The sequence below is a fragment of the Myotis nattereri genome, assembly GCF_964212035.1.
Source record: "Myotis nattereri genome assembly, chromosome: 19".
In the NCBI taxonomy this organism is placed as follows: Eukaryota; Metazoa; Chordata; class Mammalia; order Chiroptera; family Vespertilionidae; genus Myotis; species Myotis nattereri.
In genome coordinates, this window is record NC_138095.1 from 14156420 (window position 1) to 14296266 (window position 139847).

Here is a 139847-nt window from a genome sequence, read left to right on the forward strand (position 1 = left end):
CACCCTGTGCCACACCCCGCCCTTGTCCCCACGGTCCGTCCCTCTGCCTGTCCTGGATGATGACTGGCAGGGGCACCATGTGGCCCCACAGCTGGATGGATCACTGGGAGACCAGGCCCAATGCACCCCATTTCCTGAAGAACCAGCAGGGACCCAGGAGTGCGGGTGGGGCCTAAGCATCACTGGGCCAGGGCCCCTCAGCCTGAAACCCCAGCTGAACCCGCCTGCCCCCCCCATTTCCGGTTCCCCCACCCCTATGCCAGTGCTCCTGGATCTCCTAGTCCCTCGCTGCCAGCCCTGGCCTCAGCGCTCTGCCCCACCCAGCCCAGCCTGCGGAGCCTGGAAGACACCAGGCTCCCATGGGCCCCTTGCCCCGGGGTCAGGTACGATTGGGGTCTTCCAGGAGCCTCTTGCCGGGTGTTGCCTGCCAGCGGCAGAGACCGTGAGTCTAACCAAAACACGTGTAGCTCCCAGTTGACGGATTCAATTCAATTCCACAAATATTGACCGCTGTCTAAGCCACTCGCCCTCCAGCGCCGCTCGCTCCTCTGAGATACGCAGAGCGATAGCCAAGTCAGCCTGCTGCATCCGGCCCGACAATGTCGCCGGGTCACAGTGCAGGGGCTGAGGTTCTGCAGGGCCCCCAGCCGGTGGGGGCCAGAGCTGGGGTCTGAACGGGTCCCAGGCTGGCCACCAACAGCCGTGGAGTGTGCCAGGGATGTGGGGCTCAGGTCAGCTGAGGGCCAACCATGCCTGGCAGCCAGAGGCCGTGCTGGGGAGAGGCCGGGGGCTCTGCCTGGACCCTGGGGGGAGCTGAGTGAGCCCAGCCTATCCAGAGTCCAGGCCTGTGTGGGCATCTCAGCAGGATCTGGTGGCTGGATGGGGCCGGGACAAAGTCACTCCGGAGTGGAAAGCATTTGCCAGGCAGGCAGCAGGACAGGCCCACATGCCCTGGGTACACGGCAGGGGCTCAGCACCGGACCCAAGCTCCTCCTGCCCCTTCCTGGGGCCGCTCCTCTCTGCTGGGGCTTCCCTCTCCTTTATCCAGCCACTCAACTCTGCCCTCAGAATCTTTGCCTGAGACCCCTGGACCCTGTGTGGGGCTTCAAGGCCCAGGGTGGAGTGGAGGGGTCCAGGGAGGGGTCCAGGGAGCACAGTGTCTCCGCCAGGCCATGTGTGAGCCCCTCATGCCTATCGGGGTTCAGTGCACACCCAGGCTGGCAGCACCGTGGGGGACCTGGAGTCCAGTGCCTGGTCAGACACGGGGTGGACAGCCAGGTCCCACCTCAGTGGCCCTCTGGCCCAGCACCCTAGAAGCCGCCCAGAGTGGCGCCCCTAAACACCCTGAGCAGAGCAAGGTGCATTCCCTCATTTCTCAGGCCCTTATTCTCCAGGCCCACCTGTGCGAGGCCGGGGCTAGTCACTCACCCCTTACCGAGAGCGAGTGGCCCCTGACAGGCAGGCCCTGGGCTTTGGGGGGGTCTGGTGCACGCGTGGACTGCACATGTCTGGGAGGAGCTGAGGACCTGGGGCAGCCCCTGCCAGCTGCGCAGTCCTGACCTGGCAGCTAGTCCCTGCTGGGGACTGCAGAGCAGTGGTGACCCTGGGCGCTGGGAAATGAATCAGAAATGGAACCGATGGATTAAAGTGGAACCAGGAGAATTGATTTTTCTCCCTGGGCGCTTACATGCTGCTCTCAGTCAGGTGAGAACTCCCACGTAGGGGTGGCCCTGGGAGCAGAGGCAGGTCGAGCTTCGGCCCAGCCTTCGGGAGGAACCTGGTGTGGAGTCCCTTCTCCTCCAGACAAAGGGGACCAAGGATTGACTCCCTCCCCCCAAGGGCTGTGCAACTCCAGGCCAGTCCCATCCCTGTGGGGCCTCAGTGGCCTCGATGCAACCCAGGGAGAGCCAGTGGCTCCTCACTCACTCATTCATTCATGCATTTGACAGCCCCTGTGCCCAGGTGATGGTAATGACCCTCCATGGGATGCATGATAGCACCCATGACAGTCCAGACCAGGTGTGTGGGGGACCCTAACATACCACCTCCGCCCACTGCAGTTCTCCTGTGCCCTCTGCCCTGCAGTCCCACCCTAGCCTGCCACCCTTCTGCTGCTGGGGGGCAGGCGCAGATTGAGTTAGGCAGGGTGGACACCCCCTTGTCCCGGCTGCTTGGGCCTGGAAGTGAGACTGGGCACTGCAGGCAGCCCTGGGCTGCGTGATGCCTGGTCTGAGGCTCTGAGCCGCTGGAGTTAGTGTCTGCTGTGCCCTACCTTGGGCCTGGCAGTGGTGACGGGTGGTGTTGGCAGGCACTGGCTGAGGAAGGGCAGGTCATCCAGTGGGCAGGGCACCTGGTCTTGGTGCCACAGGCCCATGTCAGCCTGACCCTGGGCGGTTGGGGTGGGGGGGAGGCAGAGAGGCCCAGGGGGGCAGATGAGTCCCTGGGGGCCTGGATGGGGCTCAGCCTTGGGGACACTGGGGTTAAGTTCATCACTGGACACCCTCAATACATATAGCTCCCCCCCGCAAAAGGGGGCACAAATAAAATCCTGGTGACAGTGAGCAAGCCAGCCCGGGCAGTGGCTGGGATTCCTGGGCCCAGACCCTTCAGGAAGGTCTGTTGTCCGCCTCTCTGCGGCCTGGCCAAGGATGCTGGTTCCTGGCAGGTGTGTGCCTGAGCCTGTTTCCTCCTGCATTTGGCAACCTGACCAGCAAGGTTAGCTTAGGGGTGCAGAGAAACAACAAGAGTCCCCTTGCCCCTCATTAAACCACAGGCTGCAGACCCTTGCCCAGGGTGAGAGAGGGCTCCTGTGTACCACCCACCCGGTGGTCTCTGGCAGCCCCTCCTGGCTGTCAGCAGGGGTGACCCCATCAGACTGTGGCCTCTGGTGGCCCCATGGACTGCAGCAGAAGCGCTGAGTTGGGAGAGCAAAGGGCATGCTGAGGTGACCTGATGGCCGCCAGGAGCTGGGCTGGGATAGGGCAGCAGTGCCAAGCAGCCCAGTGCCCAGGACGGGCAGGAGACCAGGTGCCCATGATGCCAGCCAGGTGAGAGCTGAGGCCCCATCAGGCCGGCCACGCCATCTCCAGCAGGTCTGGCCTCTGAGCTATGGGTGTGACCCACGCAGGCAATGGGGGAAGTGGGTCAGACCCAGCCCCAGCCCTGAATGCACGGTCCTTTGGTGTCATGGCCTCTGCCTGGGCCCCTTCTTCAGGCCAGAGACCCTCCTCACAGCCAGGTAGCCTGGGTGTTGTGACAATCGAAAAGAAAGGGGGTCCAGGATCCCCGGGCTGCTCCCACCGCTGTGGGGACCACAGTTGGCTGTCATGCCATCCAGGCTTGCTCCCCTCTGTCCCTGCAGCATGGCACACCTTTGTACACATGGGGAGACCGTGTCCCCCCATTGCTCCCTCAGCTCACTCTTGGGTCCTGGGCTCCCCAGGGGATGAGGGCGACCTGCCACACCAGCCAGAAACTCCACCTGCCCCGTCCAGCCCTCGAGAGCTGAGTTAGCTTCTCCCACTCTTGCTCTGTGAGCATAGGTGTGGGTGGTCCTGGGGTGCTGTCCTGAGACCCCAAATCTCCCCTTTTTAAAGCTAGAACTTCCTGGTGGTGGGAGATCCTGCCCGTCCAGGCTGTACCATAAGCCTGGGCCTCTGCCTGGGGGTGGGGCAGCTCTCATGGACATCCACCATGCGTTTGAACCAGGCCCCATGTGCTGGGAGTGGCCGGGGCCATGCTGGGTGGAGCCCGGGCCCTGGAAAAGGCCTGAAGCTGTAGGTGGGCTGCTGTGGGAGGCCTGGGTGCTGAGCAAACCTGGTGAAACCCCGGTGAACAAGCCTGTGAGCTCAGGACCAGATGCTTGAGGGCCACTCAGGTATGGGCAGGGGCCAAGCAGGCAGGAGGGAGGCCAGGGGGCTCAGGCCTGGCAGGGCTCTCCTCAGGCTGACCTGCAGCAGCATCTGACTGGTGTGGGTACAAGAGCTGGTCCCTGCCCCAGAGCCGACAACTCCGGATGCTGCTCACACTCTGGGCTCCCCTGGGGTCAGGCCGGCCTCAGCCTCGCTAAATGCTCATCTCTGCTCAGCTCTGCTCGGCTCCCCTCCCCTGTACAGCCTCCCTCACTTCCCTCCTAGAGGCATGGCTGCTTTGGTGGACCTTGAGCTGACAGCCAACCAGCAGCATGTCCCCCAGGCTCCTTTCCCTCCTCTGCTTGGCTTCGCCCTGACTGCTGCCCCCACCCACCCCACCTGTCTTGCAGCCTCAGCTGCCACTCAGCTCCGGCCTGGCACATGCAGGGGCTGGGCTGCCCCTGGTTGAGCAGGAGACCCTCCTGTCTGTGCCTCCGTCCTTGATCAAGGTTGTGGCCTGGCCCCCAGGGGAGCTGGCCTGCCAGGCCCATCCCTCCATGCCAGCCCCTGGCCCTGAGGGTCTCAGAGCTGCCATCACCTCAGAGTCATGCCAGGCCGGCAGCCAGAGGCACGGAGGGCCATGCGGACCAACAACTCTCCTGCTGCCACAGCGGGAGTGCGGCCTGCAGTGCCCTCCGGCTCTCCACTGTTAACTAGCTTCTCCCCACACTCAGACCCTGACCCCCTGGCCTGGGCCCTCACAGCCCCCAGACCTGCCCGTGCTGACTCTCGCCCTGGCTGGGCAGCCCTAGTGCCACCTGGAACCCTACAGTGCCACCAGGGATAGAAGTCTGTGTGCAGCTCCTATTCCACCCTGCCACCTGCAGACTTCCCTCTGTCTGGCTCCCGGGGTCTGGGCCCGGGAGGTGACCTTGACCCCTGTCCTGTCCTGGCACAGGACCCACCGCCCATTGTCTCCTTCTGGCCTCTGTTGCCCGGGCCAGCGCAGCCACTTGTGACAAGTCCCCTGGATCACATGTTTTCCAGGCCTTTAGAAATCTCAGGGATGAGTGTCATGTGAGAAGAGGTCTTTGTCCCCATCTTTGCTGTCTTATTTCTGCCGCGCCCTGCCCCCCCCCCCTTCCCATAGGGCAGAGCCCAAGTCCTTGCTTGTCCCATTCCCCATCGCCCGCCTGCCTGGGGCCCCAGTTTCAGGGAGGGCTCCAGAGTGCCCAGCCCCATGGTGCCCAGTCTCCACCGCCGCTGAGCAGGTGGGCAGCTGAGCAGACATGCTGGCTGGCTGCCAGGCCTCAGAAGTCACTGCCCGCAGCCCGCTCACTGGGTGGCCCAGAGCCTCAGTGGGTGATGAGGGCAGACGTGGTGTCACTGTGGTGCAGGGGGAAGGTCTGGAGCAGCTGATGGGCCCACGTTGCTCCCCTGACACATGGGAGGCGGCAGCCACAGGTGGGACACCCACCTCACCTCCGAATGTCAGCGAGGGGTCTGTGCAAAGGGCCGGCGTGAGAACCAAAAGACAAAATGTGCTTGTGTGTGTGCATGTGAACATGAGCGTGAACATGCGAGTGTGCAAGGGTGTATGCGTAGGTGAGCATGCCAGCGTGCCTCTGTGTGAGTGTGCATGTTTGGGTGTGTGAGTGAACAAGCCTATAAGCGTGCATGCGCGATGTGCGTGCCTGCATGTGAGGGAGCCTGTGCAACTGTGAATGTGCATGAGTGACGGTGTATATGTGCACGCGAGTGTTTTTACTTGTGACAAGCATGCGAGTGTGCATGTGGGTCAGCATGTGTTAGCCAACGTATGTGAGTGTACAAATGTGTGTGTGTGTGAGGGGGTGGTCCGGCTTTTCCATCTGCGTCGCTTGGCTTCTAGGAAAGACTTGGACCGCTGCGTGGGTCCAGAGGTGTGGCTGAGCCCCCAGGCGGTCTTAAGGCTCCGAGGCCTCGTCTGGAATCGGGTGGCAAGTCCAGGTTCCCTCTGAGGGGAGCCCTTGGCCCAACAGCGTCGACAGGGCGGTCATGACCAGCCTGGGAGCTGGCACAGGCTCTGGGGCGGGCGGACACCTCCCTGGCCTTCCTCTCGGCTTCGTGATGATCAGCAACGTGCAGGGGAAGTGTCCACAGTGCGGGCTTGTCAGGGGGCACGCCTATGACACTCTGCAGAGGTGGCTGTGCTTCCGGCCAGGCCACCCAGGGGACTCAGCCCCGGGCCTGCCCCCGTGGGTCCCGGCCTCCGCTGGCCAGTGTCCACCGTCAGCAGAGCAATGGGCACCGCGCTGTGTTCCCTGTGAATCTGGGGTGAGAACAGCCGGCTGGACGGGGGCGTTTCACAGCAGAGCTGGGCTGGCGGAGCTGGTGGGTGTCAGCGCCGCTGTAGTTAGCACAGAGGAGATTGAGGCTGAGGTGCTGAGCCTGTGGCTGAGCAGTGCTGGGGGGTGAGGGGGGGGGGCGGGCGCTGGCGGGAGGGTCTTGACCAAGACAGTGAGGGGCTTAGACCTTGGGGTAATCATGAGGGTGCCTCGCGCCAGCCTGGCAGTGTCTGGGGGACATGGGCCAAGGGCTGGCATGCTTGGCTTGCATGTTTGGTTCCGAAGCCCCTGATAGGATGGCTTGGTGGCACTCAGAGACTCCTTGCCACACAGACACACCACCCCTGGCCTCACACCCCACCTGGCAGCGGGACTGTAGACACCTGGTCGCCCCCCTGCCTCTGGACCCTGGGAAGCTACTCTCTCTGATTTGGGTGACCTGCCCCGCCTCCCCCCCTCAACTGCACGCCCATGCCCACCTCCCTCACAGCTATCCCAGCAGCCCCAGTAGGTGTTGATAACTGGAGGCGCTGGCTCAGTTGGTGTTTTTGGAAAATGGCCAATCGAGGCAGGAACGGCCTAACCCACGTTCCCAGCAGGGTTGTCGGGCTGGGGGTGTGCATGTCTTGCTCCTGCACCCCCAGGTTCCTGGCTCCCCTGTGTAGCCTTTCTTGCCAGGTGTCTCTCCCCATCACCCCCCCGCCTGCCCGCCCGCCCGCCCGCCTCAGGGTGAGAAATTTCACAGTGGCGTTCTCCTTGCCAGCTTGTGTCTCACGTTGGGGATGTTTCCATTTTTACAGCAGAAAGCAACATATTCCAAGCGCCTCAGCCGCAGCCAGAGCGCAGCGGCCCCCGGGGACCCACTGCCACGTCAGATGCTTGGAGGGGAGCGGCTGCTCTGCCAGCCACGGCCCTAATTGCTGCCACTCAGGGAGCCGCTGCAGCCTGGGGCGGTGGGGAGTGACTGAGGCGGCACTGGCGGGCAGGGTGTCTGGGGCAGGCACGGTTGCTGGCCCTCGGCGGTGTCCACCTCCGCTGGCAGCACCACGGCCAGAGACCCGGTGTTGGTCCTGGGACGGGGCTTTGCCTGTCGGACATGCATCAGGTGGGGTGCCGGATGGTCCAGCTGAGTGGGTGTTAGCCAGGTGTGTTGGGGTCCTGGCACCGCTCCTGTCAGCCTTGAGGCCCTGGCAGCCTGACCCGTGGCTGCGTTGAGAAGGGACTGAGACAGCTGCTGGTGGCTCTGCAGCCATCACCCTTCCTTGAGTTGATTCTGCTGCCAAATGCCACCTGCAGACGCCGTCTTTGTTTCCTGGGATGGGAGAAACATGGCGTCACCTTCCAACCTGGCTTCGGGCCGGCCTCCCAGGGTGCATGACCCTTATGTCACTGCAAGGACCACTAGGAAGATGTTCTCGGGAAGAAATGCTGGCTGCCTAGGGCATAGCAGGCCATGAGCTTGACCTCCGAAGGTCTCACCAGCCAGTGTGAGCCCCACTCAGCTCCGGAGGCCTAAGAAGAAAAGGGACAGGAAGGGCGTAAAGGCACACTTGGCAATTTGCAAACACAAGGCTAAGAACTCTTAGGAATCAGGAGGAGAGGGCGGCTGCCGGCACCAATGTTTTGCACCTGGAAAGAATAGGGTGCTGTTGGCTCACCACTCGGTGGGCATTGCCAGTTCTGCAGGGAATGGGTGAGCACCAAGGGCAAGGCCTGCAGTGAGTCCTGGCCCCCGGGAGGCAGGTGGGCCTCTCGGCTGTGCCTCCACCGCGTCCCGTGGCCGACCACCAGGCTGCGCCCGCAGGCTCCAGATAAGGAGAGGTTGACTGAGGCGTGGAAGCCGGTTGAACACAGGCTGTGGGCCGGCATGAAGAGGGGTGGCCGGCCTGGCCCTGCAGCTCCCGTCTCTTCAGGGCATGACAGGGACTCGGGGTGGCTCGGCTTTGGGTGATCCCAGGGGCCCTCCTGTCGGTCAGGGGCGCTTACCCAGAACCACGATTACCTGTGCGGTACCTGTAGCTCTCACACACCGCGAGGTGGTGCGGAGGCTCCATACACAGGGGCCTGGGGTGGGAAGGGGCAGTGCTGGTTCCGGGGCCCTGGGAATCCATGAACATGTGCAACTGAGTCTGCGCAGCTGGGTGCAAATCCCGCCTTGTCCATGGAGCAACCGCACTACCTGGGCCAGACTACCTGGGCCCACGCTGCCCGCCAACCTGTTTCCCCAGCACCTGCTCCTCCCGGGCTCAGCTCCAGCCCCCACCAGGGTCATGTGTGTGCCATTGCTGGACTCCCTGTCATTAAGTCCCCCTACAGGCACCCTCATCTCACAGGGAAGCAAGCCGCCAGGGTCGCGAACCTCTCCAGGGTTTCTGGCACTCACTGGGCGGACTGAGCAGCGGTTCCGGCTAAGGTCCCACCGTAACTCGTGGCTCCTTGGTCCGGCCTCCCACTCATTAAATGGGGCATAATCTCCACGTGGGAGAGGAGACTGCACCCCCTCACCCTCTCCAGGCGTCTAGCCTCAGTCCATCCTTGTGTTGCCATCCCTTGTAGGCTAGTGGTTCATGTGGGGATCCAGGACCTTCTGTCCTTTAAGGCGGGGGCCCCCCACCGTCGAACACTTGGGGTGGGGGCAGTGGCAGGGCAGACATTCACATGAAGACACTGGAGACCTTCACCAAACCCCCCGCCCCCCGCCCGGGGCCCTGCCCCATAGTGCTCTGCACTCACCCCACACCCTAGTCCTCAGCCCTTCTTGGCACCCCCAGGGCGCCCAGCTGTGCATTCCTGAGCCTCTAGTTGGGCTGCGACTTCTTTGATGATGTGACTTTCTGGTTGAGACCCGCCCACGGTGCCGTGGCTGCTCCATCCCCCCCGTCACCATCACTGAGACTGATTCCCCCTCATGTGGGCCCCCAGGGAAATCAAGACTGTGTAGTTTTGCTAGTGATCACTCCTCAGCTGCCCATATCCTCAGCCTCAGAGATGCCATCCACACCTTGCCATACAGACATGCCAGCGCACGCGTGGAAAGATCGAGCCTGACAGGGCTGCTGGGTCCTCCCAGTTTTTCAAAATTTTAAAAATTTTAATTGATTTTAGGGAGCGGAACATATAGAAACATCAATGAGAGAGAAACATCATCAATCGGCTGCCTTCTGCACGCCCTTGATCAGGGGATCGAGCCCGAAACCCGGACACACGCCCTGACTGGGAATTGAACCCGTGACCTCTTGGTGCATGGGTTGACGCACAACCACTGAGCCACCCCGCTGGGCTGGGTCCTCCCAGTTCGATTGGCCATCCTGCCCAGGGCGAGGCCACAGTCCCAGGGCCCAGTGTCCCCGGGCCCAGGCCTCCACCATGGCTCTCCACCCCCTTGACAGATGCCCCCATCCGGCAGCCCTGGGGGTTCTCCCAGCATTCTAAGGCCCACGGGAACCTGTCCTCGGGAGGCCCCAGCAGCCCAAGGCGTAGGACAAGGGAGGAGCTAACCCAAACGGATAGGTCTCACTGTGCCCCTGCCCACGCCTGTGCCTGGATGGTGGTACCTCATGACGCCCCTCCCCTGCCCGTGAAGTGGACTGGGGCTGCCTGTTTTAAATGTAGGTTTCATTATTATTCAGGTCCGGCAAAGCCCACAGATCAGGAGACAATTGGATACTTACAGTTCCCAAGAGGAGGGGGCAGGACACGTCAGGAGGGGGCACGTGGGGAAGCACCTGGGTTGGTCAGGGGGCTGGGGGAGCAGGGGGAACCGTGGGCTGTAGCCTTTAATGTGATTTCCCCGGGAAGGAAGCAGGCGAGGCCGGGAAGCAGGCTCAGGATTGGCTGGTTGGGATAATTTCAGCACTCTGGGGTACAGGAGCTTCCCCGGTTGGCTGGTAACTGGTCCAGGGTGATGAGGGCAGGTGGACAGTGGCCCTGAGTGTGAGAGCCCCACAAAGGAGGTGGCCGGGGGTGAGCTGGGGACTGGCCGGTTGGTATTTGAAAAGTGCGCTCATGGATGGATGAGCTGTTTGCTATCTTAGGAACAGGCTGACGCCGGGAGGGGTAGTCCCTTCAGGATCAGCAAGGACTCCAGACCTCAAAGCGGCAGAACACAGAGCGTGAAAGGCATGGGCAACACAGCTTCTGCTGCAAAGGCTCAGGGTCCCGGGGTGGGGGTGCCTAGCAGGTGCTAAAGGCCCAGCACCCCGCCCCCTCCCCGCCGGCCAGGGAAGCCTAGGGCCCGCCCTCACTGCCTGCCCCCCGCCCTCACTGCCTGCCCCCCGGAGCCATCCAGGCCTGCGCGAGAGGCCCCGCGACCTGCCTGAGGGTCAGTGGGCACAGCCCTAGAGGACCTGCCCCCCGACCCCAGGGCTGGCCCCTCCAGGCTGCCTGCTAGCCAGTCTTCACGTAGTTTCTGGTTCTTAGGGCTTTTCATGACAGTTTTTGTTTAAGGAAATGTTCATAGTTGGAGAAGGAGCCATCCTCTCTGGAGCCCTCCCTGACATGGAGCCTTTTCTGCTTCTCGCTCCCTGTCTGTGTGCCCCTGAGGATGCCCCCTTGGTCCCACTGGCTGCTGTGTCCCAGAGCCCAGCACCAGTGAGGCACTGGGAGGCTCCTCAGGATGTAAGTCAGAGCTCACCCGCCCCCTGCCCTCCGCCTCCCTCTCGATCAAGCTGCATGGACCACCTTCCTTGCCTCCTCTGAGGCTTCAAGGATGGCGTTGCATTGCTTTGTCCCATCAGAAGGCATCTGCCTTATAGAAGGACTAGAAGCCTGGTGCACGAAATTCGTGCACTTGGGTGGGGGGGCCCTCAGCCTGGCCTGCGCCTTCTTGTAGTCCGGTAGCCCTCGGGGGATGTCCGACTGATGGCTTAGACCCGCGCCCCATGGGGAGTGGCATCCTTAGTGCTGCCATGGAGGCAGGAGAGGCTTCCGCCAACACGGCTGCGCTCGCCAGCTGTGAGTCTGGCTTCTGGCTGCGCAGCGCTCCCTCTGTGGGAGCACACTGTTGAGCATCTGCCCCCTGGTGGTCAGTGTGCATCATAGGGACCAGTTGTTCCACCATTCGGTCAATTTGCATATTAGCCTTTTATTATATAGGAAGATGTGAAACATGGGCATCACACGACTGGTCCCAGGTCTGGCTTTAATCGTCCAGTTTTTTTTTATGAACCCTATTTTATGTTCCTTTCCTCTTTTCCTCCTCCTCCTCCTTCTTCTTCCCCCTTCCTCCCCCTCCTCCTCCTCTCCTCCTCCTTCTCTACTAAAACAATCCATTTATTGAATTAAAGATTGTATATTCAGGCTATTCACTTGGCAGGTGATTCTGCATAGTAAACCTAGAGTGAACAGAGACTTATTTACATACATATATTTAAAAAAATGTAATGCCATATTGACTTATAATGCTTTTTTTGGAGGGGGAATAATCTTTTTTTCTTCTTTATTTGTAGTAAAATAGTTGTAACATAAAATTTACATTTTTAAACATTTTTAAGTGCATACTTCAGTGGCATTAAGTACACTCACACTGTTGTGCAAACATCACCACCATCCATCTCCAGAACTTCTTCATCTTCCCAAACTGAAACTCTGCCCCATTAAACAACAGCTCCCCATTCCTCTCCCGGCTCTTGCCAAGCACAGTCCCTGTGAATTTGACTCCTCTGGGCACCCACACAGTGAATCCTGCGGTATCTGGCCTAGCCCATTTCGTCCTGTTTTATGCCTTTTGCTGCCTGGCATTTTGGGTTTTGTAGGTGGTCGGGTGGATAGATGCCCTGCTCTCAATTCTGAGGGCTCACGTCTCAGTTTTCAAAGACACACCTTGATCTCTGGCCCTCCAATTATCATGCATTTGTGATGAAGTGATGTCGCTGCTTTCTAACGTGCAGACCATGGAAGAGACCTCTCAGCCAGCATCAGGATTAAGATGGAGCCTCTGGGCTCTGAGTAATTAGACATCAGCTCCGACCCCGTGCCCGTGCACCGCCCTGGGCCTGAGAGCACCCAGGCTCTGATGTGAACCCCCAGGGCTCAGGGAAGTGTTTCAGGACAGTATGGGCAGGGACTTCCTGAGCTCCCAGGGTGGCTTTGGGACCACAGGAACTAGCTGGTTCTGGGGCACGGGTTCCTTCCCAGCCCTGTGGCTACTTCCCTCCATGGTCAGCCTTCCCAACTGGCTGGTCCCCAAGCTGGACCTATGGCTTGAACCTCCAGACCTCCTTCTAGGGCAGCGGTTCTCAACCTGTGGGTCGCAGCCCCTTTGGGGGTCGAACGACCCTTTCACAGGGGTCGCCTAAGACCATCGGAAAACACACATGTAATTACATATTGTTTTTGTGATTAATCACTATGCTTTAATTATGTTCAATTTGTAACAATGAAATTGGGGGTCACCACAACATGAGGAACTGTATTAAAGGGTCACGGCATTAGGAAGGTTGAGAACCACTGTTCTAGGGAGAAAGGGATCCATCTCCTGCTTCAGTTTGAAAAATTCCAGGGAAGCATCTCAATAGGTGTGGCTCAGGTCACATGACTTTCCCTTCATCCAATCACTGTGATGTAGCGAGCTGGAGAAGGTACTGTGATTGGCCCATTCTGGGCCATGAGCCCGCCCCTGATGCCTGGGGCATTAGCCATCCCAACATTATCCCATGCAGAGCCAGCAACTCCACTTTACAGAGGAGCTGAGCTCTGAGATGGGAGTTGATAGCCGGGCCCTGTGGCCTATACACAGCCTCATGGGGACTAAAACGCAAGTTCTGTGATTCCAGGTGGAAAAACGAAGTTCCAGAGCAGGGGCAGACTCGCTGGGGTCACACAGCAAACTGGTGGCACAACTGGGTGCCCTGGTCCACATTGTGCCACCTCCTCCAGGAAGCCTTCCGGGCTTGCCTGAGCCAGGCCTGGGGTAGTCACCACCAGATGTCCCACCCCGATGAGAAAACAGGGCTTCCCTTATACACCTGAGCCCAGTGTCCAGTAGAGCACAAGTGCTGGGTGCTCAGTTTCTGGACTCAGTCGGCTTCCTCAGGGGAGCTGCGAGCCCCATGCCTAGGAGGTTTGTGGAGTTTACAGTTCTGAGGGCTGGTCCCACTCCCTCTTCCGTCTGTTGTCTTCTCATCGGCCCTCGCTACCAGCTCTCCCTGTCCTCGGTGACCTCTCGGCACAGGGACCACCTCTACTTTTCTCCTAGTTTCTCAGCCACCAAGTATCCCTGATGTGCTTCTTTAGCTGAGACTCACTCCTGTGAGGAATGCGCTTGTCCTCACCCTTGCCCATCAGTGACCAGGCCCGGTGCCCTGAACCCCCGCAACAGGGCCAGACGCTGCGCCTCCTGCCGCCATGCGCCGTGTGCCGTCTCATTCCAGACAAAGCAGCATCTATTTTGTAAACGATGAACATTCGTGTTTATGGAGCCCTGGCGTGACTTTGACACGCATGGTGATGATTCAATGGGGACATGGGAGAGCGACAAGCCCATAAACGGGAACCCGCTGAATGAAACTCTCTGTTACTAAGATTTACGTGGACCCTTAAATATTGAAGATGAATTTTTGAAAACATCTATAAAATAAGAGATTTATACCTAAAACAATACCGTGCACTATGACAGGAAGGGATTAGAGTCAATTTATTCATGTATTAGTAAAAACTCGATTTCATATATTGTGCAGAAAAATTAAAACCCTTTCTACATTTTATTATTACAAATTATGCATCTTCCACATATACAGATAAATAATTGATAACATTACAAATACTTAATCTAGAAAATATTTATTGGGAGCAGACAACCCATTTTTTTTACGTGTTTTGTTGAGGACAATATTGCGCACTTTAAAAATTCATGACGACTCTTTGCAAGAAGAAAATATCTACGCCCGAATTCTTTTGTTTGGCATCGCATCTGAGTCAAGGAAACAGAGCTGGGGGGTAGGACTCGGGGTGGGGCCGGGATCTCCCTGCCCTGCACCCACGCTGAGGACTGGCCGAGGGTCTCAGGCGTCCCCCAACTGGGCCAGCCTCTGGCCTCCAGTCCGAGAGGTGCGTTTGGAAAGTCAACATATTGCCAACATATTACCAGCCAGGACTCCTTGGCTTGTAATTTAAAAATAAATGTTTGACTTAATCTCTGAGAAAGCACCAAATAATGGGATTTGAGGATGGACTCACAGAGCCAAGAAATCAACGCAGCCAACCCTCAGCCCAGAAAATGACAGAGCTGAATGATTTGGGCCCCTCGCTGGGGTCCCAGGCTTGGTGTGTGAAGGAAGGCGGGTCTCATGGGTGGCATGAAGTGGGGAGCTCGCCTGGGGCCTGTGGCCTTGTACCCCACAGCCTGGCTTAGCCTGCCCTTCCAGGATGGGTGACCCCCAATCCCTCCCCGGCTCCTCCCCTGCAAGGAGGACTCCCAGCCTTTGCCTGGCGCCCACCTCCCTCTGGGCTCCTCCCCAGCCCATCTCAGAGCTGGTCCCACCTGCCCATTCCCCCATCCCAGGCCTGCACGGGGAGATGAGAGGAACCAGCCCGGCTCTCAGGACCTGTGTCCCGGCGCTACAGCTGGAGCTGCTGGCCGGGCCTCCCCTGCGACCTCTCCCCTCTGCCCTTTGCCCTGCGGTGCACGCAGGCGGCTGGGCTGGCGCGCGTTGGAGGCTAATAGTGGCGCCCTAGCAAGTCCTCACTGTCCCCGTGCAGTCCACCCCAGGGAGCACTGGAGTTTGAATAAATAACTGCTATGTTTATTAAAAAATAAATTTGGTGCCTAACAAAAGTGCTGTTTCTATACATAGAAAAAAAAAACCGTTTAAAATAAAAACCAAAACGGTTTCAGAGGCGCTGTCGTATTAATTATTCATCTCTTGTTAATGAAATAACATGCCTTTGCAGGCTGCTCGGCCTCCCCTTCCCCCAGGGGCTCCTGGGTAAGCCTGGTCCAAGGCGGGTGTGATAGACCCCGAGGGGCCAGGACGGGTGGCTCTGAGCCTCAGTTTCCCTAGTGTGAAATGGGGGAGTCATAGTATTCCCTCATGGCTGGGTAGCGAACACCTATTCCCCACTTCGCAGCCCCCATGAGACCCGCCTTCCTCCACACACCAAGCCTGGGACCTGGGCAAGGGCCTGGATCGTTCAGCTCTGTCGTTTTCTGGGCTGAGGTCTGGCTGCGTTGATTTCTTGGCTCTGTGAGTCCATCCTCAAATCCCATTATTTGGTGTTTTCTCAGAGATTAAGTCAAACATTTACTTTTAAATTGCAACAAGCCGAAGAGAGGGTGGACAGCAGAAGAAAAACAATATGTTGATTCTCCTGTGTGCCAGGCACTGGCTGCTTTAGGACTCGGGACCCAGAGGAGGATGAAGGAGACAGCCTGACCTGGAGGTCAGTGGGCTCACAGTCAGGCCCAGGGAGCAGGTGTCTGATCCGGTTTCGGTGTCCAGTGAGGAACCAGCCTGGTGGCTGTCCCCTGTATCAGTCAGGGTGGGTGCATTATGCTGATGTAACAAATAGCCCTAAACCTTAAAGCAACAGTGGAGGATTTTCTGCTCACACTAAATGTTGCCTTGGGTTGGCAGGAAGCCGCCTTCTAAATCATTCCACTACCCAGGCTGACAGGCAGCCACCATCTGGGGCATCGCTGGATGCAGGGCAGAGGGAGAAAGGGATCCCGCAGGCCTCCCCCCAAACCCAGACATGTTCTGCCCTGCTCCTGCCCACAGCCCATTGCTCAGTACTGGCTACGTGGATGCCAGGACTGGCCTTCTGGGCCTGACAGGGTTAGTGGGAAATGCTTGGGGAGTAGCAACAGAAATTTCCGCCTCCGCCTCTACCGCCCGACCTGGTGCAGCAGGAGGTTGGCTCCAGGAGGCCCTGCCTTCCTGTGGTGGCCCGAGGGCACTGACCGTAGCCTCCAGCGAAGCTGGGTCCCGGCCCTAAATGGAGCCCTCCCACCCATGGGACCCTGAAGCTCTTGGCTCCTGCCATCAACTGGGGCAACTCTGGCTCTGTGGGGATACCAGGCATTCATTCATTCATTCATTCATTCATTCATTCATTCACTCACTCACTCATTTATTCACAAACACCCCAGAGTCGCCCTAGGGCCAAGCAGCCTAGGCTTACACCGGGTAAGTGGATTTCCTGGGTGACAGAGAATACTGACCCAATTAGTCACCCCACCCAGGCCCAGGGGTCTGGGGGCCCCAGAGGAACCTCCCTGAGCTGCACGGACATCCCTGGGTAGGGCTGGAGGAGACGAGCTGAGCCCTCCGGCGATGGTGGAGGGGAACCCAATGGGGCCTTCGAAGCTCTGCCAGCCCCTGTGGTGGGCGGTGGAGGGGAAGGTGGCTGTGGAGAGGGGGCCACATGGGGTCCATCTTGGTCAGCAAATTATCCCTGTTCAGGCTGCCCCCTGTGCTGGGGCAGAGGGTGACATGGTTCCCGAGACCCAGCTGCCTGCATTTAAGGATCTGGCACGAGGATTCCTGTGCTGGGTGTTCCCACGTGGGGCCTGGGCCCAGGATGGCCCAGCACTCTGATAGAACGCACGTGGGGAGCTGGCCCGGCACCTCGGCCTGTGAACAGGGGAGGGGAGGAGCCTGGCCCCATTCTCCTACCTGCCTCTCCCTCCCAACCCCAACAGGTCTGCCCTCGTTGGAGGCATCGCTCAGCCCAGTATGGATTTCCTGTCTGGGAGGAGGCCGCTGGGCAGCACGCAGGGGCTGAGCGGACGGCAGGCCCCAGGGTGTTTTTCTGTTGTGGTGTGGGGAGGGCGAGTGGCCTGAGCTGCTCAGAGCCCAGGCTCCCTCCTGCGTGTGGTCGGGAGCACCTCGCCTGGTGGGGCACCGGGCCTGGCCCTATGATGCCAGCAGTTCTCCAGCCCAGGCACCTCTCCTGGGCTAGGGCCCTCTGCCCATGCCCCAGGGCAATACCCCAAGGCCCTTTCCTAAGGACAAGGACATGATTACTGAGCTCAGTGCACATGTGACCTCACGTAGGGGACCTTGTGGTGGCAATGGGCCCAGAGAGGGGTCATTGGCCACTCCGCGTCAATAGCCAGGCCCCTGGGAGAAGCGTACACTCTGGTCCTTAACCCGCCACTGCACTGGGTGGGGCCTCAGGGCCCGGGTGCCAACAGGGGGACACCTATTCGGGGAAGGGGAAGGCAGCAGGTAGAGACCAAGGTGGGGTGTGAGGTCAGGTGAGTTGATGCCGTGACCTCACAGGCACATGTGTACCCCCTCATGTAAGCATGTTTACAGACACATGTGTTCCCAGGCACATGTGCCCCCTCCACGTCAGCATGTTCACAGGCATATACAGAACTGGCTCGGGGGCCAGTTGCTGCAGCGATCATTGGTCCCTGGTAGCTGGGCCTGGCTCACCCTCTCCAAAGTCAAAGAACTGTGGCAGCTGGAGCTCTGGGAGGGGCACTGAGCCCCCCTCCCCCCAGTACTCCCGGGAGCTGCCTGGAGTCCTTTCCTGCAGGAGCCCTGGGACGTGTGGTCCCAGAGGACAGGCATGCCCAGGCCTCTGCAAGCCCCATGTCCCCAGACCCGCCGGCACAGCATCATGGGTGGGGTGAAGATGGAGGAGGAGGAAGTGGGAGATGTGACCCGGTGCCCCGCTGTTGTTGGAAGACGGGGAATAAGACACTAGGCCTAGTTGGGGTCCCATAAGGGGCTCGGGGACCCAGCCTAGGCTTGGGCAGGATCCATCACTCCCTGGCCCTGGGGCGACTGGGCGGCCATGCTGTGGGGCAGGCCCAGATGAAGGCCAGCTGGGGGGTGTGGGACTCGCAGGTGCTAAGCCCCCAGCCGCTCAGAGAAGAACGGCTCTGCTGTTAAACAATTTATTTTGCTGTCCAAGAAGCGAACAGCTGTTTACAGTCAGTGGGTCTGAGCCACATGCTGGGAGGCAATGGTGCTGCATTCGCCCTCCTCCAGGCTTCCTGTGAGAGGAAGGGCCTGGCAGGCCTTGGGTCAGGGTGGGCAGGGGATGCCATCAGGAGCTGGGCCATGTCTCCTGGCCACTCCCATGACCCTGAGGCTTCTCTGACCTGCCTGGTCCACATCCCCTCGGCTACTGTCACAGGTGGTCACCAAGGCCTCTGGGCTCCATCCTGGGACATTGCAGGGACAATGGAGACCAGCAGCACCCTGAGAGCACACGTGGTAAACTCCAGGGGCCGGGACTGCAGTGTAGTCAGGAAGAGGAGGGGGCCCTGCTGAGGGGTGCTGTGAGCACAGGCCGAGGGAAGGGGTGTACCCAGAGAGACTGCATGGAGCGGGGATGGGGGGGGGGGTCGGAGGGACCAGCAAGGGGGAAGTTCCTGGGGTGGGTCTGCAGACCTGTGTCCCGTGAGGCACGTGACCCGAGAGCATGCTGCCCACCTGGGGGATGCTCCTAGGGCCTTTGCCTCCCTGGCCACATCACTGATGGCCCCACAGGACCCAGGCAAGTGCCGCAGTCCCATAGCCCCATGGCAGCGCCGGGTCAGGTGCTCTGTCCCCAGTCTTTCCCGCACCTTGCTGTGGGCCACCTGCCCCCACGCCCAGCTCCGGGCTCTCAGGAGGCCCCAGGCTAGGATTCGGCCAGGGGTGGATGCTCGCCGCTGGGCACCTGCCCCCCACCCCCCGCACCGGCTGGCCCCTCCTGCATGTCCCACAGCTCAGGAAAGTGACTGCCCTTGGGGGCTCAGTTTGCTGGAGTTTCAGCAGCAGTTCTAATTTTAATGCCGATGAACTGTGAACAACACCCCACACAGCCGTGAAGTGTGTGAGCAGCAGAGCGGGGATGGGGCTGTGGGGCCTCGGCTTCCGGAACCTCTGGGAACAGGACCCTCCAGGCCACCCTCCCTCCCCGACCTGGGTGCAGGGCCAGGGGAGGAGGCCGATGCTGTAGCCAAGCATGGCAACCCGCGGCCACATGCCTTCTGAGCCTGAGGGAGCCTTCTTGGACCAGTCCCGATGGGGGCTGCAGGATGGGGCCCTCACACCCACCTCCGTGCCCCAGTGCTGAACACCAGCGAGTGCTGGCCTGGGCCTGAGCGGTGCTGTCCAAGGCTGGCTGCTCAGAAATCCATTCTCGGGCAGCTTGGTGCCGCGTCCGGAGCCCGGGTCCCAGGAGCTGGAGCCCACCCATGCATGTGCTGCCGGCCACTTGCTGGGGGTTTTGTGGAGCCAGGAGGAGGCCTTCGGTGAGGGGACACAGCGTGGGGGCGGGCAGCCCCAGACACATGAACCCCAGAAGAGAACAAATCGCCAAAACCACAGCCCTGAGAGCTGTCATGCTGAGCGATGTGTGGGCACTGTGTTTGGAGCTCCCTCTGTGACTGCACACACATGTGGGTGCGTGGCAGTCCCTGCGTGCGTGAGGTTCATGAATGAGTAGCTGGCCCCTGCTGGGTACTCAGAAGCTAAGTGCCTTCTCATGCTGAGTGCGGGTCTCTCAGAAAGTGGGCTGAGGAGGGCGGGCCTGGGGCCTTCCCTGCGGGCATTGCTCTGCGTGTCTCGCCATGGAGGCCTGGGGAGGAGAGGTGACCCCCCAGGGCCCCTGATCAGCAAGAGGCCAACCCCATAGCTCACTCTCGCTGGCCTTTCCATGTCCCCCCTGGAGCCCTTATCTGTAGTTTCCCCAGTTACAAAATCATGGTGTTTATCCCTGGCTGTGCTTGCTTAATTCCTTCCATTTGGGGCGCAGCATTGTGGGGTTCGTGTCCCAAATGTGCCCAATCAAAGAAGTCACCCAGGGCACTTGCTGAGCCCCCGAACCCCCAGACTTGCTGACCCGCTCTCCAGCGAGGGGTCCAGCTCTGCATTTTAAATGAGAACCAGGGGGCGGCTGCTGGGAGAAGGTTTGTGGAGGGAGATGGGCTCTGCAGTCCCACACGGGCTCCGTCTCGGCTCTCGCGAGGAGGTGGGATGAGCGTGGGTCCTGGGTCTCCTGGTGCCCTGCTGCCCAGGCTGGCTCCCCCGCTAGACTCAGCCCAGGGCTGACCTGACCCGAGCTGGGCTCGGAGTGTCCCTGAGTCTCGGAAAGGTATCTGGGCCCTGGACGGAGCCCTGACCCGAGCAGGGCAGGTCCAGGCAGCCTCAGCGGCCCGGGCTGTCCCCATCACACCTCGGATCTTCGCCCCTCCCCGAATTTCTGCTGCGTGGCTCCCGGGAGACCTGGAGCTATTTTGGCTGCTCCAGCCTTTCCACTCTGCCAGGCTTCAGTGAGCAAAGATTGTGCCGATGTTAACAGAACCGGCACGGAGGCCCGTGTGGCACTCTGTCAGGGAGAAGGCCCAATTAGGAGGGGAAGAGGGGGTGGGGCGGGCCGATGGAGCACAGGGGAGCCCTTGGGCCCAGCCCACGCGGGCAGCCCACGCAGCCGCAGGCCACCAGCACAAGCAGGTGGACTTACTGCAATGCAGTGACAATGCTGGGCTGTCCACTGGGTGCCCCGCCTACCGGACCCCGAAGCTGTGTGTCTGGTGGCGTTCTGGGGGCAGGACTCGGGCGCAGAGACTCCAGCCAGGGGCAGAGGGGCGGTGGAGGGAGGGCACAGTGCCCTCAGGCAGGACACAGGAGCACAAGCGTCCACTGTGAGGGGCTGGGGGCTGGAGTCCCCTCCCACCCACTCAGCCAGGCGAGCAGATCCCGGGAAAGCGCCCCGTGAGTGCAAACCTCTCAGAAGCTAAGTGCCTTCTCATTTTGCTCCCTGCTGCTCTGGGTCAGCTCCCCTTCTCGGCGGCAGGCCGCCAGCACACGAGCCGGCCTCAGCGACACAGCACTAATTGGGGCATTTCCTGGCTAAATGAACAGCGGCCACAGCGGCCAGCCTGGACTGCACCTGGACTCAGGCCGTAGGGCACCCTCCCTGGCACCGAGGGCAGGCACGCAGCGGTGCAGCTGGCGTTGTGAGCGGATGTGTTGGGAATGGGAAGGACAGGTTGCCGAGACCCCAGAGCTCAGCACTCAGTGGGGCCCCTGGCTAGCCCTTCCCTCTCCTCCCTCCATCCCCCTTCCACAGGCCCTGGCGACGTCCCCTGGCATAGATGCTAGAGGGGTCCACCAAGGAGCTCCTTATGGTCTGTGAACCCCCAAAGTGACTAGGCCTGCTTCACCCTGCAGAGGGCCCCAGCCACACAGCCATGATCTGTCCCATGGAGACACCCACCCCCGATGCGGCGCCTTTCCCCACGTGTCACCCATAGGCAACCCCATCTGTGTGCTCAGCTCAGCTCCTGCTAAGGGTGCTCATCCCCCTACCCCCCGCCCCCTGCTGGGCCCACCCTGCCAGCCCTCAAGTTCTGATGGGGGACCCAGGAGGAGGGGGTTGAGCTGCTGCATCAGGATTGAGGACCACCACCTTCAGAGCCACCGCAGTGGGGGTCCTGATGGGAGGGGCGGGCAGGAGGGTGTGTGAGGCCCCAGGAGCCAAGATCCTGTGTGGGAAAGGCTAGTTGTTAATTGGTTTTTACAGAACGAGCCTAATGGGCTGGGAAAATTGCAAAAGTCTTCGTGTGCTGTTAACCCGCATGAGGGGAGCAGGTTTGGGGGGGTGTCCTCACCCTTCGGGCATGTCTGTTCCTAACAGATGAGGGTCCACGCAGGCAGGACAGGGATGACGCTATCTATATCCCCCACCTGGGCCCCTGAACAGACCAGACCCGCAGTTGGGTGGGGCCACAGGCTCTCTGGGCGTGGTCGGAATTCAGGCAACAGCACCACCCTGGTTGGTCCCACCAAGTCAGGCCTGGCCCCGGGGCCAGTGTGTGCCTCTGCAGGCCTGGGGGTGGCCCAAGAGTAGAAGGGGGCGTATCCTGAATGATACTGACCTGGGGCAGGAGAACCATCACCCCCCACCCCAGGATCTGATGGAGGGAGTGGAGCCCGTGGAGGGGAAGGGCAGGGCACGCGCTGTTGGATGGACTGAGTGGTGGGAGATGGATGGACAGTCGGATGGGAGGCATGGACTGGGGCTCGGGTGGCCGAGGGGAGACAGGCGAAGGCCCCGGGCATGGAGGGGGAGGACTGGCAGGTGAAAGCTTCCAGGTGGGCAGCTGTGGCTAAAGCTGCTCCTGGTTGGCAAAGGGAGGGCTCGATCATGAGTTGGCCCCCTCACCCCCGATTAGTTCTCGGGGCCCCCAGTCATCCCTGGGCTGAGCCTCAAGCTTCCGAGGCCCTGAGACTCTCTTCCCTCATCTGATTCTGTGACTGCCTTCCTGAAGCCCCTGAGCTCAGGAGGCTGCCCACCCCCCCGCCCCCCACCCCTGCGCTTTGGCTCCCTCGCTCCTCCGTCATTTTTCAAAAATAACTGTGTGGCATCAGGCTGCCCCGCCCCCGGGCGGCTGCCTCCCAGGTTGGCCTTGCCGAGCTGTGAGTGTCGAGGTGTTTCCTGTGCAAGGTCTTCACCGTTCCCTAATTGTTCACATTAATTCTTCTCCCTCCTTGGTGAGCGTCCCTTGAAGCCTCGCCCGTGTGTCCCCTTTGCTGCATCAAAATGAGGCTGCTGTGCTCCCTGGGATGGGGCTGCGTTCCCCGTTCCACCCCGCCCACCCCCCCAACCCCCCACCTTGGCCAGCCTGAGATGGATGTTCCTTTAGTGCCCATAAATCTCTGCACTGCCTCTGTGAAGACAGATCGGAGGCCTCCTGTCCCGGTGTTTGCCGGCAGCGGGTTTAATTAGCCCTCCCGGCAGAAGGGTGGGCTGGGGAAGGGCCCTCCAAGGCCCACCTGCTTTGTCTAGAGCCGTGGTTGGCAAACTGCGGCTCGCGAGCCACATGCGGCTCTTTGGTCCCTTTGAGTGTGGCTCTTCCTAAGCCTTAGGAGTACCCTAATTAAGTGAATAACAATGTACCTACCTATATAGTTTAAGTTTAAAACATTTGGCTCTCAAAAGAAATTTCAACTATTGCACTGTTGATGTTTGGCTCTGTTGACTAATGAGTTTGCCGACCACTGGTCTAGAGCAGCGGTTCTCAACCTTCTGGCCCTTTAAATACAGTTCCTCATGTTGTGACCCAACCATAAAATTATGTTCGTTGCTACTTCATCACTGTCATGTCGCTACTGTTATGAATCATCATGTAAATATCTGATATGCAGGATGGTCTTAGGCGACCCCTGTGAAAGGGTCGTTCGACCGCCAAAGGGGTCGCGACCCACAGGTTGAGAACCCCTGGTCTAGGGGAACCACGGCTGGGCCTGCAAGAACAGCCGACTGCTCCTCCCTCGCTCATCCATGTGCATGGATTCAACAAGCCAGGCTACATGACAGGCCTCCCACGCTCAGTCCCAGGCGGGCTCCTTTCTTGCCCAGTGGCCAAGGGCGTGATGCCCGAAGCCCGAGCAGCGCCCTGCCAGCCCCCGAGAAGGAGGCCCATTCGTCTTACCCAGGGCGCTAATAAATGCATGGTGAGCTGGCGGGTGCCAGAAGGAGTGGGGCCCGTCCCGCCCCCACCTGGCCCCGAGAATGAAGACTCCTCCACCCAGCCCAGCCACACAGCTTGAAGCGAACACGCTCCCGCACGAGGACAGGACCCCCCTGGAGCTGGGAATCCCTGCCGCTGGCCGCAGATGCTGGCTGTGAGTCCCGTCCAACCCCAGCCCCCCCCCATCCCCCCCACTCCGTGGTCAGTCGGGCCCTGCCAGTCCGGCTGTGCGTTTGGCCGCAGGAATGAAAGAAATGCTGTGAGCAAGGCTTAGGACAGCGGAAGGGAGGTGAGGGCTTCCAGAAGGAGCCCCAGTGACCCCTGGGTGAGGTGTGCTCAGGGGGCCCAGGCCGGAACCACTACTCGCTGCATGGCCTTGGGGTCTCCCTTAACCTGTTGGGGCTGGGAGTCCACGTGTGCGGTTGGTGCCTAGGTCCGAGGACCGAGCAGACACACCCGCTGGACGTGGGTCGACTGGAGGGAGGAACGGCCTTGAGATAGAGCAGCAGGGTGTCCGGTCTGGCCTCTCCCTGGCCATCTCTCCAGTCTTTGAGCCCCTCCAGCACTGGCCTCAAGCTGGGCCCTCTCACAGTGGCTCTGTGAGCTGCAGGGACTCCTTCCATGAGGGCTCACTCATTCCTCCTGACAGGAGGGAAAACCGGGGGCCCCCAGATGTGGTAACCTGCCCCAGCCACAACTTGACTCCAGACTCCCCCAAGCCCTGTGTGCTGCGGCTCCATTCTGTGACTGCCCCGCTGGGTGGGAATCAGCCTGGGGGGGTGGTGGTCAGGGAGGGCTTCCTGGAGGAGGGGTCATGTCAGAGCTGAATGATGAAGCAGAGGGTACTGAGAATCCTACTGCATTCTGTCTGGGAGCGCAGGGAGGCAGCAGTGGGAGGATGGAGCAGGCCCCCCCCCCGAGATCCCCAGGATTCTAGCCTGACTATATAGGGAGGGTCAAAGCCAGAATGCTGGTGGCTAGTGGCTCCTACACTCTCCCCCTGGGGCTGCCCAGGCTTCAAGGGTGGGAACCTGCTAAGCCTGTGGGCTGTGCACAGGGGCCAGGCCTACCATCCAGGGCTCCAGGGAGGCCCAGCCCAGCTCTTGGTGGGGAAAGAGCGGGAATGACAAGCAGGGCCACCAGCAAGGCCTCCTAGTGAGACAGGTCATGACAGTGTGGTCACGTGTCTATGATGGCTCAGTGCACCCATGTGCTGAGTGAATGGCATTCCTGGGCCCCTCCCGGGATAATTGGCATAAGAGAGATTGATGTCCAGGGCCATGTGATGTCCAGGGCCATGAGGACGCTGAGGCATGGCGAGGGGGCACGTGCCGGCCCACAGCACCTGCTGGGGGTGATGTGTCTGAACACGGGGCCTCAGGTAGGTCCGATCCTGCCCAGATAAGTCACCTCCACACCCCCTGTCCTCAGTGTCCTGGTCTGCACACGGACGGTGTCCGCAGCCTCTTCCCCTCGGACACGAATGAGGGAGGGTATGCGAGACGCTCACCCCACGCCAGGTGGCCGAGAGCTGGGCAGGGCTGGCGACCGGGACAGGTGCCCTGGCTGTGAGGGAGGCCTCTGCCTGGCTGCCCTGGGCCCCAGCTCATCGAACAAATTAACACATTTCCATCAACCTGTTCCCGGCATGTTCTCTGTCTCCCTGGACATCAGTTCACCATCCGCCACTCAGCATTCTACTGCTTCTATTATTTCAAAACGAGTATAAGGATTAAAAACCAATTATTTCAATTACTGTGCGGAGCCCCGGCAGCCAGTTTAATGGGGTAGGTACTCCCCTAGGAGGGCCTGGGCCAACCCTGCAGCCTCCGGGTAGACAGCAGGTAGCACACGGTGGCCCCAGGATCCCCCCAACCTCAGAGGCCTGCAGCGAAGTGACCCTCGAGCCCAGGGCCTTGAGAAGGCCGCTCGTTCGCCCCATTCACCTACTTCGAGCCCCGGCTTGAGGTGTCAGCCTCCATGGATGGTGTTGAGCAGCCCTAACCTGGGGGCCTGGGCGTGAGGACAGGCCTGTGAGCCGTGAAGGATTCTGTCCGCAGGCTGTCCTGTGGTTGGCCTGGCATCCTTGGATGGGGGCCAGGAGCATCCGCGGTAAACCAGCAGCTGGCGTCGGGGGAGGTCAACACGCTCAGCGCCATGTCTTCGGGCTTTAATTAGCTTCCTGCACAGGTCTCGGGGTCCAGGAGACAGAGGCCGAACGTTAACCGCCGCCCCGCCCGCCGGCCCCGGCCATCAGGCGTGATCTCAACGAGCCAGCAGGGCCAGTGAGTGGTCAGGGTCGGGGGGGGGGGGGGGGGGCGGGGCAGGCGGGCCCTGAATCCGCTGCCCCGGGCCCAGCACTCCCGCCCCCTCCCCGCCCCTCGCCAGCACTGGCTGATGGTGATCTCATCTCTTCCTGGGCTGTAAATATCACCCAAATGCTCCAGACTCCCAAATTGTCCTCCAGCCCGGGCCCCCTCTCCTGAGCTCAGCCCGCACAGCCTACGCTACACCCCCGACCAGATGTCTCCTGGGCCTCGGCAACAAGGGAGGCCGCTCCTCCCTGCATCCCACCTCAGGGACGGGTGCCCCGCGCCGGATGCTCGGGACAGACGCTGGAAGGCTGCCCACTGCCTCCACCTTTCTCTGGGTCTAACTGCGACTTGCCCACATCCCTCCTCATCCCCCCACCCCTCCCTCTGCCAGCCTGGCCAGACTGTGCACCCCTTGCCTCCACTCAGCAAGCCCCACTGCACACAAAGCGGCCGGAGGAACTTCTCAGGAAATCAGATCCCACCCTTGCCGTCTTAGGACACAGTCGCCAAAGCCTCAGGGACCCTGTGCACCGGCCCCAGGTCCACCTGGGCCCAGACATCCACCTGCGTCACCTTCAGTAGAACCGGCAGGCCCCTTGTTCCCATCCCTCACTGTGGCCTCGGTTTCTCCCTCCTTGGGGAGGGGAGGGTGCCCCCAAAGGATGGGCTGGGAGGACATGTGGCTGGGAGGCACGGCCCAGCGAAGGAAGCCAGCCACGCTGCCGCTCAGTGAGCCTGCAGCTTCCTGAGGTTCCAGCGGCCGGGGAGAGGCACCAGGGGCCTTAGGGGTGTCCTGAAGGGGGCAGGTGTCTCTCAGTGAGGAGCAGGCTCAGCAGAGGGAGTGGACTTATCTTGGGAAGCCTGTAAGCTGAGGAGCCCAGGTGGGCCTCAAAGCCTTTTGCCCAGTGGGTGTTTGTGGTTTCCTGGCTGCCAGGAAGGTAGTGGGAGACCAGGGGCTGCCATGCCCTTCAAGAGCCCTGCAGCCTCAGCCTGGAATTCGGCCCCCTCCCCGTCCCTAGCAGTTTGGCTGCATCTCCTTGGGCACGCCAGGGGCTGCTCAGGAGAAAAGTGGATCAAGAAACTCCTGCTCGTGCTCCTCCTGCCCACTCATGCCCAGGCCCAGGCTGGCAGACTCCCGGCTGTGCAGTCACAGGGACGGGGGGGGGGGGGGGGGGGGGCAGGGAGTGCTGATGGTGGGCCGCCAGGCACAGGCCTGAGGCCGCCCAGAACATTGACACCAGAGTCCACAGAGCTGCCTCTTTGGAGGGGGATGCTGGGGTTTCCTGAGCCCAGAGGGGCTGGGGTAGGAGCCCGTGTAGGGCCTGAGCTGCCCCTTCTGAGCCCAGAGCCAGGCATCGGGTCTTGGAGCTGGGATGTGCCAGGGTCCACTGTGCAAAGAGGCAGCCTGCCAGGCTCATACAGAGGTGGGCAGCGCCAATGCGCCCAAGTCCAGGGTCTCCTGGAAGAAGAGATGGGGTGTGTGGGAAGCCTGGCTGAGGAGGGGTGAGGGCCAGACAGGAGAGGCAGGGCACCTCCCCCACAGTACCTGGCACTGCTCTGGGCAGCGGGGAAAGGGTCTGAGCCCCACCGAGGGACAGAGGAGCTGGGCACGTTGCTGAGCACGTCCTCCCCTCCCCTCCCTCCCTCCCTTGGGCTTCCTTAGCCCCCGCGGCCCGCATGGCCATCTGGCTCCACCAGCAACACACCCCTTACTCCCTCCCCCAGTCAGTGTTTTCCTTCTCCTGCTCCCCGGGCCCTGCCCAGGAGGACGGGGTAGCCTCCGCCACGCGTCCTCTTCCCCTTTTGTTTCTGAGCCCTCACCACGCGGGCCCGGAGGAAACGTGCATGTGCATATTTTTGCCTGCACTGTTTGCATGCATGTGTGTGTGTGTGCACGTGCGGGCCCTGCCCTGCCTGTGTGTGTGTGTGTGTTATGTGCGCATATATAGGGTGTCCCAAAATTCACGCAAGATTTGAATTTTGCATGAGCATTAACAACAACAACAACAACAAAAAATAAAAACCTAATTTTGCTTGGTTTATTGAATCAGATTCTAATATCTGTTGCCCTTTGATTTCAATCCCTTCAATTTGATAAGCATTACCAAGTACCAATGATGGCCCAGGAGCAGGGACAATGAAGACCATGGCTTTGCGTATGTGCCAGCAAAGCCGTGGAGGCCATTTACCCGATGTGCTATTCCATACATAACCCTATACTTTGTACTTTATGAATCAATAAAAAATGTACAATTTTTAATTATAAACCTGTGTTTTCTATCAAAATTACTTCTGGCGTGAATTTTGGGACACCCTATATATGTACAGGGCCAGGCAGACCCACCTGGGCCTGTGTCTGGGTGTGCCATGGTGAAAGGGCGGGCATCCTGGGCACATGCTTGTGCAGGTGTGACTGCAGGTAGGGTGTGTGACCAGGAGCAGTGGTGTGAGGGGGCACACAGCCCCTGCCAGGCCTCTAAAGGGAGGGACCTGGCCTCACGCCCCAGCCCTGAAGCCCACCTTCCAGGATCATCGTGGGAACAACCCCAGCCACATGGAAACTGGGGGCAACAGGGCCAGGCTGGCTGGGGTGGAAGGCTGGGACCTCCAGGGACCCCATGTGGCAAATGTTTGCACAAAGGCAGCCACGTCCAGCTCCCATGGCTGATGTGTGGTGTGTGCTGGACACACACCTCCCCCTAAATGCTGTTATCAGCTCAGCGTGGCTGGGGGTGGGCCAAGGCACCAGGCGTCTCTAGTGGTCACCATGGCTGCTGGGCTGAGGTGGTCTGAGCAGCCCACAGCCCAGGCTGCACCCCTCGTGTGGATGGAAACTCCTCCGTCTTGGGGCGTCTGTGTGGCTGTGACCAGGGCAGGACTACGCCTCCAGGGCCCTCCCCGTCTCTCACTGCCCGCAGCACTCCCACTCTGAGGGGCCACAGCTTAAAAAAGAGCTCTTTATTCCACATTGCCCAATATTTTTACACAAGTAAAATAAAATGCATTTTTTCTGTATATCGCGGGCCGGCGGGAGGCAGTGTTCTGGAACAAACACTGCCGCTGCTCCCTGTAAACATGATGGAGTGGAGATGGGGGGTGGGGTGGGAGGCGTCCATCAGGGAGGGCCTGGCTCCCGGTGCTGGCTGGCAGCATGGAGGGGACCCCGTATGTACACACACCTGGCTACTGAGGAAGGCCTTGCTCTCAGTCGGGGGCTGGTCAGCAGGGCCTGAGCACGGTCCACAGCACCAGCGCCAGGCCGAGGGGGGCGAGGCTGCAGGCGAGGCCGGGAAGGGCACCTGAGCCCTCTGCATCTCCAGCGCCACTGCCCCCGCTGCCCGCCTGGCCCAGCCGGCACTGGCTGCGGGTGCGGTTCTTTCGGGAACAGCCTGGCCTCCGGCGAGGCCCCACGGTGGGCGGGCCTGGTGGCTCAGAGCCCTGGGGCCGCAGTCCGATGAGGGGGGGCTCGGCCGAGCCAGGCAGGGTCCCAAAGGGGGAGTCGTTGATGTGCCTCGGGCCAGAGGTGTTGCCTGCAGGGCTGTCACCGGGTGGCACACGTCCCTTGAGTGCATTGCCAGCCGAGGCCGGACTACCGGCCTCCAGCACCGAGGCCTTGTCCGTGGCGTCCGGCTGGCAGCACTTGGGGAGCCCCAGCAGCTGCTCGTCGGCCAGCCCGCCAGTCCAGATAGCACGGGAGGCCGTGGCGCAGCCTTCTAGGTCAGTGGCCGCCAGGCGCTTGAGGTCTCGACCAGCCAGGCGGCGGGGCAGGCTGCAGGGCAGCTCGGATGAGGAGCCGCGGAACTGCTGCAGCCAGGCCCAGAGCGGGCGCGCCCGGCAGTCGCACACCCAGGGGTTGTCGTTGAGCCGCAGGTACTGCAGGGCACGCAGGGGTGCCAGGGCCTCCGCGGGCAGTGCCGAGAGGTTGTTGGCGAACAGGTAGAGCGTCATGAGGCGGCCAAGGTCGCGGAAGGCGTGCGGGTGCACGCGGGCCACTCGGTTCTGGTGCAGCAGGAGGCGGTCGAGGCTGTGCAGGCCGCGGAAGGCGCGCTCGGGCACGCTGGGGATGTGATTGCCATGCAGGAAGAGGTGCGTGAGGTTGCCCAGGTCTCGGAAGGCGTCGTCAGGCAGCGCCTGCAGCCCGTTGTCCTGCAGGTAGAGGTACTGCAGGGCGGCCAGGCCACGGAACAGGCCGGGGCCCAGCTCCTGCAGGCCGCAGCGGTCCAGGTGCAGCGTGTGCAGGCGGCCCAGGCCGCGGAAGGTGGTGGGGTCCACGGCGCGTAGCTGCGCGTTGTCGCTGAGGTCCAGCTGCTCCAGGAGGGCCAGGCCGGCGAAGGCGGTGGCGTCGATGTGGGTCAGTGCGTTCGAGTGCAGCCACAAGATGGTGAGGTTGCGGCAGGCACGAAAAGCGGTGGCCGGCACGTGTGTGATGCGGTTGCCATGCAGGAAGATGCGCTGGCTGGCCACGGGGATGTCGGCGGGCACGGCCTGGAGGCCCTGCTGAGGGCAGCCTGTTGTCACCTTGGGCTCGTTGTAGCACACGCAGGCTCCTGGGCACGGAGCCGCCACCCGCCACACCTGCAGCCACAGCACCCAGGCCAGCAGCCGGCTCCCTGTGGGCAGAGGAGAGGGCGGTTAGCTGGCAGGGAGCCCTGTGTGGGTAGGGATTGTGCAGGAGCCAGGCTGCCCCAGGACATGCTGTCACCTCGGGGAACTCAGGTTTCCTGCTGTACCTGTCACGTGGAACCTGCTAGGTCAGTGGTTGGCAAACTGCGGCTCACGAGCCACATGCGGCTCTTTGGCCCCTTGAGTGTGGCTCTTCCTAAGCCTTAGGAGTCCCCTAATTAAGTGAATAACAATGTACCTACCTATATAGTTTACGTTTAAAAAATTTGGCTCTCAAAAGAAATTTCAATCGTCGTACTGTTGATATTTGGCTCTGTTGACTAACGAGTTTGCCGACCACTGGACTAGGGGATCATACGTTCCCTGGAAGAGGCTAAGGCCTCGGAGCTGGAGGCCAGTATTCCAACCTCGGTCAGCAATGTGCTCCACAAGCATGTGCCATCCGCTGACAGCCTCCAGGCAACATCTGGCCGGAGGCACATCAGCGACTCCCTGTTTGGGACCCTGCCCGGCTTGGCTGAGTCCCTGCTGACGGCACTGAGTCCAAGCCACCAGAGCTCCAGGCCACCAGGGCTCCAGACCACCAGGGCTCCAAGCCACCAGGGCTCCAGGCCACCAGGGCCCCAGGCCACCAGGGCTCCAAGCCACCAGGGCTCCAGGCCACCAGGGCTCCAAGCCACCAGGGCCCCAGGCCACCAGGGCTCCAAGCCACCAGGGCTCCAGACCACCAGGGCTCCAAGCCACCAGGGCTCCAGGCCACCAGGGCTCCAAGCCACCAGGGCCCCAGGCCACCAGGGCTCCAAGCCACCAGGGCCCCAGGCCACCAGGGCTCCAAGCCACCAGGGCTCCAGGCCACCAGAGCTCCAGGCCACCAGGGCTCCAAGCCACCAGGTCCCTCCGCCACAGGCCCTCACATGCCGCCTTGGGGTTAGCCAGGTCCTGACTGGGGCCCCCTTGCAGGCCTCCCAAGATGGACACGCCCCTGCAGATACCATCTCGGGCTCCAGCAAATGCAGTCCCTGGGCTTTCTTGCTGTCCCTGTGGGTCCCAGCCCTGTCCCCTGCCCCACAGGCCACAGGCCAGGCTGGGGGACAGGCTCTGGCAAACACTCGAGGGCCGGACTGGCAGAGTCCTTCCGAGGAGCCCTGAGCTGAGGCTCATGCTCAGGCCTGCCAGGCAGTCCGCTGCTGGGTCCTCTTTGGCTACAGGAGGGTCAGGGCTGTGGCTCAGACTCTGTGCCCCGCCCAGGCTCCTAGAGACACTGAGGCCCAGGGCTGCCCCAATTCGGAGGAGGCCTCCCGCCACAGGGAGCTGTGCTTAATGAGGAAACGGCAGGCACCTGGCGGAGCCCCCAGCGGTCCTCCTGCAGGGGCCGGGGTTCCACCAACTGGGTCCCAGCAACCCTATCACAGGATCCGGTGGCTGGACGCCTGAGGGCAGGTGGGTCCAGGGCTCAGAAGGGCGAGCCCCCTCCAGGCAGGCTGCTCCCTCCTCAACACTCACAGCGGCTTGGAGAGCTTCCTGCCTTGGCGTGGAATACCTGCAGTCTCCTCTCTCAGCCTCATCTGCTGCCTGATCTCCTCCCCAGGTGAGCAGCTCACTCCTTCCCAGCCCAACAATCCTTGCACAACCCCAACTGCCCTCAACCCTCCTGCCCAGACACATGCTCAGCGAGATCTACTCCAGCCCCAGGGGGCTACACCCCCATTCTTCCTCCCCCATTGAGGGGCCAGACACACCTGGGGCCTCACCAGTGACCTACACTAGGCAGGAGACCCCTCCAGAGGCAATGCATCCAGCCCTGGTCTCGCCAGCTAAGCGCAGTGCCTATCATCTCGCCATCAGAGCTCCCCTCTTTGAATGCTGAAGGTCCTCTCTGCCTTCAGGAGTGAGTCTATTAAAATGGGACCCCCCTGGGAGGGTTAGGGCTTATCAGCTAACATGTGAGTTATCAGCTAACACCTGCACTGACAGCGAACACCTTCCTTGGCAGCTAGCTAAGCACAGGATTCTGCAGACATGAGCAGGGCTAAGTGCTGGGGCTGGAGCCAGGAGGGAGGAAAGAGAGGACCATAGGCTAGCTTCCCCCACCCCGAACCATGACCTTGGGGCCCCCCACCCCTGCTGGGTCCTCTCTGCCTGGGCTGGTCCAGACGCTCACCTGAAGCTCAGAGCCTCAGCCAACTGGCATGTACAGTGGTCACCAGGGATGTGCCCTCCTGGACTCTGGTCCCCAGGTCCTGGATGCCCCCTCCCCACAGTCGGGGGACCTCCTCTGTCCCCTGTCAGCTGCTGGGGACCTGGTAGCCTCAGGCTGGGGATCCAAAGAAGCAGGCCTGACCCAGGACCCCACCCCCACCCCAAGCCCTGGGCACCCCTCCTGGCTGGCCATGGGCGGAAGGCGGAGGGGCACCCTGACTGTTGTCTATTTGCACAGCTGACACCCCCTCCGGCTCTCCTCGCAGAGCCTCCTGGGGAAGTCAGGCCTCGTGATGCCAGCTCCCACCAGCATCTCACCTGCTGTCACGGGATGTAACTGTGCTAGGAAAACACACTTCCTGTTTCTGAGACCTCGGTGGAAGAGCAAGACCTGGGTGGGGGGAGGGGGGTGCAGGTACTCACCGACCGGGCCAGGCTCTGCACCCCCCTCAGCACCGAGGGCAGGCCTCATGGTGACCGTGCCATGTGCCAGCCGCACACGCCACAGACCAGGCAGCACGCCGACCCGCTCTGTCACCAGCCACCCGTCATGACCACGCCTGCCACATCACCTGCCCAGTGTCGTGGCTCCCAGGCCTGCAGCTATGGTTTGTGAACTTGGTTGGGGTCAGGTTTAGCTGACCTCCCCAGCATGGGGGCCGGCCGCTCTGGCCTCCAGCCCTCGCCCATCTGGGCCCCCAGGAGACTTGAGCTTGGGGCTATATCCGCTCTAAGAATGCTCTGAGCAAGGTTCCCGGGCTTGGCTGCCCCGCCCTGGGAGTGGTTGGCAGAGCGGCCAAGTGGCCCAGCCCTGCCAGGAAGCGGGCATCAGGCACAAAGACGCGGCTCCATTCTCGCTGAGCCAATTGCTTTCCAGAAACCAACTTCTGAGGCTCAGTCCTTCTGCACAGACCCTGCTGTCAGCGCCGGAGCGGGTGGTGGGCTCTCTCCTCGCAGCAGCTACAGTAATTGGCTCCAACCCGGCCCCCCTTGGGGCCTGCCCGCTGGTCTCCATGGCAACCCCTCTGCTGAGCAAGCATAAGGGGGCATCTTTTTATGAGATAATCAAACCCAACTTTGCAGTGTGGGTTCATCTTCCCAGCAGGGGGTGGGGGGATACCGGAGACCAAGCCGGGGAAATGGGAGGGCATCTCCTGACCCCACCCCAGGGGCTGGACCCAGTCACTCACCCGACCCCTCCCACACCCACGGTGGACTGCCACCCCGAGAAGGCCTCCCCATCCCATCCGCCTCCTGTCCCCCCATCCCATCCTTCCCCCTGTCCCCTCAGCCTCTCCCTCCATCCTGTCCTCCATCTTCCCCGGCCTCTGCAGCCCCCTGCGCCAGGCCTTTCTGGCCTCTAGGTCTGCCCTCTCGCTGGTCCCATCTGCCCATCAGAGGCCCCAGGCTGCACCCTGTCCCACCTGCCCACCGGCTGCAGCCTGGTCGCCTGCCTGCCCTCAGCCTCACCTCCCATTTGTGCCAGCCTCACTGGGTCCTGGTCCTCAGTGAGCACCCAGTGCCAGTGTCCCTCCAGGCACGTGTGGTGAGAGAACAGCCCCGCTGCGCTCTGGCTCACACACACGGGAACCACGGCGCACACAGGAACCACGGCGCACACAGGAAACCAGATCACAACACGCCCCTCCAAAGCCCCTGTGGCCGTCATGACCCCACACCGGGCTGCCAGGCCCCCTGAGCCACCCACAAACCCAAACCAGTCCCTCAGGCCTCCAGGCCCCCTGAGCTACGTGCAAACCCAAACCATCCCTCTCCCGCCATCCCTCAAGCCTATTCTCTTTCCTCAGACCTCAGCGCAGCGCCCTCCACGTGGGGCGGCTCCTGCCTTAGCCCAGGTCTGGCCCAGAAGCAGTGGGCACAGGGCATGGTTGGGGGAGGACTGGCCACTCCTGCCTGGGGCAGGGGTCAGACAGTGACCGGATTCTAGATAGGACCCCTTCTGTCAGGGTAACCAAACTGGAGCTGGAATGACAGCTGAGGAGGCCATGGATCCAACGGCCCCAGAGCCTGGGAGGCATCAGGCCTGGGCGTGGCCCTGCAGGACGCCTGCACAGTTCACCCTGGTACGGCACCTGCTCAGCAAAGGTTCCCCTTCATGTTGGGACAGGGGGACAGGGAACCTGGAGAGGTACAGGGAGGGGAGAGGAGGGAGGTGGAAAGAGGAGGAATAGGGAGGGAAAGGGAGGGGAGCCAGGAGGGGTAGGAAAATCCGGGGACTCACCACCAGCCACAGGGCAGCAGGCAGTGGGCAGGTGGCTGCTGAGATCAGCAGCTCAGGAGTAGGATGGCCAGCCAGGGGGCTCTGGTGTGTATCCTGGTCCCCGCAACTCCAGGGCCCCGCAGCCTGGGCTGAGGTACACAGGGGTGCAGCTCCCCTGAGGTCCCATGGGGATGCCTCTGCCCCCACCCAGTGAGGCTACAGAGAGAGCCCAGGGCTGGTGGCCTTGGAGTCCCAGAACATGGGTTCAGTGCCCCCCGCATCCCCGCACCCCCCCCCCCGCCGTTTCAATGCTTCCACACTGCAATGGGGTGGCAGAAACTCCCACCTCAAGGGCTGTTATGAAGGTCCAGCAGCTGGTATAAAAGGTGTAAGTCAGAGCTGCATAAGAATCAGTTTTCTTTTCAGTATCATGAGCCCATTTCACAGATTAGGAAACAGAGGCAGCAAGTAGTTAAGACCTAGAGAAAGTCTACAGCGGTTCTCAACCCTCTGGCCCTTTAAATACAGTTCCTCATGTTGCGACCCAACCATAAAATTATTTTCGTTGCTACTTCATAACTGTCATGTTGCTACTGCTATGAATTGTCATGTAAATATCTGATATGCAGGATGGTCTTAGGCGACCCCTGTGAAAGGGTCGTTCGACCGCCAAAGGGGTCGCGACCCACAGGCTGAGAACCGCTGAGGAAAGGTGGGCAAGTGAAGGAGCTACAGTGCGTCCATCCCAAGCCTTAAGAGTGGCCGCTGTGTGACCTCCGCAGGAGTGGGGCCCGGGCTGTGAGGACGTGGACAGGTGCCAGGGCACCTGGCTCCCCCCTGTGTCATTGGTGGCTGTGAGGAGACATTTCTAGGAAGGCTCTGAGCTGTTACCTGCTCCCCCCACCCCACCCCCCACCCCCTGCACGGGAGGCTGGGGTCAGTAGGCTGTAGAGGGGCTGGACAGCTAGAGCACAGCCAGGACATCAGTCAACTCAGGACCCTCTCGAGCACCAGAGCCATCCGTGAAGGGTCACGGCACAGACCGCAGTTACCAGGCAGAACAGGAGGCCATCGCTCAGCACACTAGGCCAGAAATAGCTCCGGTCGGGGGTGGAGCCGGTGGTGTCCACATGCCGCGGAGGGTCAGGGCAGCGCTGTGCTCGCACTCCTGCCCTGTGCCAGCCCTCCACCAACCAATCCTCTGCCTTCCATCTGTCCCCAACTCAGTCTTCGCTCGCTTCTCACACTCGCTACCCACCCTCCGCCCGTCCTGGGGCCCGCAGGCATGTGCATGGGCAGCGTGCATGCTCATTGCACTTGCCAGGCCTTTCCCCGACTCCAGGTGCCGGGGGGAGGAGAGTGGCAGCAGCTCCAGTGGGGGGCAGCCCACCCTGGAAGGGGTGTGGCTGACACCCCTGTTGCCTGCTGTGCCCTTATTGATCTTCTCAGGGCAGTGGCTGCAGGAGTGGGCCTGGTCCGTATGGGCCAAGTCACCGCCATGGCAGGAGGGTGCTGGATGCAGGGCTGGTCAGTTTCTGGCCAAGCTGTGTGCAATGGAGGAAACTGAGGCAGAGCCTGCCCGCTGTCCCACTGAGACTCAGGCAGAGCTGGCAAGACCGGCCTCCTGAATGCACTTGGGCACAGGTGGACCCAGGGCCAGCAGGCCAGGCCCAGGCTGGGCCCATCTGTCTGCTAACTCTCCGAGAGGTCTAGCTTATTTACCTATTTTACAGTTGAGAAAACGAGTTTGGGTGGGGGAAAGCCGCTTGCTCACAGCCCCAGGGCTAGGAGCATTCCCAAGGTCATGGCGCCGGGCCCATGAGAGACCTCGCTGGGCAGTGAAGAGTTAAAGCTCCCCTACCCCCCACCTTACGCATCATCCTCACCTCAAACCCAAGCTCTATTCTCCCTCAAAATTTCCAGCCAGTACCACACCTGGGAGGGCAGCCCAAGGCCCCTCTCAAGTCAAGGAAACTGAGGTTGGCAGGGGAGGGGCCTGGCCCACCTGAGAGGTGGAGGCCGGAGGGAACGCCCTGTGACTGGGGCCTCACTCACTCACTCACTCACTCACTCACTCAACCTTCACCCACTCGGCCAAACGCACCAGGTGCTGTGCTGGGCACTGTGGCCTGAGACCAGGATGAGACCCTGACTTGTGACAGTGTGATCCAGGAGTAGGATGAGCGCAGGCAGTCACCCTGACCTGAGGCATGTGCCACGTGGGGGATTTAAGGTGTAGCAGAACCTTGAGCTGGCTCCAGATGTCAGAGGATGCCAGGGGAGGAGGCCTCGGGCCCACTGCCAGGGTCAGGGTCCAGGCAGACGGTCTGATGATCAGGATCCTTGGCCTGGAGACTGGGACAAGGCTGGCCTGCTGGCCTGGAAGGCTCTGGAATCTTGCCCTGTCCAGCCCACAGGTCTCCACCTGCCCACCTCCCATGGCCCGCGCTCCAGGGAGCCCCACGCTAGGGGCTGGGGATACTAGCATCTTGGGGCTCTGCCAGCTGAAGATCCGTCCACCCCAGGGACTTGGCCAGCATCCCTTCCACGCTATCAGGCCACCAACACACACCTGCTGCTAATTACCTGGAGAGTTCTGTTTCCACAACCAGCTCATCAGTTTCTTGGCTAATTGATTCCAACAGTCATCAGAGGATTGAGACCCCAGAGAACACTAACGGTAAACCAGCCGGTGGCTGACATGCCCCTGGGGGGGGCGGGGGGAGGCCTCAGGAAAGGGGCACTCCTGGTGCTAGGGCCTGTGATCTGCCTTGCTACACACTTGCCCCCACTCCCAGCTGCTCGCCCTGACTCCTTCCCATCGCCAGGGCCAACAATGCTGGGTCCTGCCCTCCTCCCCCATCCACCCATCCCTCCTCTTCCCAGGACCCTGCATCTGCCACCTACACAAAGCTGACCAACCTTGTGAGGCCCAGAGTGCACAATCTTGTGAGGGCAAAGTGCAGGAGCACACAGTCAGGCTGCACACAGTAGGAAAGCACACTCGGAGTGCACGCTACATGAATGCACACTTAGGGTACCTATTCGGGCACATGCTATAGGAAGGCATCATTGGGGTGCATGCTGTAGGAACACACACTCGGGGTTCACGCTATAGGACCGCATACTTGGGGTGTGTGCCATAGGAGTACACAATAGGAGTGCACTCTTGGGCCTTCTGTTGCCGAGGCCCGGGTGGGTCAGGGCCCAGGGGCAGCGGACAGCAGAGGGGTTGCTGTGACGAGGCGGGGCTAACCTGGAGCCCCTCCCAGGAAGCAGGAGAAGGCTGGTGGAGGAGAAGACCGGAGGGCATATCCCCACATGCTCTCGAGCCCTCAGCACTTGTCAAACATCACCAACAAGGCAGGCAGGCAGGCGGCCTCTGCTCGAGCAGGATTTATTCTGCTATGAAAAGACAAGTGCAGATCTTGGGAGGCCCTTGTCGCATTGCCCTCTGGGGTCAGCTCCTCTTGCCTCTCAGCGGTCTGAGATCAGCCCCAGTCTGGGTGGAGCGGCTGGACTGCAGCCCTTCCGAGCTGTCCCAGAACAGCCGAGCTCTCACGGACATGGAGCAGGGGGCTCAGGGGCTCTGAGACTGAGCTGGGGTTTGCACAGGTGGGAGCAGCCCCGTGGAGCCCATGGAGAAGCCCCGTGCGGACTGGTGACGTCAGGGGTGGGGTGCTTTCCAGGGAATGAGGGCTTCGAGGCAGAGAATGACCTTCACAGCCTGAGATTCTCCCATTGGAGTCACCACCAGCCAAGGCCAGGCGACCACCGCGTTCAGGTGGCCACACTGCAGCCCTTGTCAGAGTCAATGGGCCCTCGAATCTTCTATCCCAGTGGTTCTCAACCCTCTGGCCCTTTAAATACAGTTCCTCATGTTGTGACCCAACCATAAAATTATTTTCGTTGCTACTTCATAACTGTCATGTTGCTACAGTTATGAATCGTCATGTAAATATCTGATATGCAGGATGGTGTTAGGCGACCCCTGTGAAAGGGTCGTTCGACCGCCAAAGGGGTTGCGACCCACAGGCTGAGAACCGCTGTGGCATCCAGCAAACCAGCCCGCCAGCTGCTGCCTATCGTGGCAAATAACGTGTTGTGGGCGGGCAGTCCCACCTGTGTGCTTCCTGTGGCTGCTTTAGAGCTGCCCAGCGGAGTGGAGTGGTCCGACACGCCGTGCAGCCCACGCAGCTGTAATTATTTAGTACTTGGCCATTTAGAGAAATAGTGTGCCCACCTGGCTTGTGATGGAAGCGTGGCAAGCGCCTGCAGAAGGTGAGGGCCGCTGCCATCACCTTCACCTTCACCACGGCCTCACGGAGTCACTCAAACCCCCACCCAACGAAAAGGAGACTGAGGGTCAGAGAAGGCCACTGTCTGGCCGAGGCCACACGGCAGGGATGGACAGGGCCTGGCAGCATCTCATGGGGCTGGAGGGTGGTGAGGGGAGGAGGTGAACCTGAAACGGCCCGCAGGTCAAAAGAAAAACAAGTATTTGGCTAAAGAGGCCGTGGGAGGGCTGGCCATCGAACGCGCGGGAGAGGACAAGTTAGAACACAGACAGAACCAGAGTGTCTGTGAGGAGAGAGGGAGGATGGCTCCGGGCACCGGGCACCAGGAGGAGGCACCGGGAGGAGGCACCAATCCCCACACCCTGCTGGGGAGGAGGAGGGTGACGCTTCAGGGAGACGTGTCTATGGGGAGGTAGTTTTGGGGGGCAGGGGGCTCTGGGGCCACAGCCCCGCCACACCAATCCCGCCACCCCAGGATAATGTGCCCTCCTCTAGGGAGTCCGCAGCCAGGTTGCCCTGAGGGTGGCTCGCTGACCAACTAGCATTACCCTGTCCACTTGGGCTGGGAAGAGGGGAAGCAGCTGGTCAGTTCCCAGGACGTCAGGGGTCTGGCCCAGCTTGATGGGATCTTTCCCTTTAAGAACAAAGATGGGACGACTCAGATTAGGAAAGAAGAGAGGCACCAGGGTGTGGGGTCCCCTTGTGACCGGGCTTCCCGACCCACCCTGCGGACCAGAATCTTAAAGGACAGTGAACACTGCAGGCCCACAGTCCTCCTCGCCATCACATCAGCCACGTGCGAGGCCCTGGGGTCACAGGGAGCCAGGAGCTGACCCGGGGCCCCTAGGAATGCAGCCAGCCTCACGCGAGGACAGGGAGCTCCAGGGGTGAGTGAGTAGTGGGTGGGCCAGTGCTGGCGGCCACCAGATACCCCTGAGCAGCACAGTGGCCGGGGACACCCCATTCCAGCACCAGTGCCTTGATGCCGCAAGGGGCCTCTGGGACAAGTCTGTCTCCTGTCAGTCCTCTGTCCCAGCCCCAGCCTCACACATCACCCACCACCAGGGGGGAGGGGAACAGGAAGGAAGGGGAGGAAGGGGAGAAATGGGATCCTTGGCCTCCCTGGGAATGGCCCCAGGTGCAGACTTCCCTCATCCCACAGCACAGTGAGGGGGTGACTGTCAACCCCACGCCTCAGACAAGGGCTCTGAGGCTCAGAGAGGTGGGGTGAGCACAGAGAACCAGTGAGGTCAGGGTCCCGGGCTCCACCCCACAGTCCCAGGAGCCCAGAGCAGGCCCTGACTCCCAGAGACCCACCCAGCAGGAAGGGGCAGCTGACCGCCACCCCTGCAGTGGACCGGCATGCTCTGGGCTCCTGACCCCCACAGGGCCTTGTCCTCAGCCAAAACTTTCTGTTCCCTGGGCTGCTGAGGTGGGGGCCCTGGGGTCTGAGCTTTGGGCTCCATGCACCCCCTCCCCAAGTGGCTGGGGAAGCTGCTGGCCCACACTGAGTCTGCTGCCTGCCAATGACATGAGGATGATGATGGGCCAGCCCCTGCCACCCTGGGGCCCCAAGATGCCTCCAGCCTGGAAACCCCACTAAGCACCCACACCAGGGGCCCAGCTCTGTGGCCAGAGAGTTCTGTCTCCCCAAAGCCTGGTGTGGGCCTCTGCTAATCCGACCCGGTCAAGCCTGTCTCAGGTGAGGAGCCCAGGGAAGTGAGGCCCAGCTCCAGGGGTGGCACCCGGAGCCTTGCTGATTGTCTGCTTGTCTCAAGGCGGCTCCAGCCTGGCCTGGCGGCCCTGCTCCAGCCAGGAGAGGCGGTGTCAGGGTGGGAGAGGGCGCAGCAGCCAGGCTCAGCTGCAAGCAGTGCCTAGAGCCACTTCCCCGACTCCACCAAGCTCAGCCCCAGAAGAGAGAACAGACTCGCAGACAGGCCTGGAGCGCTCCCTCATGAGAGAGTCCTGTCTGCCCTTAGCACTGAGTCAGGTTGCTGCTGCTTCTCAGGCAACCCTGGCACACTCGGGGCTCCCCCTCCCCACCCACCCACCCACCACCCGTGTGGGAGACCTGTTCATCCCTGAGCCACGATGATGGGGACGGGATACACGCTGAGAGGCGCAAGGAACAGGTGACGGGCTGCTCCCCTGAAGAAACACCCAGAGAAAGGGGCGCCCCTACTGGGGCTCCTGCCTGGTGGCCCAAACCCTGCCAGTCTCAGCAGAGCATCCGGTCCCCTTTAGTGCTTCCCTAGTAGGTGTGGCCAGGAAACAAGGAGTTTGGAAAAGGCACCAATGGAGACAAGGGGGAAAATGGCTCTAGGACGCCGAGACAGTTCGGAGAACAGATACAAGTTCGGGAAATCTAATCAGTGTCCTTGTAGGGATAGAAGAGGATTTAAAACAAGAACAGGGTGCCACGAACAAGGAGCCATCGGAAAACAGGAAGAGTGCCTGGAAGTTAAAAATAGAATTGCTAAAATAAAATAAAAAATCAATAGAAGTGTTAGAAAACAAGGTCAAGGAAGTCCTACAAAAAGAAAAGTGAATGAGAAAGAGGCGGGGGGGGAAATGATGATATTCCGAAGACAGATATACAGGTCCAACATCTGTACATGGGGAGTTTCAGAAACAGAAAACAGAAAATAGAAAAAAGTTACCAAAGAAATAATACCAGAAAATCTCCCAGAGCCCAAGACCTGGTCCTCCACCGGGCAAGTGCCTAGCACAACAAATGACATTCACAGCGCGATCTGAGGCCTCGGGAGGCCCGAGGCACCCAGACTAAAAGCTACCTGGCACCAGGTTTCTCCACAGCACACTGGGCGCCCATCTGTTCATTGCTATGGCTTTAAAACTGCGAGGAGGAACTGTTTTCTACGTGGAATTCTGGACCAGGCCAAGGCAGCTTGAACTGATTGCTAACACTGAGGACTAATAGAATGATTCTTCATTGTGCCTTCCTTAGAGAGCTAGTGGGGGATGTGCTTTCGCTAAAATAGGACATAAACCCCGAAGGAGGAAAACACGGGGCCCAAGAAACATTGGGTGATGAAGGGAAGTCCTGGGAGCTGTGAGGGGTCCATAGCTCCTTGGTCCAGGTGGGGACAGCAGGACAAAAGCCTGGGGCGAGACCTCCTTGCGGTAAAACCAGAGGCCCAAGAGAATGCCCGACGTGAAGAGTGAGCACAGGGGAGTGGCAGATGGGACAAGAGGAAAAAAAATACAAAGTCAACTGTAAACTCCAGGAAAAACAAAAGGCCACACAAGAGTCGCGAAGAGCATTTACTGATGTGACCTGAGCTTGGGAACACTGGTTATGAATTAACTGAAGGTAGCAAGACAGCCGCCCTGGGGAGTGTGCTAAGGAAGAGGGAGCTGGGGAAGGAGCCGTGGCAATGTGAAGGTAACCACTGGGAACAATGAAGAATGAGGCAACAGTGGCTGCCTTCCAGGAATGCAAACCGATTTTCCAGACCAGCCTCTGAGGGCTGGGCGCAGGTTTTAACTTTGAGCGAGATATCGTTGACCACAGTGTTGTCTTTCTAAAAAAGGCTGCACTGAAATCTCAGAGGCAGGGATAAATAAAAAGGAGAAAATCAAGCATGTCTGCCGAAGGTGGAGGTGAACGTGGGTCAGAAGTAGGCGTCTCCCAGGTGCAGGGGAAAGTGGGGCTGAGGGCTCCAGCAGGGCGTGGCCTGGTGTCTGGTGCAGGGATGAGGCCCCACATGCTCCTCTTCAGCCCCTGCTCAGCCAAGGGTGGCCGAGTTCGCCTCCCCCGCTCCCCACCCCCTCTCCGCGTTCCCGGGGATGATCAGGCTCTTGGCTCCAGAAGCCTCTGAGATCCAGACATTTAAAGGGACAGCTTCCAGCCTGAAAGTCCATCTGTGTGCTTGGGCCTTCCACAGTCCTGCCGCCACTCCCCCTGACCTCTCCTCACCTCTGCCCTGCTCCCATCTCATAGATCTGAGCCCCCAACCCCAAACTGAGGACCCTCAGGCCCAGGGGAGGGTTCTCCGTGGCCGTGGCGGAGCACAAACAAGCTTCCTTTGGCTTCTGTGAGGGTCCTAATCATGTCTCTGCAACTGAACCCACAGCGCACAGGCAGGGGCGACGTGAATAAGTAATTGCTCTTTTATTAACAAGTGATAAATTATTCCCATATGATGGTATGTGATAACTCTTCCTTATTTGAAATCAATTTGGGATGGAAATGGTTGGCGGCTTCTCACCATCGAGGGTGGGAGAAGAAGGCGCCGCTGCCTCCTGGAAAACAGGTCAGTGTATTTCGGCTACTTCCTGAGGCTGGTGCGCCTGGCGCTCCAGGCTGCAGAAGGGGGTCGGCTGCCCTAGGGGCGGAGCCAGGCAGGATGGCCTCATTTTCTCAGCATTTGCCCTGGGGACAAGTAAGAGGTCAGTGCAGGTACCCCAGCATGGTCTCTCCCCACCCCCACACCTGCCGGAAGCTCCAAAAGAAGCCTGGACGACCCCATCACACCCAGGGCACAGATGTCCCGGGGAACCAAGGATCAGGCTGGGGGAGGAGCCCCCAAAGCCCAAGGCCTTGCTGGGACCACCACAGGCATTGGCAGCCATGGCTGGGCCATCAGGGATTGGGGGATGCATCTGCAGGTCATATTCCATTCATTCCCCCATGGAACCCTGAGGGCCAGAGCAGCTTCACCTTTCACCCCACAGAGGACCCAGCTGACCTCCCATACCCCCTGCCCCGTGTAGGCCATGGCTTGACTTTATTAAGCCTGAAAAGGCATTGGCCTTTCCCCCCCAAAACGTTCCTAATGGTTACACAACACCCTGCCCCCATCTGCATTCCCCATTCCTTCCTCCTCTAGCTCAATGCAGGAGGGTTCCAGGCATAAGCCCAGGTGCAGGTCAGACAGACCTGGTTCCCCGCCCAGTGCCCCTGGCAGACCCAGCCTGCTCAGGGCAGTGCCGTTGGCCCAGGCCTCAGCACCTCTTCTGGTTAAAACCCTGCAACCCACTGGGCAGGCAGCCAGCTGCCTCCCTCCCAGGTCAGGCCCACAGGAAGCCAGACCTCGCCTACCCACCCCCTTCAGCTCCTCCCCAGCTGCCTCCCCCACAACCCTAGGGCTGCAGCAGACCCATGAGGCTGGGGCACCCCGAACCCAGCCACTATACCCAGCAAAGCTCAGATACCACCAGCGACCTTGGCCTCTCAGGCCTGTCATCTGTGAAATGGGAGGTTGGACCTGAGAACCTAACAAAATCCCCAGGGGTGGGGGAACTTTGGTGAACCACCCCAGGGTCCCAAACACCCCCACCTCCGTCCACTACCAGGGAGCCCCCTTCACCCCACACCTTACTGATCCATTTAACAGGTGCTGGCGCTGTCTGCTTCTATCAGTTGCTCCTAAGGGCTTCATGGGGCAGTACCACAGCTGGTGACCAGCACACAGTGGGAACTCCATAAATGCTTCTCACATGAATGCAAGAAAAGCCCACCACTACGGGCAAGTTTCAAGGTTGTGCAGACAGCATTCCCTGGGGATGTCCAGGCCAGGAGAATCCATGGGGCACTGGGTGATTCGATTTAATGAGGTCCTGAGGTGGGATCCCGTAATGGGATGAGTCCTTCTAAGAAGAGATGCAGGAGAGCTGGTTTTCATTCTCTCCATGTGAGATCCAGCAAGAAGGTGGCTGTCTGCAAGTCAGTTAGAGAGCCCTCACCAGAACCTGACCTTGCTGCACCTGGTCTCAGACTTCCAGCCTCCAGAACTGTGAGAAGAAATGTCTGTTCTTAAGCCACCCTGTCTGTGGTATTTTGTTATAATAACCTGAGCTGATTAACATAACTCCTTTCTTAAAATTCTGCTGTATTTCTCCAGATTTCCTGTAATGTACACAAACCGGTAACATCGGAAGTATTTTTAGTTTGTTCTATTTGGTCGTGTGTGCTGAACTGGACGGGGCAGCCCTGCCCTGGAAAAGGTGGGTGAGGCTATCCGAGAGCAGCACGATCCCTCCCAAAAGCCCAGTGCCTGGATCCCTGACCAGGGCTCTGCCTTAGTGGGGCCTCAGGCAGGTCTCCCAACCATTTCCTCTCCTGGAGAGTGGAGATAATGAGACCCACCTCCCAGGGGACACAAGAGACCACACAGCTCCCGGGAGCAGGCGCACAGTGAGTGCACAGGAAATGCCCAGCCCGCCCACCCTACGGGAGCATCCAAAAGGTGCCTCATGTCGCCCCCAGCGGACCACGGTCCCCATCTGACTGAGGGGAGGTCAAGTCACAGTGAGAAAGGGCACGCTGGTGCCTAAGCCAGCCTTACCCAGGCCCTGGCAGGCAGGAGCACTGGGCCTCGCCTTTGCGGAGGTAGCACCCTCAGGGATGCCCCCTCTGTTCTCAGACACACACCCTGACGGGCTCTCCTCCCCAGAACCCCTCCCACACCACAGTCTGGCCCGAGGGGTCCTGCATGAGTGAAATGCCGGGGGTCTTGACCCCGCCTGGGCCTCAGGGCAATGTGGGGACAGTGAACACAGTGGGCCACCTGGGGCTGAAGCCCCTCCCTCCCTAATCCCCACGCCTGGGCCCCTTGGCACTGAAGAGGATGGGCATGCCTATTCAGGCTTCCTGTGATCTGGAGGTGCGGGGACACGGCTCAGTGGGGACACTGCCACACACACACACACACACACACACACACACACACTGCCACCACCCACCTCAGGCCACCCCAGGAGCCAGGCTAGGCTCAGGCAGCAGGTGAAGAATGGAGTCCATTAGGGCCACCATCTGTCTGGGCCATAACGGGGCCTCTCGGTGACATCCAGGAGGTATGTAGATAGAATATTTTTATGGGGAGAGTTTTTCTCTTGCCAATTTTCAAACAGGAAGCCAAACACTTGTCACACCTGTCCCCGCGTCAGCCTCTGCCTGACATAAATTGGGGCTGAGGCAGGGAGATGAAACACGGCCTGGACACGCTGGGGTGCGAAGCCACGTGTCACTCAGCCGGGAGCACGCGGAGCAGCGGCCTGGCTTCCTGCTGAGGCTGGGTGGGAGCAGCTCCACCGCATCCACTGGCCCAAGAGCCCTAGCCCCGCCCCCCCCTCTGCTTTTCTCTTGGCCCCCACAGGCTCTTCACCTGACCCCCATCTCCCTCCTCCTCTAGGGCCAGCCTGGGCCCACCCAGAGGCCTCAGCACCCAGCCCCATGCAGTGGGCTGTCCCAGAGTCTTCGAGCTTCTGCTCCCTCCACGGTCCCCTCCCCCTCAGCCAGCAGCTCCAGCACTATATATATATGTGTGTGTGTGTGTATGTATGTATATATATATATATATAAATTAAAAGAGAAGGGAGAGAGATATAGACACATCAATGATGAGAGAGAATCATTGATTAGCTGCCTCCTGCTCTCCCTACTGGGGATCGAGCCTGCAACCTGGGCATGTGCCCTGACCTGGAATGGAACCGTGGCCTCCTGGTTCATAGGTCAACACTCAACCACTGAGCCACTGTGGCTGGGCATCCAGCACCTCTTCAAGACCCAGGGCCAGTGTGACTTGGGGGGTCCAGTGGGGGCCCAGGCCTCAGAGTCCTCACCACCCTGCCTGCACCCACAGAGTACGTTTCTCCTCTGCGGACCTTGTGGGCTTTGGGGTGTCTCCTTGGAACCGGGGGACCTTTAGGGTGGAAGGTGTCTCAAGAATCTAGGATTCTGCTGCCTGGCACAGGGCTGGCCTGAACATAATGCTGGAAAGCACTTGCCAAGAGGATGGAGGGAGAAGTGAGTGACCTCGGGGCTCTCCCCAGCCACCACCCTGAGCGTGCACCCTGGCTAATCCCACCAAGGATGGGAAGAGCCCTCCCCCGGGGATGATGGTGGGGGGGGGGGTGGCGGTTCCTTCCAGGCCACACATCAGACCCTGCCATGTGGGGAAGGCCACCGTGTGTTGGGGTAGGGGATGCTCACTGCGCCAGAGGGACAGTGACAGTCCTGTTGCCTTTTCAGTTGGCCTAGGGATCTTGGCCTTGGCTCCCAGGGAGACCTACCAGCCCTGTCCCTGCCAGGCTAACCGGCCACGTCTCACATGGCCTCATCCCTCGGGAAGCCCCGGTAGCTGGGCAGGGGCAGGACCAGCCAGCTCTGTGCTCTCTGAGGACAAGGGCTGGGTCTGGATGTGTCCTGGGAGAGCAGGGAGGCCTCCCAGGGCAGAGGGAGGGATGTGGACAGCAGAGAGCAGGGGGGAAGGAACTTGGCAGGCTCTGGGATGAGTGGGGTGGGCACGAGGACCACTCCAGGTTCCTGGCTGGGGTGCTCTGTGGAGGCAGGTGCAGAGCTTCCTGGGTGACCTTGAGCCCCACAGCTCTCCTGGCCTTTCTCTGGAATTCTGCTTCGGGCCACATCTTTGGGGATGGGAGGTGGTTCTGGGCTGGAGGCCATACCCCAGGGGTAGGTGGCTAACCCTCCTGCTGCCCAGCCCACACCTGTCCAAGGACCAGGCAGGAGAAGGGGCCGCCCCTCCCCCAGCAGCATGAGTGCAAAGAGAACTGTAAGCACAGTTCCTCCTCCACACAGTCCTGGCTCCCTATGCCCCGGTCCTCACTTAGGTTGGATGGACCTACTGTGTGCCTGGAGCTGCCACAGGATGCCACCAGCCAGCCAGCCACCCCCGCTGGTCATTACACAGCCCTTCCCCACTTCCTCCAGAGCCCGGGACCCGACATGCCTGGGATTTGGAGTGTTTTCCCACCCACAAAGGCACTGAGTCGGTCAGCAGCCCTGGATTACGAATGAGGCCTCTGGTGACCAGGAGAGGATGGGTGCTGCCCAAGGTCACACAGCAAGCTGACACTGCACAGGCTGATCCAACAGCTGCCCAGACTTGGAGGGGAGATCGCTGGCAGGTCCCTGAGCCTGCCCCATCTGGGCCCTGGCAGCAGGCGAATAAAGGCAACACCTCAACAAGGTCACAGTGGCTGGCTGGGGCAGACTGAGGACATGATGCTGGGCTCAGGCAAGCGAGGGACAATCCAGGAGGGCTCCTGGGAGGAGGTGAGTGTCCCAGAGCCCCACCTTGGCCTGAGCCCCTCGGCACTCCACCCGCTTCCTCGATGGGCCCCTTACCAGCTTCAGCCTCAGCCTGACATTTCCCGTGACATTTGCTGCGAAGAAATAGAGTCATAAACCCAAAGGTTAAATTTGCACATTGCCTCATGCTGCCAGGAGAAGCGCAGTCCCTCCACCCCCCAGGTGCGTGGCCACGGGGTTTGTGCAGGATGGCCCGCCCATTCCCAGCACCGGAAGGTCCCTTTCCCAGTCCTTCCCAGGTACCTCAGTCACCTTTTCCCAAAACAAGTTTGTGGGCACAGCAGGCCCTGAAGCGTGCTGCACAGGGGTCCCACCCTACTGGCAAACCCGAAGCCCTGAGACCCCCTCTGGTACAAGGAGCTCCGTCAGCTCCTTGACCACTTAACCCAGCTGTCCCAAATCTGCTTGACTACGAAACCCTTGTTCGATCCCCACCAACATGCCTTGGAACTTCAATTCCACGCAGCAGGATCTGTGGCAGCCAGGTAGGAAGGCCGGGTGCTGACCGGAGGGCTGAGGGGCATCCCCAGGGCATCGGGTGGGCTGCCTGAACCAAGCCGGGCCAGCTCCTGACACCCCAGCCCCTCTACCCACGCTCCCCATGTCCCCATCGGCCCAGTTCCGCCTGCCGGGCCCACCTAGTTTCTGCCCAGGCAGTACCTCCCCACCATTCCTCTGGCAGGCCTGCCCGCTGCCCTGCCTTTCAGATACACCACCGAGACCTGGCTGTCCTTCCTGTGTGTGTGTGTGTGTGTGTGTGTGTGTGTGTGTGTGTGTCTGGTGGGGGCACGAGGTTGTGGGAGGGTGCCTGATGGCTCCTCCTCCATTCTCCCGCAGGAGGGCAGAGCTGCAGGCCCACATGGAGACAGGGCTGTCAGGACAGCTGCAGGGTGAAGGTAGAGGCTACGGGAAGGGGCCAGGAGAGAGGTGGCTGGAAGTGCCAGGGCTGGAATCCTGATCAGCATGGAAGCATATTCCCTCACTCCCAGAGAAAAACGCAGAATCCGCCCTGGAAAGGTTGGGAGGGGTTGGGATCCAGAGAGGGGGTATGTGACCACACCTCCGGGGACCTCATGGGGCCTCCATGTGTGGCGTGTACCTCCCATGCCCAGCCCCACAACCACGGGCAGCATGAGAGGCCAGTGCAGGTTCATAGAAATAATGGCGCATCCTCAGGAAGGGACTCTGCACACACCACTAAACCCATGATGCACAGGAATAGTCCCAATGTGCAAAGTGTTTAAAATACAGCGACAAAAGAAGAAACTGCAGCACAAAACACCCGTATGGTGGGACCTGGCAGGCCCACGCACTCCAGGGATGGTGCCGGAAGATGCAGGGGTGTGGACAGCATGCTGTCCTCTGGCTAAGCCTCCATTTGCGGCTCTGTGACCACCTGCCCTTCAAAGAATTTAGTCCAATAAACTCAGGAGGCCCAAGGTCATATCCCTTTAACGGCCTGGCTCCGAGTAGGGTCTGACAGTCCAGGAACGAACGAATGAATGAAAAAAATGAATGCATAACTGAATGAGAGCATGTGTGGGGGATCTGAATGAGCAAACAGTGTCTGGGATTGGGCTGTTCAAAGGTGCAGAAGAAGGCAGGCCACAGGGCAGGGGACACGGAGGGGTGCAGAGGATGCAGAGGCTGGGCCCTGAGAGGTCAGCGGTGGGTGGGGTGGCCAGGCAGCATCCTATGGACCTTGAGGCCCCGGCCCTGGGTGGCCACAGAGGGTCAGGCAGCCATGGGGGTGACGGAGTCATTGGTCAGGGCCTACCAGGCTGGGGATGGGGCACATGAAAGATACTGACCAGGCACAGTCAAAGGCCTTCAGGACCCCCACAACAGAACCCCACACTCACTGACACACTGGTTCCCTCACACACCATTCACTCATTCAATAAACTCACTCATTCATCACGGAACACCTTCTTGCATTGTGTTCCTGACCCCTTTCCAGATGCACAGACTGAGGCTCCGTGGAGACTTTCTGGCAACAGGCCCAGGAGAGCAGGGATCTCATCCCTGGGGGGGTGGATTCCTTCCGCTCCACCAGCCAGGACCCTCCTGGTGCTGTACCAGCTGCCAGAAATGTCTAAGCTATGAAGCCATGAATTCAAGGCCCGGGCAGGGAGCAAAGGAGGGGCCTGCGCTGCCTGTGGGTGAGCAGGAGTTTCCGGCCGGGGGCCAGCAGAGGGAAGATGCACGGGAGTCAGAAACGGTGGGAGAGGCACAGCACAGGCCCTGGCCTGCCCTCCGCCTCCTGGAACAACAGAACTTCCAGAGCCCGGCACAGCCCACGAGCCACAAGCCCTCCTGCTTGTGCAGACCCCCTGGGCCAGGCTGTCTTCCCTGAGCCTCTCCGTTCCTCTCCTCCGGGACCACAGGGAGAGGGCCAGTCCCGACGACAGGACCCCGGCTGCCCATGACTCTTTCATAGAGAGAAACAGAGGCACCGGGGTTCTGCAGGCTTCCTGCTAGTGAGGGGCAGCGCCAGCGTGGGAAATAATGTAGGTGTCCTCTCCCTCCCTGCTCCCCCACCTGCCCATGTTCCCCTCTCCAATTCCCCTTGCCTTTCAGGGGCCTTTATTTCCCCCCTCCGTAAATGGGCAGGAGGGAGGGGCCCTGTTGGCAGTGCGGGAGTTCCAGAGGACTTCCCTACATGGGAATGGCTGACGGGGGTGGGATGGTGGTCTTTCGGGTATTTTGAAGGTAAGAGACCTGCAGTCAGAACTCAGTGGGGGCCTCGGCCTTAAAGTGCCCCCAGCAACCACTGAGGGAAGCCTGATCGCTGGCCCATGTCACAAATGAGGAGACTGAGGGCACGGAGTGGGGAACTGTCACACTCAAGGTCACAGCCCCCAGCGGGTGGCTGAGCCAGGACCCAAATCCAGGCCGTTGCTGTCCTGCCATCCCACACTCAGGAGCCAGGAGCCATCGCCTGTCTCGGTCCTCGAGTGGGAGCCTGTTTCTTCCGCACAGATGGAAAGACAGGCTGAGACAAAGGGGCGTGGCCAGCCTCACTGCCTGTCCCATCATGGGACCCACCCTCACACACCTTATAAGAATGACTGGCTTGTCCCCATTCTACAGACGAGGACACTGACGTTGGCAGGGGAGCTGGCGCTGTGCCTCTGCCTCTCTGGGCCTCGGCCTGGAGTCCTCCTTCCCACAGCGAGAGGGAGTCACCAACACCCTTATCTCAGAGCCCCACACCATACCATGGAGAGACCGAGGCACTGGGGGGCCCCACACCATACCCGAGGTCGGTGACACCTCACCATGGAGAGACCGAGGCACTGGGGGCAAAGGCTTCCTCAGGTCACCCTGGGTCAGCCATGGGGAGGGCACAGACCTGCACCCCGCCGAGCTGAGCAGCAGTCACTGCTGAGCTTGCCGGGGCGTCTGGCCAATTTGTCCCTGTGTTGACCTCCAGATTTGAAATGGGCCTTCCCTGCCCAGGTGGGTCCCAGCCCCCATCGGCCACCACCCCCCTGTCATGGGGGAAAAGGAGGAGTGTCCGGGAGCCCTTGCACCTCACACCCTGGGTCGGGGCACCGAACTAGCTCCCAGCGCACATTCCCAAGGCCTCTGCTGCAGATTTGGGCAGAACCCGGCCACAGCCCACCCAGGCACACAGGAGCACCTACACCCGGAAGGAAAAAAGGCGCAAGCTGATGTGTCCACAGGCACATACGGTCATGTGTGCAGACACACATGTTCACACGCATGCCCAGTTACACATACACAAACAGGCCTGAGGGGCTGTGGAGGGGAGACTCTGGGGACAGGGGGCTGGCGGACAGAGTGGGACCAGGATCCTGTAGGCGGTTTCTCGCCTCCTCTATCTGTGAGCTCCAGCTGCCCAGAGCCTCCCCCTTAACACGTGCATGTAGGCACAGGAGTGGGTCCTGCTGGGGGGCGCCAGCATGTGCTAAGCATGGAGATCACAGCAAGCATGCTATGGACATGTGTGTGTGGCCTTGGGCATGCAGCCGGGGGCGATGATGCCGGGATGCATCCCTAGCATGTGTGCACGTGCACACTGGGGCAGCCTGGCATGTGTGTGCACACGCGGTATGCAAGGGTGCAGCCCTTGTAGACACGTGCACGTGTAAGAAAACGTGTGTGCAGCCTGCGGCATTGTGGACATCAGCAGGGCAGCCCGTGGGGGTGCCAGGGGAGCACTCTTCCGGCAGAGCATGCAGTCGGGTCCCCAGCCCCCACTCTCAGGACTTCATACCAGGTAGGGGGAGGGGTCCCATGAGGGCTTCCAGGGATGAGGCACTGTGAGCCCCTCGGCCCAACCCGCAGGGGCCCTTAGGCTGCGGATATGAGGGCTTGGCTGCTTCCTCTCATGACTGGAACCCTGGAGGGGCAGCGCAGGGCTAACCCCGCACCCCACCCCTCTGCTGTTGCCAACACCCCCATTCATGCCGCTGAGGCCTGACCCCAGAGACGGGAGAGGTCCTGAGTTGAGTCCAGGGGGGCAAGGGTGGAGGCGGTTGATGCCCCCAGCCCTGCTAGGTACCACGTTTCTGCACACATGGTCATTAACCCCTTCGTGGCCGGGATGCTCCAAGGCTGGACCGCGCCCTTGCTTCCAGTCGGCAGCCTCCACCCCGGCCCCGGCTTCAGAGGCCACCCCGAGCCGCCGCCTCTACCTCCGCCGCCGCCTCCAACTTTCCCGGGAAGCAGCAACTTTTCCTGCTGCCGCGGGCTCCGCCCTCCCGGGGCCGGGCACCCGCGGCCCCAGTCGGCGCACCACTGCGGTGGCCCTCCCCGCCGCCGGTGACCCTGCCGCTGGCCTGGGCAGCGGGGACCAGCCGGCCCTGCAGCTCTGGGACCCCCCACTTCCCGCACCCAGCGCCCCACCCAGCGGCCGGCTCGCGCGCGGCGCAGCACTCACCTCCGCCGGGCGCCTTCTTCATCGTCGGGGTCGGGCGGGGCGCGTCGGGGACCGAAAGTCGCTTCGGGGCCGGCGCCCGTCTCCCCGCGGCCGGGTCCGCATCCAGGCGCCGCCGCTCCGGCCCGGCCCCGGCCCGGCCGCGGGACGAGGCTGGGCGCGCTCCGCTCCGCCAGTCGGATGAACTGGCGGCGCCGCGGAGCGGAGGGCGAGGGCGGCGGCGGCGGCGGCGCGGATCCGGAGCGGATGAATGTTTTATGGGATCATGTGGTCTGACGCGCGAGGAACCCACCCGGTACCCACGCCGGCCCGGCCCGGGCGGGGCGGGGCGGGGGCGGGGCCTCGCGGCGGGCGGGGCGCTCACCTGGGCGCGGGCCGGGGCGGGGCGGGGGCGCGGGCGGCGCGGGGCTGCAGGGCGGGCGGCGCCCAGACGAGGGGCGCAAGCTGGGCCGCAGGAGGCGCTCCGCACGCCCGGTGCACCGGCGCCGCGCGGCCCCAGACAAAGGCGGCGCATTTCTGAAGAGGCGGCGGCCCCTACAGGCGGCCGCGGGGATGGCGGCCTTGGCCGGAGCGGGCTGGGGGCGCGGGCCCGAGGGCGTGGCGGCCCGGGTTGGCCAGGGTGTGCGGGTCCCCAGCGTGGCCAGCCACCGCTTAGGGCTTGGTCTGGAGGCCTGAGGACGCGGGTGGGAGGAGAGGTGCCTCTGCTCGGCCCGCTCCCTTTCCCGCCTCCACTAAATTCTGGAGCCCCGCAGCCCCGCAGCCCTTTGCTGGAGTGGGATTGGTCTACTTTCCAGCTCAAAAACAGGCTCAAAGCTCCAGAGACTTCTGAAGCCCCTCACCCAGGTGTTCCCTGCGGCTTTAGGCTGGGGTCTGGGTTTCCCAGCTGCCACAGGTCGGTGGGTGGGCATCAGGCACCGCGGGCTGTGGGAGCGGTGTCCTTTGCCCCTCGGTCAGCACCTTGGCCAGCGCCCTCCTCGTCTTTGCGCCGCCCGCCTTTGCAGCCAGCCCATTGGATGACTCCGGATGTTGGCTGTAGGCGTTGGCTGGGGTAGGTAGGTGTGGAGGCAGAGGGGGAGCCTAGCAGGGCTGGGTGACAGACCAGTCTGCCTCCAGCAGGGCATGGCGCACTGCTCAGGCTGGAGACGTGTGGAGGGTTTGCGAAGGCACATTTACAGGTTGCGGGCAGGTGCAGGACAGCATGAGGGACAGCGTGCTCCCTGGGTGGGCAGCTAGGGCAGGCATATGACAGCTGCCGAGGAGCCAGTGGGGATGGATCGAGAGAGGCTGCAGCCTTTAGTCAGGGGCACAGCCAGTCCTAGGGATCAAGCCCAGAGAGATCCCGTGGGAAGAGCCTGGTGGAGCCCTGCCCCTGTAATGTAGTCTACACCCCTCAGTTCCCGGGAGGCCCTGCATGGGGGCGGAGAGGACAGACCATTTGGGCCTCATTGATCTGCGTTCCCCAGGCTTTCCGGACACATGCCCCTGAGGCCCAGGAGCAGGCATGGGCTGGAGACTGCTCTTTAGGCTGATCCTTATAACTCCTTGCCGGCTCTGGGCTTCTGCCTGAGTTGCCCCCTCAGACCCATTACACATGAGACACAACCTCCTAGAAGCTTGCCCACCCCTCCAATGAGGTCTGGCACTGCCTCATTCCCACCCTCTGGTCCCCAGGGCCACCCTCCATGGTAGCACGTCAGGCACTGAAGGGCCCTCCCAGCTTTGTGACCTCGGCCCATCCCCTTGGTCTCTCCGAGCTCAGAGCAGCGTGTGGATGAAGCAGACACTAATGCCTCCTGGGAGAGGTCAGCTGGTCAATGTCCCTCATTTGTCCACCTCTCCTGTCCCCTGAGAGGACCATGCAGGGCCCTGCAGGGAGAGTTTGAGATTTTTCACTCAAGCTCATAGCATCCAGCTAGGACGAGGGGATCCTTTGGCTGTGGCCAGTCCTGAGCTGGCAGGGACACAGTTTGACTTCCTTGGAAGGTCGCTGCTTCCACCGGCTCCAGGAGCCTTGTTTCCATCCTGGAGAGACAGGCCTGTGATGGCGTTGCCCCAGCAGCCCGCTGGGGTACCTGGGCCAGCCAGTTTCTCAACGCCCTCCAGGGAGGAGGGGGGAGGTGAGACACGGTGTCTGCATACCTTTTGAGCCCTCCCCAGGATAGTGCAAGGAGAGACCCAGATGGAAGCTCAAAGGTCATAACGCAAACCCGTGCCTGCTGCCCAGGTGCTGCTCCGATGTAATCTTTCCCAACACTTGGAGTGGGCAGATGGGAATGTGGTCCCAGTGCCAGGGAGCTGGGGGTGCACCAGCTGCCATCTGCTCTTACCATGGAGGGTGGCTGCCTGCCTGAGGCCCGAGAGAACTCTGTGCCAGGCCTGCTAAGTGCATTGACCTATTCTGTCCTGTCGTGAAGATACCACTACCCATTTTACAGACAAGAAAATTGAGGTCAAGGGAGTTTAGGTAGACCCACATCCTGGCAGCCCCTCCCAGGACTTTATTTGCCCATAGTCACTGCTTCCCTCCACCACTCCAACCTTGGCCCAGCATAGGGAAGGGGCCAACAGCTCGACCCCTGGCAGCATCCCCAAGAATTCCACTGGGCCTGCCCATCTCTGTAACCCTCCTACCTCCACACCCAGCAAGGGCCTCCTCCCAAAAGATGGCGTCCTAGAGTCAGCTGTGTTGGGCAGGCCCCCAGCCTGGCCACAGGCACTTCCCACCTCTGAGGGGCTGCTGGGGATTGTTGATGGGGCATGTGCATTTCACAGTGGTGGCCCTCACCACACCCACCTTCTGGGCCTGGAGCCCTCATGTTCGGACACCAGGATGAGGAGACCTGGGCTGTGTGGACATGCAGTGCTGGCTCCTGGCTCTTAGGGCTGGACCTGCCCCTTCTCCTTGTTTCCAGGGGGAGGGGTAAGTGTCTAGGGCTCCCTGGTGATCACCAGCAGATGGGCTCAGGTTGTTCTCCTAGAGGGGGCAGCCAGTTTGGTAGCTTCTGTCTGGGCACAAGCCTGGGCCAGGGATGAGTAGGAGGCTTCTGGTCCCTAAGGACCCAAAGTTTGGTGCAGGGGCAGATCTCAGGAAAGCGGGGTCCCCAGGCTGTGCCCAAGGCCTCAGCACTTGATTCATTCCCCTCCCCCATTCCTGCAAGAAATGCAGATCCTTCGAGAGCCACCCACCCGGCAGTGACAGCTAAATTGGGAGCCACTCTTGATCCCAGGAGCCCAGCCGACAGTTAGAACCAGGGACCTGCTAGCACCCAGTCGGGTGGGGAAGGCAGGCCTAGGCATGGCCGCAGCTGCGGCTGGAGTGGACACCTGCGGCTGCAGGGAGGGGGCTCTTGCTGAGCTAATTCAGACCTAGTGCCAAGCCTTGCTCTCTCCAGGGCCCCCCTGAGCCCCTTTCTGAGCTGCCACGATCCACAGGGCATGCAGATTTGCTCCTTTCCTAGCTGGAGAGGCCAAGGGCTCCTCCCAGATTGCCTGGTGAGGGCAGAGAAGGACGGTGACGCTCAGAAATCCTCCTCGAAGAGCACCGTGGAGGAGCCCCTTGCCTTCCTCCCTTTAATGCTTCCACCTGCTTGTTTAGACAGTTAGTCACTCAACAACACCCCGGGAGGCTGATTTCAGGTACCCTCATACTTCTCCGCTTGACGTCCACTTCCCTTACCTCCACAGGTTACAGGTGGAGAGAAGGAGCCCCAGGGAGGATGGCCTTGTCTTGAGTCACTCAGCTAATGAGCCCAAAACAAAGGGTGTGTCTTTGCCCCGTGGTCACCCAGAAGCCCACAGGGACTGACTCACCAATGGGACAGACAATTAGAGCCCTCCTGCTGCCCCAGCTTCTTCTGGGTCCGTTCAGCCCAAGCCCTCAGGGTTCTGTCCCCCAGCAAGTGGCTCTACAGCCTGAGAGCCTCCGAACAGAGTCAGGTGCAGGGTAGGGGCTGGCAGAGCCTTCATCCTATTCCGAGCTTCTCCTAGACCCGTGGTCGGCAAACTGCGGCTCGTGAGTCACATGTGGCTCTTTGGCCCCTTGAGTGTGGCTCTTCCACAAAATACCACGTGTGGGTGCGCACGTACAGTGCGATTGAAACTTCGTGGGCCATGCGCAGAAGTCGGTATTTTGTGGAAGAGCCACACTCAAGGGGCCAAAGAGCCGCATGTGGCTTGCGAGCCACAGTTTGCCGACCACTGTCCTAGACTGATCCTTGCTCTGACCCCTGCCCAGGGTCACAGGCAATGAGCAGGGCAGGGGCCAGACCTGGCCTTGAGGTGAGACAGGAGACTCTGTGGCTGGTCCTGGAGATTGGGGGGGGGCCCTGGGCTGGGACTTCATGGGTGCAGGACCCGAGTTTTCTCATATGTCCAATGGGCCTCTTGCATGAAGGTTGAAGGGCACATTCACGTGCCTGGTGTAAGGACAGGGCTCTGAGGCCTCTGAGAGTGGGGTATTTTTAGCCAGGATTCCTGCTGACAGTCCAGCCTGGCTGAGGTTTGCTGCCAGCCTCAGAGGCCCTTCTCTTAGCCTGGAAGGAGTCTGGGGTCTGCCCACCCCAGCCCAGCCCCCCCTTGGTGCCCTCACTCTACCAACCCAGCCAGCTGCAGCCCCTCAACGAGGTGGCTGGTTTTCCCCAGTGAGGCTCTCCTAGGTGGGTCGAGCTTGGGTCCTGGGGGTGAAGGAGAGGGATTACCTGAGCACAGAGCCTTGGGCTGCCTGTGCCAGATTCCAGGCTCTCAGCTGCCACTCTTGACTGGCTGGCCTGAGGGTCGGGTTTCTGGGAGGTTTCGATCGATGCCCAGGCTCCAGGCTCTGGCTTGAGCATGCACAAGTTCAGCTTGAAGGATGACTGGCTGCTGCCTCCCACCTGCCTGCAACCTCCTCTGGAATGAGTGGTCAGCAGAGTGGCCATAGCTGCCCATCCTGGACCCAGCTCCTCTCCCAGGCACTGTGTTCAGTGCTGCCTGTCTGCTGGCCACTGGGCCTCTCCAGCCCGTTCTACAACACCAGGCAGACTCCACCCAGGTGTGTGTGAGCAGAAAGGCCCACACTTGGGCCTGCAGAACCTCACAGCTAGGCCAGGATCACCTCCCTTCCCATATGCAAATGATGATACCTAGAGAGAGGGTCCTCCACCTGGGTTGTTCCCTTGGGACACACCACCCACGAAGGAAAGCCTGGGGCAGATCCAGAGCCCAGCACCCTGGACAGCACTGCCCGTGTGTATTCCGTCAGCAGGGCGCGGCCGGACAGAGAGTGAAGCCCATGGGCAGCCACCAACGAGGTGAACCCTGCACTGGGTTCCAGGTGCATGTTCTGAAGTTCTGACTCTGGATAAAAGCCCTACAAATTCTGAAGTCCACATGAAAGAATAAGTGAGCAAAAAACCCCAAACCAAACAAACAAAAAAACAAGGAAACTTTTAAAACTAGGCATACTGAAGGAGATTGGCCGTGTGGCATCCTAAAATATATTCTAAAACCACAGTAATTAATGCAGCCCCTGGACAGTCAGATGATGGGGAAGAAAGTCCAGGAAGAGACTCCTAGGTAAATATGAGAAGGAAAATCTGGATTAGTCAATAAATAATTTAAAATATACAACAAATACAGTCTTAGCACAACTAAAAAGACATTTGGGGGAAACTTTTAAAAAATATATTTTTATTGATTTTAGGGAGGAAGGGAGACGGAGAGAGAGAGATAGAAACATCAATGATGAGAGAGAATCATTGATTGGCTGCCTCCTGCATGCCCTCTACTGGGGATTGAGCCCTGACCAGGAATTGAACGGTGACCTCCTGGTTCATAGGTCAGTGCTCAACCACTGAGCCACGCTGGCCAGGCTGGGGGAAACTTTTGGATCAGTACCTCACTCCTTGACACTAAAATAAGTTCCAAATGAACCAAAGCTTAAAAAGAAAAGAAAAAAAGCATAAAACTACTAGAAGAATAAAAAAAAATCTATAACCTTGAATTATTCTAAGAATTATACAAAACCCAAAAGCCATTAAATAAAATATGGATATAGTCAACCTTGTAAAAATAAAAGACAGATGCATGGGTGGTGAACCAAATAAAAAATAACAAACTGTGGGAATATCAGCAATTCATCTTGCAAAGGGTTGTTCCCTGTTATATATATGAGTTCTTACAAATTAGTACGACAAAGACCAACAACCCAGAATAAAGATGGGCCAAGACATGAAATGAACCCACCCAGGCAGGCTCAACTTCACTCAAAATGAGAAAGATGCAAATTTAAATTATAGCGAGAGTTTATCAAGGTGGAGGGTTCACTCTGGTGAGGGAGGGGACACCCACAGGAACTGCCGGGAGGTGAGAAAGGGGGCACCAATATGTATGGCTGGGGATGAGGGAGGGGCCCCTGCAGGTACAGCTGGGGGTGTTGGGTGGCTGGAGATGCGGTGGGAGGGAGATGCTTCCTTGTGTCCCTTTGTTCCACATCACAGTCCAGGAGATCCAGTCTAGATAAAAAAAAAATAAGGCATTCTTCTTGCCCTGGCCGGTTTTGCTCAGTGGATAGAGCGTCGGCCTGCGGACCAAAGGGTCCCGGGTTCGATTCTGATCAAGGGCACATGCCTGGGTCGTGGGCTCGATCCCCACTAGGGGGCGTGCAGGAGGCAGCCGATCCATGATTCTCTCTCATCCATGGTGTTTCTATTTCTCCCTCCCTCTCCCTTCCTCTCTGAAATCAATAAAAATATATATATATATATATTTTAAAAAAATAAGGCATTCTTTTGAAATAAAACAAATGACACAATCCTCTCCTACAGGACAGAGGGCAGAGGTTCTCCTGGGCGTCCCGCCTGCACGTAGCTGCCAACAAAGCCGTGAGTACCTACTCCCTTCTTCATTGGAGCTGGGCTGGCAGGCCGGCTTTAATTACTCTCTCACCCTGCTTCTAGGAGCAGGGCCACAGTGTACTTCCTGGGTGCAGGAGGCACTGCTGGGCTCCCAGCCCTCGGTGCAGCCCCTGACCAAGGGCTCCACTGCCCTCCGCATCAGGCCAAGCACTTCACCCCCATTGCTTTCCACACCCCCGCTGTCCCGAGGTGTCACAGGTGGCCAGCAAATCCTGGCCCTCCCACGGACTGGCCACGCGTCCCTGGGATGTCCCCTCCCCTCCCAACCTCAGTTTCCCTGACGGTGAAATGGAGCGATGCCCACTTTACAAGAGGAAGAAGGAACAGAAATGGGAGAGCGGGAAGGGGGACGGGAGTGGGGGGCAGGAAGGGGGTCTGGGGAGCAGAAAGAGGGGATGTGTGTGGGGGGGGGCAATGTCCAAGGGATCCCAGAGTGGCTCCTTGAGTTTGCAGGGCCTGCCTTGGGACATCCATCGGAGAGATTCAGAGACATCAACTCCTTGGAAAAGAGGAGGGGGTGATCCAGGAGGGCTGCCTGAAGGAGGCTAACAGCAGGTCCCATTCTGCAGGATCCCACCTGCCTACCCTCATGTGGCCACCCCGAGGAGGGGTGCTGGACAGGCCCGAGCTCTGAGCAGCCCCTAGTGCTGAGCTTCAGGAAGCACAATGAGCAGGAGCCGTTCTCACCAAGCGGAGCATTTGGGTCCCCCCCCCCCCCCCCCCCCGCCCCAGAGTGATGGGGAATACGGGCTGGGCTGGGCTTAGCTCTGTTAATGAGCTGCTGTGTACCAGGCCCAGGACTGGCCATGCCAGAGACTCCCAGTCAGTCCCAGCCTCCTCCCTTCCAGACACGCCCTGCGCTGGGGCAGGCCCACTGGAGCAGTGGTTCTCAACCTTCTTAATGCCGCGGCCCTTTAATACAGTTCCTCATGTTGTGGTGACCCCCAATTTCATTGTTACAAATTGAACATAATGAAAGCATCGTGATGAATCACAAAAACAATATGTAATGATCTGTGTGTTTTCCGACGGTCTTAGGCGAACCCTGTGAAAGGGTCGTTGGACCCCCAAAGGGGTTGCGACCCACAGGTTGAGAACCGCTGCACTGGCGGCTCATGCAATGGAGGAGAGGCGTGGAGCCCGCAGTCTGCTTGGGGCGCTTTAACGCAATCCCGCAGGCTGGTGGTTTATGTTTATAAACAGCACAGCTGCATTGCTCACAGTTCTGGAGGCTGGAAGTCAGACCAGGTGCCGGCAGGGACTGGTCACAGATGTCTTGTACCCACCCCCGGCAGAAGGGACGAGGTTGCTGTCTGGAGCTTCATGTATAAGCACACTCATCCTGCTCACGAAGGCTTAAGCACCTCCCACAACCCCACCTCCTAATACCATCATTTAGGGGGTTAGGATATGAATTTGGGGGGGACACATTCAGACCATAGTGGAGCCTGATGGGCAGGAGCTCTAAGCCAGGGAGGCCCCGGCCTTGGCCTCACACTGGGGAGCAGGTGGCTGAAATACACCCTTTCTCCTTACCCAGCCCCAAGGACTCACCCAGGGCCCTCGGGGGAACCTGGAGCCCTGACCCAGTCCCCAGGCACACAGGTCCACCAAACCACCTGCTTTCAGATCCAAGATACTAGGGGGCATGGCCTAGAGGTGGGTGTGGTCCCCTCTCTGCTAGAATTGGGCCCAGCTGAGTCACTGGACACCTTGAACTTGAGTTTAAGAGCGTCTCGTTGGGGTGTCACGGTGCTGCCTGGTCATGGAGGGCCTCGCTATTGAAAAGGATGCCAGCATCCTACCTGCTCCTGGGAGGGTGACACCTAGAGAAGCTGCTTGGCTCCTGCTGGGCCCTGTGGCATGGCTCTGGCCTGCACAGTCTTCATGTCCAAGCCCCTAGCCTACTCCTGGGACCAGGACCATGATGCCATCTGTGCAGCCTGTGAGGGTAAGATCTTCCCTGGGTCAAGCTGCTCAGGGGGATGGGGGTCCAGGCCAGGGAAAGTGGGTAGAGAGCCTGGACTTCTTGGTGCAACCTGCTCTGCTGCTCCTCCCTGATTGGTCCAGCCTGCTTGGGACGAGGGTTACGTGGGAGGGTCTGTGATTGGCTGCCCTCACCAGAGTTCCTGGACTGGAGCAAGAAAGGCAGGGTTTCTCCCAAAGAAATGGGGTGTCCTGTTCCTGGGTCCCGCATGGAACCCAGCCCCGCCCTGCCCCCCCAGCCCCCCCAGATGTCTGTGGACATTTGTTAGAGGGTGAACAGCCACTGTCATTATGCAGGAGAGGAAACTGAGGCTTGAAGAGGTACCAGACCTGCCTGAGCGCCACGATAAGTGGGTGACGCGTCCCAAATGGCCGTCTCTCCCCCAGCCACACCAGGGTGGGTGAGAGGGATGTGGCTGCAACCAGAAAATTCTGCCGCAGATTTTTCTAGTTGCGTGAGTCAGAGGAGATGATTAAAGGTGGATTATGGGGAGATAAAACGTGCGCGTGGTGCACAGGACGTAGAAAAAGCACCAGAGCCTCAAAGACCCCACTACACGCTCAGTGGGGTGACTCAGACACAGACTCCACGCAGCGAGCACGGAGGCACAGAGGGGATGGGCTGGGTCCTGGGTCAGGAGCCCTGTGTAGCCCACTGTGCCGGCTAGTCCTGGGCTGTCAGTGCTGGGGACATGGGGAAGGGGACAGCACCTCCCCAGGCCTGTGTCCCGGAGCCTCAGGGACCCTGGGGGTGCCCAGGCAAGAACAGCCCCCTAGACGTATGGTGACTTTGGCTCCGGGGGTGGAGGGGCAGGGAGGGCATGTCCAGAGTCACTCGCAACCTCGTGGCTCACTGCACCCTTCAAATGCCAAGCACCAGGCTGGGCTGCAGAAAGACCCAGGGGAGCAAGCCCTACCTAGGGACCAGGGTGCCTGAGTTTCCTCATTATATCCAACTTTGAAGACGGTTGCTGTAAAAGCACGCCTGCTACCAGGTAGGCCCAGGGGCCGACCATACCAGGGTGAGAGGTAGTGGACAGGGAGGAAATGGCCCTGGCCGGGCTGGGGCAACCATCCTAGCTACCCCCACCCTGGCCCGCCAGGAGAGGAGGGAAGCCTTGAAGTGCCAGGCCTTTGAATTGCTGTCTCCATGACAACGCGTGGGCACAAAGGGCCGGGTGGTGAGCAGGCTGTGGCTATGCAAGGCTGAAAGGAGGAAGGGAATCTTTTATTTATGGGGAAGGAGGGTTGGGGATCTGGGCTGCACCCACGCCCATGACCAGATTGAGGTCTTAAGGCTGTGACCTGCAGCCCTGAGCCAGCACACCTGGGACACCTGAGAGGATCGAGCATGAGCAAATGGAGGACAGGGCTGGGGCGAGAGCCCAGCACGTATACAGTCAGAGACATGACCCCAGAGGTGCCCCCAGAGTGAGGGAGCCTCCCTCCACTGCATTCAGTCTCTATAGAGCTTACTTCCTAGGACAGGTACATGCCAGGTGCTAGGGCAGGTGCAGGCAGCGAGGAAATGCGACCAAACCAGATGCTGCAGAAACAGCACTCAGGTGGGGGTTGCCTGAATGGCTACTAAAGAAGATGTCAGACTTGGGCAGAAAGAACCACCAGTGCAAAGGCCCTGGGGCAGCACCGAGCTGAGAGTATCTGAGGACAGGCAGGAAAGCCAGGAGTCAGACCTGCAACTTCTCCTTTTCCCCACACCTGGCCACAGGCTCCAGGCCTCAGACATCAGGTGGGGCCACCACCCAATCCTAGCTTCCAGCTGCCAGCTTCACCATCCCCTGTTCCCCGAGCCCCCAAATGCAGAAGATTGCACCCAGGGTGCCACAAAGGGAGAATTCTGACCGAAGAGACCGAGGAGCAGTGTAGAAACCACCATCGTGGAGCGGACATTTTATTTCACGGATTGAAATATTTGAGAGATTGAAGAGAGAGACGGAGGTGATGTCATAGCCCTGTGGCTGCTTGCCGCAGACTCACCCACGATAGCCCCTTGCTCCTCCCATCCTCCCCGCAGCACGCCCCGTCTTCTTTCCTTGTACATGTCTGGGTTGGGCAATATTTTGTGAAACTGGGAGAACTGCACTGGAAAGTCAGAACCAACATGTGCCGCGATCCGCACGCACCGTTTCTAGTTTGAGCTGAGGGAGGGGTGGCCTGAGGACGCCCACCCCCACAGTTCTCAGGCTTTAGTGAGAAAACCACTCACAGGGGTTGAGAGGGGCTTGTAGGAAACCCCATGTCCCTTCCAGCTGGGGTCTGGCTGGGTGGGCCTGGGAGGCTGCCAGCCTTTGTGGAGCCTGGAGCCAGAGGCCCACGTGGCCCGTCTGAGCTTTCGTCCCCTCCACAGTGACCCCCCAGCTCCTGGCCCCCGGGGCGCCGGCCTCAAGGCAATTTAGGGTCACTGGGCCGTTTCGCCCCCTTGCGTTTGGAGGCAACACCCCCCTTACTCCCACCTCTGCCCCAGCCAGACTGCCTCCCTCGGGTGGCATCTGTACGTCAGTTTGATTCCCACAGGCTCCACTTCGGGGTCTGAGCCCAAGGTGGGGGAGGGAGGGCTCCAGGGCACCAGGCAGGACTGAGGGGATGGGGAGGAGAGAGGCTGGCAGGCAGGAGAAAGGTGGCCAAAGTGGGGTGGGCAGCCGGCTTCACCGGCCCCCTCGGTACTGAGTCTGGAACGGCCCCTGGCCCCTGCAGTCCAAAGGTGGAACCCTCCAGCCCAGAGAGCCAGATGATGTTCCCCAAACCACCCCCCCTCCCAGGACACATTGTCAGCAGCAACAAATGGGGCATTGCAGCTACCGCCACTGCACAGCCGACTCCGTGGGGCTCCCGGCCGACAAGCCCCAGGTCCTCCTGCTGCTCAGAGAGACAGGCCCGTGGCTGCCACTGGTGTCTGTTGGCCCTTCTCCACCCCCCACCGAGGGCTTTCATCCTCTCATTTCATCCCACATCAGCTCCATTGTAGAGATGAGAAAACTGAGTGAATGGCAGGGAAATGAAGTCTGGGGTCAAATAGCTGGGATGGGGTTAAATAGCTGGGATGGGGTCAAATAGCTGGGATGGGGTTAAATAGCTGGGATGGGGTCAAATAGCTGGGATGGGGTCAAATAGCTGGGATGGGGTCAAATAGCTGGGATGGGGTTAAATAGCTGGGATGGGGTCAAATAGCTGGGATGGGGTCAAATAGCTGGGATGGGGTCAAATAGCTGGGATGGGGTTAAATAGCTGGGATGGGGTCAAATAGCTGGGATGGGGTTAAATAGCTGGGATGGGGTTAAATAGCTGGGATGGGGTTAAATAGCTGGGATGGGGTCAAATAGCTGGGATGGGGTCAAATAGCTGGGATGGGGTTAAATAGCTGGGATGGGGTCAAATAGCTGGGATGGGGTTAAATAGCTGGGAGGTGCTGGGGAGGAGGGATTGAGTTAGGGGCGGGGGGACAGAGCTTAGGGAAGGCCAGGCTGACTGTGGAGCCTTCATGGGACCCCTGATGAGGCCGGGACCTGCCTACCCACAGATAAGGTCTTGGGGGGGGGTGGGAGTGGGGGTGGTGGGCACCCTCAAGGCCTGGGCTGGAGAGGGACTGTGGGCCTCTCTAGTTGTAGCAGAGGGTCCTAGTTGCGGCCAAGACACTGGGCACATTCACCAGAGAAAGAAGGTGGGTGGTGAAGGGAGCGGCCAAGGACCAGGAAGCATGGGGCCGGCAGAGGGAGTGGAGAGCAGGAGAGCTTAAGGGTCTTGATGACAAATTCGGAATACACTCCTGGGGCTGAGGGAGCGAAGAGCTGAGCCTGGCTGATGGGAAAGAGCCATGGAAGGTCCTGGGACTAGCAGCCTCGAAGGGGTGGGCTCCCCAACATAAAGGGCACAGAGGGACTGGCCATTGGCTGAGGGGACGAGGCTGTAACCCCCGGGATGCTGGGCATGAGGGAGCCTCACAGGGGCCCAGTGTGTGAGGACCTCTGTCGGGACCCCCTGGGGGACGCTGGCCCTGAGGGCGCCTGACCAAGCCCTGGAGACTGAGTCTCTCTGGGAAGTTGCTCCCTCGCCTGTGGGGGGAGGGGGGGGGCTCACCGAGAAGGGCCACGCATCATGTGTCCACAAATGCCACTGGTGGCCACGCCAGCCTGCCTGCCAAGCAGGGGTCTCCACGCTGCTGGGAGGGACACTCTTGGGGACATGTGATGTAGCAGTGCCTGCATCATGAGGGCCACACAGAATGTTCTGGAGCCTCATCCCAGCCTCAGGGCCTCGGGAATGAGAACGGGAGACCCTGTGCTGGGCTCTGGGATGAACCAGGACAGTGTCCAGGAGGGTGACTCGTGTGTGTGTGTGTGTGTGTGTGTGTGTGTGTGTGTTGGGGGGGAGGGGAGGGGAGGAGGGAGGAAGAGGACAGTGGAGGGGAGGGGGATATGGGGGACAGTGGAGGGAGGGTGCTGAGAATTCTGTGCTGGGGGCAGGCAGCAGGAGACAGGCTTGAAGGGAGGTGGCCTCCAGGCCAGCAGCTGGACTGTGGGGGGAGCAGGACTGTGAGAGGGTGGCACTGGGTGGGGAGCGGGAGGGTGGGGGAGTGGGAAAGGTGAGGCCTGACCTCCCCCTGCAGCCATAGGTCAGGGTCCTGGGTCCTGGAGGTGGGACAAGGCCCCAGGGCCAGGGGGACTCTTCCAGGGCAGCTCTATGGCCCTTTGCTGCCCTCTGCTGACCAGCTTTGTCACTACAGTCCCAGCCCTTCCTGTACCTTGTCTTCCTCCACCACCTACCCTCCCAGCCCAGGCCAGGCGGTGCCAGGAGCAAGCATGAGGTCGAATTGCTGAGATATGAGGTGGCTGAAAGCCTTGCCAACCCCTGTGCCCAGTTTGATCCCAACCAGAAGCTCCGGTGGCCACTCTCTGGTGGTCCCGGTGGCTAGGCGGCCGCCCGAGGTCGGTCTCAGGACAGCATGGACTGACCTGGCATGTGTCTCCTGAGGGGTCTGCTGCAGAGTGGCCTTGCGTGTGGGTTGGGGGGATGAATCTGTGCACCTACACACGTGATATGTATGTGCACGTGTGTGTCATGCCTACAGAGAAAAGAGAGAGATACACCCAAATTTCAGCTCTGGCTTCCCGCCTTGGGTGCTGGGATTTCAGATGACACTGCTCTGCCCGTCGCCCTTCCTTGTATTTCTCCCTGTATTGTCCACAAACTGCACATACTGGCTTCGTAATCAAAAAGGAAAGGAGCCCTGGCTGGGTTGATCAGTAGTTAGAGCATCATCCCACGGACCAAAGGGTCACGGGTTCGATTCCCAGTCAAAGGCAGGTACCTCGGTGCAGGTTCAAGCCTCAGCCCTGGTCTGATGTGAGCGAGAGGTGACCAATCCATGTGTCTCTCTCATGTTTCTCTCTCTCCCCCCTCCCTTCCACTCTCCCTAAAAATCAATGGAAAAAAATATCCTCACTCCTCAGGGAGGATTAACAAAAAATAAAAGGAAAGGAGCTTTTTAAAAACATCAGGTGGTGTCCAAAGCATGCCAAGGCCTCTGAGAGGCTGAGCCTGAGGCCTGGGTGGTCCAGAGCAAGGTTCCTGGAGACTGGGAGGGGGCCGAGGAGGAAGCAGAGGTGACAACAGGGCTCGGGGACCCCGCAGGGCTCTGCTTTAGAACCTAGTGCTTGCATGTATGTTTCCCCATAACCCCCCATAGTCCCCCCATAGCCTCCCCATAGCCCCCCCACAGCCTCCCCACAGCCTCCCCATTGCCTCTGGGCAGCCCCAGGGTCCCTCCTGCTGACATGCTCATGGCCTAAAGGTGGGGCTATCCCACTGTGCCCCATGTGTGCCCCGCTCTGCTCTCCAGCACCCACCTCAGTCTCTCCAGACTCTCCCCTAGTCCCTGGGGAACTTGCTGGGGTTCACCTGGAGTGGGCACCCTGACTCTCCAGGCTCAGCCCCAGAGAGGGCATGGGATCCCCAACATCCTGCTTCCCCGTCAGCCCCACCAGCGCTCCCCTCCCCCCGACTCATTTAAACATTAATCAGAGGAGGAGGCCCCTCGGTGCTGCTGCCTGTGATGACAGGTCTGTCTCGGCCTGAAGTCCTTCCTTAGCCACCCGAGTGGCAGCCCCTCAAGGGCCCGCAGGCCCGTGTGGCTGTGCAGGAACGGCCATGGGACTGGGTCGCTTGTGCCTGGGTGCGTGGTGGCCTCTCCAGGAAGGTGGCAAAATGCACAGGAGCCCTAGGCAGTTTGACTCGGTGGATAGAGCGTCAGCCCATGGACTGAAGGGTCCTGGGTTCGATTCCGGTCAAGGGCACATACCTCGGTGGCAGGCTCCATCCCTGGCCCTTGTTGGGGCCTGGGCAACCAATCAATGTGTCTCTCTCACATTGATGTTTCTCTCTCTCTCTCTCTCTCCCCCTCCCTCCCACTCTAAAAGCCAGTGGAAAAATATCTTCAGATGAGGATTAACAACAACAACAAAGTGACAGGAGGACTTCAGCCGTGTGCTCTGCAGGGGCCAGGGAGGCCAAGGTCAGCATTGCTCAGCGCCTGGAGGGACAGCGCGTCCCAATATCAAAGCCTGGCCGCCAGGTGAGGAGGGAAAATCGATGTCGGGCTGAGGGATTCATGCAGAGGAGCCAGGATGGGGACAGGACGATGTTGGGGGGGCGAGGGGGGGGGTGCCAGGCCGACCGGGCTCCACATCCCCGAGCACCTTCCACCTACGTCAGAATGTGCTGCAGGGCGGCCAGGCGAGCAGCTCCATCCATCTGGCCCTGGACGTCCCCAGTGGGGTGGCTGGGCTGCTTGCCCGACTTCGGCAGAACTGCTGACTCTGCACTGGGCGGTTCCCACAGAGGAGCCAAAGGCCTTGAACAGCCAGCCAGAAACTCCCGGGGACCCAGTACCGGATGGGCCCCTGACTCCATTGCTGGTAAGCCCCAAGAGCCTGGGCTGAAGGGCATCTATGGGGGGCTGCCTGGGGTCCACCTCTCTAGCTGGCCCAGGTTATTACATATTACAGAGTGAGCCATAGCATTATTTTATTATTTATGCAAAGCATGATGGAGAAAAAGAGCAATCGATGCAAAAATATCACTATAAAAACACGAGCTATTCGCCCTAACCGGTTTGGCTCAGCGGATAGAGCGTCAGCCTGCGGACTGAAGGGTCCCAGGTTCAATTCCGGTCAAGGGCATGTACCTTGCTTGCGGGCATATCCCCAGTAGGGGGTGTGCAGGAGGCAGCTGATCAATGTTTCTCATCGATGTTTCTAACTCTCTATCCCTCTCCCTTCCTCTCTGTAAAAAATCAATAAAATATTTTTTTTTAAAAAAAGAATAAACAAACTCAGTTGTTTAAAAAACAAACAAAAAACACGAGCTATTCAACCCCCTGACCCCTTCCATAGAGTTTCGGGGCAGGCAGCTTCCCTTGGTGCTGCCTTCCTGTGTGTTGGGGATACGTGTCCCTGTGGCTAACACCTCGGTAGACACTCAGCCTCTCCATGTGTGGGTGCCCCATGGTGCTCCCAGCCCCTCGATCCCTGTGGCGACATTACAGATGTCCCAAACCTTCCTATCAGGAAGAGACCTCAGCCGGAGGCCCTGCCATGGAGAGACCCAGCCTGGCCCGACCAGTGTGGCTCAGAGGTTGAGTGTCAACAAATGAACCAAGAGGTCACGGATTCGATTCCCTGTCAGGGCACATGCCCAGGTTGTGGGCTCAATCCCCAGTAGGGGGCATGTAGGAAGCAGCCAATTGATGTTTCTATCTCTCTATCCCTCTCCCTTCCCCTCTCTCTCAAAATCAATAAAGAACATGTTTGCTTTTTTTTTTTTTTAAAGAATATTTTAAGGACATATATAATACTTTCAACAATAAGGTTTTTGTGGTTTTTTTTAAAAGAATGTTTAAGAGAGAGAGAGAGAGAGAGAGAGAGAGAGAGAGAGAGAGACCCAGCCTGCCAGGCCTGCCCTGCCCAGTCACCAAGCAACCCCCAGGAGACCAGGACTGAAATGCCTGCCAGGAAGCCCTAGGAGATGGCCTTGCAGGAAGCCTAAAGCCCTGCCCCTCCTGGAGCTGCTGGGGCAGCAGGAAGGACTGGTTGTACGCCTCCTGGGAGCCTTTAGGGCAGTGGTTCTCAACCTGTGGGTCGCGACCCCTTTGGCGGTCGAACGACCCTTTCACAGGGGTCGCCTAAGACCATTCTGCATATCAGATATTTACATGACGATTCATAACAGTAGCAACATGACAGTTATGAAGTAGCAACGAAAATAATTTTATGGGTGGGTCACAACATGAGGAACTGCATATTTAAAGGGCTAAAAGGTTGAGAACCACTGCTTTAGGGTTTAGGAGATGCATGCCTGTGAGGGAAGGAGAGGGGAAGGGAAGTGGGGGCTGCTCCCTAGAGGAAGAGCAGGAGCTGGGCCCCTTGTCCTGTGGCTTTATCTCCTTCTCACAGGCAGGAATCTTAGGGGAGGTCTCGGGGGAGGGTTTCAGTAGAATATTCATCCGTTTTCTAGCTGGGCTCCTCCAGGGCTGCGGTCTCCACTGATGGGTCAGTGTGAGGGCAGAGAATCATGAGTCATTACAGCTGGTCTTGGTGCGGCCCACCTGGTTTTGCTGCTTTTCGGGGCCTGGAGCCGAAATACAGCTGAGGCCTAGAGGTCCTTTCTAGGAGCTGAACCTTCCGCACCTGCTATAAACTGCTCTGCAATTTGTTCAGCTGTCTCAGCTTCCCCATTTCACTTGACCTGACTTATTGGCCCCTCTCCACAGGAGCTGGGGTCGATGCTGCTGTTGCCGTGTTATTCTGGTCGTCATGCAGCACGTGCTGAAGGCTCCGGAGCCCTGAGCCAGCCGCCTCCGTCACAAGAAGTTGCCAGTACATTGGCCACAAAGATGCACGTTTATCCCGCCTCAACCTCCTCGTCGTTCCTTCTCTCCTGTCGCCAGGGGCCTCAGGTCCTCTGGCTCGGCCCCCTTTCAAGGCCTGTGCCCTTGTTGGGCTCCCTGGGCTGTGGGCTCCCAAGATGCCTCCGGCCAGGGCTCACCTGGTGCCGGCACTGACCGAACCATTGGCAAAGGTGGAAGAAGCAACCTGGGGACAGCAACTCTGCTCCAAGCCCTGCTGTGGGCCTCAGGGATGTTGCTCCTCCTCTCTGGGCCTCAGTTTACTGCGTCAAATGGGGCAGTAATCATAGCTCCTCCCTGGGGAAGACTGTGATTGCCGCACCCGTCAGCATTTAGGGTCACCGGATTTTACCAGGGAGGAATGGGGGGATCTAAATGCCTTTCTTCACAGGTGCGTTGTTAGTGATCGTCCCAAGTGGCCGGCGAGGCGAAGCGCGACCGCATCCACGTAGGCGTAACAGTGTGTTCTGGGATCCAGCAGACAATCTCGGCGCCAGGAAATGCAATCATATTTCACCGGCTCTGAGAAAAATGAACACAATTCCACAGCCACATAGAGCTCGAGCGGAATCTGTGGACACGGAGTGGGTAAGGGAGAACGTGCCAGGAGAGCCCATACCGGCCTGTGTTTGCTGCAGCCCGATAACAGGAAGACAGACCCCAAATTAAACAAATATGAATGAATTTCTCTGCGTGTAGTCGGAGCAGATATATCACTTAAAAATGGGCAGAGCAAGCGGCAGAAGGTAATAAATCCAAATGAACTCTGAGGCCGAGGTAAAAACAAGTATTTCACTGAGTAGCAGTACAAGATGGGACGCGGGAGGAAAACAGAAAGGACTGTTTGGAGGAACCACACACGACGTAGTCACATGACTGTGGCAGGAAGGGGTTGGTAAGTATCCCATTAAGGTCTGTCTCTTCCTCTCAGGAGCTCCTGGCCCCGCTGACTGGTCCAACATGGGGGGGGAGGGGGGGGCGGGAGGGAGAGATGACAGCCACATGACCAAGTCCACTGAGGCCCTCTCAGATCAGCCTGTCTCCTGAGCTGGAAGACAGGACCCAGCTCTTTGCCCTATGCCCCCAACTCACCCCCACTTGGCTGACCTCCTGGAGGACCCCCACTCAATCTCCCACTAGGATCTCTGGCCCCGGGGACTGTCCCTCCTTCAAAACGTGCCAGCAGCTATTCGCAGCCGAACTGGCTTCTTGATGTTTTTGGAGCATCTGTGAAACCTAGTTGTTGGTTTTTTTCATATTTTGTTGGCATCTTTCAGGCCAGCCTACCTCCACGGGCACATGGACAGGTAGGGCACCCTCCCAAGGGACCTGGGGCACCGAGACACTCCTACCCCTCTGGCCTCAACCTGGAGGTGAGGGGATGGGCTCAGGGAAAACTGGGAGCCCTGCTCCTGTGTCCTCTCTCTGCAGCCCCAAACCGTTCCTCTCGCCATCGCCTCCACGTCCTGGCCACGGGCTCCTTGAAGCAAAGGCCGTAAACGGTGATCCTTGGCTTTTTCTTTTTCTTTCTTTCTTTTTTTTTTTTTTTTTAAATCACAACAGCTTTGTTGAGAGAGAATTCACATACCACCCAACTCACCCATTTCAAGGGTACAACTGTATGGGTTTTTTAAAAAATATATTTTATTGATTTTTTACAGAGAGGAAGGGAGAGGGACAGAGAGTTAGAAACATCGATGAGAGGGAAACATCGATCAGCTGCCTCCTGCACACCCCCCACCAGGGATGTGCCCGCAACCAAGGTACATGCCCTTGACTGGAATCAAACCTGGGACCCCCGAGTCCGCAGGCCGATGCTCTATCCACTGAGCCAAAGCTGTCAGGGCTGTATGGTTTTTTGTTTGTTTGGTTGGTTTTGTTTTTTAATATATTTTATTGATTTTTTTACAGAGAGGAAGGGAGAGGGACAGAGAGTTAGAAACATCAATGAGAGAGAAACATCGATCAACTGCCCCCTGCACATCTCCCACTGGGGATGTGCCCGCAACCCAGGCACATGCCCTTGATCGGAATCGAACCTGGCACCTTTCAGTCCGCAGGCCGACGCTCTATCCACCGAGCCAAACCGGTTTCGGCAGGGCTGTACGGTGTTTTAAAAAAAATATTCACAGCCGAAACCGGTTTGGCTCGGTGGATAGAGCGTCGGCCTGCGGACTGAAAGGTCCCAGGTTCGATTCCGGTCAAGGGCATGTACCTGGGTTGCAGGCATATCCCCAGTAGGAGATGTGCAGGAGGCAGCTGATCGATGTTTCTCTCTCATCGATGTTTCTAACTCTCTGTCTCTCTCCCTTCCTCTCTGTAAAAAATCAATAAAATATATTTAAAAAAAAATATTCACAAAGTTAAGCAAACATTACCACCATCCAGTTCCAAAACATTTTCATACCCATATTCCACACCCATTAGCAGTCACTCCCATTCCTCCAAGAAACCACTAATCTACTTTCTGTTTCTATTCTGGACACTCACTCCCCAGAAATAAGATCACATAACATGTGGTCCTTTGTGTCTGGCTTCTTTCACTTAGCATAATGTTTTCTAGGTTCACCGGTGCTGTAGCTGGATGCATCCGCATTCTAGTCCTTTTTATTGCAGAATAACATTCCACTGTGAGTGCACTATACAGTTTGTTTCTCCATTCATCCACTGATGGACACTTGGGTTGGTTCTACCTTTTGGCTATTGTGAATAGAGCTGCTATGAGTCACTTGCCACTATCCTCACAGTTGCTTGCCCCTGGGTTGAGGACTGGGGGATGGTAGCTGATCTGTTATACATGGATATTGACTGACATGAACTCAATGTTATCAGCCTCTTCCTCAAGCTGTTGCCTGCAGGCTGCAAGTGGTCAACAGTGCTGAACAGATCAGGGTGTCCAATTCACTGATATGCATGGAGCACCTGGTGAACCAGGTGGGTGAGGTGGGGAGTGAGGCTGCCACCCACAGTCAGACCCAGCTGTGGGCTACAAAAATGTCTTCAGGAGCTATAGGAGGGGCCCAGGAGCGAGTGGTGGGGAGGGGGCGCTATAGCGGGCAGTCAGGCAGGTCCCTCCCAGAAGGTGTTATTCCTGCGGCAGGTTCAGAATGTGATGTTGGAAGGAAGGGCATCCTAGGCCCAGAGTGGGAAGTCCTTAGGAGTGAAGGGAGGCCTGAGGGAGGTGGCAAAGCAGGTGGCTTTGCTGCCAGCCCCCAGGGTGGCACTGAGGGCCTGCAGAGGGGGCTGCGAGGGGGCTGAAACCAGGGAGACCACAGGGGTTCCCAGGGAGCCTGTAGGTTCCGGGCCGGCCTTTGGGTGGGCGGTGGGCCTGGGAAGACAGGAGCGATGGCTTCCCAAACGCCCCTTTACCCCGCAGGAGAAGTGGGCCGCCTCAGCTGTGAGTCCGTGCGGCTCAACGAGCAGGGAGGCGCCCAGGTGCGCAGGTGCGCAGGTGCGCCGCGGCGCTGGCTGGCGCGCAGGATCCACTTGACCCGGGGCGACTTGGGAAACCCGAAAAGAAATCGCACACCCGGTAGCGGGCCAGAGGTACGGAGTCCACAGCGGGGAAGGTGGGGCTGGGGGTGGGTGGCCAGGGAGACAGAGTCCCGTTTGGGGGTGTGGACACGGACTGGAAAGGCGGGGTTCAGGCGTGAGTGGGGCCGCCCCGTGCGCGGGATCTGCCACGGGACACACACCATCCCGGGACGCTCGTGGGGCTGGGCGTTCCCAGGAGCCGGCGCGCCCGCTGGGCGGGGCGGGGCGGGGCGGGGCTTCCGCAGGGCGCGCGCCACCGAGCGCAGGGCGGGGCCTCCCTGGAGGGGGCGCGGGTCCTGGGGCCCCGTGGGGCCTCGGGAGAAGCGGGCGCGGCTGGGCACGGGGCGGGGCCTGCGGGGCGGCGCGGCAGCGGGTACTTAAGCAACTCCCGCGCACGCCGGGGCCTGGCCATGGCTCTAAGGCGCATCCTCGCCGCGGTGCGCTCCCGCACTCCCCGCCTCGCCCCGCTGTCCACGGCGGCGCCGAAGACCCGCGAGCAGCCCGCCGCTGGCCGGGGGGCAGTGCGCGGACGCGGGGCGGCCGAGGCCGTGCGGCCGCCGGTGCCCGCCGTGGAGTTCGACAACGCGCAGGAGGCGTACCGCAGCCGGCGCAGCTGGGAGCTGGTGCGCAGCCTGCTGGTGCTGCGCCTGTGCGCCTCGCCCGCGCTGCTGGCGCACCACGAGCAGGTGCGAGCGGGTTTGTGTGTGTGTGTGTGGGGGGGGGGGGGGGCGGTTACGCAGGCCCCCGGGTTCCTCTGCTCGTCCCGGGATTCGTTACGAACTTTCAGAGTGTAAAGGGGCTTATTGGGCATCGCCTGTAGCGAGGGAAGTAGAGAGGGAGGTGTTTCCTGCATTCCTTTGGTTCCTGAATTTTGCGACTCCTTAGTACTACCAGCCAAAAACAAAGAACAGCTCCACGTTAAGCCCGGTACCGCCCGCAGGAATACAAAGTTGTGATCTGAAATTTAAAATCGAGTGTCCTCCGTGCTGCCCCAAGCGAGGTCTGGTGGAATTGAAGGGTTCGTAGGCCGGGTCCCCAGAGTTCTCCGCGATCCAGGGGCTTCCCAGACGCAGCCACTATGAACAGATGGTGTTGGGGGAGGAGATGGGAAGCTGCTCAAACACCAGACTTTTAAACCTTTAACGCGGCAACTTTGAAAAGTGTGAGGGCTTTGGGCAGGTGAGAAGCGGGGCTCTCAGTGCCTTAGCCACTGTCCCTCTGGGTAGAGATGCAGTTTTTTCCAAAGGGATCCTGGGGACAGTTTGCAAGGCTCCAGTTGGTACCAAGGGTCCGGAAGGTTCTTCTTGCGGTTGGTTGGCCGCGGTTTCTCAGGTGAGACTGCTGAAGGGCATTGTGCTGCCTCCCTCCGCCCCTGGGGGGGGGGGGGCTGGACCAAGGAGCACGGAGCCACATCTCAGGCTTCGGTGAAGGCCGGGCCACAGCAGGTGGGAGGCGAGGGCTCAGGTCCAGAGGGTCAGTGTCTGGCGGCTCTGAAGGGACTCTGTGGCCAGTGGAGGTGTTGGCCCGGATCCTTCCAGAAGCTGCACGGTCAGATGTGGAGTCTGGGACTGATGGGAGGAGGGAGGAGCTGTACTGGAGAAGGGGAGGCCTCTGGGAAGCCATCCCGTGTTTGTGGCAGCGGGGAAGCCCCGAGGTGAAGCAGTGGCCCTGGCCAACTGAGGGAGGAGGGCAAGAAGGGGCTGAGGGAAGTGATGGCCCTTTGGGGAGCACCCACATGTGAGGGGAAGCCAGAACGGAGCAGCGAGCACTGGTGGTGCAGCATTCAGGGGGAGGAGGCAGCTGGGGACGGGAAGACTTAGGGAGGCAGAGAGTGGTTGTCTGTGGGGTCCCTGCAGAGGGCAAATACAGGACCGGCTCCCACAGTCTGGGCACCACGGGGACTGCCAGGCAGAACTGGGATGAGCGGTGCAGAAGCTGTGCCCCTGGTGTGGGTGGAAGGGAGGGAGGGAGGGGGCTTGGAACCAGTGAGGCCATATTTCATCTGGTACAGCCCTGGATTTTATTCCCCAGGTTCAAAACCAGCAGTGAAGCCAGCGAAGCTGGAGGCCCTGGGTTACTTAGGGGGTGCGGTGGGGGGGGGGGGGCGCTCTCTGTGATGCCCGCGAGGGGCAAGTGCTGGGATTCAGGGACTGAGCTGCGGGTGCCTGGAAGAGGCTGGGGGCCCCTCCTAGACTCCCTCAAGTCCAGCCTGTGCCCTGGGGATGCCCTCAAGGAGCCCACTATCGGTGGGAGGTGCTCTGCCTGCCCCCCCCGCCCCATGGGGCCTGTTCTACCTTTGTCATTGCTGGTGGTCTTGTGAGTGATGGTGGTCTCGGTGCCTGGGACTGGAGGAAATGAGGCAGAGGCCAGACCGACTGCATAGACTTGTGGCCCTTCCCTGTCCTCTGCCCTGCAGTAAAAATTCTCCCGGCTGAGAATTACTCCTGCTCAGTGGCGCTGGTCCCTGCAATTCCTGCTGGGGTGCTGAGGGTCATTAAATCTGCTCCCAGGGCGAGTGGCAGCCTGTGGAGCCGGGTTTGAGCCGTTGCACTGGCTCCAGACTCAGTGGGGGCCACACTGAGATTGTTTAGAAAAATCCAGGTCTTCCGTGACAAAGGCTTCTGTGCTTGGGCGTGAGCCGGTGCAGAAGGTGGTGATGGAAGGGGACACTGCAGGTGATGACAAGTGGTCCTGCCAGAGGCAGGGAGAGACGGCCCACTAAAGCATCCATGTCTGACATGAGAACTAGAGTGTGTGTGACGGGTGCAAGATTCTAAATCCAGGAAGGGTGCCCCCACCTGGAGAGAAGGTGGGGCTGTCAGGTCGTGCTGCCCGGATGGCTGCAAAGTGGCCACTTGTTCTGGGGTTGGATTTGAAACTGCCAGCCCTGCCCTGTGCCCTTCCACAGCCCTGAGGCAGGTCGGCCTCCCCTTTGCCAGGGTGAGAGGGTGAGTGACTGGCTCCGTGACCTGGGTGGCCATGCCCTCTGAGCCCCCCTGCCCTTGGAGCAGAGTAGGTCCGCGAAGAGCGCAGTGCAGGGTGTGTGGGAGGGCACCAGCCCAGGGTCCCCGTTCCCAGCCTTCCTGCCTGTGTCACTAACGCGTCGGCCCTGCTCTTGCTCCGTCCATTAGTGGTGGCTGTGGCTGTTTTGGGCTGTGTTGGCGGAGTGAAATACTGATGACAGAGGCAGTTTGGCCCGCAAAGCCTAAATAAATTATTTACCATGTGGCCCTGGATGGGAAGGTTTGCAGGCCTGGGAGGAGACACCCCCGCACAGGGTGCCAGAGCTGGCGCGCACACTGTCACGGGTTCCTTCCAGAGCCGGGTGACGGTCATTCTGCCCAGCCTGCCACTGGGATGAGCTTTGATATGTTTACGACAAGTTTTTGCCTGGCCTGTGTGGCTCAGTGGTTGAGCATCCACCCATGAACCAAGAGGTCACTGGTTTGATTCCCGGTCAGGGCACGTGCCCGGGTTGCAGGCTCGATCCCTAGCAGGGGGTGTGCAGGAGGCATCCGATCTGTGATGTTTCTCTCTCATCGGTGTTTCTATCTATCCTTCTCTCTAAAAATCAATGATAATGATGATAATGATAATAAAAGACCTGCTTTTCCTCCTGCGAGGCCCCTTTGGCCGTGGCTCAGTGTTAGGCTGGGGGGAGAGAGGGCGGCCTGCCCTGTCCTCCCTGTTGGCCCTTTCGTTTTCCATTTCTAACCCCCTGTATAAAAACAACGAGATCCAGTAGAATTAGACACAGGCTGCAGCGAGACAGAGGTGATGGCTGGAGAGCCTCGTCCTTGGGGCGCCCTGCACTGCTCCCAGGCGGCCTTGAGGCAGCGCCACGGAGCGCCATCCCGCATTCCGGGCCTGTCTGCCGCTGGGCCATTGTGGGCTGCTTGCAGTTGTTCCTTGGAACCCTGATCCCACCAGATCTTCCCCCCAATAAAGGGGGTTCTATTATTTGAGAACCCTCAGGCTTTTCCTGTGTGTAGCTGGGACAGGGGCAGAAGACCCAGGAATTCCCAGATGGGTGCGGGGGACGGGGGACAGGGGGGCCCTCCCAGCAGCCATCCCCTGGAGGTTCCTCTCGCTCTGGCTGTCCCATGGCAGCAGCTGTGTCACCCCCTCACCTTGGCAAGCCCCCCTCTCTGCATGCCAGTTAGCAAACACTGCCCTCCCTGTTCTAAATCATCCCCTGGAGTGACCTTGCTCCTCCCTTCTTCGGAGTCTCTCCCCGGTAGCATATGAGCTCCCCTGTGCTGTGTAGCCCAGAGTTGTACTGGCATGAAGCGGATGCTCAGAAATAAACGATGGCAGAAATGTGGGATGTGATTGGAGGAGAAAGCTGGGTAGTTGGGGGGCAGCTGCCTTCCTCAGGGACACATCTGCCTGAGCTGCTGGCCCGCCGTGGCCCCCATTGGTCCCAGGGCGGGCTCTCCTCTCACAGAACTCTGCAGATGGTCCACCTGGCTTATTGCCACCTACACCTCACCCCAGATTCATTCCGCACATGTTTGTTTGTTCTACAACTATTTGAAGACCTGGCCCCTTGCCAGGCACTGTATTGGGAACTTGGACTTAGCAGTGAACAAACCATTGAAACATCTAGGTGCTCGCCTTCTGGAAAGCTGTTCCAAGTCCTCCTCCTCCCCAGCGTAGCCTCTGAGGTGTGGGTATAGGGGATGTTGTGAACATGCCCATTGCTCTTCCCGGAGACCAGCCGTTGACTTCTTTATGCACCCGCTGTGGCCGGGCACCTGCCGAGTGCTGCTGGGACCATCTGAGCATGCAGGGCGAGGAGGAGTGGCCACAGCGGTGGCTCTTGGGACCCACCCTGCATGAGGAATGGTGATTGACAGTTGCTGCAGGTAGACTAGCTGCTTTGGGTGGTCTCCACTCTAAAATTGAGGCCCTGGGGCCCTGGCCAGTTTTGTTCAGTGGTTAGAGCATTGGACTGCGGAATGAAGGGTCAGGGGTTTAAATCTGGTTAAGGGCACATACTTTGGATGCAGGCTGGATCCCCGGCCCTGATTGGGGGTGGGGGGGGTGGGAGGCAACCAATTGCTGTGTCTCACATCGATGTTTCTCTCTCTTTCCCCTCTCTTCCACTCTCTCTAAAAATCAATGGAAAGAAATATCCTTGAGTGAAGATGAACAAAAATCCTTCTATATAATAAAAGCCTAATATGCTAAGTGCCCGGTTGACCAGCCGTTCAACCAAAGCATAATATGCTAATGATATGCTAAGGCCACTCAACCGCTTCCTATGACATGCACTGACCACCAGGGGGTAGACACTCCAACCAGTAGGTTCGCTTGCTGCTGGGGGCCAACATGCCCTAGAGCCCTCCCGCAGTCCCTCCTCGGCTGGCCAACCTCCCGCATCTCTCCCCGGCCCTGATCGTACACCGTTGGGGTCCCTTGGTCTGGCCTGCACCCTCTTGCAATCTGGGACCCCTTGGGGGATGCTGGAGAGCTGGTTTCAACTAGATCCCACAGGGGGAGCTCTGCTCATTCAGAAGCCAGGCTCACGGCTGGTGAGCACAGCTGTGGTGGTAGGAGCCTGTCCTGCCTCTGTGGCAGTTGGACATCCCCCGAGGGCTCCCAGACTGCTTAAGGGCGCAGGCCGGGCTGAGGGACCCCCCCCCCCCCGCACCCCTGCGCGAATTTTGTGCACGGGGCCTCTAGTAAGTAAGTAAGTAATAAATAAATAAATTAATTAATTTAATTAAATAAGATGGAGGCTCTAGGAGAGTGTCCAGGCCTTGTGGTTGGAGTGAAGGGGCCAGGGAAGCAGGGTGTCCTGCTGGGGACAGGGGAGGCTGCTGGCCCAAGACAACTTCTTCCCTTTGCCTTTCAGCTGCTCCATTTCACCAGGAGGCTTCTAGGACAACGGCTGTTCGACAGGCTGATGAAGATGACTTTTTACGGACAGTTTGTGGCCGGTGAGGACCAGGAGTCCATCCAGCCCCTAATCCGGCATAACAGGGCCTTTGGCGTGGGCTCCATCCTGGACTACGGAGTGGAGGAGGACCTGAGCCAAGAGGAGGCGGAGCGCCAGGAGATGGAGTAAGGCCTGCGGGGCATCTGCTGGTAACCCCAAAGCGCCCCAGGGCAGCCAGGGGCTGGGTCAAGGCCCAGGCTGGGAGGAGGCCAGGGCTAGGAGAGCTTGGTCAGCCTGGTTCCCGGAATCTCAGTCTGGGGTTCTTGCATTTTTGCCTCGTGAGGATTACAGTCCTGGGCTTTCATGGCATGTTCTGTGTGCATGAGGCCGGAGGGACATCGAGACCAGGGGTCAGCACACTATGACCACAGCCGATCCCACCCACCTCCTGGTTTTGCACAGTCTGCAAGCTGATGATGGTTTCTGCATTTTTAAATGGTTGAAGCAAATCAGAGCAAGGATAGTATTTTGTGACGTGTGAAAATTATATGAAATCAAATCGCTTTTGCCCTGCGAGGGCCGAGTTGAGGAGCTGTGGCCCACACGCTGAGTGGCTCTCAGGCTGAGAATAGGGCTGCCCAGTTGGTTGCCTGCCCTGGTGTGGAGCCTTCCTGCTCTGCCCCAGCATCTCTCCTGGGAGGACCCCACCCTTTCCTGGCCCCTGAGGTGGTGTTCTGATATGCAGGTGGGCTCTGCCTGGTGGGCTCGGAGCCTGCCCAGGCATCAGTGGGGAAGGGATTGTGCAGCCAGGAATGGTTGACAAGCTGCCTGGGTTCCTCCTGCGGCCACCAACTTGCTGCAGGGTTTGCTCTCTGGGCAGTGAGTGTGGAAACATGGGCATGTCCCTGAGCCACCCTGCTGAGTCAGAATTAGGTCACCCTCCGCTTCCTGGAGTAGTGTCCTTAGGGGAAGTACAGACAAGACCTGCCCTTTCTTTGCAAAATGCCCGGTTTCCGTGGATGCCTGCACCTGTCCGGACAGGGCCCTCATTTGCATCTGGAGTCCCAAGTGCTGACAGCAATTGTGCCCGACTGACCCGAGGCTTGGGCCAGGCTTGCTGAATAACCTGGGTCAGTCTAGGGCCAGCTTGCTGAATAACCTGCCTGTGTCAGGCTGTGGTGTTTACCATGCGGGGGGGCGGGGGGGGGGGTAGGGGAGGGGGGGTGGGTGGGAGGGGAGGGGGAGGAGGGAAAGGAGTCACATGAGGCTCCTGCCCTGGGAACAGAATGTCCAAGCCTCACAGCCAATTGGCCTGGGGAGCCCAGCCCCTGCCTAGTGATTCGCTGTCTTGAAGGCGGGGTTCTCCAGCTGAGCACCCCTCTGTTTCCAGTGGGGGCTGTGGCTGCCTGTTGACTAACTAATAGGCTCTGTGTCCCGCTGGGTCAGGGTGAGGGCTGGATGGTTTCACCGTGGGATTTCCTCTCTCTCTCTCTCTTGTATGAAAAGATTCCTTTCCCAGGGTGGCCTGCCTGGCTTCCTCCTTGCCATGCGGCTCAGGGGCCTGTGCCCTTGGACTGCCCTGCTGTTAGCAGCCCTTGCCCTGCAGGAGCACCACTTGGTGGGCTCTGGGACATGAGTGGTGGTCCCTCCCCATCCGAACAGGGTGACTGCCAGCCAAGCCAGTGGCATGTGCCAAGGACTTGTGCCCAGCTCTGCTGACAGAGGCCCTGTGCCCGCAGAGGGGCCTGGGCTGACGTGTGCACCGTCAGGTTGCCTGCCTGCCTGGCAGCTAGGAAGGGCTCTAGACGTGCCCATGGATGTGGAGGCCCCTGCCCCAAATGAAGGCTGCAGGCGGGGATTGCCGGGCCTGCCTTGGGCACAGCTGTTAAAGGCACAGACAGCATGGAGGCATCTGCAGGCCCAGGAGGGCCTCTCAGGGCAGGAAGCAAGAGGTGGGAGACAGTAGCCATCTGGGGAGGGTGTGGAGTGGTGTTTCCCAGAACACTTGATGGAAGGCAGAGGCCAGGGCCCCGACTCTAGGAGAGGACCCCCACGGGGTCTCCCCAGCAGGCAGAGGCCATGGAGAAGGGGAAAGGGGCTAGGGTGTCATCTACCTGGCGATGGGCTGTGATAAGGACACCCAGGGACAGTGTGACAGCAGGTGTGTCTGTCCTGTTTATGCAGACCCAGGGCTGGCTGGAGGCTGTCTGGGCTTCGGTCCCCCGAGTGGTGGCAGCACCCTGGGATACACGTGCACAGAGCGTCTTGGGGGCGGAAATAACCATGACCTCCGAGGCTTTCCTGCCGCTGAGCATGCTGGGAGTGAGACAGGGGGAGTCCTCCGAGCCTGGAGACCTTTAGATATAGGTAACGGTTCCCATCGATGGAAGGCCGTCTGCCTAGTAGACAGGTTAACGCTCACCTTCTCTGAGCCACGGACTGTGGCTGAGGAGCAGGCCTGTGCCCCCACAGCTGCTGCCCGAGCTGACCAGGCCCCTGCCTGGGCCACACCTTGGAGGGCCTGGGCCTGGGTCTTGCAGGTGCCCTTGCCCAGGGGCCTCAGGTTGGGGGTTGGGGTGGGAGCTCCTAATTCCCGCAGGGATGCCGTCTGTGGGGCCAACATGGTCACATACCTCACCCTCTTCCTTCTGTGACTAGTGCATCAAGCACTTGCCTGTGGTTGGCATGAGGTGGCCGGAGCAGTGGCTGCAGGCATGGCTCCCATTCTTGCCCCCAGGCTGTGGCCTCGTGGGTCCTGCCCTAGGCGTCTGTCCCAGGGTCCCAGACTCAGGCCTGGGGCCTTGCTCGGGGGCAGTGAGGTGAAAGTGGGCACAGCCTCTTAACACAGGTGGGGCCACCACCGCAGGTGCAGGTCCCTGTCCGCAGCTTCCCTTGCTTTCCCGTGGCCCAGAGCGCCCCCGGGGGATGCCACGGCCCCTTCCCTGTGGGTGAGGGCAGATGAGCAGAGCTGCGGGGCTGTGCAGCTGTGCTGAGCCCTCTCTCTGGTCCCTGAGAGGCTTTAGATACAAATCCGGTGATAAAGCTGCGGGTGCCTGCCCTGGGCCTGTGGGCAGCCATGATGAGCGCTCCCTTCATCTGAAGACTCAGCCTCCTGCTGACGACCCCACGCCACTGTGAGGAGGAGGATGGTGGTTGCTGTGATGCTGAGGGGCGGGGGGTGGGGGGGCGAGGGGAGTGGGCAGGGCTGGAGAGGGCCAGCGAGAGCACGGCCGGGGACTGCCGAGGCCAGTGTGGCGGAGCGCTGGTCGGGGTGGGGGTGGCCAGGGCTGAAGGCTGGCCTCACTGTCCTGCCCTCATGAGGCCTGGGGGTGCTATTCAGGTATGATGGGAGGGTTTTCATTTTCAAAAGAAGCATTTTGGTTGCTGCTTGGAAATTAAGTCTAAGGGGCAAGAGTGCAGCCGGGTGCTGGGTGGCTAGAGATGGGGCCGGCTGTGTGTGGGAGCAGGAGGCCAGTCTTGGGCCCCAGTGGTTGGAGGTGCCTGGATGAGGGGGGGGGGAGGGTAAAGCCAGGGCCCTCACTCATCCGTTTGGGGGATTTGTACACCGGTGGTGACCCGTCTTCGTTTCTCGTCAGCCCTGACTGGCCCTATAGTTCTGTCCTGTCCTTAGAAGGAATGGCTGCAGGGTGAGGCCTCCTTCCAGGACGCACTCCGAGCTCTGGGCTGTTCAGAGAGCTCCCACCTGTCAGGGGCTTTTACTTCCGGTCCAGGCTGGGAGGGCTCCGCCCACGGGGAACCTCGGCTTCTCCGGTGCAGGCTGCTCCCCTCCCAGCTCAGGGGGGGTCCCTGGAGCCTGGGTGGGTGGGGCGGCTGAGTCCCTCTTCCCTGCCCTGGCTCACCAGCCCTCGCACAGCTTTCAGGTCAGGTTCAGGGCTCAGCCTCGTTTTCTCTCACCCTGATGGGTCCGTCCTTGTCAGTTGTGCCTGGGGTGGCATGACCTTGACCCTTGCCCTCTTCCTTCCCTAAGGTCCTGCACTTCAGCCGCGGAGAGGAAGGACGGAGGTAAGAGGGGGCTGCTCACCAACAAATGCTCTCACCGCCACCCCCCTGGCCCCCCCCCACCATGGCTGGCACCTGGAGAGGGGGCATAGCCAGCCCAGGGGGCAGAGGGCGGTGCTGAGTTCTGCCCCACGTCCATGGGCACCCAGGCCATGGCTCTGAGTGTGCTGACGCATCCTCCCGGCCCTCCGTTGGTCCGGGTTCTGCCTCCCCGGCCCAGGTCTGCCATGTGACTAGGGCTCTTCCGGGGGTGGGGGGGGGGAGCAGTGGGTGCGGGGTCAGGTGACTTTGGGACTGGCAAACAGCCTGGAGCACGTGCAGGGGGTCAGGGCATCTGTGTGCTGGGAGCGAGGCTGGGCAGGTGCCGGGCCCGGTCAGCGCTCAGGCCGTTTGCAGGCGCCAGTAAGCGGGAGAAGCAGTACCAGGCCCACCAGGCCTTCGGAGACCGCAGGGACGGCGTCGTCAGCGCCCGCACCTACTTCTACGCCAACGAAGCCAAGTGTGACCGCCACATGGAGACGTTCCTGCGCTGCATCGAGGCTTCAGGTGGGGCCACACTCTTGGCTGGCTGTCCCCCTGCCAGGCCCAGCCGGGCGACCGTGGCACGTGGAAATGCGCGCGCGGGAGGCCGGACCAGAGGGCGCGCTCAGGGCTTCCTCTCTGTGTGGGCGGCCCTGACGGTTGTGAGGATAACCTGGGGTGACAGGGGGGGAGCCACAGGCCAGGCTTAAGTCACGCTGGGGTCAGGCCTGCGTCCAGCAGCTCCGCGAAGAACCCAGTTGCCCCCAGGAAGATGCCTCCCTCCCCTTTCCTGGGCACCGGGTGCCCGTGTGGGCCTCTGGGAAGGCTTACGGTGGCCAGCGGCCCCCAGGTGTGGCAGGGCAAGACGCTGGGTACACAGGGCACTTGGGTAGGCGAGGGCTGCAGTGTTCAGGGAGCGCGTGTCCATCTCCTCTGGTGGAGAATTCCTCCTCACAGCCTCGCGACGGGAGTCCCTGCCCAGGGGGTCACTGAGGCCTCGTGTCCTGTAGTTGTTAGAGACCCGCCAGGTCACAGCGCCGTCCCCTGTGCATCCCCAGCAGCCTCCTGTGACGGGAAAGTGGGTCCCGCACCTTCCGACGGGCCAGGATCAGAACAGTCTTCTAAGAGTGGTGCTGGGGAGACCCTGGCCAGTCAGGCAGACACTTGGCCGTCCAGTGCCCAGTGCCAGGGGCACCTGTTTGCCTCCCTGCCCAGTCTGCCTGGGAGCAAACAGACAGGAGGCTCCCACAGAAGCAGAGACGCGCTCTGGAAGCCATAAGCCAGATACAGATGTAGTGACTGAGCCCCTTCCGCGCTCCAGCCCGCGTTCTGCTCCGCGTTTGTGTTTGCGAGCCCCCCGCGGGCAGCCGGGGGCTGATGGCAGGGGAGAGGAAGCAGCAGGGAGAGGGGTGGCCAGCAGGACTATGTAGGAATGGGCAGGCCTCCCCACCGCCTTCCTGACCCACATGGTGAACGCAGATGAGTCACTGTCCCCACGGGGTGGGGCGTGTGGAGGAGCTGTGTGCCCGCTGCTTCTGGGTGAGCACAGCTCCTGGTCCCCTCCCACCCTTCTCCGGAGCCTGAGGGCTCTTCCTGCGGCTTCCCCAGGTGGAGCCAGCGATGACGGCTTCTCAGCCATCAAGCTCACTGCGCTGGGGAGACCCCAGTTTCTGGTAAGTGCTAGAACCTTCCATGTGCAGAGAGAGTTTGCAGGAACTGCAGGCTACCATGCCAGTACCTTGGGGCTGGGAGCCAAGCACACAGGTGGGATGGGAGGGGCCCTGGGGCTATGTAGGGGTCCTGGGGGTCGGGAGCTGGGCATGCGCCCGTGACGGCAGCTCAGGCCTGCATTTGCAGCTGCAGTTCTCAGACGTGCTGACCAAGTGGAGACGGTTCTTTCACCAAATGGCTGCCGAGCAAGGGAAGGTCGGGCTGAATGCCATGGACACAAAGCTGGAGGTGGCGGCACTGCAGGTGGGCAGCCCTTCCCTGGTGGTGTGAGTAGACGGGTAGACAGTGGGGGGGGCTGGGGGGACGCCCTGCCCAGGAGAAACAGCCAGGCGGTGTCTAAGGTGGGTTCCCAGAGCTGCTCCAGGGCCCGCAGCCCACCTGAAGCTGCTAGGGTTTGGCGGGGAAGGAATCTGACCAGAGGCTGCGGTCACACTGGACGGGGGTGGAGGGGCTGGCCCTGCAGGTAGCAGCGCTCTGCGGAGCTGCGGGGACAGGAAAGGGGCATCCGGAACCCGCGGGGAGGGACCATCTATGGAGCAGAAACACAGCCGGAACTAACAGTGTAGCCAAGTCAAAACAGATCACACACCGACGGGTGGGAGACACGGAATGGGAGTGGGTGGGGCCGGGGGGCCCGGGACAGACGCCTTCTCGCTTCTCCAGGAAAGCGTGGCGAGGATGGGCATTGCGTCCCGGAAGGAGATTGAGGACTGGTTCAGAGCAGAGACCCTGGGCGTGTCCGGGTAAGAGCAGCACCTGCCTGAGATGGGCATCTACCCAGTCAGGCGTGGTTCCAGCTGAGTCCCAGCAGCCTCTCCCAACCCTGGTCACCCCCCTCCAGTCTGTGGGCCTTGGGGTGATGGCACCAAAGAAACTGCTGCCCTGAGGTGCACAGGACGGGAGCCGACAGGCAGCTGGGATCCATGGGGGAGGGCCGGCAGCTCGGGCACAGGCTCGGGGACTGCAGCTGATGAGGAGTACCGCCCTCCTGGGCCCGCCCGCTGACAGGTGAAGGGCCAGGGCCGCTGAGCCCCACAGGGCCCCAGGCTTCATCCTCAGGCGGGGGCTGGGACTGAGGTCTCTGTGGGGCCTCGGTGCAAGCCCTGAGGTTTCAGAGCTGCCACTGCCCCGATGCAGGACACGTTCATGTTTTGGGTTTTTGTGTGTTTTTTTTAATCCTCATCTGAGGATATTTTTTTCATTGTTTTTAGAGAGAGAGAAAGCAAGGGAGAGAGAGAGAAACATCGATATGAGAAACAGCGAGCAGTTGCCTCCTGTATGCACCCCCTGGCCGGAGATCAAACCTGGGGGTATGCGCCCCACCAGGAATCAGAACCTGCAACCCTTCGGTACGACACTCCCACCGAGCTACACCGGCCAGGGTTGGTTTTCATTTTTCAAACAGAATGACATTTATATTTTATCTGACTTTTGAAACTGAACAGAGGCGGGTTCTGCAGGGACTGGGTTTCGGGGTGCTCTTTTAGGGAATGGACTGGTTTGGGGTCTAGGCCCCCACACAGATTCTAGCTGCTGCCACCACTCTGCTGACCGCCCTTCTCCCGCAGGACCCTGGACCTGCTGGACTGGAGCGGCCTCATCGACAGCAGGACCGAGCTCTCTAAGCACCTGGTGGTCCCTAACATGCAGGTGACGCCACCCCGCTCGCCAGTGAGCCCTGTCCCAGAGGAGGCTGGGCCGGGAGGGGCCATGTTCCTGTCGCCCATCCTGGACCAAGACTACTGTCCTCCCTGGCCCCACAGGACCCCATGGTCCAGGCAAGGATGTCAAACTCACGGCCTGCGGGCCACATGCCTCATTTATGGTATTTGGCCCGTGTTAGCCTTTGAGTTTGACATGCTGGGTTTAGGGGGAAGAAGACAGACCCACTAGTGCCCCATAGAGTGGGACAGAGACCCACGAGGCGAGGGACATCTGGGGAGCCTTCCCATGACATCTATCCTTGAATATTGGGTCACCCCGAACCTCACGGGCCTGAAAGGACTACGCTCATATGATCGCCCTCCCAGGCTCTAGGTGGTTCTCTCTCTCTGTTTCCCTTGCGGTTGTACTTGGAGCGGCAGAGGCTGGGGTCAGTGTGGAGGGTCCTCACTTGCATGGCCAGTGGCCGGCCAGGGCTTCCGCACTGTGTGGCCGCTGGTTCCCAGTGCAAGTGTCCCCAGGGCCAGGCGGAAGCTGTCACCTTTCCTAGCCTCGCCTCAGAATCCCGCATCTCCCCGCCTGACTCTGTTGATTAACAGTCAGTCAGTCACTAGGCGGCCCACGTTCAGGGGAAGGAATGAGACTCCACTTGCCCCAGGAGGGTGTCGGGAATGCGGAGGCCGTGTTTGAAATCGCCTCTGAGGCTGGATGTGAAGGAACAGCAGAGGCAAACGCTGCCTTCCACACACCTCCAGCCTCAGCCCCGAGGGTCCAGCCTCCAGCTGAGACACCGCGGACCCCCACTCCTCCTCAGAGCGCCCTGGCCAGGGTTAGCGGGCAAGTGGGGAGAGCAGAGGGCCCCAGTGCCACGCAGGCCTGCAGGGTGTGTGCTAGACTGCCCCAGCTCCCTGCAGGCCACCATCTGGGGCTGGTGCCTCTGTCCCATCAGTCTGTGCTGCATGGCTGTTACTTCTCTGAGCCTGCGCTCTGCTTGGGGCTGAGCCCTTCCTGGTGATTGGATGGGTCAAGGGTGGCCTCCTTAGCGCTGTGTGGGAACAGAAGGGGGACGTCCGAGGGTCCTGGGGAGGTTGAGGAGCAGACTTGGTGCAGGCCTGACCTGTGAGGTTACACCTCCAAGTGGCCTTGTCCCTGGGTCACCAGCCGGCCTCAGGGCAGGGCGCTGATCTTCATGCGCAAACAGGGTGGAGGAGGGGCCTGGATGAGGGGGTCTCGCTGGTTCTGGGGACCAGGCAGCAGGTATTGGTAGACTCTGGGCAGGGGAAGCACAGGCTTCGAGAGGGCTGGTCCAGCGCCTGACACCTGCCCGTGTGCGCCCTCAGACAGGACAGCTGGAGCCTCTGCTGTCGGGGTTCACCGAGGAGGAGGAACAGCAGATGAGGAGGATGCTGCAGAGGATGGATGTCCTGGCCAAGGTCGAGGCCTGGGATGTGCCCGGGGGCTGGGGGGCGCCTGTCTCACCTGAGCCCAGACAAACCCTCTCTCCCACCCTTGACCTCTAAGAAAGCCACCGAGGCGGGGGTGCGGCTGATGGTGGACGCGGAGCAGACCTACTTCCAGCCGGCCATCAGCCGCCTGACGCTGGAAATGCAGCGCAAGTTCAATGTGGAGAAGCCGCTTATCTTCAACACGTACCAGTGCTACCTCAGGGTACGTCGGCCCCGAGCTGCCCGCCCTTCGGTGATGGCAAGCCCCCACCTGAGCCCCCAGGTGGAGGAGGGAGGTTGGTCGATCCAGGTCCCAGGCAAGGGTGTTGAAGGGGCGGGAGGAAGACGAAGGAGCTTGTTCAGGGTTCACTTAATGTCTTTAAATCCCAGATGTCAAAGCCTTCACGAATGTCCGTTTTCTGTAAGAATTCGATGAAAGCTCTGGGCCTTTGCCTAGAATTTTGCATGTCCCTCAGTAATGCTTCAGGGTGATCCCTGAGCACAAACCTAGAACGGGCTCCTTGGGGACCAGTGAGGTGTTTAGAGGCCACGGGTGGGGGTGAGGGGTTATCTAGGCAGCCTGAGGAGACACATATAAAGTGGCTGCTGGCACCTGCTCTGTCCCCTCAAAGGACTGCCCAGGCCAAACAGAAGAGGCTGCAGGTGCCCCCCCCCAACCCCCCCGTCACCATTCCTTGTGGACAGAGGTCAAAGGGCCTCTCTCACCCACACCTGTCTTCCAGACCCCCTGGACACCCACAGGGCATCTCCCTCAGCCACCAGCTGCTGCCCTGGTGCCCCTTGCCGACTGTACCCTGGATGCTCCTAGGCCCAGACAGGTCCTAGGCCAGTGATGGCGAACCTTTTGAGCTTGGCGTGTCAGCATTTTGAAAAACCCTAACTTAACTCTGGTTCCGTGCCACATATAGACATTTTTTGATCTTTGCAACCATAGTAAAACAAAGATTTATATTTTTGATATTTGTTTTATATATTTAAATGTCATTTAACAAAGAAAAATCAACCAAAAAAATGAGTTCACGTGTCACCTCTGACATGTGTGTCATAGGTTCGCCGTCACTGTCCTAGGACAAGCAGGTCACACTCAAAGGCTCACACAGGCCAAATAAATGAGGTGTGAGGCCCTCGAGTTCGACATGCTTGCCCTAGAAGTGCTGGCTGGAGGGGCTGACCGAGTTACTGACTCTTGGCCCTGACCCTGCAGGATGCCTATGACAATGTCACCCTGGACTTGGAGCTGGCTCGCCGCGAGGGCTGGTGTTTTGGAGCCAAGCTGGTGCGGGGTGCCTACATGGCCCAGGAGCGGGCCCGCGCTGCGGAGATCGGCTATGAGGACCCCATCAACCCCACGTACGAGGCCACCAACGCCATGTACCACAGGTGCGCCCGTCCTTCTTAGGTCCCAGAGCCGCAGGGCCACCTGGGGAGGGGAGGGGAGGGAGAAAAGGGCGAGGGAAACATACCTCCTTGGTGCTGGAGCTGACACGATGGGCCCCTATCTGAAGGGGGAGCAGCCCTGGAGATAGCAGCTTCTGGTAAGAGCAAGACTTTTGCCCTGAGGCCAGAACTGATTGTTTTCTGCTTTTGATTTACTTTTTCAAAAACATTAAGGTCGTTTTAAAAATGTCTTTATTGATTTTTTAGAGAGAGGAAGAGTGAGGGATAGAGAGCACACCCCCTATTGGGGACTGAGCCCATAACCCGGGCATGTGCCCTGACCGGGAATTGAACTGGTGACCTCTTGGTTCATGGGTCGACTTTCAACCACTGAGCCACACTGGCCAGGCCAGGTGGCTTTTTTAATATAGAAACGTCGACTCACGGAACTGAACTGGCCTGGGTCCCGGCAGCTCCTGTGGCCCAGGTAGCCCTCCCCGCTCTGCACTCACCTTATTTCCAGGGACCATCACGGTCTCGTGCTGCGTTTGTCTGGGTGATAGTTCATGCAGGACGGACAGGCTGGCTGCGTGCTGTTTCTCTATGAGGTGGTGCAGATATGTTGCAAATTCAAAGACCCCCGAGGGTCTCCCTCACTGACCTGCCTTTCGGCCCTGGCAGCACCCTCTTCCTTCCAGGAGCTGCATGCGCCTCTCTTGGTCAGACCTCATGGTCAGCATGTGCGTTGTCTTCTGCCCTCGCTTTGCGGGTAAAGCTGTATCTGGACCCCCAGGTCGGCGTGCAGACTGTTAACGGCCAACGTGGGTGCCTGGGCTCATGTGTCCCTGCGAGCTCTCAGGTGCTTGGTGTCCTGGTTAGAAGGGTGACCCAAGGCACAGCCTATCCGTCCTTTGTGCCCAGGGGTGAGGACGAGCTGTGGCTGGCAATGGAGTTGCTGGGTCCGAGGACATGCACCCTGCCCAGCTGTTTTCACTGCCAGATGGAGCAGTGGTCAGGCTCCCCCAGCACGGGGAGCCCCTTTCCGGACGTGAAGCTGCATCTGTCCTGGGCGCACAGGGCATGTGCCTCAGCTAGTTCCCCCCATGCCTGACCCCAGTGCTGCCTGCTTTTCCTTTCGTACTCACAGGTACTGAGAAGGCTGAGTGCTCCTAGTCTTGTCCTGGCACCATGGGTACCTCCAGGAGGAGCGGGCTCGCTGAGTGGCCCGGGGCCCACCTGTGGCCTTTGCCCGTGGGGAGCTCTCCCGCCCCGGCTCACGTGCCTCTCCCCCCAGGTGCCTCAATTACGTCCTGGAGGAGGTGAAGAACAACGGCAAGGCGGAAGTGATGGTGGCCTCCCACAACGAGGACACGGTGCGCTTCACGCTGCGCAGGTAAGGCGGCCCCCCACAGCTGTGTGAGTGCTCCCGGGTTAGGGAAGAGCTTGGCGAGACCCTGGAAGCATGTACAGCAAACATGTCAAACTCAAAGGCTAACATGGGCCAAATGAGACATGCGGCCCGTGGGCCGTGAGTTTGACATGCCTGATGTGCAGAGTGCCCTGCCAGGCACGGTGGGTGTTTGGGGGAACTTCTGTGGGACAGCGGGAGAGGCAGCTTTAGTGCTGCCCAGACCCTGCCCGCCAGGTCTTGCGAGGCATTGGCACTGCTGTAGCAAAGAGGCTATCTGCAGTTAACTTGGTTTTTAAAATGAATACCTGACGTACTAGTTTCAAATTCAAAAAAATAAATGTCGTTAGGTGACTTAAATAGCTTCTTAAAATACACAAACGCAGGGTGGAATGCTGAAACCCCTCAGGAAACGTCTGATGCCTGGCCTCTTTAGAGACAATTACTCCTAACATTTTACACGCATTTGGAATTTAACAGTCTGTTTTCTCTTTAAATGCCTGCCCTGTGGAGCAAAACTGTGGTGGGATCCTTACAAGTCAGATATAGGAAGCAGGTGAAGCGAATCCTTAAATGTTCCAGTATTGTTGCCATGTCCTTTCGTCTTGTGTCTTAGCTCGAGCGGTGCTACACCGGGGCCCGGGGGCCAAGTTCCCCTCCTCTCCCCAGTCACTGCCTCCTGGGGCTTAGGCCCTGCACTGAGTCTTGCTGGTCCTCAAGTTTCCCAGGAGTAAAGCAGGGGCCCCGTCCCACAGCAGAGGCACCCCGAGCCCAAGGCTTGCTGCTGAGTGGGGCTTCCTAAGGGGCAGTGAAGGTGCAGGTGGGGTGAGGGGCTGCCTGGAGCGCTGACTCTAAACCCGTTCAGTCACGTCACCGCTCCTTTGTTAGGATGGGGCCGCCTTTTCCATCTGAAATTGCAATGGAAACGGCGATTTCTAACCCACAGCAGTGGCAGCCACCTCCTGCTCCGGGGGCTCACCTTCCCTGGGAAACGGTGTGGTCTCTGATCAGCCCCCAGGGACCTCCGAGACCCTGTCAGCTTTGACCAAGTAATAACCCAGCACAAAACTCAGTGGCCAAACAGCAGTATGTTCTGTGGGCCTGCAGTGTGGACTGGGCTCAGCTGGGGCCTACTTGGCCCTAAATGGCCTCATTTGTGGCTGGGACGGGACAGCATCTCATGGCCGGTGTCCATCAGCCCCCTTCCACAGACACAATGGCCACTGGGGGCTGGTGTCTGCTCTATGGGACAGAGCAGCCAGTGAGGGGTGACAAGTGGCCTGGTCGGGTGTGAAGGCTAGAAGCTTCCCCGAGCCACACCATGGGGCGGCTGCTGGGCAGGCCTGCCTTGCTGGGTCAGAGTACCACTACGGGAGGTTGGGACAAGCAGGAGGGAAGGGGCCACGGGGAGTGAGCACGGCAGGAGGGAGGCTGGCTTGGGAAGGAGGGAACTTAGCAGCCACGGGCTGAGGTGGGAGCTGCAGGACAGAGCTTATAGCCCTGCAAGGAATGGAGGTGAGAGCATGTGGATGGGGATCTGGGGGTGGCTCAGAGCTGGCCCAGGGGCTCACCTACTGCCTTCCCTGGTCACAGGATAGAGGAGTTGGGTCTGCACCCCGCTGACCGCCAGGTGTACTTTGGACAGCTGCTGGGCATGTGTGACCAGATCAGCTTCCCGCTGGGTAAGCGGGGCCTCCCTGGGGGTGGGGCGCGGGCGTCGGGGTCAGGACTCACCCCCTGCCTGTGCGTGCAGGCCAGGCGGGCTTCCCTGTGTACAAGTACGTGCCCTACGGCCCTGTGATGGAGGTGCTGCCCTACCTGTCCCGCCGCGCCCTGGAGAACAACAGTGTCATGAAGGGCGCCCGACGGGAGCGGCAGCTGCTATGGCAAGAGCTCAAGCGGAGGCTCTACACAGGCAACCTCTTCTACCGCCCGGCCTAGCGCCCACGGGCCACCTGCCACCAGACTTGGTTTCCCAGGGCCTCGGGCTGGGGTCTGGCTGGCCCCTAGGCCAGTGCTGCTACAGCCCAGCCGCACGCGGATCCGCCTCTCCACACCCGAGTCTCTGAGAACTGCTTCCTACCCAGGATGTGGGCACCCACGTACAGGCGGTCTGATACCTGCCGGAGCCACTGAGGTCAGGAACTGCCCACCCCCCGACCTTAGACCCGAAGGCCCACTTTCCACCAGGGTCTGTCCCACACACCTTGAGCCCCACAGGTGGGCCAGCCAGGCTGAGGAGGTGGACTGGTCAATAAACCACTACTTCTGCAGCCAGGAGCCCTCCACGCCCTTTCCTGTGGGGCCCTCAGGTGGGGTCAGCAGAGAGGGCGTGGCTCCAAGGCCTGAGAAATCTCACCTGTCTCGTCATGTGTCCCTGGGGGCCAGGCCCACACTTCCATCCAGGCCGTCCTGCAGACCCGCCATGCAGGGTGCTGGACCCCCCCAATTCTGACCAATGCCGACAGGAGGCCCCAGGGATTGTGCGTGGTGCTTCCCCACCCTGGTCTCTCCGTCCCTCACCCCGTTCCTGCTCCCTGTGCCCATGACCCACACCAGGCTTTTGCTGCTCCAATAGGAGCAGGCCTGTGGCTGCCACCCACATAGGGCAGACTGGCTGCACCCTAGTGGCCCAGGGAAAAGGTGATGGGCCTGGGGCTGCACGGGGTGAGGGCACCCTGCAGGCTGCGGAGCTGCCTGGTGAGGGCCCAGCTGGGCCCTGGTCATGACAGATACCACAGAGCTGTCACACAAGCCACTTGCAGGCCATACCGAGGCGCCTTTATTTCTCTGGCTCACACAAGCGTTGGGCCGCGAGCCTCTCCTACCTGGGGGCTGAACCGACCAAGAACGGGGCCGAGATGTGCTGGTGCCAGGGGCTCTAGCCCTACCCTCTGCTCAGCTCTGGTGCAGCCAGCCAGTAGGAGGGCCTGCTCCCCCTTCCCCACACCGCTCTAGCTTTAGGCGTAAAACCCCCGGCAAAAGGGGGGGGGGGGACACAGCCGGGGTCCACCCCGCCTCTCAGAGGTGACCTTCCTGCAGGCACCTAGGAGGGTGGTGGCCAGACATCAGGAAGACGAGCTCCTTAGCTTTGTGCCACGCGTGGCGACGGGGACAGGACTGTCTTCCCAGCCAGGACGGGCAGGGGGTGACCGGCAGGGACCCCACCTGCTCACAGGGCTGCCTTCCCCGCCGGGCAGCCTCTCTGCTGCAGCTTCCGGATGAGCTCCAGCAGGTTCATCTGTAGTGTCAGCTCCTGGGATCCAGAGGGGCCACTGTGAGGCCAGAATGACACCGGGGCCCCCTTTGCCGCAGTAAAGGCCCAGGTAGAAGCCCCGCTCCCCAGGGCCCACGCGCAGACCTCAGGGCCTAGAGCAGTGATGGCGAACCTGTGACACGCGGGTCAGAGGTGACACACGAACTCATCTTTTGGTTGATTTTTCTTTGTTAAATGGCATTTAAATATATAAAATAAACATCAAAAATATAAATCTTTGTTTTACTGTGGTTGCAAATATCAAAAAATGTCTAGATGTGACACGGCACCAGAGTTAAGTTAGGGTTTTTCAAAATGCTGACACGCCGAGCTCAGAAGGTTCGCCATCACTGGCCTAGAGTGTGCCAGGCAGTGAGTCTGGCCACAGCCTGCCAGGGGCTTGGCGCACACAGAGGTATGCCGGGGGGGGGGGGGGGGGGCCACAGGCGCTGTGGAGCTGGGGACGGTGGGCAGAGGCGGTGGGACCAGCCTCCATGCTGAGCGCTGCACAGAAACCCTTCCTGGAGCCGAACTCCTCCCATTTCCCCTTCCTCCGCGCACCCCGGGCCTCCCCACCCCAACTCGTACCCTGCCGCTGCCTGGGCAACCAGCCCTACAACCCCAGACGGAATCTGGCCTTTGGGGATTAGCGTCCCCAGGGCAGGCCCAGGACACTGACCTGCGGGTTGGTGGTCACGTAGAAGCCGGCTACGCCCGCCTTCTCCAGCGTGCTCTGCTGGTCCGCCACCTTCCGGTCCAGCTCCAGGATGATCTTCTGGTCCATGGCCCGCTGCTCCTCACGGATCCGGTGCTCCATCGCCTGCCACAGCAAGGGCAGCTCAGGGATTCAGCCTCCACCCACCACACCTCCCGCACAGGGTCCTGGCCTGCCACTGCCACCCTTCTAGAAGCCTGGGCTCCAGGACCACTGATGGCTCCCTTACTGCGCCCAGATCACTGCCTTCTTGGCCGTACCAGACACCCCAGAGGGCTCGGCTGCCCTCCCTCACATGTCCTCTCTAGGCCCTCCCGCCAGGCGTCCTCCCTCACATGTCCTCTCTAGGCCCTCCCGCCGGGTGTCCTCCCTCACGTGTCCTCTCTAGGCCCTCCCGCCGAGTGTCCTCCCTCACGTGTCCTCTCTAGGCCCTCCTGCTGGGTGTCCTCCCTCACGTGTCCTCTCTAGCCCCTCCCGCCGGGTGTCCTCCCTCACGTGTCCTCTCTAGGCCCTCCCGCCGAGTGTCCTCCCTCACGTGTCCTCTCTAGGCCCTCCTGCTGGGTGTCCTCCCTCACATGTCCTCTCTAGGCCCTCCCGCCGGGTGTCCTCCCTCACGTGTCCTCTCTAGGCCCTCCCGCCGAGTGTCCTCCCTCACGTGTCCTCTCTAGGCCCTCCTGCTGGGTGTCCTCCCTCACGTGTCCTCTCTAGCCCCTCCCGCCGGGCGTCCTCCCTCACGTGTCCTCTCTAGGCCCTCCCGCTGGGTGTCCTCCCTCACGTGTCCTCTCTAGGCCCTCCCGCCGGCTGCCCTCCCTCAGGTGTCCGCTCTAGGCCCTCCCGCCAGGTGTCCTCTCTGCTGTACCAGGTCGCACCCAGTGCTGACTGCTCAGGGCCACCATGAACTGGCAGACGCCGTTCCACCTCTGCTTCTGGCAAGTCGGCCACTGTCTCTGGGTCTCTGTGCACATTACTCCCCACGGGACTGCCTGAGACTCCAGCTCGGCACCTCCTCCCTGCACCCCCAGCCTTGAGACTGCCTCGGAACCCCACACCTGTCTCTGCATGCACCCCCATCATCCATGGCTGCTTGGTCACATTCAGGTTTTCTGGTTGTCCCTGAGTAACCAGGGAGCAGGATGGGCCCCTGCCGACTCCGTCACCCCACCATTGCCCTTGCACCTGCAAGGCCATGGGCACAACGGCCCCTGCACAGGCCCCGCCCATCAGGAGCTGCCGTCTTGGGGAGCAGGTGGAGGGGATCGCGCACTCTCTACCTGGTCCTGGCACTCCAACACCCCATGGTGAGAAGCCACATGTAAGAACTCTCCCAGCCTTCAGCAGCCCAGCCCAGGCTGGGGCCCAGGACAGCCAGCAGCTCCCAAGTCCCCCTGAGCCCCTCCACGTGCCCGTCCGCAGAGCCCAGGGCGCCCACCCTGCCTGCACCCGTACCTCCTGCTCGCGCTGCTGAGCTGCCTGGAGCACGGGCAAGTTGTGGGGCCGGCAGGCCTGCTGGGCTTCCTGGTGCTTCTGCCGCAGTGCCTGCCTGAGCACTGGGAGGGAACAAGGCCAGAGAGTCCATCAGGAGGCGGCAGGGGCGAGATGGAGGGGCCAGGGAACACCGCCCACCTCAGGGCCTGCCCCACCTCAGCACCAAACTGAGGCCCAGGGCAGCCAGGTCAAAGGCGTAGACGTGAGGCCCCAACTGATCACCCAGCCCGCCCGAAGCCCAGTACAAGAAGCCGGGGGGGGGGGGGGGGGGGGATGTAGGGGGAGGGATGGTGAGGGGGGACGGTGACGGGGGGGGGGGGGGGGGAGCTCCGGGCAGCCCAGCCCACTTAGTCCTACCCTCCCCCAGGGCAGGGCCTTTCTCCAGCAGGAGGCTCCAGGTATAGTGCCCTAGAGCAGCAGTTCTCAACCTGTGGGTCGCAACCCCTTTGGTGGTCGAACGACCCTTTCACAGGGGTCACCTAAGACCATCCTGCATATCAGATATTTACGTGACGATTCATAACAGTAGCAACATTACAGTGATGAAGTAGCAACGAAAATAATTTTATGGTTGGGTCACAACATGAGGAACTGTATTAAAGGGCCAGAAGGTTGAGAACCACTGCAGAGGGTGAGGCAGGGCAGGCTGGTGTGGGGTGGGTTCAGGTCTGGAGCCCGGACTCAAGACCATGTGGGTGAGAGACTTTGGTCTGGAGGCTTCTGGGCTCAGATGGCCACCGGCCAGCAGTCTGTTAACAAAGAAAATTCTGTTTCTTTGTTACTAATGTTGTGGCCCCACCCCATAACAAAGAAACAGAATTTCCAGAGGATGAGGCCCAGAAATCAGGATTTTAAAAAGATTCCCAGGTGATTCTAATGTGTGGCCAAGGTTGAGAACAGCTGGTCTAGAGAGTATCAAAAACTTCCCCCTGAAAGGAGCCAAGCCTTGAGCACAAATACTAAAATGGGAACGATGCAGAGAAGATTAGCATGGAGTCTCAGGACTGGACAGAGCAGAAAGGAAACCAGTCACAAAACAGAATATATGACACTACACAGCCCACACCTTAGACCAGTGGGTGTCAAGTGGCCGTAGCTTCCCGTGAAGGGGGGGCCCTGGCCCTAAGGAAACACAAGCCCAGCCCTGTCCCCGGGAGAAACCTCACATTGCAGCTCTTTCAGGAGAGGCCCTGAGGTTCTGCCAGTCGTTTGGTACCTGCTGTGCCCACAGCCTTCTGTTTCTTGGGATCCGGTACACACCTCGACTATGGCATTTATCACATTAAATAAATGAGTCTGAAACCAAGAGCCACCCTCAAGACATAGGCGCAAGAAACACGATCCCTAGTTGATGTGCACACCAATGGAGGCAGGATGTGAGGAAAACATAAATACGGGGAACTGTCCCCTTCACTGTTTATTAAACGTTGCTGCAAATCCCAGGTCCACGCCCAGACTCCACTGGGTGAGCAGCCAGCGATCAGAGGAGAGCGGCGCCCGCTGCAGGGGGGCAGGGCCTCAGTCACGACCAAGGAAGGCGACCGCAGCCGGTCACCACCTGCGCAGTCGGAGGAAGGGACGACCAGAAAGTCACAGGGCGCTGGCCCACAGCCGGCAGCACCCAAACCTGCCCACGTGTTCTGAAGGGCAAGTAGCAAAGGGTCTAGAGCAGCGGTTCTCAACCTTCCTAAGGCCGCGACCCTTTAATACAGCTCCTCATGTTGAGGTGACCCCCAACCATAAAATTATTTTCGTTGCTACTTCGTAACTGTCATGTTGCTACTGTTAGGAATCGTCATGTAAATATCTGATAGGCAGGATGTATTTTCATTGTTACAAACTGAACATAATTAAAGCATAGTGATTAATTACAAAAACAATATGTGATTATATATATGTGTTTTCCGATGGTCTTAGGCGACCCCTGTGAAAGGGTCGTTCGACCCCCAAAGGGGTCGCGATCCACAGGTTGAGAACCGCTGGTCTAGAGAGTATCAAACACGTCCCACCAGGTGGAACCAAGCCTCGGGCTCACTCCCGCAGCACAGACTAAAATTGGAGCGATACAGAGAGGATCAGCAGGGCCCTTGCTCAAGGATGACATGCAAATTCATGAAACATTCTGTTTTTAGTAAATGAGTAAATATGACGAAGTACAATTAAAAAAAAAACCTGGGGGGGAGGGGTGGGAGCGGGCTGGAAGAGGCTAATGGAGGGAAAATGTAATACTTTCAACAATAAAGATTAAAAGAAAACAAACAAAACCATTCCATGGAGAAACGGCAGGTTCCTTTTTAAAGAATATATTATTCTGAGTGCTTTATTTGCTCCCCAAATTACTAACCTCTGTGGAGATAAAGGTTACCAAAACCAGCGCGTTTACTAAATACTTATTGACAGCAAGAGCGAGCCACCACTGCTGCCTGCACCTGCAGACTCAGTCGAAGGCAGGAGTGAAAGCTTTGCATGGCCAAAGCTGTCCGTCCTAATGGGAGGCTGGTTACAAAGGTGTCCGTCCTAATGGGAGGCTGGTTACAAAGCTGTCCGTCCTAATGGGAGGCTGGTTACAAAGGTGTCCGTCCTGATGGGAGGCCTGTTACAAAGCTGTCCGTCCTAATGGGAGGCTGGTTACAAAGCTGTCCATCCAGATGGGAGGCTGGTTAGTGTGGGGAAGCTGAAGGTGGTCTGATTAGAAGAGGGGCTGAGGCAGGGAAAGAACGAGGAAAGATGAGCCTGAACACGTGCCTCTACCTGCGGTTCTCAACCTGTGGGTCGCGACCCCTTTGGCGGTCGAACGACCCTTTCACAGGGGTCGCCTAAGACCATCCTGCATATCACATATTTGCATTACGACTCATAACAGTAGCAACATGACAGTTATGAAGTAGCAACGAAAATAATTTTATGGTTGGGTCACAACATGAGGAACTGTATTTAAAGGGCCAGAAGGTTGAGAACCACTGCTACCAGGAAGCAAGGAAGTGATCCAAGAATGATGGGACTTGTCAACACGACTCAGGAGCCAGGTTGAAGTCCTCCCTCTGGCCAAATGCGGCACGATTTGAGCATTAAAAAGAATGATGAGCTATGTATTTTGGGTTTGTGAGCATATGCATCTTATACCTCAACTAGTGGCCCGTGCATGAGTTCGTGCATATTGAAAGGAAATTAATTAGAAGAAATATTTTAATATCGCTGTTCGCCCTTTCTCAATAATAGATGTGTCAACCAAATTCATGATCGACAGTGACAGATGGAAACACCAGTGCGCCAGGCGCCACCAAGAGCTTTATATGTATCGCGCATGCACGAGTCCACTTAGCCTTTTGTAGATATAGAACTTGCTTAATCAGACCTGCTTTCTGATGTAGCTAAGCTTTTCCAGCCCAGTGAAGCACCCCAACTTCTCTTTCAGGTAATTATCAGCAACACAGGAGTAAATATCAACACGAAGTAGATTATTATTGTAGATCACGCAGGGAGAACAAAGGGTAAAATATTTAACAGCAGCAGTGTTTGACTAAATTCTGTGCAGTGAGAAAACCTGAAGTCATTTTCACACGAAGTCTTCCCCACACTATTTCTTCTTTTCAGTCGGGTCAAGTTTCTAAGCTTTCTAAATCTCTGTTTTCTGGCAAATGGAAAGAAAATAGGATTCCACCGAGTCTCCTATCTATCTACTCCAGGACTTCTGTGAGCATCAAATGAGATGAGGCACGGGAAAACGCTTCACAGACATTTGGTTACAGTGTAAAGTGTTTCCACCTGGCTATAAAGCAAGTCGTGTTCCTGGGCTGAAGAAACTCCAAGGAGGCTAGTGGTCGCTAGGGAGAGGAAGCCAGGTGTCGCTACTTGATGTCATTACCCAGACCGAGTGAGGGAGGACACTCCGCATATTAGCGTTTTATGTAGATTATATAGATAGGGAAAAATGTTTACAAAGATAACCACCCAAACAGAGCAGATGTAATACTGATCCCACTCGAACTCTTCTGGAAAACCGAAGGGAACACTTCCCAACTCACCCTACGAAGCCAGTTATCACCCTGACACCCAAACCAGACACCACAAGAAAACTACAGAGTGATGTCCCTCATGAACACAAAGACAAAAATCTTTGAGATTTTAGCAAATCCAATCCAACGTAGACCAAAAGGACAATACATCATGATCAAGGAGGATCTATTCCAGGAATACAGTCTATCCCAGGAATGAAAAACAACAACAATGTAACTCACCGTAGTAACCAAAAAGCTACTGATCATCTCAACAGATGCGTAAAAAAGATTTGACAAAACCATCACAGAAACGCACTACTTCTGGGGCAGACATACGTCGCCTGTCTCCATAGGGAAGGGACCTGTATTACCAGAGGAATTTTTGCCACATTTAACCTGCAAACCATCAGGCTCTGCCTGCTGCCCACTTTACAGGAAACACGGAGGGGGGAGAAATGGGTTAAATGGCAGCGAGAAGAAGCAATCTGACAGGCCCAGAGTGGGGACATTCTGCATGGAGGATGCCTTGTAACTTTTAAAGGCCAATGCCACAATAAATGCTGAGGGCTTCCAGAAGCCGAGACCAAAGAAACCAACTGCAATGCACAAATCCACACTGAATCCTTAGGAAGCGCCAGACAATTTGAGACAAGCTAGGTAACAGGTAACGTGACCCTGGACTGAAGGTCGAAGGCACCCTTGAGCGACTCATTTCTCAGGAGGCTAGCCTCTACGGTTACACAGGAGAGTCACTGTAATAGAGCACTGGCTCTCAATCCAGGGCTAACGCGGACCCCAAGACTGTCTGAGGCATTTTGGGTTGTCATGCCTGGGGGAGGGAGCCCCTGCCATTCCGTGGACAGAAGCCAGGGATGCTCCTCAACATTCTGCCATGCACAGGGCAATGCCACACCGTTCATACCTGTCCCGCCACAAAGCTGGACTGACCCATTTGCCACCAAAAAACAAAAACAAGCAAACAAAAAAAATACACCAAAACACGCTAGCAAAGACTCCGCCCTTGATCTGCCCCCTACTAGGAACTGCTACCGAGCAACACCCAGGGAAGGGCTCGGCCCGCAGAGCCCGCGAGCTCCCAGGGCAGCCGGCCTCCCTCCCGCAGGAGGAGCGCCGTCGGCCCGCCGCCCCCACGCACATCGGTGTTCGTTCTGCAGCCGCAGGCGCTGGTTGTAGAGGCTCTTCTCGGTGAGGTGCTGGATCTCCAGCAGCCCCTGCACGATCTCGAACACGGTGCCGTCGAGGAGCGCCAGGGCCAGGTCGCTGAGCGTGGTGTAGGACAGGCGCTGCTGGAAAGAGCTGCGGGCAGAGGGGCGTGGTGAGCGCGGGCAGGGCCGGGCCCCGCCGCCGCCGCCCGCCCCGCGGCCCGCCCCGCGGCCCGCACCTGGGCAGCTCCTTGACCAGGCTCTGCAGCGCTGACAGCAGCTGGTAGTGCCGCTCCTGCTGCCGAGCACCATCCACCGCCTCCTCCAAGGCGCCCGCATAGCGCTCCATGGCCCCCGCACCCTGCCAGCCGCGGCCCGGAGGGACGCTCCCCGCCGTACGCCAGTCCCGAGACCGGGGCGCCCCGCCCCCTTTTACGACAGTTCAGAGCGCGTTGCGGCCAGCTTTGCGCGTCGGCCAGAACGAGGCTCGCCCCGCCCCTCCGCGGAAGCTCCTGGGCGGGTCTCGCGTCGTCCCCGCCCCTTTCCCCGCCCACGCAACCTCGGAGGCGTAACTCCACAGCACGGAAATCCCGGGTTTCCTAAATGCCGCCCAGCCCGCAGGTGTCGGCACTGACCCAAGCTCCGTTCCCAGCCTCTCCCTCTCGCCGCCTCTGGACGCTCATGGCCTCATCGGGCTGCGCGGGGCGAGGGCTGGTCCTGCGCATGCGTCCGCCGGGGCGGCCTGAGGGTCCTGCCGCCTCCAACGGGCGGCCTCCCGTCAAAAGTGCTTGGGTCACGGAGTCCCCGAGCTCCGCCAATGTCAAGCGGCGTGACCTTGCGCCAGTTTTGTCACTTTTGGGGCCTCGGTCTTCTTGTCTTCCACTCGTGGGGCGCTATTCCGGGCCACTTGTCAAGCGAGACTGCCCCCGCCCCGGGCTGGGAGCTCCAGGCAGGGCCTTTCGCGTGCCTGGCATCGGGCTGGCATCGGGCTGGCATCCCCGCCCCGCGTCCACCTCCACCCACAGGGTCAGCATGGAGAAGAAAACCCAGTTCAACGCCTCATTCCAACCTTGAAAATAAATGATTGGGAATCCCCAATTACACTTTTTATAAACTATCAAAATCTACCAAAAAATCAGACTGCTGAATATTCTGCTGTGCTCTTGGGGGCAGGAGGCGGGAGATTCCTGTCTTAGAGAAATAGCATTGTCATGGGTCTGGCCGGTCTGGAATGGGTGGGTTCTTTAAAAAAAATAAATTTAAATATATATATATATATATATATATATATATATATATATATATTACTGATTTCAGAGAGTAAGGGAGAGGGATAGAAACAGCCATGATGAGAGAGCATTGATGGCCTGCCCCCTGCATGCCCCCTGCTGGGGATGGAGCCAGAAACCTGGGCATGTGCCCTGACAGGTAATCCAACAGCCACCTCCTGGTTCATAGGTGGACACGCAACCACTGAACCACCCCCGCAGGGCAGGGACGTGTGGGTTCTTGACTTCAGGCAGGAAAGAAGCCAATAGACAGTCAGTCCAGGTGATGTTGAGAGAGAGTTTATCAACGTTTGGGACAGTGGAACCAAAGAAAGGCTTAGGATAGAAGCAGCGAGATCACCGACAGCAGTGAGCCTGGGCTGGGCTCACTAAACAGTTAGGCGAGAGGAGGGCCCTCAGGGCTTAGGAGAAAGAAAGAAAAAGTACACAGGCCTGAGGAAAGGGGGGCTTGGCTGGGGTGCGCTCAAGGGAGGGGGGTGCAGGCTCCCTTGGTCCTGAGCGTTTGATCTGGTTTCTGCAGGCGGGAATGCTAGGGGAGGGCTCCCTTAATACGCATCAGCTTTCCAGGTGTTTAATATTCTGACACATCAACATGAGCCTACAAAGGGGCTTGAGGTCTTTGGTCAGATTCACCTCTATTTTGGATTTATCCAGCTCTAACTTTTTGTTGCTGTTGTTACTTATTACCCCGACTTCATTCATGTTGGGGTTCGGCTGGCACGGCTGGCACTAACTGGGTCTCTGTCATCTATCTCCCTAAGGCAGTGGTTCTCAACCTTGGCTGCACGTTAGAATCACCTGGGAATCTTTTTAAAATCCTGATTTCTGGGCCTCATCCTCCGGAAATTCTGTTTCTTTGTTATGGGGCGGGGCCACAACATTATTAACAAAGAAACAGAATTTCCAGAGGATGAGGCCCAGAAATCAGGATTTTAAAGATTCCCAGGTGATTCTAATGCGCAGCCAACGTTGAGAACCACTGCCCTAAGGTAACGTAAGCGCCCGCTCTCTGGCTGGGGAGGAGCAATGAGCATCATCTGCTCTTAAGTGCCTTTGGTTGGGGAGGACAGGGTCTCGTTAGCTCTGGTAATTGCTTGGCCGTTAGTTTATTTTGTCTCCGTTTTCCTCGTTCCACTTGTCAGGGACCGTCCTAGCTTTTTACTGACCTGCCTCAGCATCATGCCTTCCTCATCTCAGGGGGAGGGAGTCCTGCACTGTTCAAATTTGGAAGGGGCTGCTGTGCAGCAAAATGTCAGAAATAGCCCTAGCCGGTTTGGCTCAGTGGATGGAGCGCCGGCCTGCAGGTTCAAGGGTCCCAGGTTCGATTCCCGTCAAGGGCATGTACCTTCCTTGCGGGCACATCCTCAGTAGGGGGTGTGCAGGAGGCAGCTGATCCATGTTTCTCTCTCATCGATGTTCCTAACTCTCTATCCCTCTCCCTTCCTCTCTGTAAAAAAAAAAAAAAAAACCCAACCAAAAAAACCCCCAATAAAATATATATTTTTTTAAATGTCAGAAATAGGGAGAACATTGAGGGGGGGGGGAGGGGGGAGGCCAGAAAGAAGGCTCGGGTGCCCAACTTGAGAGGATGAAATGGATGAAATGTCCAGACACCTGGGGGCAGACAGTGCCGCCCAACAACCCGCGGGAATGCCATCGGGAGGAGGGGAACCGGGCCGAGCTCGGGGCCCCTTCTCCGTACCCTCAAGACGGCCTGTGCCAATCCCCGGCTGAGTGGGGTCTTGGAAAAACCTCCTAGAGGTGCCTCCGACGAACAGACCCCAAGGGCTCTCCGTATAGCCATCCGCACCTGCACGATCCCGGGCTCTTCCGCGGACCCTGGGCCGGTCGGATCCGCTCCCACTGCGAGCCGAGCCAGCGGGGGAAGCTACACAAAGTGGCCGCCAGGGGGCGCGCGGGACCGCGGCGCGGACGGCACCAGGAGGGTCTGCGTCCCGGGCCGGCGGGAGCGCACCGCCGAGCCCCGTAGGAGCGTCCTCGTCGCGGTTCAGCCTCAGAACGGGACGGGGGAAGGAAGAGGAGGCCGGGCGAAGTCCCCTGCCGGCCCCCTGGCACCGGGCATCCTGCCCGGCCCCAGCTCCGGGGAAGGGACTTGGAAATATTTGGGGACGTTCCGACCACCAGGTACCCGCACTCCGTATGGGCGCTCGGCACGGATTTACCCGTCCGGCCGGAGTTGGTGCCCTCCAGAGCGGGACTCGGAAAGATTGGGGGTCCAGTCCTCCGGAGTCGCCCTCCCGGCCCATCCCGCGGGCAGAGCAGCTCTTTGCCTCTGGAGTGGTAACGGGAGAAACTCGGAGGCGCCTCCGACAACCGGACCGCGTCCGGGACGGCGTCCGGGCGCGGGAATCCTCTCCCGTTACCCCGTGGCGGTCCCGGTCGGTCCCGCGGGGGTACAGGCACCGGCGGGTGCTGGTCCACCCTCCCCAGCAACCTACAGCCTAGTCCGGGAGAGCGGCAATGGACACCCCCTCGGGTCCCTGCGCGTTTAATCTCGGCGAACAGATGACGCGCCGTCGCCGCGGCACCACGGGACGGTCCCGTTAGCGCCGTCGGCCTCCCGAAAGTCCACGTTGGGCACCGCGGCCGCGTCCCGTCCATTGCAGATTTCGCTGGAGCTCCCGAGGGAAGACGCTACCTAAACGAGGCCGCCAGATGGCGCCCGAGGACCAGCACGAAAGTCCGCAGGATGGACCTGACCGCGGGCCGGCGAGGTTCGCACGGAGGCCGCCCAGACGCCGCATCTCGTCGCAGCCCACCCACGATCGCGTCTCTTGACCCCGGGCAGGTGGATGGGGCGTTCGCCCCGAAGCACCCGGGCGGCAGGACACGACCCCGGCAGCAGAAGGGAAACTTGAAAATGTGTTCAGGCCGCGGCCGGGAAGGGGACAGACTCCCCCCACCACGCGCTGAGCTTTTCCGGACTCTGGAGAGGACTTGCAATCCCCCGCCCCCCACCCCCCACCCCGAGACGCCGGCCGACCAGGAGCCGGTCCCCGCTTCCCAGAGCTGTTCCCTGCTCCAGGCTGGATTTCGTCCATTTTTCAGGGACTCGGCTGTAAACGGAAGTCTTGAAAGTACTCGTAGAATCATGGATGGATCATTTTTATTTATCATTTCAGGAGAAGGTCTTTCTAAAGCATAAAACAAAGCCCAAGCCAGAAAGGAAATGACTGATCAACGTGACCAAATTTTAAACAAAATTGATCTTGGCATATACCAAAGGCCAAGTCAAATGGCAACAAACGAGGAACGTTTATGCCAATGCAAGTGGAATATGATTATCAATTTCAGCATTGCTTGGTATAATACTAGAAAACGGGGAAAAGAATAGTCATTAAGAGGGACCAGTTTAAATAAATCCCAGTACATCAATACAATGAAACACTATGAATGGTTCACACGTAAGGCCAGGTCAATGCAAGAATGGAGACACACAAGAGAAACTTCAAATACTGAATCAAGCAGTTCACTTAAGTAGCCACCAGGTGGTGCTGGTGACTCAGTAACACTGTTTAGCCCTCAACCCCCAGCAAAGTGAATTTTGCTTAAGATTATATTTTGCAACTTTCTTAGGCCCCTAAAATGTATAGCCATGGATTTTATATAGCTCCTTATATAAAACTTTCAACTCATTATTAAAGCATAAGCTTTTTTATAAAGGTGTTTTTTACAGCAAAATTGAAATAAAACGGTTTGAATATATTCAATTTGCAAAATTCATTGGAAAAAAACATTTATTGGGTACTTACTATGTTGGGTCAGGAAGAAAGCACGGAAAAGACATGGCAATCACAATAGAAATGATTTACGCAAATATAAACAAGTGATTTCAATATAATCAATCACTAGAATGTCAGCACAAGTATTTTTTTGTTGTTTTGTTTACAACACCTGGAATATAGTAGGAGTAAAATAAAGTAGTTATTGAGTAAATGAAATATTTGATTAATTAATGATTAAACATGCTTATAGACAGTGTTATGAACATAGTTTTTTATGTTCTCTAGCTTTATTTATTTTTAAAATAAGTTTTTATTTTTCTACAGTTGACATACAATATTATATTTGTTTTGGGTGTACAGCAGAGTAGTTAGACATTTGTATATCTTATGAAGTGATCACCCAGATTTATAGTACCCATATGGACACCACACATAGTTATTGCAACATTATTGACTATATTCCCTATGCTGGACTTTAAATTTAGGATAAATTAGGTTGCTTCCATATATTGGGGATCCTATATAATAAAAGAGTAGTATGCAAATTGTCCCCTCAACCAGGAGTTATCCGGGAGTTCGACCAGGAGGTGGAGCCAGCCTGGGGGAAGAGAGGGAGTACCCGGCTGACAGCTGGCAGTTGCTAGGAACCCTACCAGTGCACGAATTTCATGCACTGGGCCTCTAGTTATAAATAATGCTGCAATAAACATATGCACGTGTCTTTTCAAATTAGTGTTTTGGGTTTCTTCTGTTAAGTAGAAACAGGTCTTTTTGGGTCTCTTGGCCCCTCAAATTCGCCCCGCCTCTCCACAGGGGTAGGTCTGGCCCAAGGTTCACCTTCCTGCCTGTGCTCAGGGCAGTTTCTGGGGAGGTACTCCTCAAAACCCAAGCTATTCCATCAAGAATAGCAGCACCTTCAACAGAGTAGTTCAGGGCGGTTTCTGGACTCGAATTCTGGGTCCTTCCCAGTCTTCCCGCAAGTTGAGAGTATAATATGACTTTTCTTTCTTCCTGATTCATTAATAGTTAACTGTGTCTCACACACACACACACACACACACACACACACACACGCTCTTAGAGACGATAAAGTCTAAAGGTACTTTAAAGGATAGAAGAATTTTCCCAAACCCTCCCTAATGCACACAGATCTCCAGGGCAGAAGAGAGGCAGCAGTGAACATAGTCATGTGCGCCCATGGAGCCCCTCCTTTGTTCTTCTTTTGCTTTCAGCCTCAGCACCCAGAGCCCAAGGAACTGACCCAGTTAGAAGACCGCCTACCCCATGGTTACTATTCCAAGGCCTAAGAGTTCTGGAACTTGGAAATGAAATATTTTAGTTTTGCTTTATCTTTACAGTTCAGACTATGTGAAGAACTTTCGGGGGAAGCCTTCTCTTGCATGCACATTTATGTATATGAAAGAGACAATGTATGATCTTCCTAGCCAAGCAATCTTTCTGGGGACTGGAAGACTATCTTACCTATGTCCCCAAGGTATCTACGTTTGGTCTTTGCTAAGGCTGATCCTATAGAAAAAAACCCAAATTCACTCTCTTGGCCCCTCATACCACCATTTGCTCCATCTCCCAACCAGACATGTCACTGGCAAGAACCCAGTTAGCCTACCGAGAAAAGGAGGGAATGTGTGGGGCCTCATCTTATTAATCTCTTGGGCCTACTATAGAGTCAAGTCAATTATAACCACTTAATCAATGCTAAATTCATACAACGGACCAGTTTAAGTAGTACAACATAGTATAATCCCCAAGAAGAGTATAAGTAAGACGTTTCTAATTTTTAAAGTGGGGAGAAGATCCTACTAGAGAAACAAGATGAAAATCTCCCCACCTGTCGATCAAAAGATACTATGATGCTTCTCAGTAATTCATTGATACAAACAGAACCATCAGAAAAGCACTCTTTTCAGGGTTTTGCCCAGGGCAAGTTTAACATCCTTATTCCTCAAACTGTAGATCAAAGGGTTAAGCATGGGCACAACGTTGGTGTAGAAGACTGAAGCGTATTTACTCCGGCCCACAGATCCCGGAAAAGATGTTGTTAAATAGGTGAAGGCCCCTGACCCAAAAAACAGAGCCACGGCGGTGACGTGGGAGCCACATGTGCCAAAGGCTTTGGACCTTCCCTCAGCAGAAGGAATGCGGAGGATACTGGAGAGAATCAAAGCATAAGAGATGAAGATGCTGATACTGGATGTTGCAATGACCATCCCAACAACAATAGAAAACACCAGCTCGTTGACATGGGTGCTGGTGCAGGAGAGCTGCAAGAGGGGGAGAACTTCACACAGATAATGGTCGATGATGTTGGAACCACAGAAGGTCAGTCTCAGCATGTTTCCGGTGTGGGCCATGGCCCCAGCAAACCCTACCGCATATGAACCCAACATCAGCAGAGCACAGACCTGGGGGGACATGGTGACCGGGTACAGCAGAGGATTGCAGATAGCCACATAGCGATCGTAGGCCATGGATACCAGCACATAGCACTCAGAATTGACCAAGAAGCAGAAGAAAAACAGTTGAGTCATGCATCCCGCGTAAGAGATGATATTTTCTGACACAAAATCGTGCAGCATTTTGGGAGTAAAGACACAAGAATAACAGAGATCTATCGAAGACAAGTTGAAGAGGAAAAAATACATGGGAGTGTGAAGGCGAGAATTCAGACCAATTAAGGTGATCAGGCCCAAGTTGCCCACCACAGTGAGCACATAGAGCCCTAAGAACAGGAAGAAGAGGGGGACATGGACCTCTGATTGTTCTGAGAATCCCCCAAAGATAAATTCCGTCACTGAGGAGATGTTTCTCAGAACCATTCTCTTCTGGGGAGCTGTCTGTGGAAACAAGGGGTAAAATACAATAGATTGGTGATAGGCACAAGCATGGATGATAGGAGAGATGAGACCATGTATAGACGCCCTCCCTTTTGCCTTTCTCCTTGTAACTGTGGAACCAGCTCAGAATGGTTCTGTTCTGTTTGATGAGGAGCTCAGTTGCTTTTCAGAGACAACAGACCAAAACCACAAGCCATGCAGGTGAAGCATGCACAGATGAGAGACCTTGGGCCCCAGCTGCGCCTGGAACCAAAATCTTGCACGTCCCCCTCCCCGGCCCCACCCCGATGGGACCAAAGGACCGGGACATAACCGGAACTTGAACAACGGAACCCTTGAACAACAGAAGCCAAGGGTCTGTTGTCCAGGAAGATCTGGTGTTGACATCCCTTTACCATAAATGGCCAAGTTCCAAGGTCCTCCAGCGAACACTTGTCCCACCAGCACTTCCGCACACCTGTTCCCCTTAGCCTTTTAAAACCCCCTAACCCAGTCCAGCAAGCAAGATGAATTTGAGGCACCACTAGGTCCCCCATCTTCTTCTTTTTTTTTAAATATATTTTATTGATTTTTTACAGAGAGGAAGGGAGAGAGATAGAGAGTTAGAAACATCGATGAGAGAGAAACATCGATCAGCTGCCTCCTGCACATCTCCTACTGGGGATATGCCTGCAACCCAGGTACATGCCCTTGACCGGAATCGAACCTGGGACCTTTCAGTCCGCAGGCCGACGCTCGATCCACTGAGCCAAACCGGTTTCGGCAGGTCCCCCATCTTCTTGGTTGGCACCTTTTCAATCCATAAACCTTTACTTACTTCAAACCCTGATGTGTTGAGTTTTGGCCTTTTGAAGCATCGGGCCCTTGGACTTTGGTTTGGTAACGCTCTCTCATTTATGCCCCCAGCTTAGCTATTCTCAACATGCCTGTGACGATATCTCAGCTCCCCTGGGTGATCATGAATCTAGGCTAGAGTTTCTTAGCATGAGCAGCAAGAATTCTGTTCCCACCCTAGCTGGTTTGGCTCAGTGGATAGAGCATCGGCCTGTGGACTGAAGGGTCCCTGGGTTCGATTCCAGTCAAAGGACACATGCCCGGGTTGTGGGTTCGAGCCCCTGTAGAGGACGTGCAGAAGGCAGCCGATCAGTGATTCTCTCTAATCATTGATGTTTCCATCTCTCTCTCCCTTTCCCTTCCTTCCTAAAATCAATAAAAGTATATATTTTTAAAAAGAATTCTGTTCCCTCTTGAGAGGTGAGATTGAATACCTCACTTGGCTGCCCAAGGACTCCCAGAAAGACACCCCAAGAGCCAGGAGTACAACCCACAGCCCACTGCTTTAGGATGTACGGAGAGCTCTTATGTCTCCCCCTCTCTGCCTCCCTCTCCCAGCCAGACATGGGGTCCTCTATCCCCTACTCACCTTCCTCCTATAAGCCCCTTCACTCCATCAAAGTCAGTGCTGAGAGCAGGGGAAGGATCAATACATCCTAGACCTGCTGGTTGTGGGTTTACCAAGAAGCTCATCTGAGAAGATGGGATTCAGACATTCCCCTTCCTTCTTCCTGGCTCCCTCAGTGCTGGGCCGTGTGCATCCCTTTCTCCATTAGCCCGAAGGAGAAGATGGTGCTAGTGCATAAAGCAGACAGCTTTCAGGTATGAACTCCTCTGGTGCCCCTGGTGCTGAGAATCAGAGCTTCTAGGGACCCCAGTCTCCAGATGCTCTAGGAATAGACCAAGTTTTCTGTGTGGACTTTCTCAGCTGGTCTAAGTCAACTTCAGGAGAAAAAAATAGCGACCCTCCATCTCACCAGGACCCGGGCTAGCATGTCATGAGAGCTTTATGCTACTGGATGGCCTCAGGCACCTCATTAGGCACCATTTCCCCTGGGAATTTTTCTGATGGTCCCTGCAGGGAAGAAATTGCAATCTTTGTTTATGGCTGGGATCATGATGCTTACGCAGCACCTCGGGACTCAGGTGTTCCCTTCACACTTCCCTTTTACTTCAGGGACCTCCTGTGGAAGGTTGGGGCCTCGCTTTCCCTCTCCTTCATTAACTCTAATACTTAATCTTGACTTTAAGGAAGTGTGGTCCCAGACTTATGTTAGCCACCATTCCCAAGTTTTTTGTTTTTTTTTTTAAATGTATTTTATTGATTTTTTACAGAGAGGAAGGGAGAGGGATAGAGAGTTAGAAACATCAATGAGAGAGAAACATCGATCAGCTGCCTCCTGCACACCCCCCACTGGGGATGTGCCCACAACCAAGGTTCATGCCCTTGACCGGAATCGAACCTGGGACCTTTCAGTCTGCAGGCCGACGCCCTATCCACCGAGCCAAGCCAGTCAGGGCTCATTCCCAAGTTTCTGAAGGGAGTTTTGAGAATAACAACAACAACAACAACAAAAAGTTAGATCAGAGTTGCAGGTGCTACAGAGAGAGCACCTCAGATGACGTGTTTCTAGCTCCATGATCTGCTCAGAACAGTGAAGACACCACCACCATGAAGACCACCTGCTCTCAGCTCTACTAAGGGCCACACAGGCCTTTGCTATATAGGAGAAGATCAAAATGTTCCCTGAATAAGTAAGAAAGCACACACACTCACCTGCATGAATTCACTTTAGAAACGCGTGCAGGCTCACGGTGTAACAGGAGCTGTACCTCAAGTTTTTAATCCGGGCATTCTCCAGTGACGAAGCTGCTCTCCCTACGATCTGCTACGTGAAGATTCTAAGAAACTTTCAAAGACGTGAGCAACTGCACTTACAAGTTTCCATGGAGACCACCTAAAATAATCCCAGTTTGCCTGGAAAAGTATGGATTTCCACCCATTATCACTATAATTATTAGTACACACCCTATCACTCTCAGGCGTCTGGATTTGGATAACAAATGATATAGTCACTTTACTAAAATAAGCATAAGTAGCTATTCAGGTCCTCCGGGCTCTGCTATCTCCTAGACCCCCTGGCCTCCATCCTAGTTCGGACCAAGGGAATCTCTCTCAGTCCTTTACCTTCCTTGCCCTCTTAGTTCTCATTAAAAGAATCTACTCTTCCTGGCCAATCAATATTATCTCTCCAGTCAATTTAGGCTTTAGAAATGAGAAGGGCATTAACTGCAACCTGTTTCTGGTTTATACTTAGCTCTGAACCCTAAAGCAAAGAATTGCAAACACTAGATATCTGCCTGAAATACGTGGAAGAGGGATAAAGGAAGAGGAATTACATCGGTACAAGGAATAAATATTGGTACAACTTCACATTGTAATCATTGGTACATTGTTGTATGTCATTGTATACAGCACAATAAATTGATTATTAGTAGTAGTACTTAACAAACTTGGGCGTATGTATATATTTTGACTTGCAGTTTTACTTTGCGGTATATACCCAATAAAAATAAGTACACATGTTTACCTAAAGACATGCCAAGAACGTTCATAGCACTGTTATACATAATTGCTCCATTGTGAAAACAGCCCACATGTCAATCGACTACAGACTGTATAATAAATTGTAGGATATTAATAAAGTAGCACTCCATATAGCTATGAAAGTTAATAACATAGTACATAAATGTCACAAACCTATTACGGAGCAAAAGAAGCCAAACACCAAAACCATACTTAATGATTTCATTTACATGAGGTTCGAAAGCAAGGACACTAATCCTTGGTGTCAGAAGTCAGATAGCCGTTATTTGTGGCTGGGAAGTCATGGGCTAGTGGCTGCAGAGGAAAGTGAAGGCGCTTCAGGGTGCTTCTGAGAGGGGTTGGTTCCATGGATGTGTTCAGTTTGTAAAAAATTCATCAAGCTAATATTCTTATGTTACAACTAGAGGCCCGATGCACAAAAATTTGTGCACTCGGGGGGGGGGGGGGTCGGCGGGGGGGGGGCTCCTCAGCCCGGCCTGTGCCCTCTCGCAGTCTGGGATCCCCTCGGGGGATGTCCACCTGCTGGCTTAGGCCCGCTCCCTGGGGGATTGGGCCTAAGCTGGCAGTCAGACATCCCTCTGGCAGCCCGAGAGCCCTCAGGGGATGTCCACTTGCCAGCGGGGAGCAGGCCTAAGCTGCAGTCGGACATCCTAAGCGCTGTTGAGGAGGTGGGAGAGGCTCCCACCACCACCGCTGTACTGGCAGCCATCAGCCTGGCTTGTGGCTGAGCAGAGCTCCCCCTGTGGGAGTGCACTGACCACCAGGGGGCAGCTCCTGCATTGAGCATCTGACCCCTGGTGTTCAGTGTGTGTCATAGTGACCAGTTATTCCCAGTCGTTCTGCTGTTAGGGTCAATTTGCATATTACCCCTTTATTATATAGGATAGAGGCCTGGTGCATGGGTGGGGGCCAGCTGGTTTGCCCTGAAGGGTGTCCTGGATCAGGGTGGGGATCTTGCTGGGGTGCCTGGCCAGCCTGGGTGAAGGGCTGAGAGCCATTTTCAGACTGGCCACACCCCCTTCAGGGTGGGGTTCCCGCTGGGGTGCCTGGCCAGGCTGGGTGAGGGGCTGATGGCTGTTTGCAGGTTGGACACAGCCCCTTCAGGGTGGGTGTCCCTGCTGGGGTGCCTGGCCAGCCTAGGTGAGGGGCTCGTGGCTGTTTGCAGGCTGGTCAAGGCCCCAGTGGGGACCCTCACCCCATGAGGGTGTGGCCAGCCTGGGTGAGTGGCTGATGGCTGTTTGAAGGCTGTCAAAGCCCCCCAGTGGGGACCCTCACCCCATGAGGGTGTGGCCAGCCTGGGTGAGGGGCTGATGGCTGTTTGCAGGCTGGCCACGGCCCCCAGTGACCCAAGCTCCCAGCGAGGCTGGCTGGAAACAGGTATCTGGGATTTATTTATCTTCTATAATTGAAACTTTGTTGCCTTGAGCGGAGGCTACAGCTGGCCAGGGCAGGCAGGAAGCTTGGCTTCCTCCATCGCCGAGGCAACCAAGCCTCCTGCTTGCTCCAGCTCTGTGGCTGCCAGCCGCCATCTTGGTTGGGTTAATTTGCATATTGTTGCTCTGATTGGCTGGCAGGCATGGCTTGTGGGCGTGGCTTGTGAGTGTAGCAGAGGTACTGTCAATTTGCATGTTTCTCTTTTATTAGATAAGATTAAATGAAAAGTTTACTTAAAACATAAATGAACAAATTAATATTTTAATAAATCATCCTACCAAACTTTTTAACACTAAAATTATTACTAGTAAACATCTTTGATTGTTTAGTAATCTCCAGTAGGGGGCATGCAAGAGGCAGCCAGTTAATGATTCTTTCTCATCATTGATGTTTCTAGCCCTCTCTCCCTCTCCCTTACTCTCTGAAATCAATAAAAATATTAAAAAATAAATAAATTAGAGGAAGAAAAAGCCCACAGAAGAAGAAGGCAGAGATATGTATCTGACTTGGTCTTGGCTGTAGAAGAGTGGAAAGAAGAAAAAAAAATATCCCCTATGAATTTCTAACTACTTCTGTGTGGTTAGAAATTATACATGTAATAAGAAAAAAACCCATATTATACATGTAATAAAAAAAATTCCTCTCTGGAGAATATAATTTAAATCCAGATATGTACACATCAGATATTTATACATATGTATAAATCCATAAGTATTCAAAGATCATGAGCCCTTAATGGAAATCACGTAACAAACACAAATTGGGCCACTAGGAATGAGAATTACCATGAAAGATGAACCACAAGCTACAGAAACAGACCTGCGAATTTGCTAGGCTTATCAGGGACCGAATACAATTTAAATGTACTTAATCTGTTCAAGGAAAAAAAGAGCAAATTGAAAGTTACAAATGAAGATAACAATAAAATTAACAAGGCAGACTTTTAAAAAGTCAAATATAACTTTTAGAATTGAAAACACGATAGTTGAAATTTAAAACTCTATGAATATGTTAAACAGCCTATTAGACACGGGTGAAGAGAAAATAAGTAAACTGGAGGGTAGACCTACAGAAATTACCCAGAAGTCAGCATCAGCTGAAGGGGGTGAAGAGGAAAGAGTGTGTAACAAAGAAATATAATTTAAGAAATATAGAAATGGAGGAGGTCCAACAGATATGGAAAGAGCGTTTACCACATTCTGGACCCTGTGCTTTGCTTTAAGAATAAAGCAACAATCAAAACCATTATAGCTCTTCCCCTTTCAAATATATAACCCAGATGGAGAAACCTACAATAAACAGATACTTACACATAACTCATTAGAAATGCAATAAATGTGCGAGCAAGAAGCTCCATTTAACAGGGATGCCCTCCTGAGCCTGGAAACTCAGGGAAAGCCTCCCTGAGGAAGAGAAATTCAGGTTTAAAACTAAAATGTAAGAAGGGGTAAAAAGCGTTGCTTGTCTGTGACTGTCCCGCACGGAGCCTCCCTCGGTGTTTAGGAAGGAGTGAACGCCCTGAGAACGTGCTCTGGTGTGAGCCTTGGCTGGAGCCAGGACCAGGCCTCCTGCCGTGAAATCTCGCCAGAGAACGCAAGACAGTGAAGGCGAACCTTTTGAGTTCGGCGTGTCAGCATTTTGAAAAACCCTAACTTAACTCTGGTGCCGTGTCACATCTAGAAATTTTTTGATATTTGCAACCATAGTAAAACAAAGGCTTATATTTTTTATATTTATTTTATATATTTAAATGCCATTTAACAAAAGAAAAATCAACCAAAAAAATGAGTTCGCGTGTCACCTCTGACACGCGTGTCATAGGTTCGCCATCACTGGTAAGACCTGAACTCCACCAGTCACGTTGCCAGGCAGGACCAAAGTGTGGGGCAAGTGACACAAAGAAACAGGAACATTCATGTTGGCAAAGACAAAGATAAAGACTCTAGCAACGGATGACACATTTTGGGACTGGTGGTGCCAGCAGGAGGGGGCAGCACAGACTGACCAGATGGCTCTGTGGTGTAGCTTGGCTGCAATTCCACCCCTGGCCTCCTCTCAATCCTTCCTGGCTCCAAGAGCTGGTTCCTCAGCTTGTTCTAAGAGTCTATGAACTAAGAGTCCCATTTCTTGCCAATTAACACTTTTTTTTTTTTTTTTTTTTTGTCCCAAGTTAACCAGGACTGACGCTTGCCGTTGCAGTGAACAAGCCTGGATGGTATAAGGGGACTGGAGGTTAAGGAGGCTGTGTGCAGGGAGTGGGGACGGGGGAAGCACCCCAGGTTGTGGGGCACCTTTCTCAGATCCCTGAGATGAAGGCAGACACACCTGTCAAAATTACCTTTGGAAAGGGGTGTCACAAACTCTCCCTCCATGCTTTGCTTTATTTTAAACCATCTTTCCCCTTCCAAGGAAATGTTGTTCCGATGGGGTTTGGAGGATAAAATAAACACACGTGTTACATTTCAGAGACAATTTTTCATACTCCTGCACAACTTTTTTTTAAAACATTCAATTCTTTGATGACTCCTCTTTGCTTTAATAAGCTAAATTACGCTAGTTAGTAGAATGAATAAGAAGTTTCTATGCTGGGTAAACAGAAATGCATTTAATGAATCATCTGGCTAGCTTTTTAAGTGCAATGTAGGCGATACCAATAATAATTATGATGTTTAACATCTAAGGAACCAATGGCACAGTAATTTTTTTTTAAAAGATTTTTAGAGAGAGAGGTAGGGAGAGGGGGAGAGAAACATTGATGTGAGATCAGAACATCAATTGGCTGCCTCCTACATGCCTCCAACCATCTAAAAATATACAACCAACAGGCAATTGGGATGGGCCCTGGGGAAGAGACAGGAGGGCCAGAAAACTGGAGTAAAAGGAGCTTTTTCTCTCTTTGGTAATAATTTTAAATGAACATGTGTTACTTAGTCAATATACAATATATATGGGATGGAATGCAGAAATAATCTGATGGAGCATAATCATTTTCATAGAATCGGGCATGAGCACAGAAAGAGCAAATACTTGCCTCAAGTCCAAACAATAAATCTGTGGAAATGTTGATAGCAGGAGGCAGAGGACCTAGCAGGGATGGAAAGAAAATTAACTGAGCACTTATTTCATTGTCTTAGTAATTCTAAAAAAAAAAAAAAAAAAGTTGAAGGTAAAGGCATTGATGCTCAGAGACATCGAATAACTTGGTTACTCGGCTGCAGAGTAAAAGCTGAGAGTTCAAATCTGATTCTACCCTCCAGTTCCCACGTCCCTGCTCTTTCTGCGTCTGTCTGGTCTCCTTTCCCCGCCACGGTCGCCCACATCCAGCACTGCCCACCGATTCTGTGCCGCCTAAAGCCCCGTTCTCTCGCTTCACTCTCATTCTTTTGAATTCATGTTTGCTGACCGGTGCCATCCCAAAGGCAAAACTCTCTATCCACCCAAATGTCATTTTTCCAGACACAAGAGCAGCTTCCCAAAGAGAACCTGGTAAGTCAAAAGTGTGTTCACAGCATCTCACATATCGTTGCTTCACAAAAATTTTCACTTACATTTTTCTTTTAAACCAAGAGGCACCACCACCTGCCTTTAAGTGCCACTGGGAGGTGGATTTCCACACCTGAGCTGTGCAACTCCCCATCCTCTCCTGGAAAAAGTACCAGTCAGGGCCCCAGCAGGCAACAGAGGACTCCCCGAACCGAGTAATGGAAACATATAAGGTAGGAACTGTGTGCGGGGGTGGGGTTGGGGTGGGGGGGCCCCCAAGGTTGGTTGAGAGAAAAGACACAGGGCTCCTGAGGCTCCCAAGGCAGACACACCCCCACCCACCGGCATGAAGACACAGAGGACCGAGCAGGCGCTGTGACCAGGAAGGACATGGGTGCTGGGTGACTGACAGTGTAGCCCCGCTGGGAGGAAGTCAGGGAAGTGAACTCACAGCAGCACACGCCTACCCGCTGATTCCCCCCGCTGGACGCTGCCATTGGCCTATCCCAACCGGACGGAAACCAGAGGGCAAGAGATAAAGATAAAGGTGTTGATGCAAGATCCATTAGGGAATGGCTGCCAGGACTTGGATAAGGTCCTGGAAAGCAGACCTGGGGAAGTCCACAGAGAATACCCTCCCACCCCCTGTTTTACCCCCCACCTCACACAGTACAGTAACAGTCAGTGGTAACAGTCATTTCTACTTCTGACCACCTGCTGGGTGGCGCTAATCTGAGTACGGGCTGGTGATACAAGGCTCTCTGTGCTTCTGAAATCACCGCCAGATCCTTATCTGAGCTGGGAGCTACAGACTTCTTCCCCCCGACTTTACAAGCACAGTTTGAAATGGAGCAAAGAAACGATTGTGTGGAAGTCATTCCCAAATCCTGTCCTTCATCACCTTGACCTGTATAACGTCTTCCTCCCAGCACTGCCCAACCCTTAAGTCCAAGTGCCCGAAACTGCACACGACAGTCTCAGGCGGTGCCACGCTTAACACTTCGTGGGTCCTAGCACACTTCCCCCGCACACTCTGCAGAATTCTTCCAGAACTTGTCTGGTCATTTAGCCAAGACCAAATCAACCAAATCCTAAACCTCCTACTTTCTTGCAAAAATGTGATATTTAAAATTAGCCCTTGACTAATTTCCATAGACGGGACTAGATTTTAGCGTCGTAGAGGAGCTCACATTTGAAATGAAAGCGTCCAGGGCTACGGGAGAAAGAAAAGGAGCCATAACAAGCGATGTTAGAAACCAAGAGCCTGGATTCTCCTCCCAGTTCTGCTGCTGAGTAACTGAGTGACCTCAGGGGAGGTGCCCAGGCCTGTATCTATTCTCAGAAACATGAGAGAATGGAATTAAAAGATTCTTTTTAAAAAATATATATTTTATTGATTTTTTACAGAGAGGAAGGGAGAGGGAAAGAGAGTTAGAAACATCGACCAGCTGCCTCCTGCACACCCCCCACTGGGGATGTGCCCGCAACCAAGGTGCCCTTGACCGGAATCGAACCTGGGAGCCTTGCGTCCGCAGGCCGACGCTCTATCCACTGAGCCAAACTGGTTAGGGCTAAAAGACTCTTAAGATCTACAAAATGTATCCTATAGTCTTAAGAATATTTAAAAATTAAAGGACATTTAAAATGGGAAGGATAGCCCGGCTGGTGTGGCTCAGTGGTTGAGTATTGACCTATGAACCAGGAGGTCATGGTTTGATTCCCGGTCAGGGCACCTGCCCTGGTTGTTGGGCTCGATCCCCAGTGTGGGGGGTGCAGGAGGCAGCTGATCAATGATTCTCTCTCATCATTGATGTCTTATCTCTCCCTCTCCCTTCCTCTCTGAAATCAATAAAATATATATTAAAATAAAATAAAATGGGAAGGCTAAACTTGTTTGAGAAAGAGTTGAAACTTCTTCCATGCAACCAACGAAACCTGAATCATCTGTGAAGGAAAACAGTGCCTTTCCTAAAGTCCCTATTGCTCCTTTCTCAGGAGAATGAATTTGTTTTTTTGCTTAAGGTTTTTTTCAGAGCAACTTTGACATCCTTATTCCTCAGGCTGTAGATTAAGGGGTTGAGCATCGGCACCACAGTGGTGTAGAACAAGGAAGCCACCTTCTCCTGGCTCAGAGGTAAAAGAGAAGATGGCTTGAGGTACATGAATGCTCCGGACCCAAAGAAAAGAGAAACTGCAATCATGTGGGAGCTGCAGGTGCTGAAGGCTTTGGACCTGCCCTGGGTGGAACGAATATGGAGAATGCTGGAGAGGATGAGGGCGTAAGAAATGAAGATGGTCAGGCTGGGCACACCTATGTCGATGCCCACCACCACGAAAACTACCAGCACGTTCACGTGGGTGCTGGTGCAAGAGAGCTCCAGAAGGGGGAGGATGTCACACATGTAGTGGTCAACCAGATTGTTGGCACAGAAGGTCAGTCTGGCCATGCACACGGTGTGGGCCATGGCCCCAGCAAACCCCATCACATAGACCCCGGACGAAAGAAGTAAGCAGACGCGGGGAGACACGGTGGCTGTGTACACCAGTGGGTTACAGATGGCGACGTAGCGGTCGTATGCCATGGCTGACAGGATGAAGGACTCAGAGACGACAAAGAAAAGAAAGAAAAAGAGCTGAGTCATGCACCCTGCGTAGGAGATGACGTTCTTCTCCGAGACGAAGCTCATCAGCATTTTGGGAGTGATGACGGTGGAATAGCAGAAATCTATGAGGGACAGATTATAGAGGAAGAAGTACATCGGGGTGTGCAGGTGAGAGCTCAGCCCGATCAGTGTGAGCAAGCCCAGGTTCCCCACTGCGGTGACCAGGTAGGAGCCCAGGAACAAGAAGAAGAGGGGCAGCTGGAGCCCCGGGTGGTGGGTTAGGCCTGCGAGGATGAAGTCTGTCACAGAGGAATTCTCAGCCACCATCCTCGCTTAGGGCGTTCTGTGGAACAAAGGGAGAGAGAGAGAGACGCTCACCTCCCCGTTCCTGAGAATTAGATCCCCTCAGGCGGACATTGGACCTCAGCAGAAAGGCTTTCTGGATGCCTGGGGTCTGTTCTCCCAACACCCTGGACTCTGCCTCAGGAGGGGGGCCTGCTTCCGCAGTGAGGGTCCCCAGGATGCACCGAGGAGCTTCCAGAGCTTTCCTTTGGCCCATTGATTGTGTCCTTCCTACTCTGGTTTCTGCCCGAGTTTATCAAAGCTGTGCTCAATCTCTGGGGAAAGTCCTCTCGGAGGTTAGAGCCAGGCCCACTGTCTGGAGCGTGCACCTCACGGTCAAGTTAGACAGTGAAAAGGTGAGGCGATCTTCCTTCAGGCTGTTACCACCTGAGGTGGGCGACTTAGGAAGAGTTCATCCCAGATTCAGTCACTCACCCGCCTTCAGCCTGAAGTTTCAGGGGTGCACCTTCTCCTTAGCCGTTCAGACAGATAACTAACTGGTCACAATGCTAACCCGGATGAAGGTACTAACAACAGTCCTGTAGCTTCTGTCCTGCTTGGACTGACTTAGAATTCCTTCCGAGCTAAAGGAGCTAAAGGACCGTGGTAGCTGTTTGAGGCTTTGCCCTGAGGCTTTTTCTATCTTGGGGTTTGGGGGAGGGAGCCAGCATTCTCCCCTGTGATCAGTGCCAGCTGGTGACAGGAAACAGAGCAGTTTTCTTCTGGGTTTAGAGATCTGGGGACCTGATTAGAAGTAGGAAGCCAGAGGTTCCCCTGGGATCACAGCCCCTAGAAACTAACTTTAAAAAGGAGGAACTTTTGCTTATCCCCTTGATAATATCTGAGTGGGGGTTTAAAAACATTATTTGTTCAATGAACATCTGCTCAGTAAAATGCAAAGCATTGTGCAAAAATAATCAGCTATCACTTATTGCACACTTCTTATGTGTCCCCAACACGCTTCCTGTCCTAACACTTACTGACCTCAGTGTGCCAGGATCAATACCATCTATAATAATAAAAGCGTAATATGCTAATTAGACCCAATGTCCTTCCATCCTTCCTGGCTTCGAGGGAAGCCCGGGTCCCAGGTGCCAGAGGGAAGCCGGTGCCGGCAGCCAGGGGAAGAAAGGCCTACTCTTGCATGATTTTCATGCATCAGGCCTCTAGTTTAAATATAATACTTCATTTTAATTCCCTTCAATCTTATTACCTGGGTTTTATCACTCCCATTTTAGAGCTGTAATTTAACAGATGTAACTCCAAATCAGGCATTCTTAACAACAGTGTTTAATGTCTCCCTGTGAGAAATAGTCTATAATAATAAAAGCATAATATGCTAATTAGACTGGACAGCCAAACGACCTCCGGGACGACCTTCTGGATGAAGCCAAGGCTGCGAGGGCCGAGACAAGCCACTGCGGCTCGAGGGCTGAGCCCCTTGCACAAATTTCGTGCATCGGGCCTCTAGTGGAATGTATAAAATCTTGCCTTCAAGGCTCTGACATTCTCTTGGAAAAGATGAGAGAACACATATAACTAAATATGCAAAAAAAAGGTGTAAGATCTAGAAAGGGTAAAAATAAAATGCTATGTAAGTTCAAGGAGTGTGCTGTACACACCACTTACATTTCAGTGTATCACAGGACTTGCCCAATACCAGTCCAGGGAGAAGCAAATCTTCTCTCTCATCTCTTGGAATTTGAACTTGACCGTGAAGAACAATCCCCATTAGTTAAGAACTGTTTCCTCCCCTCCCCCAACTGCTTAACTGTTGGAATTCTCCTCGATGGGCCCCGTCCTCTAACCTCCCAGCTCCCTTTCAGGCTCCAGGACGCTCAGAGTGACCCTCAGGGTGACGGCCTTGTAGCTTGATGTCCTTCATCCCACTGGACCCAGCAACGTTTGTTTCGCTGTCTTGCTGGCTTTGATCTGTTTCTAACTCCCCCTCTCTCATGGCAAAACTTATCCCCCTGTATCCCAGTCTTTCAGTCTTACTTGAGCTCAGTACAGCCACATCACATTTTGGGGGCTTAGAGGAAAGGATTGCTATGAGCTAGATCATGCTGAAAGGGGCCAGCGGGAGGCCACTGTAAGGTGGGAGGGGAGAGCTGACAGAAGTTAGCGGAGCTCTGAAGGAATATCTTTTCTTCAAAACTATATATCTCAGGTCCATCTCTCCAACATGCTTAATCCACAGACAGGTTCAAGGCCCTCGACTATTTACCTTGTCCCTACTTCCTGTCTCACCACCGATGCCCTATTTTTCAAATAGCCACACTCTTCCATACCACAAAGGCCAAATTACAAAGTCAGGAGAGGTTTCCTTGACCGTCTCCAACCTTCTCTTTCTGTACCCATTTCTAATCTCAGTCAACATTCCTCCTCCCCAAATACTCGGAGTCCTAATACCTGTTCTGCCTTTGATTCTCCGTTAAAACCCGCTCTCAGGAAAGATCTCACACATTCATCAGCACCGTCTTATAAAGATCATCCACATTCCAGGCCCTCTTCCATTCATTAAAAAAGTAATAATGAAGACATCTCTAACCCACAAACAGATCTCTCATGATGGAATTTCACACAGCACTCAATTGATGAGAGGTATATTTTGGTCAGGATGGGAGAGCTGGAGTCATCATGAACGGGGTTTATAGTCAGAGCCATGTTGGCAGTTGCCTGTGCTACTTGGCAAGATAATGACAACCCCTGTATCTGTCCTGTGTACGTGCTGTATGTGTAAGTGTTGGGTGACATTTGCTTGCCAGTCCTCCACACGGGGATCTAGCTTGGTCACTGCTCAGCAACAACAGGCCTAAAGCAGAAATCTTACACTGAGAAATCTGCCACGGCCATGGTGATAACAATACATCCCAACCCCTGTCATCAAATCACAATGGAAGAAAAGAAATCCTTATTACAAACCTGCAACAAGCCCCATAGGAAAAGGGCTCCCTGAGGCGCAGAAAGCAGAGAAGACTCAAGCTTCATTACAAGTTGACTTTTCTGCCTGAGCTTTGGAGGATCCTTGTTTGGATGATAGAACCACCCAGCAAAGTTCCTCTGGATTTATGTCACTTCAGAGCCTGTTGCCATGGGAACTACATTTCAAAAATCTTCTCAGCTGGGGTTTTTCACTAAAGTCATGTTCCCTAAAGAGCAGATGAAGCCCAAGGAGGAAGCAGTGTGGGAAGCGCTATTCTTAACTGCGCTCCTTTAGTTACAGAGCTGCCCTCTTTCGAAAACTTGAATCTCTATATAGTGCTTCTTTATCACCTATTTCTATTTTTTCCATCTTTTTAAAAATTATGGTCTATTTATGTCACTTCACGCGTAATACATGTAAATGCAATACAGTGTCTCCCCTGCACACGATTAACCCTCAGGCTTCTAGTGGCCCAAGGTTGGCCTCAAGGGCATTGAGCAACACTCACACCAGTTGGCCAGACACAAGTCACAGCTTCCTGAGAAGAGGCACAGACATCACCAAAGAGAAAAGATGGCAGCTGGAATGTCTTCATTTGCAATGGCCTCAGTGAGCGCCGGAGAAAGCAGACATTAGGAGTTACGTGGTTCTGCATTATATTTAATCTCCATTTACTTTCATTAAACATTTTCAATTCCTTAACATACAAATCTATACATAAATGATATATGTATTTAACATAGAATCGTAGAATTAGAAGGAATTGTGGAGGTCTACATTGGGGGGTAATTAACATGTAGTGAAACCTATGTACCCAGCACTTTGCTGGTAGGTTTATGTAAATTATACGTATTATGTATTTTTTTTCAAATATATTTTTATTGGTTTCAGAGAGGAAGGGAGAGGGAGAGAGATAAAAACATCAATGATGAGAGAAAATCATTGATCAGCTGCCTCCTGTACACCCCCTACTGGGGATCGAGCCCACAACCCAGGCATGTGCCCTACCTGGAATTGAACCGTGACTTCCTGGTTCATAGGTCGATGCTCAACCGCTGGGCAACACCGGCTGGGCTTCCATGTCTCTTTTTATCCACTTGGTCAGATTCTGCCCTTTACTTTTCATCTACTGTTTTGGGATTTGAAGTTCTCCAGCCCCGACTATATTAAAAGTGAGTATGAGGCAAGATCCCATGTTGAAATACTGTTTAACTTACACACCTAATATGACATACCTAATATTGAACACAATGACAAATGTGCACACTCTTTATAACAGTTACTAAGCTCAATAGAAAGAAATATAAATATGGTTCAGTAAAAGCCCACATTGGAAACTAGATAAATTCAGGGATACATTTGCTTTTCCCCCCAATCCTAAGGACTTCATCAGAGGTTTCTGATAAATAGCTACAGGGCAAACCCATTTCCAAAAGATAAACAAATAATGTAGTTACTCATACATGGTTTTATGACAAAGATCTTGGACATCTGCAACATGCTGATGTTGACAGAACACCGACAGTCCTGCTAGATGCCGTACCGTTGGGCTGTGACCTGCAGGGTGAAGGTATTTGGAGGACTGGCAGAGGAGAGTCACTCAGTGCCAGAAAGAGCTGGAAACCTTCCCACGTCGGGAGCTGCCCAGAGCTCGGCTTCATCACAGCCCCCAAAGTTTGGGGCTTTGAAAACAGGAATCTATTTCTAAGTGACATTTATCAGAGGAATGTATTTGCTATAAAAAGCACGTTGCATTAACACTAGCAATACAAAATACAGGATTTCAAGGCGTGTTAAGGGCATACCATGTTCCAAGATTGTGCCGGAGGGAGAAAATGCCAGGAGGAGGCCTTACTTGAAGGCAATTTGATGGAGGGCAGGTTATTCTAGGCAAAAGTGGGGACGTCTTAATTGACTTAAAAAATTTATCCTAAAACTGCAGAGTCACTAATCTTGTAAAAAAACAACAAGACTTTCCGCCGAAACCGGTTTGGCTCAGTGGATAGAGCGTCGGCCTGTGGACTGAGAGGTCCCAGGTTCGATTCCGGTCAAGGGCATGTACCTGGGTTGCGGGCATATCCCCAGTAGGAGATGTGCAGGAGGCAGCTGATCGATGATTCTCTCATCGATGTTTCTAACTCTCTATCTCTCTCCCTTCCTCTCTGTAAAAAATCAATAAAATATATATTTAAAAAAAACAACAAAAAACAACAAGACTTTCCTTGTTGGATGAAGATGTCTCAGAAATCCTAATTGCAGGATGGTGAAGGTTCTGCTATTTTTTAACATCTCTGTTGGCCAGGAAAGCCACAGAACCTCTGGAACATGGCGGGTTTTTGTTGTTGTTGTTGTTGGTACTTTTCAAAGCTTTCTCTAGGGAACTTTTCGGAAGACTAGTTTTCGGCCCGAAGGAATGCTGCAGTTGAAGTAACCAGGATTAGGAGTCTCAACATCCAGCTGTGTGGCCTTGGGAAAGTAAACATGTTTTCAGCCTGGGATTTCCTCTCTGCAAACAGGAATATCCAACCCTGCCCCATCTACCTCTGGATGTTCAGTACAGTACACCTCCCGCCCTCTTCCTTGTCCATCCTTAAGCGTTAGTGCCTCAAATTTCCAACCTCACCTTTCTCATCCCCCTCATCCCATGTAAATTCCCAGAGTAATTCCATTCCTTCCTATGGTTTACCCATCACCTGCTGATGTGTTAATGATGCATTCATTGCCTTAAGTATTCCATTGCTGAAAAGACTCACCACTCAAACCTTGTATGGTCACAGAATAGGTTTATCACAAGGAAAGGATAAAGCAGCAGCTGGAGGGAGTATGCACAGGGAGGGGGGTCCTTTTCCGGCACTGGCTTCCTTGTCCTCCCACCACTGGGTTGTACCAGATGTACTTTGTCTCCAGGACTGTTTCTTGGAATGAAAAAAATCCGAAGTCTGCTCTGCTTCGAGTGGGCTGGTATCTCAGGCATTGTCCATCCATGTGGCCAGCATGAACTGGTGCAACCCCCAGGCTCCACTGAAACCAGGTTCCATTATTATCAAATTATTATAATTCAATTATTATTGCCATACAATAAGCATGTCAAACTCAAAGGCTAACACGGGCCAAATAAACAACGTTTAAGTGTATGTGGGCCGCAAAAAAAAAAAAGCTTCAATTTTCATAGAAATGTACATTTATTTCAGTACAGACATGCTGAATACAAAGGGCTGAAATAAATGAGTAATCGTTAATGCCCTGACCAGTTTGGCTCAGTGGATAGAGCGTCGGCCTGCGGACTGAAGGGTCCCAGGTTCGATTCCGGTCAAGGGCATGTACCTTGGTTGCGGGCATCCCCAGTCGGGGGCGTGCAGGAGGCAGCCGATCGATGTTTCTCTCTCATCGATGTTTCTAACTCTCTATCCCTCTCCCCTTCCTCTCTGTAAAAAATCAATAAAATATATTTTTTAAAAAATGAGTAATCGTTAACATAAACTAATAGAACATTTTAATGAAGTTAATATTTTTTCTTGAACATTAACTTACCAGACACTGAATAACTGCACAAATTAATAAGCATAATGCAGATAAACCTATTTTTCTCGTTCTCTGAAAGCGAAATGTTTCCTGTTGCCCACACCAAACAAGTCAGTCCAAGACTAATGACGTGGCTATCAGGTACTAAAATATTCGCTGCTAGTATTAGTGGGGAGAAATGGTGCGCCTGCGCGTATAGCGCATAAGGAAAGTGAATGCAACACCATTATAGTGATCAGTCATTAGCGAACGTTGTAGTTTGTTATTAATAATTATGTATAACAGGATATTGTAAAAATTAAGTTACGAAGTTTTTATTAAAACGTTTCTTACATACCGTTATATTGGCTGGGCCGCAAAAATATTCATTGTGGGCTGCATGTGGCCCGTGGGCCGCGAGTTTGACATGCATGCCATACAACATTGGCCAAAACAAGCCAGGGACCCACAGTTATAAAGCATCGTTTATCTTTAGTAAATATATTCCATGGCATTGGCAGTGTTCGGTACAACACTGCCAAATGTATATGTCCAGCTCAGACCTATGTCCTGTACTGTCAACAGACTGTCAGACATCCCCGCTGGAATACCTCAGAGACACCTAAGACTCAACCATGTGAAATACACGGATCCCTAAAATGTTCTTCTCCTGGTTTTTAATACTGGCAAAACACAAAATTAATGACTAAAATGAACACAATCTTCTTATTCTTGTGTGACCTCCCCATCCAGCCTGAAATCATAGATGTTGATGATTGACCTGAAACTTAACTTCTCAGCCTGTCACTCATTAAGTTTGTTACCATATGCAAAGCAAAACTGCCTATTTGGCATGGATAATGAGAGGCTACATCTTTGTCTCTTAGATCTTTTAACTTTATCCTTTTTTTGACATGTTTGAAAAATTTTTAAGTATTTTTTATTGATTTTTAGAGAGGAAGGGAGGAGAGAGGGAGAAACAGTGATGTGAGAGCATAACATCAATCTGCTGCCTCCTGCATGCCCCCTACTGGGGATCGAGCCCACTACCCAGACATGTGCCCTGACTGGAATCAAACCTGCCACCTTTTAGTGTACAGGACGACGCTCCAACCCACTGAGCCGGACTGGCCAGGGCCGTTTGGCAGTATTTATCAAAGCGAAACATAAGCCTACTCTGCGATCCAGCAGATTCACACCTAAGTATTATCCAAAAGAATTGTCTGCTTAGTTCAATCAAAATACATGTTCAAAAATGTTTCTAAAAGTGATGGAGGCAGAAATAGAATATTGGGAACCAGCTAGAATTGTAAGAAATATTAATCATGCTCGATTCACCATCATTGTTTTGTTCTGATTAAAGAAGGCACATTCTAACCTGGTTGGCAGTTACGGAATCCTGGGACCTCACCTGGAAATGCAGCCCATCCTCCCCATTGCCTGTTATTATGGAAAGATGAACAACGTTGCTGCAGAAACCAGAATGCCAGCCCTTTGAAGACCCCAGCCTTTGCATGTCACTAAGCCCTTTGAGGATCCCCAGGCCTCTCCTTACCTGTTAACTGCCCATTGGCATACCCTTTGGCTACATTCCCATGTAATCGTTGTCCTTCTACCCAATATAAGCAGCTGGCTTATGGTGGGGGCAGAGCAGATTTTTGTGGATGACCTGCTGCTCTCCCATGCTGCCCGCAGTACTGGAATAAACACTCATATATGATTCAACCCTGTCTCAGCTTAATAGGCTCAAGTAGTGACAGACAGCACAAATCCATTTATTGGCCAGTTAAAAAAGCTTTATTAATAATAGGCAAAAAAATTGAAAGTATCTAATTTTACTAACAGGTTAAATAATTGTATATTCATATAATGGATACTACACAGCTTTATAAAATAATAAATCTATCCATAGATTCTACAATATAGACGAATAACATAGGCTTTAGGTTCCCTAAATTCAGGGGCCTATTCAATCTCATTTCAATCCTCCCTTTATATGCTTATTCTTTTCTTTTTGGCAACATTAAGCAAAATCAAAGGGCAAAATTAAACAGTTAATCAAATGTCCTCTATTTCCCAACAGAAGTGAATATTCCTAAGGAAAAGTCTATCAGTCAAAATATTTCCCAGCACTTCATTTGCCATTGCTTCTTAAAGGAACTTTTACCAATAATTGTTGAGTTTAGACAAAAATTATTCTCTAAATAATTCTCTAAAAATAATGATTTTTTAAAATATAAAGCTCCATTTTCTATTACTTAATATGGCAGATTTATGAACTTATCATGAGGTCACCATCTCCTACCCATATGCAATTATTACAATATCAAGGCTTCTGCAATCCCTGAAAATTCTATAGCAATTGCCTCTCCTAAGAAGCAACAGCTTGGTGCTGTCATGATAAGTAAATCTGTACCCACAGCCACCTAGGGCTCTGTGACATCCTCCAGATCTATGTCACCCATTGAAACAGAGTGCAAGCCACATATATTATTCTGAACTCTCTAGTACAGCAGGTCTCAACCTGTGGGTCGCGACCCCTTTGGGGGTTGAGCGACCCTTTCACAGGGGTCGCCTAAGACCATTGGAAGACACATATATAATTACATATTGTTTTTGTGATTAATCACTATGCTTTAATTATGTTCAATTTGTAACAATGAAATTGGGGGTCACCACAACATGAGGAACTGTATTAAAGGGTCGTGGCTTTAGGAACCACTGCTCTAGTAGATACCTTAAAAAAGAAACAGATAAATTCATTTTAATGAAATATTTTATTTAACATAATACTAGTACACCCAAAATGTTATCATTTCAACATGTAATCAAGTAAAAAGTGTCAATGAGATGTTTTATATTAATTTTCATATTCTTCCAAGATTCAGGGTGTATATTACACCTACTCTGCACACCTACAGTATGTCTCAATTTGGATGACCACATTTCAAGTGCTCAATACCATCATGACCGTGACTACCATATTAGGTATTGCAGTTCCCAATTGTCTTGGACCACAACCAAGATAACCCTAGAAATGACACTCTAAACTTTGTCTCATCATTGATATGACACCTCTACCAAACATCTTTATACCCCATAAAACTCAATTTCTCTTCCCTGGAAGTCGTAACTCACCTATGTCCCTACTACTCCACCCACCAATGCAGTGGTCGCCATACTTGCCTGTGAAACCTAACATACTTCCCACTTCCACACTACAAAATTCATCAGACACTGATCTTGTCATTTTGCCAAGACTAACTCAACAAAATTGTTCACTTTTGTTTTTCAGTTCCACCTCTGCCACCAGAAAGCTTTATATTCCCGGACAACCTACAAATACTTCTGCCTCTCCAAAGTGTGATGTATTATATAAAATTCTAGACTAAGTGATTCTGAAGGCCCATTCAATATTGGGAACTCTGTAATCGCAGAAACTATTTCATAAAATAAAGAAGGAAGATTTAGGGGATGAGAATGAGAGAGAATAAATCCATTTGGGACAGTTAAAATTTCCCTTATATATAGAATAGAAAAGCATGAAGCTTGAATTCCTTATCAAAAATAAAAACAGTAGCCCTGACTGGTTTGGCTCAGTGGATAGAGCGTCGACCTGTGGACTGATGGTTCCCAGGTTTGATTCTGGTCAGGGGCATGTGCCTTGGTTCAGGGCACATCCCCAGTGGGGGGTGTGCAGGAGGCAGCTGATTGATGTTTCTCTCTCATCGATGTTTCTGACTCTCTATCCCTCTCCCTTCCTCTCTGTAAAAAATCAATGAAACATATTTAAAAAATAAGTAAATAATAAAAATAGTAATACTAACACTCTAATTAAAAATTCTTCACCCATTTTGTTTCCTTTTCCAAAAGAAAGTAATTCTGTCCAAGGATTTCTTCAGGGCTAATTTGACATCCTTATTCCTCAGGCTGTAGATTAAGGGGTTCAACATGGGCACCACAATGGTGTAGAACAGAGAAGACACTTTCCCCTGGTCCAGGGGCAAAACAGAAGGCGGTTTGAGATACATGAAAGCTCCTGAACCAAAGAAAAGAGAAACTGCAATTATGTGGGAGCTGCAGGTACTGAAGGCTTTGGACCTGCCTTCAATGGAGCTAATGTGGAAAATGCTGGAAAGAATGAAGCCGTAAGAGATAAAAATGGTAGTAATGGGCACCCCAATGCCAACGGCCACAACAACAAAGACCACCAGCAAATTGATGTAAGAGCTGTTGCAGGCCAGCTCCAGGAAAGGAAGGATGTCGCACATATAATGATTGACAAGGTTGTCAGCACAAAAGGTCAGAAACATTATATTTCCTGTATGAGCGACAGCCCCCCAAATCCCCATCCCATAGACACCCAGCAAAAGAGATAAACACACCTGTGGAGACATGGTGACCGTGTACAACAGTGGCTTGCAGATGGCAACATAGCGGTCATATGCCATGGCTGACAGGATGAAGGATTCAGAAAACACAAAGAAACAGAAGAAAAATAACTGAGTCATACATCCTTCATAGGAGATGATGTTCTTCTTGGAGACAAAACTCGTCAGCATTTTGGGGATGACGGTAGTCGAGAAACTCAAATCTATGAAGGACAAGTTGAAGAGGAAAAAATACATGGGAATGTGAAGGTGAGAGTTCAGCCCAATCAACGTGATCATGCCCAGGTTCCCCACCACAGTGACCATGTAGAAACCTAGAAACAGGAAGAAGAGGGGCAGCTGGAGTCCTGGCTGGTCTGTCAAGCCCGAGAGGATAAACTCTGTCACCAAGGAGGCGTTATCTTTAGCCATTCTCCTCTGGGAGAGCCTGGGAGGGAAAAGGAAAAGAATTGCTTAGAGAAAGAGAGGGGAGGAACCCCATTCTAGAGAACAGCATTCGAATACAGGTTTTGAACTTGAAAGAAGATGGCATTTTCTTGTACCTGCATCTCTGTCTTTAGGGTCCCAAAGTGGCTTGAACCATTCTAGTAACTGTGGGTGAGATTTGCCTCCCAGGTAAGGGCGAATCCAACTGAGGAGAAAGTCCACAAAGCCAGGCTGGGGTGACCCTGCAGCCTGCCCTCTCTGGCGCTTCCTTCCCTCTAAAGCCCCCGCTCAAGTTCTGTAAAGACCTTCTCTTGGGTGCTCTTGAGAGGCTGAAGCCAGTTGGCCCTGCCTAGACCGTCCACCTTCGGTCAGTGCTCACCAGAACAGGAAGATGAGGTCATGTAGCCTGGTCTTTAGCTGGGATGGCTGTGGAATAATGTGTGAAAATAATGCTGGGGAGGAGAAACCAAGATGGCGGCATAGGTAAACACTGAAATTGCTGCCTCCTACAACAACTTCAAAAATACAACAAAAAGACAAAACAGACATCATCCAGAACTACAGGAAGGCTGGCTGAGTGGAAATTCTACAACTAAAAGGAAAGAGAAAAGCACACTGTGACTCAGAGGAGCTGCGGACGTAAAGTGCAGAGGTACGGAGGCTCGAGTGCGCGCGCGAGGAAAGGGGCTGGCACCTGAGGACATGGCTGTCTTTTTGAATTGGGAGGGAGTCACAAGCTCCCAACTGCTCTGAACTCCGGTTCCGGGAAGTCTCTGGGGACTCAGGACTCATACAGTGAGAAACTGGACTGTCTGGCAGCAGGCAGAACTCGGAACTTGAGGGCGGCTTTCCCTCAGAGGTGCTTGCAGCTATTACCGGGACACTGAGACGTGAGGCCCCTTAGGGCAGGGCTGAAGATCTGCCATAGCTGCTTGCTCCACCCTGTTGATTCCTTGAGACCCCGCCCCACCCAGGCTGTGGCAGAGGCTTTTGCATATGAATGCCCTGGCCCTTTGCAACCTGAAAATTACCTAACAAATTACAGCTGGGCCAGACAGACCCAGAACTTCCAAGAGAAGGCCCAAGGCCCCACAGCAGCTTGCATTGCTTCACAGCTGGGCCTCATCTGGGCACCTCCAAACTCCAAAAAAGGAAGGGGAATCTGCAGATCTCTTCGTAGCTCCTGTTGGGTAACCTCAGGCAGAGATTAAATTAGCACCTCCTTAGATCCAAGAGCCAGTGTACCCAGAGGTCAGAGTGGGACCATCCAGATTACAACTCCTCAGATCCATAAGGGACACACTCAGGGGGCAGACTCAGTGAGCACCAAAGCCCCACTGAAGCAAGTCTTGCCCCAGAAGGGTGTCTCCAGCACAAAAGTTCTCCCACTGCAGACACAGCTGATTCTCACTGCCAATTGGCCTGGAGGTCAATTCCTCCCAGTGATACCTACAACAATCAAGGCATAACTACAACAAGACTGTGCACAAAGCCCACAAGGGGGTGCACCAAGAGTGTCCACCTCAGGTAACTGGGGAGGCTGAGCCACTGGGCCCTATAGGACACCTAGCACACAAAACCACTCTACCAACACAGGGAAGCATAAAAAATGAGGAGACAAAGAAACAGGTCACAAATGACAGAAATGGAGGAAAGCAAACGACTGGATATAGAGTTCAAAACCACGTTTATAAGGTTTTTCAAGAATTTTCTAGAAACCGCCGATAAATTTAGTGAGACCCTGGAGGATATGAAAAAAGACCAACTAGAAATTAAGCATACACTGACTGAAATAAAGAATAATATACATAGATCCAACAGCAGACAAGAGGATCCCAAGAATCAAGTCAAAGACTTGAAATACAAAGAAACAAAAAATACTCAACCGCAGAAGCAAAAAGAAAAAAGAATCCAAAAATATGAAGATAGTATAAGGAGCCTCTGGGACAACTTCAAGCGTACCAACATCAGAATTATAGAGGTGCCAGAAGAAGAGAGAGGGCAAGATATTGAAAGCCTATTTGAAGAAATCATGACAGAAAACTTCCCCTACCTGGTGAAAGAAATAGACTTTCAAGTCCAGGAAGCGCAGAGAACCCCAAACAAAAGGAATTCAAAGAGAACCACACCAAGACACATTATAATTAAAATGCCAAGAGCAAAAGACAAAGAGAGAATCTTAAAAGCAGCAAGAGAAAAACAGTCAGTTACCTACAAGGGAGTACCCATATGACTGTCAGCTGATTTCTCAACAGAAACCATGCAGGCCAGAAGAGAGTGGCAAGAAATATTCAAAGTGATGAATAGCAAGAACCTACAACCAAGATTACTTTATCCAGCAAAGTTATCATTCAGAATTGAAGGTCAGATAAAGAGCTTCACAGATAAGAAAAAGCTAAAGGAGTTCATCACCACCAAACCAGCATTATATGAAATGCTGAAAGGTAATCTTTAAGAAGAGGAAGAAGAAAAGGGAACTCTTAACCATTTGCCACAGCATGGATGGAACTGGAGAGCATTATGCTAAGTGAAATAAGCCAGTCAGAGAAGGATAAATACCACATGATCTCACTCATTTGTGGAATATAATGAACAACATAAACTGATGAATCAGTCCTCATCTGGGCACTGATCCAGAGACGGAGAGGCATTGATTGAACTGTCGGGCCTTGGAGGGAAGGTAGGGGAGGGTGGGGGTAAGAGGGAAAGATCAACCAAAGGACTTATATGCAAGCATATAGGCCTAACCAATGGACACGGACAACGGGGGGGTGAGGGCATGAGCGGGGGGGGGGGGTGTAGGGGGCAACGTGGGGATAAGGACACATATGTAATATGTTAATCAATAAAAAATATATTTAAAAAAAAATCCTGGAGTAGTACAGTAAAGTGACTAATTCAGCCTAAGGATCGTTGACCCCAGTGCTAACTATGCCAGTGGCACTGATTAAACCCCTTTAACAGATGAGGACACTGGGCATACCAGTAAGTTCCTTGCACAAGTCCCAGTCCTTCTAAGTGGCAGCAGAGGGCAACCCAGGCAAGTCTGGCTCCCGGGGTTGGAGGTTAACCTCTCTGCTCCAAGACTTACCGGGCCAGGCAGGCACTCCCTTCCTTCTGCCTGGAGTCACAGTGCTGCACTGCGCTGGCTCCCACCCATCTCTCTCCTGGAGACTCAGATGGCCCTGGTGGAAAGGAGGTGACAACTCAGAGCTCAGACCCCTCTGCTTCTGCTTCTCTCCTTCAGAAATGAAAACCTCCCGGTGGCTTTGGTTCTCCTGTGATCCCAGCCTGGCTTTGTCTGGAGCCTCCTGTCCGGCTTCTAGGGGTGAGACAGCACCGTGGGTAACGCCGATGAGTTTTATTGTGGAGCAGAGCCCGCAGTGACCTAGTTACAGAGCCTCCCTCAGGATCACTGCTCCCTAAGGAAGAAGTGTTTCTTAGGCCCTTGGTAATGCTTGATGGGGCTTTTAATGGCCTAACCTGTCATTCGGGTTACATCTTTCCAAGTACAATTAAGAGCAAAGCTCTGCGGTAAAAATAAGTCTTGTGCTTGTATTGAGCACTTATCTGGTACTGTACACTGTGTTTCTGACTGGCACCCTCATCCAAAGAACCCAAAGCAAAATTATTTTACTGTGTTTATTCCTCACAACAAGCATATAGGTTAGACCTATCAATCTCCACTTTAAAAGTGATGAGCACACATAGCTTGTAGGTTCCAGAACCTTGAGTCAAATTCTGGTCTGTCCAACTCTAAACTGTATGTGGACCAAGGATCTTGCAGGGTTTCTTAAGCAAACACAGGCACTGATGTATGTTACTGACAGCACTCAATTTTGTCTCCAGGCAACAGTTCTGGCTGCTGTGACCCACACACATTGTCAAATTGTCTAAGAAGGAATTTCACTTATATAGGGACTAATAGAGTTTAGTGGGGCAACTTGCAGTCTACACCCCTTACTGGGTTTTTTTGTTTTTGTTTTTGTTTTTTTTTACATATTCAGAATGAAAGATTTTTTAAAAAACATACGTATTTATTGAATGTAGAGAGAGAGGGAGGGAGAGAGAGAAAGAGAAGGAAGGAGAGAGAGAGAGAGTTGAAACACTGATGATAGAAACATCAATCAACTGCCTCTTGCACACCCCCTGCTGGGGATTGAGCCTGTAATGGGGTAAGTGTCCTGATGTGAATAGAACTGGTGACCTCTTGGTGCATGGGTGAATGCTCTACCACAGAGCCACACTGGCCGGGCAAGGATGGAAGATTTTATAGCCAGTGGATTACATAGGTTTCATCCTATGTTAATGGCAGAAGTCCTTTTGGAGAAGATAGGAAATCAAACCACAAAGGCAGAATCCATCTTCCTCCAGGCAAGTCCAACTAAAACCACTGCACACAGGCCTGTGTGTGTTTCTGAGGATGTGCAGGTGTAGCAGCAAGGCCTTGCTCACCCCCAGATAAGACTCAGCAATCATGGTGCCTCATCTGTCTATTGACTCTGCTTTCACTGAGAATTGTCCACTACCCAGAGTAACTCTAATAGATCCCAATCCCTGCTGTCGATCCAACTGAACAAAAAGGAGGAAAACAATTCATTAAAATGAAAATGAAATTAAAATGAGCTCTTCTAGCCCTGACCGGTTTGGCTCAGTGGATAGAGCGTCGGCCTGCGGACTGAAGGGTCCCGGGTTCGATTCTGGTCAAGGGCATGTACCTTGGTTGCGGGCACATCCCCAGTGGGAGGTGTGCAGGAAGCAGCTGATCGATGTTTCTCTCTCATCGATGTTTCCAACTCTCTATCCCTCTCCCTTCCTCCCTATAAAAAATCAATAAAATATATTTTAAAAAAATAAAAAATAAATAAAATGAGCTCTTCTTGAGATCCAAGTGCAAAGACAAAACTGGGGGTTCTCTGAGAGCTGTAGGGGGAAGACAGACAATCAATAACATAAGTAACTTATGTAATATTTCAGAAAGTAATAGGAGCTATAAAAAACAAAGAAAGAGGTGTCAGTTGTGAGTTGTATGTTTAAATAGGATGGACATCACAGACAGTTTCCATGGCAACCTCATTTCCAGATGCATCTTCAGCAGGGCTTCTCTAAAGCCATGTTACCTGATGACTTGTTATAATACAGAATAAAACAGCTATTTTGTCTTTCTCTTTGTGCAGTACTGTCGCCTTTCCAAAACTTGAATCCGTGGAAAATTGCTTCGTTCTTTATTTCTAACATAAACTATATATTATACAGGGCACATCACAGAGGCATGTGGAGATTTACATATAATGAAAGTCCGCATACATGTCTCATAACTGTGCAAGAGGTCTTAGCCTTCTGGTAGGTAATCAAAGTTGCATGAATATGGTACTAAACCCATCCCTACATACAGGATTCCCAGCTTCAAGAAGAAACAGACACCTGGCCAGAGAGAAGAGGCAGCAGCTGAGAGACCTTCGTGTGAAACAGCTTCGATGAGCTCCTGATTTTGTTCACGTCCATGTCTTCAGTTATCTCCTGTTGATGACTTCTAAATCTGTATTTAGATCCACATCTGAACCCCCAATAGTCAACTAAAATTCTACACTTTAAAAAAGTATATCACTACTATTCTTCAAAAACGTTCGCTTCCTATATTCCCTACCTTAATAAATGATACAATTACCCACTGCTCAGTCACAGTAATAAAGTCAAATTGATTCTAACTAAAGGAGTGAGGCCATTTCCCTGAAAAAATCAGTTCATGAAAGCGAATTCACCAACAGGCGATTTTAAACTGGTCAATTTACAAGTTGTTTATAGATATGTATGTATTGCTATTTTATTATTCATATATTTGATTTTTTTTCCCTCTCCTTTTTAAGAAGACCCTTTAACATTTCTTGTAATACTAGTTTGGTGGTGATAAACTCCTTTAGCATTTTCTTGTCTGGGAAGCTCTTTATCTATCTTTTGAATCTAAATGGTAGTTTTGCTGGGTAGAATAATCTTGGTTGTATTACTGGAGGAAATAGGTTCTTCCATGGTGTCACAGGAAATGAATTTCAGGGACACATATATAAGAGGATTTTAATCACAAGTGGTAAGATTTATTAGAGTGAAACAAAGGAAAGGCTTAGGATAGAAGAGGCAAGATCACAGCAGTGGGAGTATGCCCAGACTGGGCTGCCTACACTCAGGGAAGGAAATTATAGAGGCAAAAAGGAGAGTCCTTAAAGCTCACTGCCTCCCTAATTGTAAGTTTCATGGGGACCCTTTGAGTTTAGGAGAAAAGAAAACACAAGTATGGTCCAAGAGAAGGAAGGGTGCACAGAGCACAGATGTCCCCGCAAAGGCTGCCACACTCCACAAGGCACTACCTGGCACTCAGCTGGTAGGCTGCGTTCACTACCACCAGGTACACCATGCCCAGTGCCTCATCCACAAGCAACTGGTTCAACTCAGTCTCACTGTGGAAGAAGTCCAGCTTCCAGGGATGCAATTCTGCACCTGTGCCCACCAGGACCAGAAGGGCCAGTGCCCAGAGTTGCTATGCCATTACCCTGGCATCCAAGACTTCAGCAGTCCAGCTCAGTCTCTGCTGCCAGCTGTTCTCTGGCCTGTGTGACTGCCAAAAAGAGACTGGGGCCTTTGTTAAGCTTCCTTCTATTTC

At 56.1% G+C, this 139847-nt stretch overlaps 4 protein-coding genes across 10 annotated transcripts; 1 reads left to right on the forward strand and 3 right to left on the reverse strand.

The window, feature by feature from the left end:
• Positions 1 to 28849: 28849 nt before the first annotated feature.
• On the reverse strand, positions 28850 to 53463 carry RTN4R (reticulon 4 receptor). Its single transcript, XM_081113689.1, has 2 exons — positions 53239 to 53463; positions 28850 to 30522 (listed from the first exon to the last, which is right to left on the reverse strand). The coding sequence occupies exons 1-2, from the start codon at positions 53258 to 53260 to the stop codon at positions 29132 to 29134; spliced, it is 1413 nt and encodes a 470-aa protein (XP_080969815.1). The 5' UTR covers positions 53261 to 53463; the 3' UTR covers positions 28850 to 29131.
• PRODH (proline dehydrogenase 1) lies at positions 52467 to 94493 on the forward strand. 5 transcript variants are annotated; one of them, XR_013997227.1, is made up of 20 exons: positions 52467 to 52575; positions 60039 to 60095; positions 68549 to 68703; positions 70900 to 71929; positions 73867 to 73968; positions 74411 to 74580; positions 80429 to 80637; positions 84441 to 84475; positions 84869 to 85018; positions 86102 to 86166; positions 86351 to 86467; positions 86888 to 86967; positions 87793 to 87874; positions 89227 to 89319; positions 89408 to 89554; positions 90557 to 90732; positions 92024 to 92122; positions 92651 to 92693; positions 93731 to 93819; positions 93891 to 94493. XR_013997227.1 is itself a non-coding variant. In XM_081113687.1 (15 exons), the coding sequence occupies exons 3-15, from the start codon at positions 80480 to 80482 to the stop codon at positions 94076 to 94078; spliced, it is 1479 nt and encodes a 492-aa protein (XP_080969813.1). In that variant the 5' UTR covers positions 73867 to 73977; positions 74411 to 74580; positions 80429 to 80479; the 3' UTR covers positions 94079 to 94493. The 5 variants fall into 5 exon arrangements, 3 of the variants coding, with proteins under 3 accessions (XP_080969813.1, XP_080969812.1, XP_080969814.1); XM_081113687.1 differs by lacking the exons at positions 52467 to 52575; positions 60039 to 60095; positions 68549 to 68703; positions 70900 to 71929; positions 92651 to 92693 and having other exon boundaries at positions 73867 to 73977; XR_013997228.1 differs by lacking the exons at positions 52467 to 52575; positions 60039 to 60095; positions 68549 to 68703; ... (1 more) ...; positions 73867 to 73968; positions 74411 to 74580 and adding an exon at positions 74916 to 75254.
• Positions 94494 to 94896: 403 nt separating this feature from the next.
• LOC308534976 (protein DGCR6) lies at positions 94897 to 103443 on the reverse strand. The gene is made up of 5 exons (XM_081113690.1): positions 102994 to 103443; positions 102748 to 102908; positions 97555 to 97655; positions 96073 to 96213; positions 94897 to 95393 (listed from the first exon to the last, which is right to left on the reverse strand). Exons 1-5 carry the CDS (start codon positions 103101 to 103103, stop codon positions 95310 to 95312), a joined length of 597 nt encoding a protein of 198 aa, XP_080969816.1. The 5' UTR covers positions 103104 to 103443; the 3' UTR covers positions 94897 to 95309.
• Positions 103444 to 109696: 6253 nt separating this feature from the next.
• LOC308534933 (olfactory receptor 8B8-like) lies at positions 109697 to 133177 on the reverse strand (the record flags this gene model as incomplete). Of its 3 annotated transcripts, none has more annotated exons than XM_081113606.1 (2): positions 109697 to 110529; positions 133081 to 133177. In XM_081113606.1, 2 exons carry the CDS (start codon positions 133175 to 133177, stop codon positions 109697 to 109699), a joined length of 930 nt encoding a protein of 309 aa, XP_080969732.1. The 3 variants fall into 3 exon arrangements, with proteins under 3 accessions (XP_080969732.1, XP_080969730.1, XP_080969731.1); XM_081113604.1 differs by lacking the exon at positions 109697 to 110529 and adding an exon at positions 120995 to 121781 and having other exon boundaries at positions 133002 to 133177; XM_081113605.1 differs by lacking the exons at positions 109697 to 110529; positions 133081 to 133177 and adding an exon at positions 120995 to 121933.
• Between the last annotated feature and the right edge of the window lie 6670 nt (positions 133178 to 139847).

Coding starts and splice junctions, on each gene's coding strand:
- RTN4R (XM_081113689.1), bottom strand. CDS start 53,260: ATGAAGAAGGCGCCCGGCGGAG. Junction 30,523..53,238: donor GAAGAAGGCGCCCGGCGGAG/GTGAGTGCTGCG, acceptor CTCTGCCCACAG/GGAGCCGGCTGCTGGCCTGG.
- PRODH (XM_081113686.1), top strand. CDS start 74,979: ATGGCTCTAAGGCGCATCCTCGCCGCGGTGCGCTCCCGCACTCCCCGC. Junction 84,476..84,868: donor CGCGGAGAGGAAGGACGGAG/GTAAGAGGGGGC, acceptor GGCCGTTTGCAG/GCGCCAGTAAGCGGGAGAAG. Junction 89,320..89,407: donor GGATGGATGTCCTGGCCAAG/GTCGAGGCCTGG, acceptor TTGACCTCTAAG/AAAGCCACCGAGGCGGGGGT.
- LOC308534976 (XM_081113690.1), bottom strand. CDS start 103,103: ATGGAGCGCTATGCGGGCGCCTTGGAGGAGGCGGTGGATGGTGCTCGG. Junction 102,909..102,993: donor CTGGTCAAGGAGCTGCCCAG/GTGCGGGCCGCG, acceptor CTCTGCCCGCAG/CTCTTTCCAGCAGCGCCTGT. Junction 96,214..97,554: donor CTCAGCAGCGCGAGCAGGAG/GTACGGGTGCAG, acceptor TTGCTGTGGCAG/GCGATGGAGCACCGGATCCG.